General features: G+C 54.4%; 5 protein-coding genes and 1 non-coding gene across 10 annotated transcripts; 4 read left to right on the top strand and 2 right to left on the bottom strand.

Moving 5' to 3' along the window:
- Positions 1–388: 388 nt before the first annotated feature.
- Positions 389–34959, top strand: DGCR8 (DGCR8 microprocessor complex subunit). Of its 2 annotated transcripts, none has more exons than XM_075534237.1 (14): positions 389–547; positions 5682–6689; positions 7219–7378; positions 10220–10362; positions 10526–10814; positions 12822–13019; positions 13213–13314; positions 13961–14059; positions 15732–15814; positions 30299–30399; positions 30663–30769; positions 31282–31409; positions 32880–32993; positions 33863–34959. In XM_075534237.1, exons 2-14 carry the CDS (start codon positions 5970–5972, stop codon positions 33944–33946), a joined length of 2328 nt encoding a protein of 775 aa, XP_075390352.1. In that variant the 5' UTR covers positions 389–547; positions 5682–5969; the 3' UTR covers positions 33947–34959. The 2 variants fall into 2 exon arrangements, with proteins under 2 accessions (XP_075390352.1, XP_075390351.1); XM_075534236.1 differs by having other exon boundaries at positions 7207–7378.
- Positions 34960–35089: 130 nt separating this feature from the next.
- TRMT2A (tRNA methyltransferase 2A) lies at positions 35090–39091 on the bottom strand. 2 transcript variants are annotated; one of them, XM_075534239.1, is made up of 12 exons: positions 38815–39091; positions 38110–38654; positions 37895–38003; positions 37505–37686; positions 37249–37363; positions 37032–37144; positions 36844–36955; positions 36052–36174; positions 35887–35962; positions 35693–35809; positions 35520–35616; positions 35090–35431 (listed from the first exon to the last, which is right to left on the bottom strand). In XM_075534239.1, the coding sequence occupies exons 1-12, from the start codon at positions 38839–38841 to the stop codon at positions 35218–35220; spliced, it is 1830 nt and encodes a 609-aa protein (XP_075390354.1). In that variant the 5' UTR covers positions 38842–39091; the 3' UTR covers positions 35090–35217. The 2 variants fall into 2 exon arrangements, with proteins under 2 accessions (XP_075390354.1, XP_075390353.1); XM_075534238.1 differs by having other exon boundaries at positions 37029–37144; positions 38815–39089.
- Positions 39092–39327: 236 nt separating this feature from the next.
- RANBP1 (RAN binding protein 1) lies at positions 39328–46795 on the top strand. Of its 2 annotated transcripts, none has more exons than XM_075534241.1 (6): positions 39328–39495; positions 42081–42214; positions 43920–44077; positions 44794–44922; positions 45722–45787; positions 46371–46795. In XM_075534241.1, the coding sequence occupies exons 1-6, from the start codon at positions 39481–39483 to the stop codon at positions 46505–46507; spliced, it is 639 nt and encodes a 212-aa protein (XP_075390356.1). In that variant the 5' UTR covers positions 39328–39480; the 3' UTR covers positions 46508–46795. The 2 variants fall into 2 exon arrangements, with proteins under 2 accessions (XP_075390356.1, XP_075390355.1); XM_075534240.1 differs by having other exon boundaries at positions 46368–46795.
- LOC142430133 (small nucleolar RNA SNORA77) lies at positions 45821–45947 on the top strand. Its single transcript, XR_012780601.1, has one exon. It is a non-coding gene; the product is annotated as a small nucleolar RNA SNORA77 (small nucleolar RNA).
- A 2102-nt stretch (positions 46796–48897) lies between the features above and the next one.
- ZDHHC8 (zDHHC palmitoyltransferase 8) lies at positions 48898–62849 on the top strand. 2 transcript variants are annotated; one of them, XM_075533905.1, is made up of 11 exons: positions 48898–49137; positions 55244–55365; positions 55456–55613; positions 55731–55903; positions 56068–56170; positions 56473–56564; positions 56670–56811; positions 57097–57217; positions 57312–57421; positions 58463–59463; positions 61892–62849. In XM_075533905.1, exons 1-11 carry the CDS (start codon positions 49034–49036, stop codon positions 62121–62123), a joined length of 2358 nt encoding a protein of 785 aa, XP_075390020.1. In that variant the 5' UTR covers positions 48898–49033; the 3' UTR covers positions 62124–62849. The 2 variants fall into 2 exon arrangements, with proteins under 2 accessions (XP_075390020.1, XP_075390021.1); XM_075533906.1 differs by lacking the exon at positions 61892–62849 and adding an exon at positions 60235–61704 and having other exon boundaries at positions 48902–49137.
- A 540-nt stretch (positions 62850–63389) lies between these two features.
- On the bottom strand, positions 63390–65658 carry CCDC188 (coiled-coil domain containing 188). Its single transcript, XM_075533419.1, has 9 exons — positions 65416–65658; positions 65152–65265; positions 64865–64972; positions 64676–64783; positions 64518–64574; positions 64379–64438; positions 64214–64278; positions 63656–63736; positions 63390–63576 (listed from the first exon to the last, which is right to left on the bottom strand). Exons 1-9 carry the CDS (start codon positions 65656–65658, stop codon positions 63390–63392), a joined length of 1023 nt encoding a protein of 340 aa, XP_075389534.1.
- Between the last annotated feature and the right edge of the window lie 56238 nt (positions 65659–121896).

Here is a 121896-nt window from a genome sequence, read left to right as displayed (position 1 = left end):
ATTTTTTAATGATTATGCTTAACAAATCCCTGCTGTCTAGCGCCTAAGTGTGAGCAAGCTCGGGACAGCTCCCGCGCTTCATGGTACACTGTACCCTTTGCGCTCCCCATTCCCGGAGTTCCATGCGCTCCCCGCGCACTCCAGCTTCCCAGCGTTCCTGGCGGCCACCGCCCTCCTCCCGTCGGGCCCCATCCCACCCCCACCCCCGTCGGCGACCGTTAGCGCAGCCGCAGCCCTAGGGCCTGGTCCCGCCCATGCAGCCGTGCGATTGGCTGGTGTGCCGAGGCTGCGCCCGCTCCGCATCGTCGATTGGTGGAGTCTGAAGCCCGCTCCGCAACTTCTCCAATGTGGGGCCATGGCGTGTCGGGATTGGCTGCGCGCTGGGAAGGCCCGCCCTCCGCTCTCCCGGCGCGGCAGCAGACGGTGTCCGTCGACCGGAGAAAGAGTGTCGGAAAGGCACCTCCTCGCTGGTGGAGGCGGCAGCGTCCGTGCTCTGAGGGTCTCCCTGTTGCTGAGGGCGGGCTCCGGCAGGCCGAACGCGCCTGAGGTAGGTGCGGGGCGCGAAGGGCGCCCCGCGGGCCGGGCGGGCGGACGCCGCGGCCTTCCCGAGGCGCGCCCTTTTTCCATGGTGGGCGCTTGCCGCCCTGCGGGACGGGACGGGACGGGACGAGACAGGACGGGGTGGGGCGCAAGTCGGACGAGCGACGCGGAGTCCCGGCCTTTGCCAGGCAACATGGCGGCCAAGGCGCTGGGCGGGGAGTCGGGGGCCGAGCCTCGCGGGCCCTGCTTCCCGGGCGGGAAAGTAGCCTTGGCCACGCCTGAGGCTCGAGGCCGTTTGGGACAGCCGAGAAACCCCTCCCTAAGTCCATTGTACCCCCTGGATGCTCCCCTGAATGCTATCGACTTGGCATGTAGATTACCGGGGTGGACAGTTGGCTTGGTGGGAAAATCTTGCCCAAACCTTGGGAGGTGGCCACCTGTTGAGAGTGACGCTCAGGATCCGGGTGGCCTCTGCGGGCCCCACCCGCCTGGCCAACTGCATGCCTGCATGTTCCTTAGTACCCCACCGCACCCCACCTCATGCCCCGGGCAGGTTGACCGAGGGCCGTGGACCTTCCTTCCCTGGCCACCGATCCTGCTGGGCGTCTGGGCTGGGAGACCCAGTGGAGGATGACAAGGATCAATGAGGTCATGCTGCCAGGGTGGGCTGGAGGCTGCAGCAGGAGAGGCTGACCACATGCAGCCAGCCAGCCACAGCCGGGATCTGCCAGCCCGGCACAAGGATTCTGAGAAAGGCTGAGCCATTTGGTCTCAACTTGGGTCTCGGGTCCAGTGGGCTTGCTGCCCATTCACAGCCCTTTGGCCAGGCCAGGTGAGGCTTGCATCGTGTTCAATAAGTTGAAGCAGCCGAGAGGCTGAAGAGTGGGAAAGCCAACGTTTGGCTCTCTATTCAGGCCAGGCCCATGTCCTCGGGTCGTTAAGAGCCCTCCTTATAACTTATTGTACCTACTCAGCTGTTTTTATTGGTAACTTCCCTGTACTGTGGACCCCCCTATCTAGCTGGGTGGGAATTCCAGCTGCCTCTTTCACAGTTCCACGTGTTTGTGGCCCATTCAAACTCCAAACCCACTGACTGCCATTTAGCCTATTTTGACTTTAAGGGACCCTGTGGGTCAGACTAGATCTGCCCCCACGGGGTTTTCCAAAGCTTCCCATCTTTACTGAAACAGATGGTCTCGATTTGTCTCTTCTGTGGAGGGGCAGGTGGGTTTGAACTGATAACCTTTCCAGGAGCAGCATCGCCCTCAATCTGCCACCAGGCTTCCTTTGATGTCTCTTAAAACCGAGGGTCAGCTTTTGCTCTTGCTCTCCTTCCCACCTCAGGTTCGCGGTGACCCGTTCCTTGGCTTTCAGAGGTTGTGAGGCCACCCTGCCCACCCTTTCTGAAGTCACAGACCCCCGTTTTCTTCTCACTTTGTTTTTCTTGGACACTTCAGCATGTGACAGTCTGAGTGGCTTTTTTGAAAGTAACATCTTAGTGTATTTTCGTGTAGGTTTACACAACAGTTCTATGTCTTCTTCACCGGTGTCTGCAAAGATTGTTCAGGGATGCTGGTTTCGTCTGTCACAGTGCAGGGACTGTTTTCATTCCTTCCAGCTGCTGGTTCCCATTTTCTTCTTTGGGCTCCCATGCCCACCTTCCTCTAAAATCTCAGATGGGGTGGGGTGTGGGGTGTGTGTGTTACTTTGTTATGTGGTTCTCATCTTCCTCTTAGTTGTCCCCCAGCTTCTGTTCTTTCTACATTCTCATCTCTCAAGCTACATTTATTGTGGCTCTGATTAGAATGATTGGTACGAAGAGCTGGGCACCATCTAGTTCTTCCAGTCTCAGGGTAGATGCGGCTGTAGTTCAAGTAGACTATTCTGTGGACTAGTTTCTTTTGAGTGTATGGTTTTCTCTTGCTACAGATGAAGAGACCAATAGTTGGGTCTATGGGTGGCTGCTCACAAGCTTTTAAGACCCCAGCCTCTACTCACCAATTGACTGAATGGCCCATGAAATTTAGTCCTAATCTTTCAAACCCAGACACGCAGTCCTGTACAGTGTTCAGGTGTGTCTGAGAAGTAGCTGTGACTGGGTCTCTGTGTGCTCTACTTACCCAGGAATGGTTGTGCACAGACACAGATTGCATACACGTGTGTAACATTCACATACCTAGACACATTATGAGATACCCACTCACACATACATATTTTGCTGGTGATTGTATTTTCTTTCAAAATCTCAAAATTTGCAGAAAAATTCATAAAATATCCCCAGTAAAACGAGTGAGTGAAGAGTGGCAAGGCTGTACCCCATCACAGGTGGGAAACTCACAAGACCTGGAAAAACAGGTCCCTCCTCCCCTATTCCTGTTCTCAGAGGTTTCCCTGACTGTGCTGTAGCAACTCCCCACAAGGCCCTTTTTCCTTATGGTACTTCAGCGACATCACTGTTGCACTTGGTACCCTCCCTGTGAGAACCTTCCCCATTGTCAGTGTCTACTAGTTAGTGAAGCACACTCCTTCTCCCGGTGTATTTAGTTACCTGTTGGTGTCATTTCATGAAAGTGAGAGCACATGACGGTACTTGGAATGTGTGGGAGTGGGTGTATAGCCCACGGTATACTTAGCCATTCATGTGTTGATGGGCACTTAGGTTGTATCCATCTTTTGACCACTGAGGGGTGCTTTGGTGAGCTGAGGTGTGATGAGGATGTGCTCGCCTGCTTGTGCCATTTCTGTGAGGTCCCTCGGGTGCACACTTAGGATTGGAATCATGCTTCTCTTCATTGTTCATTTCTCCCACTCAAACCGAGCTTGGTGAGGGTGGGGACTTTGTGACTTCAACACCTAGAATAGTGTGTGCCACATGGCAAGGCCTGCAAGATCCATTAGTTGAATTGACTGAGCCAAAGAAAAAGGCAAGAATTTGTCCAAGGGGATTCTGCTACCAGACTTTGAACCTGCCCCCTCTGGCTGGGTGGCTTTGCCCTGCCCCACCCTGAGGGAGACTGCCTCCACTCATAGTCATTCACTTCTAGCTACCTTGGTCCCAGGCTTCTCCTTCTTTTACCACCGTTTGTCTCCAGTTCTGCCACTTAATTGAATCTTCTCCTTGGTTGCTTTCTCTGTTCTCGCAGTCCTGGCTTACGGATGGGTCCCCTCCCTCGCTGTCTGCAAACCTGCCAGCTGTGGAGCCCTCTGAGGAGCCCTTGGCCTTGTGTTCTGTAACACTGGGCATGCTGACCACTCATTCTCCCTGGAAATGCTCTTGTTGCCAGGATACCAGCCTTGCTCCACTTCCCTTCCCTGCGCCTGCTTAACTCCAACCTTGTAAGCACCTACTGCAGCCCAGGACTGAGGTGTCCTTGATTTTAAGGTTCATCCTTGATGTACAAGCTTGGGCGGTGGGTAGGGAGGATGCATTAAAAAGGTAACCTTACAAACCAAGCGTCACTGCCATCAAATGCATTCCGACTCAGCAGCCCTAGAGGACAGCAGAACTGTCCCAGAGGGTTTGCCAGTCTGTCCGTCTTTATAGAAGCAGATCGCTTCCTGTTTCATCTGCTGAATGACTGGGGGCTTCGAACACCTTCATGGCTGAATCACCAGGTCCTCCCTTTGGGTGGGTACTGAACTAAATTCAGGTCATATTTAGGAATTTGAAAACATTCTAGCATCAAGGAAATTGGAGTGGCACTTTGTTGTGCTTGCAACTGTGTCCAGCAGGTGGGAGAGACTGGCCCATGTTAGTGCCTTTCTTAGTAGAAATTCGTTGAAGGTTTGTTTTTATGTCAGGATCTCTTTAGACTGTGCTGTAGTCCTCCCTGTAAGCTTCTGAAGCCTGTCTCATCCGTTCTGTTTATTCCCAGAGGGGAGTGTGCCTGTGGGTTCATCTTCCCTCAACCCTGAGTTTCCTTTGGGGTTTCTGGCTGCCCAGCTTTGACCTATCTTCTTAGCCTGTGACATCTTTTCCTGTGCTACCCTATGGCGCCGCTTCCTAGGGTTTGTCTTCAACTCTCTCCTTGGTCTGTGTTCCCCCCTTTCTGGGTGGCGGCCTCCCTCCTAGGATCTTGGTGACCACCCCCCTGGCTGACATTCTGGGGACACACCTGTGGTGCTGTGGTCTTAGCCCCAGGTGGACAGGCCTGGCTGAGGGGTAGGGGTGCGGGGTGGCTGTCTGCTATCGCTGTTTCACCTTGTTGTTGGAACTTCTATGTCTAGCCAGGAAGACACATCCTTCCAAGGCCATATTCTCTTCTCTCCTCTCCCCCAGCTGCCATTGGTCAGCAAGTATGCTCAGTTCTGTATTATCACCACTTTTGGACTTTCTCTTCTCTAGTCTCTTGCTTGGGCCTCTCTGGAGGATTGTGCCCTATCCACCCACCCTCTCTCTTCAACAAGGACTTCATTGTGGCTCAGGAATTGATTCCCCATTAGTGGCCCCTCGTTGCCCCAGGATGGAGCCAGGCTCCAGGTGATGCCCAGGATGCTCTCTGCCTCTGCTCTAGTTGCCTCCCTTGACTTTGCCCACAAACCTCCACCCTCTTCCTAGCAACCAAACTGTGTCATCACCTTTGGTAACCTCAGCATCCTGCATCTGTCCCTCATCCATGGGCCACCTGGTGGGCCTAGGAGAGCCTGGGGTCCCATTGGGAGCAGAGCACCTGGCAGCATCTCTTAGGCCTCTAGTGCCACAGAGCTGAGCCTGGGGGTACCACGCTTGCCCTCTGGTTGGGCCAGCCTTAGCAGGTGAGTGGATTGCTGTTGCTCGATGGTCCAAGGGAAACCATGTACTTTGTGTGTGCCCTGGAAAGGGCAGCCTTACATAAGTGTACTTAACTGGTGACCAGAGGCCGGGGAGTGCTGGAGTGAGGTGTAGTACAATTGTTACAATTCTGTTTGTTATAAAATTATAGTGTGTGTGCTCCCAAAGGATGGGTCTAAAGGATAGTGCTGTGTTTAGCTTAAAACTTTAGTGATGAGAAGTAGTAAAGGATAGTTACCTGGTTTGATTCTTCAAAGACTCTCTCAAGCTGCATTCTTTTAAGGCATCGGTTTATAGCACCTGACTGACTGCTAGACAGGGGGGGCTAGCTTCTGTCATTTTGTGACCATGTTTTTGAATTTCTTTGCAGGGGGAAGAAGACAGGCGCCACTTTGGCATGAAGAGACAGACTCACGTAGTCGCCAGTCATTTAAGCTGAGTGCATTGTGATTTCCAATAATTGAGGCAGTGGTTCTAAAAGCTGTCTACATTAATGAAAAGAGCAATGTGGCCAGCTTGACTAAGCCGCCAGCGTGTGCAGCGCGGGCAGGACGGCCGGCACCCGGGTCTCGGCGGACTTGTGCATGTTAGCCAGCTGGTAGCTTTATGTAAGGGTTCCTACAACTCTGGTTTTCACAGTAGCCTTACTGCATTTAACATGGAGACATGTGAGAGTCCCTCTCCTGTCCCGTGTGAGGCTGCAGGAGAAGCAATGATGGAGAGCCGAGTGTGCCCTTTCCCAGCGCTGCCCCGTGAACAGTCTCCACCACCTCCCCTGCAAACGTCCAGTGATGCAGAGGTAATGGACGTTGGCTCTGGTGGTGATGGGCAGGCCGAACCCCCTGCTGAGGATCCCTTCAACTTCTACGGAGCATCTCTTCTCTCCAAAGGAGCCTTCTCTAAGGGCCGCCTGCTCATAGACCCGAACTGTAGTGACCACAGCCCGCGCACTGCCCGGCATGCACCCGCGGTCCGGAAGTTCTCCCCTGACCTTAAGTTGCTTAAGGATGTAAAGATTAGCGTGAGCTTTACCGAGAGCTGCAGGAGTAAGGACAGGAAGGTGCTGTACACAGGAGCGGAGCGTGGCCTGCGGGCTGATAGCACCTTGCTCCTTAGCCCTGTTGGTGGAGACATGCATGCTTGTCCCTTTGGCAGGAGTGTTGGTAACGGGGTAGGTCTAGGGGGGGAGAGCGCTGAGCAGAAGGATGAGGAGAATGAGCTGGATCAGGAAAAGAGAGTGGAGTATGCAGTGCTCGATGAGTTAGAAGATTTTACTGACAATTTGGAGCTAGATGAAGAAGGCACAGGCGGGTTCACGGCTAAAGCAATCGTTCAGAGAGACAGAGTGGACGAAGAGGCCTTGAATTTCTCCTACGAGGTATGTGGTGATGCACTCTCAAGGGCTTTTGGCACATGCGGACACGCACGCGCACACGCACACGCACACAAAGGTGTTTGGGAGGTGTGGCATCTGTCAAAAGCTGGTGGTACAGAAAACAAACACACAAATTCCCAAAGGTCTGAGGTGGGCTAACACTAGGGTGGGTGAGGAAGGTTCAAGGAGCCCAGGTCTGAAACAGGGATCTGGAGCCCTGGGACTACTAAAGCTGGCTTTGGACCACCCTTCCCAAACCTAGGCTGGAAGTTGCGGAGAACTGCAGGATGGGGGCTGTGGCTCGGGGTGGGTGTGGTGGCTCTAGCTGGTGGTTTTATTCTGTTTGCCTTTCAGATGCTTGTGTGTCATAAAGGCACACCCAGGTGTGTGCACCCCCTTTGAAGGCACCCCCCCACCATTCTGGGACCAGCCTCAGTAACACTGCCAGCCTTTCTTGTGGCACAGGAAGTCCTGCCTCCACCCTGGAAGTCATGGCCCTGGGGTCATGGTGTCTTAACAGCTTGTTTTGCAGGATGATTTTGACAATGACGTGGACGCCCTGCTGGAAGAGGGCCTGAGTGCACCCAAAAAGAGGCGCCTGGAGGACAAATATGGAGGGGACAGTGACCATCCATCCGATGGTGAGACCAGTGTGCAGCCAATGATGACCAAGATAAAAACTGTGCTCAAAAGTAAGTCAGCAAAAAAAAAAAAAAAGTAAGTCAGCTGCCAGGAAGCAGCATCCTTGGAGCCACTGATGTTCCACTGGTGTCTTTTTGAGCCTTGGGCCAGGCAGTACGAGGTTGAGGGCAGCAGAGACTCCTGATGAAAGGGCAAGGGACAGGACCCCAGGAAGCCCTAAGACACCTAGCGTGCCAGTTAGACACCACAGGGTGAGTGGCAATTTGACAGGTGGGGGCAAGCTTCTAAGGGTCCCTGGGTTGGTGCACTGGTGCTGAGCCCAGGGAAAGGGAAAAGGGACAAGAGGGTCTGGAGACAGAGGACAGAGGCCTGGGTCCGTGGTGGTGGCAGGATCTGCAGGTCCTGCTCAGACCTTGGGATGTATTCCGAGTGTGGGGAGCATTCACTCTTGTTGCTGTGTACCAATAAGTCCCATGGAAGTCATCCAAGGCCATTGTGTGCATGGGTGCAGGTCTGCTCTCGGGTGGTCAGTGTGGTTAGCTTGCCTTCTGATGGGCAGCTGAGGACTTAGCCACTGTACCACCGGGGCATTTTTGAGAAACCACTAGAAGCAGGCTTGGAAATGGTCACTCTTGTGTCCGGACTTGTGGAAGGCACTGGGCCCTCCTGCAGGAGTGCTCATGTTCAGAGAAGATACAGAGGAGGGGGCTGCGATCAGTTTGGGTTTGGAGACAGCCGTGAGTGAAATTGGGAGGTACATAGGGTTATTTCAGTTGTGGTCTTATGTTAGTGTTCCCCAAAGTGAGCAATACCATGCCCTGGTGGCAAGGGTGCTGAAGCAATCCAGGGGACCTGCAAGACATACACCGATACTTTCTCCTGGATTATAGGCTATACTGGGAGCTCAGGTGAGGTGCTTAATACTTTTTTTTTTTTTTTTAAACGGGGCAGTAGACCAAATGAGTTTAGGAACCTTTGGGGAAGAATTGAGGTGCTGCCACATTGTGGTGGAGAGTGGGGCCAAAGAGAGCCACAGGTGGGACCCTGGACTGTGGCTGATGAGGCAGGAGGTAGGAAGGGTACTGGGTGAGGCCCTAACTTGCTGAGTGGAAGTGTCAGTAATTCAGGTGGCAAGCATTTCTGTCCTTGGCAGCTGCTGTGTTAGCAGGGCTGTGCTGGGCTTGGCCTCTGGAGGGGGCTTAGGAAGGGGATGCATCATAGTGACAGTGATCTCTTGTGGTGGCTGATTGTCCCAGCATGTCCCCAGCAGCCTTTCTGGCCCCCTGGAGCTCCTCTTCTTGGGCTCCACCTAGGAGTGGGCTTTCCTCTGGGACCTCTTTCTGGCAGACACTAGGCAGATGCCCAGGCTCCTCACACTTCTTGACTGCTCCTTTCTGAACACATGAGAAGCCTGATGGGAAGCTGTGCTCCTGTTTGGTGTTGGCACTCAGGGCGCATTTGTTCCTCTTGAGTTTAGCGATTGCCGAGGCAGTGTGCTATCTTGGCCCAAATCCAAAGGAAGAGAGTGGGTCTGCAGTTTGGGCTCTAGGAGGCTGGCGGTGATGGTCTGGCTCCGCTGCTTTGCTCAGAATGCTTGTGTGCAGGGCTGGCCAGGCCAGTGACCAGGCCCACTGAGTGGAGATGACTGGGAGGTCCTAGTACTTTATGTGGGTCACTGACACTTTTTAGGGGATGTATCATTTTTAGATTTTATTTCCTTTTTACCTTTTGTTTCTACATTGGGAATTTGCTCCCAATACCTGGAAGAAAATCCGGGTTTCGTTCAAAAAATGGTGCTACTCCCAGCAGCCAGGTCTGATGGGGTGTCATGCAACTAAGACATCGTTCTGTGACTTGTTTGTGAAAGCCGGAATCCGCCAAAGAAACAAGCACACAGGCGGTGGAGGAGTGGCTGAAAACCCAACTTCCATGTTTATTAGTTGAAGCAAAATGTTCTGATTGGGAATTGGGTGGAGGTTATTCAACAATTCAGATGCATTTGTGTCACGCCGCTCAGGGCCCCCCTGAGAGCTGACATCCCTCATCCCACTTCTTCCTGTGTCCCGTGTCCGTTACTCTTCTTCCACTCACCCTTTTCAAATGTGTCCCGGGGCTAATGCTCCCCTTTGGATTTCCCAAGGCTGATGATTCAAAGGTGTGTGCCCCTCAGTGTAATTGTTCATCTTCTAGACCTTTGCTGCTGTTTGGGTGAAAATCGAGCAGGGGAGTGAACTCATTTCCAGACCTGAAGGGTAGCTAAGGCCGCTAGTCTCAGGTCTTCTACCATTTCTCATCTGACCAGGAAGTCTGGCATTTTGGTTTTGGATTTTATTCCATATTCTTTTCCCACTTTATCCAAGACCTTCTAATGAAGAGTTCCTAATTGGAAGCAGTGTTTGTGTGCCACAAAGTCTTAGGCTCCACTCTGCTCACAGCTTGTCCAGTGGGTTCAATGGTTGATGGATGGGTGAACTGTCTGTGAAGGAAGTGTGATTGCTTTTAGGTGAGGCTGACAGTTCTTGCCCACGGTGCTAGTTAGGGAGCGAAGGCCACAGCGAGCTTTCAGGTGCGGAGTCAGCAAATCTGTCCTCAGCTCCTGTCATGTACACTGGTCTGGGCAGTGGATGCAGAGCAGGGGCCCTGCAGAGGGGTGCACGGTCATAAAATTTAGGCCTTGTGAGGGGGCAGACAAAGCCCAGTGAGGGGTGGGATAGGCTCAACCTTGGGGCTGTGTGGTGTGGGTGGCCAGTATTCTCCCACTTTGGAGGGTTTTTACAGGCCTCAGTTGTGTTTTCTGATTTTATTTGTTATGTATCGTCTTTTGTAAGCCATCTTGTGTCTGAAGAAAATGCTTTGGAAGTTCTTTAAAGATGTTCTTCTCTTCTGTAAAGGTCGTGGCCGCCCCCCTACAGAGCCATTGCCTGACGGGTGGATCATGACATTCCATAACTCCGGAGTCCCCGTATACCTGCACAGAGAGTCTCGGGTGGTCACCTGGTCCAGGCCATACTTCTTGGGAACGGGAAGCATACGGGTAGGGAAAGCTGCAGTCATGAATTGAATTCTGTCTGTCCTCCAGTGGGAGCATGCCTGCCTGCTTGGGCCTTGTGGTTGTCAGCAGAAAGAGAGAGATGTGAAAGGCAGTGAGTGAACAGTAACTTGTCCCAGTAACCTCCGAGTGCTCTCCCTGTCCTCAGAAACACGACCCTCCTCTGAGCAGCATTCCCTGTCTGCATTACAAGAAGATGAAGGACAACGAGGAGCGGGAGCAAAGCAGTGACCTCAACCCCAGTGGGAGTGTGGAGGTGTTGCCTGTCAAGCCCCTGAACCGCATGGCAGAGCTGGAGTTCCCTCTGGAGGAGCTCGACACGCTGGCCACTGACTGCGGGCCCCTGGACGAGAAGGACCCAATGGGGGCCGAAGCTGCCCCTGGGGCCCTGGGGCAAGTGAAAGCCAAAGTTGAGGTGTGCAAAGACGAATCCGTTGGTAAGTTCCAGGGTGAGATGCCTGCTGCCTCCCACATCTTTGAGTCGTCTCTTTTTTGGTGGACTGTGGCACTCGCGTGTGCAGAGCAGGCCTCTCCTGTCCTTCCATGCAGGGTTGTGACCCGCTGTTGCTCACGGGGTGTTTCTCATTCGACTCTGTGTTGTGCGATCTGCCATTTCAAGTTTCAGTTCTCCCTTCAGGGCTCTCAAGCCTTGGAGCTCACCTGCTATCTCACTGTCAGAGATGGCCACCTGCTTCCAGATTTCTAATTTTTCTAATTTTTGCTAAGGATCCCCACTGGCTCCATGGTTGAAGTACTCAGCTGCTAATCAGCAGGTGAGGCAGTCTCCTATAAAGATAGCCTTGGACAGCCTACGGGGCGGCTCCCCTCTGTCCTCGAGGGTGGCTGGGAGACGCCGCCACGGCAATGAGGTTTTCATTTGGTGTGTGTTGCAGCCGGCTCCACTTAGAACTGTTATTGTATGGGGCAACTTCGTCTTCCGTATCTTGGAGGGCTTTACATATACAAGCCCTTCTCTGAGTGTCCCACAACCTGTTTCCTTATAAGTGGCTTCATCCATTTCTGGATTCGTCAAGAGTCGGGCCTGCTGGGACTGACCCCAGTGCGTAGGAACTCCAGTCCCTGAGAACTAACTGTGGCCCCCAGAAAGCACTTCACCCCACCCTCCCAGAAGGCCCCCCTCATCCGACAGGGCGGGGGTGGGGGCACGCGAAAGGCAGCCCAGGCACCTAAGAGCTTTCCTTTTCATTAATAGTGTGTTTTTGTTTTTAAGTCCATGTTGTGTACTCATAAAATAGCTGACAACTCTGTATTCTTGTTGGTTGTCATTTTTTCCCATCCCTCTTCTGGATCTTTTAAAGTTGTGAGTTGAGTGATGGTTTTCAAAAGAAATTGGATTTTCATGCACATTGTGCTTTGTGAGCTTCGTCACTATTTGCACAGCATAGCAGCACGTCCACCCTGTGTTTTTGTTTCCAGTGCTCCTTTCCCCTCCCTACCTGCCTTTTGAGCTCTCTTTCGGGGCAAATGCTGCCTTTTTGCTCTTGAATGCTTGGCTAGTCTAAGGAATGTTGTGTACCCCTTGGTGTTACCATTTCTTCACCTATCTATCGACCTATCTGTTGTTTGATTGAAAGTTATGTTGCCCAAAGACCCCAGTCTTGGGAGCTCTGTGTGCTCCTTTTACTTTAAGAAACCTCTGCCCTTTCTTCAGCCCCTGGTCTTTCTAGGTGTGCTTTTGTGTGTACAGGAACACCTAGTTCTGTTTGATCTGTGCTAAGTGGCTGCAATGGATGGGTTTGTTCTGTAGCTTTAAAATGGAAAACACAGCAAAAAGTAGCTCTAAGTATGTCTCAGACTCGATGTCACTGTTTCATTGACCACCTCCAGTGTGATCCACTGCTTATTGGACTGGGGCTAAGCCGGGAACAGGAGGAAAGTGCAAGCCTGGGAAGGTGGGTAGTGGTACAGCATGGGAAATGGGTCCCTGACCAGCCTCAGTGAACAGAGCTACCATGAGAAGGAGCCCCAGGGGCTTGTGGGCAGAGAGGTCCAGTGGTGGTGGCTACCATGTGCAGATATGACCAGGGCAGTTGAAGAGGAGAGCACAGGGTGATCTGCGATTTGTTGGGCCAGCAGTGGGGTGTGCCTACTGACACTAGGCTGGCCATGAGCACAACTGTATCAGCCGCCAGGGCAGGGAGACAGACATTGAAGGCTGACTGGGCGATTTTTGTTTTCATTGCCTTTGTCCCCCAGCCAACTAAAAGATAGCTGGAAAATGTGACTTTTCAGGGACATGTCAGCTTTACTTGATGTGGCCAATGAGAGGAGTACTTTTTCCATTTCCCACTCACTGGGAAAGTGGTTGTCCTGAGGCTGGCTCACCACTGCTTGGTTGGCAGCACTCTTGTCAGCTGACTAGATCCAGGTGGCCCCTTACCCCCAGGAGATCAGTCAGGTGCTCACTGGTAAATCCTGGACAGGTCTTGAGGAGTTTCGGGACTACCTGGAGAAGCGCTTTGACTTTGAGCAAGTTACTGTGAAAAAGTTCAAGACGTGGGCCGAGCGGCGGCAGTTCAACCGAGAAATGAAGCGAAAGCAAGCCGAGTCTGAGAGGCCCATCTTGCCAGCCAACCAGAAGCTCATCACTTTATCTGTACAAGATGCTCCCACCAAGAAAGGTGAGTCGTGACTGGAGTCTCCCCCTGAGGATGCTGGCAAGAGTATCTTCTGAGTGACAAACATGGGATTCCAAGCTTGTGTTTAGCCCGTGAATGCAGACTCGGCAACACTGGTTGTGACTGGCCTCTCATTCAGTGACTGGGGGGCGTGGGTGCTGCCAGGCCATTACCCAGCCATTGCTTCTTGTCTCAGAGTTCGTCATTAACCCCAATGGGAAGTCCGAGGTCTGCATCCTGCACGAGTACATGCAGCGTGTCCTCAAGGTCCGGCCCGTGTACAATTTTTTCGAATGTGGTAAGTGGTCACTTTGTCCCCTGCTCGTCCCCTTTGTGACCTCTTGGCTGGGTTGTGGGTCCTGCTGGAATGGGATTGGGTTGTCAAGGGAGTGCAGGGTGCGGTGGGCTCCTTGCTTCAGCAATGTGTGTCCTCATGGTGTCTGACACAGTGCCCCTTCCCCACTCTTCCTCTGTCCCTGCTTCGGTCACTGTGGGCTCAGAACATGCTGTGTTGACTTCCCTGCTCTGCTGGTTCCCTCAACTCATGTCCCAGGTGGATGGAGCATCTCAGCTCATACCACCTTCGTGAGAACCAGAGAGAGGCCCTCTGGGCCTTTGTTCTTTGCTTCACTATGTCCTATGCATACTAGTCCCAGCTGCCCTGTTGATCCTACCTGTCTGCCAAAGACTGGTCCTTACCTGTCGTGACCCAGCTTCTTCCTTCTCGTGCCATTTCCTGAGACAGTCCTGGCCCTGCCCTCTGCCCTGCCTCCACATCTCTGTGACTCACACCTTAGGACCAACAGTTGCAGCAGCAGACCCCTGCTTTTCAGTGTGTCTGATGGTGTGTCATGTGTGTATGTGTGTGGGAGGGAGGGGCACAGCATACATGCCCTCAATGTCTTTACCAAGTGTGTTTTAAAAACAATCATTTTAATTTTAAGAGAACCCAAGTGAGCCTTTTGGTGCCTCGGTGACCATTGATGGGGTGACTTATGGATCTGGAACTGCAAGCAGCAAAAAACTCGCAAAGAACAAAGCTGGTAATGTGTTTGTCGGGTGCTGCATGGCCACCGTGCCGCCTGTGGTCCTGGAGGGCTGGCTGCAGCGGCAGCAGTGAGAGGAGGGCGTGTGCTGTCCTTTTCACTTGGGTCGTCATCGAGCTTGTTGTTTTTCTTTTCATTCATGCTTATTGGAAGGGACTCCTAGAAGCATTGGGAAGTAAGCATGAAGCCCCCTTCTCTGCTGCCAGGCAGCTGCTCTTATCCCAGGCACACCTGTGTGTAGTTGTGCTCCGAGCCAGTGGGGCTGCGCTGGGCACACGTCCTAGAGAAGATTGGTTTCTAAACCAAGGAAAATCAGGGTTTGCTGCAAAGTGAAAAGCTGTGGATTGTGGTGTGAAGAATGCTTAGTTTCAATCCAAACTGATAATGACCACTCGCTGAACATAGTATATCATCCTCGGTAGAGCTCATTTACTACTTAAGACTCATTACTCCTGATGGTGTGTTTTCTCTTTCCTTCTCTGCCCAACACTAACCATTTTCCCTGACATCAGGCTTGTGGTGTGGACCACATTGCAGGCTGGGAGGGGGCGGGGGCGTGCACCACTAAGCCATTGAACAGGCAGCAGGACACCCCTTCTTGAGGTCACTTGCCTGATCATGTCGTCTTCCAAAATAGTTCTCCCGCTGCACTCCGCATGGAGTTGGTCCATTTTATTGGTGTCTTACTAGGTCTTGGGGGTCCATGAAAGTTGGGATCAGAGTGCTCCTGGGGGTTGCTTTCCTTTTGTGAGCATGAGATGAGGGTTGTCTGTACCCTCTCTGTACAGAGTTTCCTAGGCTGGCTCCTGCAATGAGTCCAGGAAAACCTGCTGCCTCCTTATACTCTGCCTCAGCTCAGCACACTGCCACTATTAAGAGTATAAAGGCTTGTGGGGCTTGACGTGGGTGGGTGGAGATGTTCTCTGGGCATTGCTGCGGCAGTGTGACCCCTGCAGTCACCTTCTTTTCTCACATGCTGGACTTTCTCTACCCCACCCCTACCCCCTTGCCCTGAGTTGTCCCTTCAACCCTGACTCAGCTGTTCCCTAAACATCTTTGCTCAGGTGACTTGCTGGCACCTAAAAGTACAGATCACACTGAGCTGTCATGTCAGCCTCCTCATTCTTCACACCACCTCCCTTCACTCAGTGTCCTGTTCCTCCATACTGTGGGCATAGCACCCCCCCCCCCCCAGATGTGGTCAGTTCTCTGTGACCACTGCCACCACTTCCCTGGTTTTTAGCACCTGGAGTGAGCTCCCTTTAAGGGTTGCTGCTGATCTGGGTCCTGCTGAGCTATTTTCTTGCACACCACCAAATGCTTCCTCTAACCCCCGGTCAGTCACACATTCCTGTACACATGCTCCACATGGTGATCAGGCTGCCAACACTTGCCCAGTTCCCCCTTCCTTGGGCCTTTTTCTCCTGTTGTCTCTATTTTTTGAACTCTAGAGCATGGTATTGTGTAAAGGACTTTATCTCCACTCTGAGCCATGGTGACCCTGTGCATCCCTCTCCCCACTCCCCGATGAGAACAGCCCCTGGGTCCTGCACAGTAGCCAGTACACAGCTCATGGAGACCTGGTGGGGCGTCTAGCCTTTCTTCCCCTGCAAGCTCTGGGAAGGTGGTTGCATCTAACCTCTTACCCTCGGGGTGTTTCTTTTTGTAGCTCGAGCTACACTGGAAATCCTCATCCCTGACTTTGTTAAGCAGACTTCCGAGGAGAAGCCCAAAGACAGCGAAGAACTTGAGGTGAGTCCTGGCCTTGTTCCACCCATTGCTGTCTCTGGCACTGCCTGGGGCTTCCAGGTCCTGTTATGAAGGATTTAATCATTCCAGCATCCAGGCAGATCTGTTCTTTTCATATTTCACAAAAGAACGTGCTCATCTTGGTGCAAGTGGGTCAAAAATTTTATTTTGGTTGGAGGCTTTTGCCTTAGTGTATTAGGAAGTCCATCAATGTTCCCTTTTCAGTAGATGGTTCCATGGTGGGAATGCATCTTTGAGGTTGAGAGTCCAGAAAATGTGGATAGTTCTTTATTTTAAAACCCATATTTGGTGTAAGTCTCACCAATGATAATTTGTAGCAAGGACTTCTCAAAACTCAGCTGGGTGCATCCTCTTGTGAATGTGTTGTCGAAGTGAACACGGGATCAATTCTTTGGTATGACACTTAGGTCGAGGTGTCATTTGTATGCCAGATATTTTAATTAGGATTGTTGTTAAAAAACAACACAAATTAGGTGGCTAATGAAAGTGACATTTATTGTCTCACGGTCCAAAATTAGAGTATTGGCCATATTGATTCCGTCAGAGGGCTCTGAGACAAGGATTTGTCCCATGCCCCTCTCTTTGCTTATGTTGGATCTTACACATTCATTGAGTGGGGCTGTTGATCGCCTCAACCTCCGCTTGCTTCTTCACATGGCTGTTTCCCTCTCTGTTTGTCTTTGACCTAAAGACACCACACCACTCAGAACTGTCACTCTATTCCTAATTTGCTCGAGAGATTTTATCAGAAATGGTTGTTAGGTTATTTTTTAAGATACCCTGCATCTATTGAAATAACCTTATTGCGATTTTTGTCCTTGATTTTTATGAATATGGTGTATTACAGTGGTTTTATTTTCTTGATGGATTAGCTGTCTTGTCACTACAAAATATTTGTCTTTGTTTCTAGTAACAATTATTGTCTTGGTCATTTTTGTCTAATACTGGTATAGTTATTTCCACCTTTGGTTTACTGCTTGCATGATACCTCTTTAATCCATTCTTTCTTTTAACCTTCCTATATTTCTTTCTTTCTTCATATGTTTTGTTCAACCATTCTGTCAACCTCTGGCTTTTTGAGCATTGGATCAGTTTATCTTTAATTTAGTTAGTAGTATTAAGAAGTAGAATTTATATACCATATACTCGAGTATAAGCTGACCCGAATATCAGCCCCGCGGGGGACCTAATTTTACCACAAAAAATGCATTCGAAAATGTGCTGAAAACTAGGCGTATACACAAGTATGTACAGTATGTCCTTTTACACGGATTTCTTTTTTCCTCACTTCTTCCATTTGTGTTACATATTTTCCTATTCTACCATTTTAATTTCCATATTTCTTTTACTTTATGTTTAAAGTTTTTTGTTTTTTTTTAAGTGGTAGCTGAGGACATCGCATGAGGGAGGTGTGCGTGGGCACACCATCTGACCTCTGGCTTCAGTAGGGAGGAGAAGCCATCTCCACACACCAGCCCAGGGCTGATTGCCACAAGGCAGCGGTCAGGTGTGCCTCCACTCCCTCATCTTCCTTTTATCCTATTCTGACAACCAACAGGTTCCGGTTTGATAGTGTGTTGCAGCGGCGCACAGAACTCACAATTATTTTATTTAAGATTTTGGGAGTTTGTTAGGGACGGTAGCAGGCTATCACAAATCAGGATCAGACCTTTTGCCCCCTGTAGCATGTTTTCTCAGCCAGCAGCCATATTTTTCCGAGCCTTAGCCTCTTGTCCTTGAGTTTTCCTGGCCTCTGCGTGATTCATGGGCCAGGAAGCCTGCTACTTTGTCTCAAGGGCTTCATGCTGCTGCTCTCCTCTGCCTCACTGGTGTCTTACTGCTGCTTCTCTGCTTTGTTACATGATCTCCGTGCTGTTGCCTCTACCACTTGAGACAGGAATCTTGTACGTGCTCCACAGGTGGCTCTTCTCTAGATGGTTTCAGCTTTGAGATGCTCTTAAACCCAAAGAAATGGCAAAACTGATCAGTCCCTTGTATTCCTGGTCCACACAAAGTTTGCAGGATCTCACGCAGTCATCTGGTGAGAGTTACAAAGGCATGGCTAGAGAAGCCATATTTAAGCCATTTAACTTCACCACACTTGCCTTCAGGAATTCCCATTCCCATTCAAACTTCAAACATTCCTACTCTGGTGCAGTTTAATTCTAAATTAATCCCCCCGCCCCACCTTGACTGCTGCATCCAGTAAGCATTGATTGTAGATCCCAGAAAGATGAAATCCTTGTAAACTTCAAGTGTTTTTCTTTTTAATCATTTTATTGGGTGCTCTTATAGCTTTTATACCATCAATTGTGTCAAGCCCACGACAGCTTCAATCTTTTCTCCATTTATCGTGATCTTGTCTATTGGTCAAATTAAGGGGATTTTTGTTTTCTTTTTATTACATTGCAGTCCTTGGTTTTCATCAGTAAATGTTTCAAGTGTAGTCATTTTCAGCAACAACGTTGTTAATAAGCTTTCCTCTAATCCTGATGCCTCATTCTTCATTAGTCCGCTACTCTAATTATTTGCTAAGTGTACATATTGACTCTGTCTTGAATTTCTGGCAGCTCCCTATAGATGTACTGCTGCCAGTGTTGAATGATCTTCAGGAAGATTTAACTTACATATGATAGTATGATACTTTTTGATACTTTCCATGTTCCACATTGGGTCGCTTTCTGTAGAGTAGGTATAAATATGGAACTCTTCTAGTCAGCTGGCCAGGTAGCCACCTCCAATATATATGTATTTTGGTATAGGTGAATTAAGTGCTTCCAGGCCTTCATCAGCTTGTAAACTACGTGAATTCATACTCCGTCAGTTTCTGTGGCCGTCTTTTTGGCGAATGCCTTTGTTTAGTGCAGCACGCGTTTCTCCTTCAGCGCTGTTCTCCATTATGTGCTGTCTCTTGACATTATTGAATGTCGACCCGTCCTTTTTGGGGTAGTGACTATATTCCCCTCATCTTCTGATGTGGATGTTTCCTGAATCATTTAATATTTTGCTATAGACTCGGTTTTGTAACTTGAGGCTTGAATATTTTCTTCAGTTTAACGTATGCTGAGTGTATACACATCACTTATAATTGTCTAGCTTAGGTAGGTCTTTATTACGCATTTCATTATGATTAATTATACAGTAAGTCCATGCGTATAGTTGCTGTCCATATTGCTGCGAAACATATTTGGGATGAAGAAATGTTGGTGTTAAAAAATTTTGTCGTGTGATCTCCAGCTTTGTTTCTATCGCCAAGGCCTTATTTTCTAATTACTGATTTCCTCACCCCCCCCAACTTTTCCATTGAATTCATGAAAAATGTAATGAATCTTGAGTATATATTTGAACAGCTTCACACAGAAGAAGTTAGTAGATTTCTACAATTTTCATTGCCACTAGCTTTCGTGGCTGGTACAATCTTGGAGGAAATAGCACAAAGTTAGGGTAGTGAGGAAAGTAACATATTATATGGTATATGATAGAGAAAAGAGAGGTGAGAAACGTCATCAAAATCTGGCTAAGTCTGAAGAGCAGTATAAAATTAACGGTTTATATGAAAAATTGTTGATGGTTCAATTCTTTTCTTTTTTTTAACAATTAGCAAAGTTTTTATTTGCTAATTTTTTGTATTTAAGGTGTTCTTCAATAACATCCTTGGCTTGAGATTCTTTGCCATGGTCCTTAACAACCACACAACTGCAACCAACCACTTTCCGGGTTTTCCTTCTCTGTCAGTTTTGCAGAGGTCTGCCCACTCTCCTAGTTTCTTGTTGTCATCCACCTTAATGAGGTCGAGGTGGTGCTCAGCACACAGGGCCTCCACTAATTGGACATATATAGGCCCATCACAGTTGGATGCAAGAACGCAAAGAAGAGCTTGGCGATTGTCTAAGGCTTTGGCAGCTTCGCGGACTCCACGTGCTAGGCCATCGTGGACGAGGGCGCTCTTCAGCACCTCTTGCAAAGCAGTGTGAAAGTCCATGCGCCTTCAGCAGCAGTGCCTTCCTCCCCCATGGCGGTGGTTACAGGGGGTGGGACCGAATCTTGAACACACGGGAGCCTCCGCCTCCGCACAGCTCTGTGGGGACAGGGAAAGAGCACTGGTTTAACTCTTTCAGTAACTCAGAATTCACTGCCTTCTGTTGATTCTGACCATAGTGATGATGTAGACAGTGTAGGACTGGCTCTGTGGCTTTCTGAGACTCACTCTTTATAGGAGTTGAAAGTCTCATCTTCCTCCAGCTACCAAGTTAACTTCAATGTTGTTGTTAGGTACTGTCAAGTTGGTTCTGATTTACAGTACAACAGAATGAAACCCTGCCTTGATTTTGCGCCATCCTTACAATGGTTTGAGCCTAGTGTTGCAGCCACTGTGTCAGACCATCTCGACAAACGTCTTCCTTTCTTTGCCCTTCACTTTACCTCGCTTAATGTCCTCCTCCAGGAACTGGTCTATCCCGATAGCATGTCCACGTCCTTTGCTTCCAAGGAGCATTTGGCTGTATTTCTTTTAAGACACATTTGTTCCAACAGTCCATGGTACGTATGTTCAGTATTCTTCTCCAGCATCATAATTCAAATGCACTGATTCTGCAGTCTGTGTTCACGGCCCAACTTCCACATTCATTTGAGGCAGTTGAAAATACCATGGCTTGGGTCAGGTGCATCTATCTTCTGAAAGTATATCCTTGCCCCTTCCCCACCCCCCCACTACCATGATCCAAATTCTACCTTGCAAGTCTGGATAGAGCAGAGGTTGTACACTGATGCAGATAGGAGCTGGAGGCACAGGGAATCCAGAACCAGGGGTGTGAGGGGTGATACTGGGAGGGTAGAGAGAGAGTGGGTTGGAAAGAGGGAACAGATTACAAGGATCCACATGTGACCTCCTCCCTGGGGGACGGACAACAGAAAAGAGGGTGAAGGGAGATGCCGGATAGGGCAAGACATGACAAAATAATAATTTATAAATTATCAAGGGCTCATGAGGGAGGAGGGAGAAGGGAGGGAGGAGAAAAAAGAGGACCTGATGCAAAGGGCTTAAGTGGAGAGCAAATGCTTTGAAAATGATTAGGGCAAAGAATGTACAGACGTGCTTTATACAATTGATGTATGTGTATGTATGGACTGTGATAAGAGTTGTATGAGCCCCTAATAAAAAAACAACCAAAGTATATCCTTGCTCTTCAACACTTTAAAGACAGAGGTCTTTTGCATGAGCTATCCCAACACAATATGTAATTTGATTTCTTGACTGCTGCTTCTATGCAGAATGAACTCTTGACAACTGCAGTCTTTTTTAGTATCCTTTTATTTCAACCTGAAACATTCTCTTCAGTATTTTTTTTTTAATACTTTTATTGGGAGCTCTTGTCTCACAACCCATACATTCCTCCAGTGTGTCCACCACATTTGCACATATGCTGCCATTATCATTTTCAAAGCATTCTCTTCCTGCTTGAGCCCCTGATAGCAGCTCCCCGTTTCTTCCCCTGCCTTCCCTCATGAACCCTTGATAAATTACAGATTATTTTTTCTATATCTTAGGTCGTACTCCATCACCCCTCACTCACTTTTCCGCTATTCATCCCCCTGGGAGGGGGTTCTAGATTGATCTCTAATCGATTCTCCCTTTCTCCCCCACCCTGCTCTAGTCCTTCTGATGTCTCTGCTCTCCCTGTTGGCCCGGAGGGGTTAATCTGTCCTGGATTCCCTGTGTTAGGGCCTCTTACTGTAGCACTGTGAATGCTCTAGTTTAATCCGATTTGTAAAGTAGAATTGTAGTCATAATAGTGGGGGGAAGGAAGCACCAAAGAGCTAGAGGAAAGTTGTGTTTCGTCAGTATTATACTACACCCTGACTGGCTCATCTCTTCCTTATGACCCCTCTATGAGGGGATGTCCAATTGTGTACAGATGGGCATTGGGTCTCTACTCCATGCACCCCGTCCCCATTCACCTTGGGTGTGGTTTGATTCTGGGTCTTAGATGCCTGATTCCTGAGCCCATCGACACTGTGTTTACACAGGCTGGTGTGCTTCTTCCATTTGGGCTTTGTTGCTTCTGAACTAGGTGGCCACTTGTTTACCTTCAAGCCTTTAAGACCCCAGATTCTATATCTTTTGATAGCCAGGCACTATCAGCTTTCTTCACCACATTTGATTATGCACCCATTTTGTCTTCAGTGACTGTGTTTGGAAGGTGAACATCACAGAATGCCGGCTTGTTAGAACAAAGTGTTCTTGTGTTAAAGGAGTACTTGAGTTGAGGTCCAATGTCCATCTGGAACCTTAATACTTAACATACAGAAATGAGAACATAGTTCTGTTCCCCTCTCCTTACATATGTGTGTGTGTATTTACGCATGTACATGCCTGTATTTAGGCCACTCTAAATGTTCTTTACCCCCTGGTTCTTTCCTGTTGTTTTTTTACTGTCCTCTTGTCCCACCATCATGTTCGACCTTCATTCTGGTTTAGTAATTCCTCGCTGCTACATTGCCCTTGATTGAGCCCCACTAAGCATCCCACGACTTTGCTTCCATTGATTTTTGTTCACTTGTTCCCTTGTCCCTGGGTTGGTTTCCCCCCCCCCCTTCCTTTCTTCCACGTCTCCTTCTCCCATAGCCCCCTGGAACCATTGGTCCGTTCTTTTCATCTCCGAATTGTTTTTCCAGCCTATCTTATCTAGATAGACATGCAGATACATTAATAAGTGCAAAAACTAGGCAAAGCCAAATAAAACAACAAAAGAAGTCAAACCAACAAAGCAATAACAGCAGCAGAAAGCAAGAACAAAATAACTAACAGAGAAAGCCACTGACAAAAATGGAAAGACCTATAAAATAGTTCAAGGTCTGTTTGGCCTTTATGAGTTTTCCAGTGGAGTCTGATGGGGTGCCACAGTTTCTCTCCCAAGTCTATTTTTGGTATTCCCCTGGGGGGTTCATGACTCTGCTCTCCCTGCTGCTCTGCTGTATGCCCTCAGTGCCTGGCCCCAGTGTGATGAGGCCCGACCGTGCACCATTCCCACGCTGTCTCCAGCGCTGTCCCCCTCCCCCCCGCAGCGTCATTGTCAGTGGAGGGATCTTTAGTATTTCTTCAAAAGGCAGATCTTTTAGCAATGAAGTCAGCCTTTGTTTCTCTGGGTATGTCTCTAATTTCTTTATTTAAAGAAGAATAGTGTGCTGGATATAAAATTCTAGATCGGCAGCCCTTTTTTTGGATATTGGACCTATGAGGGCAAGTCAAAAGATATTGCTACACAATCATAGAAAGCCTTATTTAATAAAAATAGCAAATCATAAAGCTGCTGTTTATTAATCCCCCTTCTAGGTTTAAAGACACTCCCTGAAGGCAGTGTTTTCATCTCTTAAGTATTCCCTGAAGAATTCTGTATGCTTTTGATTTATAAACCCCCAAAATGGCAGTATACCTTTAGTTGTTGACATATTGGCTATGTGTGACCCTCTTGAGTTTATTCTATTTGGAGTTTATTGAGTTTGGGTTTTTGTTTGTTTAATGATAGGTGGTGTCGGTCTGGGTACTTTAGAGAAACAAATAATAGAAACTCATGTATAAGAGAGAGTTTTATATAAAGGTTAAGTACACATCAAGAAAACATCCCAACCCAGTGCTGCCCAAGCCCTCAAGTCCAACATTAACCCATATGTTCGACACCAATCTACAAAGCCCTCCTCCATCTCACAAAACACACACACACTGATACCGACCGCAGGAGGAAATCCGAGTCAGTGAACGTGTAAGCATCTCAGCGCTGGCAGGGGTCTCCACATGGCTGCTCCAGCACCCAGGGCTGCATTGGGTAGGTCCTCGGGGATGTCTTTCAGGAAGTGAGCCTTGCCAGCTGAAGCAGGGAACTGGCTAAGGCAGCTGTACCCTGGTCCGACCACCACAAAGCAAGAGACCCGAGAACTCGAAAGGCGAGGCTCACTGAGCCATTTATCCCTCTGCCTTTCAATTAAACCCACGTGTTTATCAGCCAGGTTGGCACAATAAACTATATCATAGATCAACAATTTTAATAAAATTTGGCAAATTCTTTTATTTTTATTCAGATACTCTTTACATTCTATCTTTTCTGCACTCCTGTTTTTTTGTAAGTTGGTCATGTAATGGTGTCCCCAAGCCCTCTGCCATGCTCGTCCTTTTTCATTCTCTTTCTATGACTAAATCATCTCAGTCAGCCGAGCTCAGGTTCACCTACTCTTCTGCTTGTTTGATTCAACTGTTGATCCTTTCTAGTGAGTGTTTCATTTCACTTACTGCACTTGCTATTCCAGAATCTATCTCTTTCAGTTTTTAAAATATTCTTCTTGAGATTCTCTATTTGATTAGACAGTATTCTCTTACTTTGTTTTAATTTTTCAGATAATAGTTTCTTTGAATTCTCTGGCTGTATTTATGATAGTAAACATACCGTTTTCATCTCCCTAAGTCTAGCTTCCTCAGAGACAGTGTTTATTGTCTTAACTCTTGAAAGCTGCATGTTTTTAATATACTGTGTCAACTCTGGAAATCCAGAAGAGGAACCCATCCTCCCAGGTTCTTCATTTGTATTCTTGTTGCTGAGAAAATACACAGCAGAGCAAATTCCAATGGGACTGTCTTCCCTGTAGAACTCAGCAGTGTTGATGCACCCTTCAATATCTACAGCTATTCTCAGCCTCTTTTTCTGATTGCCAGTTTGCGCCCACGCAGTTCTGAAAAGAGCACAATGTTAGGATCGTCCTTTCACATCCGTCAGACCAAACTAGGTTGAGCTTTAAGACGTCTCCGCAGGGCATTTGTGGCCCGAGGGCCACGGAGTATTCCAGGCCAGTAATTTCAGCTCTCTGGCTCCAGAAAATTATGGAGGCCATAAGAATCTGAAGCTGGCTTTTTTGCATTTTGGGTATAATATTTTGACTGGTTATTTTGGTTTGATTGCTGTTCATCCAGTGACTTTCCTGAACTAATTATTTAAAATCTCTATCCTTTGTTTCCTATAGCACCTGAAGTCACTGTTCTATTAGCATAGTGATCAGCTAAATGCATGGAGGGGGTCAGTAAGTCTCCTACTCTTTGCTCAGGAGGTATGAGTGTGATCATTGTTCTGTAACAGTTCACAGCTCCACCCTAGCCATCACTTCCTGCTTGTATAGAGCCTCAGAACAGCTAGTGAGTCAGGGCCTTCTCAAGACTGTGCTGGCTAGCTTGGTCCCCAGGACCAGGCAGAAGTTCTGCAGAGCTCCCTGTGGACAGCTCATCCCCTAGCTTTTCCTTTTAAGAAGTCTTTGGTGCAGCCTCTGGTTTCTCCACTTGAGTCTTATCCTCAGGAGACTGCAGTGTGAAATTTTTTTTTTTGACAAACCCCCTGAGTGTGGAGTTGTTTACACTGAACAAGATCCTGAGTCAGGGTCAGTAGAAACAGGTCCCAAAAATGGGGGTCTTTTAGGGAGTCTCTGACAGGCCAAGCAGTTGACAATTTTCAGGGAATGTGACTTCTCTAGACCCTCAGGGGATGGGGAGCTATAAACTCAATTCTGCCTTCCATTGCTGTCCAGTTGCTTTTGCCTCGCAGAGAACCGTCTACTGTTCCCTGAAGTTTCCATCTGCTCTCAGCCTTCCTGATGCCGCCACCCTTTCATACCGTTCCTCAAGTTGTGGTGACCCCAACTATAACATTATTTTCGTTGCTACTTCATAACTGTAAGTTTGCTACTGATAGGAGGAATCAGGATTGCGACCCACAGGTTGAGAACCGCTGCTTTACAAGAACATACAGCCTCAGTTGTCTTCTGAGGAGCGATTGGTGGATTGGAAATACTGACATTTGGTTAGCAGCCCAATGCTTACTTAGCACACTGTACTACTAAATTTGTAGCCGTTGGCTGGCTGGTTCTCATGGCCTCTATGGCTATCACAGTACTAGAGGGAGGGGTATAGGGCTAGGCTGGGGAAATTACCCACAAAATTTGTGCTTTTTTCCATTTATTTGGTATAAATGGTCTTTGGATTGTTGGAAGCCTTCATTTATTGCTAAAAATTTTGAAAAAGGTAGATTTTTGACAGTTTTCGCTGGCATTTTTTTACAGAGTTGATTTTACGAGATTCTTAAGTCTTCTGTTCTGGAAGTGCTTTGGGATGCATTTAAAAAATGTTTTTGATTCTTTGTGGACTTACCCCTTCTTTATAGTGACATGTCCACTGCAATGTTAGATGTACAAGTCTGTAAATGTTTTCTGTACTTTATGAACAGGTCACACAGATTAATTGCAGGTCCTACTCAGCATAATCTCCCAAGAATCAGCCCCTTCAGTAAAACTCACACTGCCTTCTTTTTTTCCTGAGTGACCCAGATTATGGGCAAGATAACTTGGTGAGGCTTTCAAATACCTAGGCCCCCCCCCCCTCCCCCGGCCCTCACTGACCCTTGGAGTAGCTGGTTGCAGATGCTGGTAGTGTCCGCTGAGTGGGTTGTGCTCGTCTTTAATGACTGTGGGCTCTGATGCTGAGAGAGGACCTAGCCCAAGCAAATGGAGGACTTTGTGACCCAAGCAGGCCATTCTGGGGGAGGTGGCTTTGCTCTGACACAGAGTAGTTATCTATCTCAGCAGGTTCTGCTGCTTACTCCTAGTAGGTGGTCTCATCTGTCTGAGGTCCCCTCCTGCTTGTCTGTACCTATGAATATTACTGAGGTCAGGTTTACGGGAATTAAGGTTGATTTTTGGTGTGTTGAATCATTGTTGGAATCATTGGTAATTCCCTTGGGCAGTTGGAGTTGCATTTGGGAATCTCTGGCTTCCAGGTAACACTGAAACAGCAGCCTCAGAGACCACTGTACCCACACATTCACTTAGCCGCTGAGGGAACAAGCAGCTAGTCCCATTACTTAATCCATTCCAAAGGCTCTCTGTCTGCATTTGTCATTTTTTTGGTGTTGCCGGAGTTCTCCAAGCAGGGGCTGGACTGTCCCTCACCATTGGTAACCCCTCCAGCCTCTACAGGATGGTGTGTATGTCTGCACAGATGTTCTGGGCCAAGAGGCTCTTTGTCTAGCTCCAGTTCCCTGGTCTGTCCTGCTTCAGAGTACAGCTTCCTGCTTGGTCCCTCTGTCACGGGGACATGCCTCCAATACACCTCTACCTGACCCAGGAGACAGCCAGGTAGAGTCTAGCTTCCCTGTTCAGTACTGCAACCCCCTCCTGCAACCTCAGACTTGATGGCTCACCATTTGTGGAAACTGCTTCTTAGCTCCAGGTGCAGGGCTCTAAGGAGGCCCAGCTGGCTGGCTGTCAACTGTCCTTCATGACCTCAGCCTTGTCACTGGATCCTCATTGTGTCAGGAAGGCCTGTCTTGTCATGGTAGAAAATGGATCTCCAGCAGTGTCAGGGGGGTCACGGTGATGTTGCTGGCTGGGACAGGGCGGGCCCACAGGCTTTGGGGCTCTTTGGGAAAGCAGAGGGTCTTTCTAGAAACCACAGGAGAAAATAGTCTAAGAAAGTGCAAGGCTTCTGCTGGGGAGGGCAGGTGGAATGCATGCCAAGTGGGCCGCTTGCAGCCAGACTTGGAAACCCTGTTGGAAACGTTCCTTGAAGACGGCGATTTTCCTTTGATGCTTGAGAGCTTAGGGGAAATGGTTTTGCTAATTTAAAATGACAGATGTGCACGTGCATTCGATGCTTTCTCCCTGGTTTCCAAGTTCTTCAGGAGAACATAGCTTTGCCTTTGGTGGGGAATGTATAGTTAATGGACAGGAACTGGCAGACTTTTAACTCTGAAATGCTGGTTTAGTGGGCTGTTTCTGAGCTTGTGGAGGTTCTAGGATTTGAGCAGCCTTTTGGTGGCAGGCTCAGCTGTATGGTGGCTCCTTGTAGTGCCAGTGAAGAGCTGAGAGCCAATCGTTTACAGGTTGCCGGGGGTGGGGCTTGCATGTGGAAGGGGAGCAGCCTGTTGAGCCATCTGGAGAGGATACAGGAGTGGGTGGTGCTGTTTCTGAAGGGTGGTGGCCACCTGCTCTATGGAGAGGCTGGCCTGTCAGGAGAGCATGCCCCACGGGGCCAGTGTGTCAGTGCCTGCAATGTGCCCCGGCCTTGCTTTCCTAGGCACCATGGAGAGCCTCGGAAGAAAGCCTGTATGTGGTTAGATGATTTGTAGAAAAAGGCGATCAAAAGACCCTCTCATTTTCTTTAAGTTACTTAAGAGTTCATGGGCTCTATTTGATGTAGGGTTTCATGGGCTTGGACAATGAGAGTCATTGAGTCACCATCCCAAGCAAGGTGCAGAGCAAGTCCCGGCAGCCCCCTTGGAAATCCCTCGTACTGCCATCCTTTGAGAGGCAGGGAGCTGCCACTTCCGTGACGATGCCATTTCTAACCTGTTGGCTCAACAGTCATCACAGCCTTATCTCTGACTTAGGGTAGTTATGTCCCTGGCATCCACCCATGCGGGTGTATCTGTACCCTCTGCTGTCACGTCACTTCCACCCAAAGTCATCCTCTAGCACCCTGAGCAGAACTGCACCAGAGTCTTCTGAGGCTGTGGAGGGGCTGATGGGCTTGAACCACTGGCCTTGCGATTAGCAGCCCAATGCTTAACAATTGCACGTCTCAGGCTCCTTCATAGATGAGTAGGTCATCTTTACTGCTGAGTCAGCACAGCACGCCCTGTGATTGTACCAGTATTTTCACTTGAGTAATAGACACGACTCATTTCCAGTTTTGAGCATTTAAGACCAGATTGTGATAAGGCTGTTTCTTTGTTGCTTGAATTGCCTTTGTTCTCCAACCACCACGCCCCCTTAAAAATACACGGGTTTCCATTTGGACCCTGTTCTCTTCCATTAATCTTTTTTAAAAATCATTTTATTGGGGTTCCCACAACTCTTGTCACAGAACATAAACACATCCACTGTGTCAAGCACATTTGTACATTTGTTGCCATCATCATTCTCAAAACATTTTCTTCCTACTTGAGCCCTTGGTATCAGCTCCTCATTTTCCCCCTCCCTCTCCCACGAACCCTTGATAATTTATAAGTTGTTACTAATTTTTCATGTCTTACACTGACCGATGTCTCCCATCACCCACCTTTCTGTTGTCCGACCCCCAGAGAAGGGGTTATACGTAGATCATTGTGATAGGTTCCCCCATTATCCCCCCCACCTTCCCCTTCCCCTCCTGGCTATTGTCTGTTTCTTCACCTGTATATGTCACATGGCCTTGAAATTTTTCAGTCTGCATGGACCAACTTTGTTCCTTTAAAATACATGTACGTGCACACATTTGTAGTTACTGTATCTCCCTTGCCTTGCCATAAGATACCTTTTTTTTAATTAAAAAAAGTTTATTGAAGAAACAAAAGAACCTTGTAAAGATTTTCACTGAGCAAAAGGAAGTTTTCACAGAGCGTAAATACAGAAGATCCAGGAACTTTATAAGAAAATTCCGGTTAACATTTGCAACATTATGCTTTTAGGACACAGGAGATGGTGTCAAGACCCCTTTGTGCATTTTGTTGCTAATTGCACAGTTTGAGTCATGTAGCAGCTTGTCCTGTGGATATTTTGAGGGCCACCCAGGGTGAGTCCTCTTCCTGGGTGCTGGGAGAGAGGGAGCAAGCTGTGAAAGGGGCACCTGCTGCTTTTTGCCTGTGGGCTGGCCAGCTGGATTTTGAAATTCAACTCAGAATGAGCAGTATAAGTTTGTGTGTAATGGGGTCGGGGGCTGGGGATATGTATTCTGGCCCTCATCTTGGGCTGAAGCCCACAAATCACTTTTGGAATCAGTATATTATTTTATACAGCCCATTCTGTTGGGCTTTTGGTTTTAATGGTGTTTTGAAGAGTTGAATTTGCGGGAGAATCAATATCCTAGCAATATTGAGTCATCTTAGTTCATGAACATGGGTAGCTTCTCCTTAACCTTCCTGTTCTTCTGTCAGATGGGTTAGGTTTCAGAGCCAGCCTGAAGCCTGGTCAGGCCTGTCCTCCCCACCTTGTGCCTGGACAGACTGGTCTCTGCTGACGGTGACTCGGCTTTCTGAGTAGCACATGTTTTATAGCCAACTTCTGTGTTTTACAATCTGACAGTGTTTTCCTCTGAAGGTTACAGGCGGCATCCTGTTGATCAGAATTTGGTTCAGCAAAGACCCCTGCTGCCCAGTACCAGCTAGTGGCCCAAGTGCAGCCCTGCACCCTATGATTCTCCCTCTGGCACATTCAGCTTTGGCTGTCCATGTCCACATCACAGGGGAGCAGGGTCTGGCGGGATAGACAGATGGACAGTAAGCCCGACAGTGAGGGGTAGAGTATGTTCTTGCCAGCTGTCATCTGTCTACAAGTGGCAGTGGAACAGTGAGTGGAGCTGAGAGCTTACGAGGGCAAAGCGCCAGCAGCATGGGAACCCAGACCCAGAGGCCAGTATGTGGGCTCCAGCACTCAGGAGCATCTGGCTTTGTTTTGTAGTATTTTAACCACATCAGTATTGAGGACTCTCGGGTCTATGAGCTGACCAGCAAGGCCGGGCTGTTGTCTCCGTATCAGATCCTCCACGAGTGCCTTAAGAGGTGAGTCAGCAGGGGACCTTGCATCTGAGGTGAGGGAGCTTCTTTGGATGCTGGGTGTCTGCTTTGCTGTGTGTTTGGGCTCACCGTGGCTGGCTGGCTGGCTGGCTGGCTGTCGCTCTGCGTGTCTGGAAGGCCTACAAAGTAGGCACATTTCCCAAAAGTCACTTCATGGGCCTTTCCCAGAGCAGCCCTCCCCAGGAAGGCCATTTTTGTTCTCAGCCACCACACAGGTCACATGTTATTGTCTTTGTGCTTCCTTAAAGAAACCATGGAATGGGTGACACGTCCATCAAGTTTGAAGTGGTGCCTGGCAAAAACCAGAAGAGTGAATACGTCATGGCCTGTGGCAAGCACACCGTGCGCGGGTGGTGTAAGGATGCCCCTCTCCCTCCCCTGGACCCCAGGCAGAGTGTGGCCGGTGTGAACTGGGGATGACAGCAAGCTGGCCGTCACATACGGAGCCACGGGCTCTCCTTGCCGCCATCGGGCTGCTTTAGAAATTTCTTGGCCCTTGGACTCAGCGCCCGAGTCGTCCACATTGTCTGCCTCCCAGCAGCTAGGGGCTGAGTGGGGAGGCCTTATTTGGACTTGTGCTCGTTTGACATCACTGCAGCTTGTCTGTGTCTCAAATTGGGGGGGAGGTAGGGTGGGGTTTTTTCCTGCTTTGTGACCTGCAATTCTCCAGACCTCGTGCAGCTGCTAACTACCTGTTCCACACAACGGGGGAAGGGGCGGGGGGTGGGGTTGGAGCTGCATTCAATTATGGGGACCTAGATGCCCAACGCAGAATAGCATTCTACCTCCCCAACTGTACAATGGGGCAGCACCCCTGTCTGGGCTGGTGGGTGTTTGAGGCTGCCCCACTCTGCCTTCTCTTCATAGGTAAGAATAAGAGAGTCGGCAAGCAGTTGGCTTCCCAGAAGATCCTGCAGCTGCTGCACCCCCATGTCAAGAACTGGGGGTCCTTGTTGCGCATGTACGGCCGTGAGAGCAGCAAGATGGTCAAACAGGTAATGGGCAGCTGGCTGCTCTCTGCAGCTCACTGATTGCTTCCTGCTGTGGTGCCCAGGCCCAGAAGCAGAGGGACCAAGTGGGAACTCTGGCTGTGCGTACCTCAGCTTCTGGCCTAGTTTCCTTTCTGTGTGGTACATATGTATGTGCTGTGTTTATTGTGTATGGTATGTATGTGGTGTGTGTGTGTTTTGTGGTTGGCACTACTCAGAAGCTTGTGTTAATTTTTTAACTGAAGACCACAGGTAGATCTTGCCTCAGTTGCCATTTCTGCTGGTGGTGTGGGTTATGTGTTGGACTGCTAACCGATAGGCTAGTGCTTTAAACCCAACAGCCACTCCACAGAAAAAGATGGCTCTCTACTCCTGTGAGAACTGTTCTTTCTCCTATAAGAAGTTATAGCCTTCAACCTGCAGGAGTCTTTTTCCTCAGTTCATAGGGTTGCTGAGTCAGAAGTGATGTCCTGGCAGTGAGTGAGTTAACTGTCAAAATCTGATTTCCACCAGTATCATTGTGTTAGGTCTGTGTTTTTGTGATGGAGTGGGAAGTATTTAGGGTACTGGGAGGCTGCTTAAGCCATCAGGGTTACTGTACCCCAGGATAGTAGAGGCTAGGTCTGAGGACCAGGTATGTCAGGATTGTGTCTGTCCTGCTGCCCTGGGCCTCACTCAGGCAGTGGAGCTGGCACCCAGGAGAGGAGTATTGAACGTGACTGCTGCCTTTCACCCACTTTGGGTGAAGGGCACACACCTATTGTGGCCCCAGTAGGCTTCCAGCTACTACAAGATATGCCAGGGATTCAAAAGCTGGCAGAAAAAAGTTCCACCTTTCAATTTGTTTTCCACGCTTTCTGAAGTCCCCTTGTTAAGGAAACTCAATTTAAATTTAAATCCAGCCTGGCTTTCTTGGAATCTCAGCTTCTGAGGGGAAAACCAGAACGTACTTGGTTCTGCCTGGGTGGGAACTGGTCTGTAAAGAGGCTGTGAGCTGACCCCGAGCCCTGATGCCCTGCACAGTCAGTGTCCTCCACCCCACCCCCACTCCTTCCTCCTGTTTCCTTTGGTTGAGGAAGTATTGCTCTCTTGGCTTCATACAGTCAATTATTCCGATCAAGATGGTTTAAGACCAAAGGGCAGAGGACAACTGGTTCTTGGCCTGCACATTATAGCGGGTACCAAGTACTCAGCTCCTGGGTTGTGGGGTGGCTGGCTCCTTGAGGCCCCTGCGCTGGGGCATTCATCCCTAGACAGTATGGCTAGCTCCAGGTCTTCTAGCTGAGGGTTGTGGGGGCAGTGACCACTGACCTCCCCATCCCATGACCACCTGGGGTGACTATTGGAGACTAAGGATCCGGTTCCCTGCTCTGCTCTGAGTGGGGGGTCAGGATATTAGCAGCAGCACCTGGGGACAGGCCAGCAGACAGCGCAGAGGGCCTTCCAGAATGAGGCAGGCCTCTGTGCACTTGGCAGGAGACCTCAGACAAGAGCGTGATCGAGCTCCAGCAGTACGCCAAGAAGAATAAGCCTAATCTCCACATCCTGAACAAGCTGCAGGAGGAAATGAAGAAGCTGGCAGAGGAGAGGGTGAGTGTCTGGAGCCTGAGGTTTGAGACCCACAGCAGCCTCCTGTCAGTGCCAAGGACTTCACCTCTCTCTTCCCCTTTTTCCTTCTGACAGCAGCAGGTTTCCCCGTCTCTGGCATTTGGGAGGGAAATTCCACTCCTATGTTGGTCTGTCACTGATTCCTTGTATCCTTAAAGACTTCTCCCTCTGGTCATTCAGATGAGATCGGCTTTTCCTTGATCCTTTCCTACAGCTTGTGTAGACTCAAAGTGCTTTGTTTTCAGGGAGCTGGCGGCTGTGCCTTCTCTGCAGATTCAGGGTAAACATTGTAGTGTGAGGGTACCACACCTGCCCGGGTCCATGTCCTGTAAACTCGCTAGCCTGCTCTACACAGCTGTGCTGGACCATTTTCTTCCTCAGGCCCTCGGCAGTTCTTGAGAGATCGTGCCAGACTGTGGTTCAGGGAGCCCGTGGCCAAGAAGGTTCTTTAAGCCACCTCTGGTTCACCACCCCAAGAGGAACACTAGGAACAGAGGCCAGGGGTGGCTTGTTAGGGCAGTGGTGGTGTCCCCGATGTATAGGCACTGACTGCTCATGATCCTGGAGGCAGTGGGGTGGTGGTGTGCCTGTCTTGGGTTAGGAAAAGGCTGTGGGGCTCAGAGGGCTCTAGGCCTTGGACTGGGGGCAGGCCTGGGGCTCCAGATCCTGGCTGTGGCAAGGAGAGGTGGTGGATGGGAACAGACACACATGGGGTGGACTCAGTGTACCCCTACTTTGGCACTATGGGACAGTGATGCCCCTTGGGCTCAGAAGTACCTCCTAGCCCTGCTTTGCTGGGGTCTCCCTCCAATACATCCTCTTCCACACTCTTCATCTCCTTGTTCTTCCAGGAGGAGACCCGGAAGAAGCCTAAGATGACCATTGTGGCATCCGCTCAGCCTGGTAGCGAGCCCCTGTGCACCGTGGATGTGTGAGGGGCACTGGGCTGAGGCATGGGGGCCACCACTGCAGTCATACACCCCTCAGTGCAGTGGCAGTCTCCAGCCTCAGCTCCCCACACAGCTGGTGTCCAGAAGGGCAGTGGCTCTGGCGCAAGGACAGCTGTAGGCACAAGATGGGCATGCGCCTTCTCCTTGAAGGTTGCAGCATCACTGAGCAGATGGAGGGACTCTCACCCCAATTGTGCCATGGTGGGCAATGACAGATGCTGAGAAAGTAACACGCACAGCGAGCCTGGCCACTCTTGTCCCCATCTCTCTGAAACCATCATGCTACCACATCATTGAGGAGCCGAGCACAGGCTTTACATCAGAAGGGTTCTGAGACTCCTGGACCAGTGGGGGCACCCTCAGCTCTGTAGCCCCTAGGCCAGTGTGTCCTTTACCTCCACTGCCTCGGGGGATTTTTTACAAATGTTTCTTGCACACTTGGCTTCATCTGTCCATTTTTAAAACATTTCTGATATTTTACCATTTGGAGAGAGATGTTGGTACGTGTGGGAGAATGTAACAACTATAAACAGAATTGAGGCATTTTAGCACATGGATTCCAGATGTTGAAGAAAGTGGTAACATAGACCTTCAGGGCAACCCATTTGTGCACTGCACACCAGGCTCCCAGGTGCCTGTCTGTAGGGGTGCCAAGTGCACCTTTGGTGGGTGCTGCAGCAGAAGCCCAGGGCCACCCCCACAGGTGCTGCTGGTGGTGCTCATAGTCTGCACCAGGTGGACTAGGGCACCCACAGTGAAGCCCTCCTTTTGGCTCATGGGTCGGACATGGGCTTCTCCATTGACCTGTAAGCTCTATGCTTGCTTCTGACTAGCTGTGAACAGTCCTGGTGAACCAAAGCTTCTAGCAGTTTCCTGTAAGGCCAGCCTCTTGGAGGGGGGTTCTGTGCAGCATAGCCTGTGGTGATCTGGATGGCTCCTGCCCTGCCTGTGAGGGAAGCCTGTGGGGTTGACCCCATAAATCAAGACTGTCCCAAGAACACTGCCTGCTGTCTCTTTCCTCAAACCACTTCGGGGCGGGCCAGGACAGCTGCCATGTATATCACTTAAGGACCAGGAGTTGGGCAGGCTCCCCCTGTGCCAGTCTTAGGTCCACCACAGATGACGCACTGCCTGGTTCAACTTTTTATTACAGCCCTGTGGGATCCTGCTAGACAAAGCAGGCGTGGGTGGGGGAGCTGGGGCATCTAGCTCTCCCACTCCCAGAATGTTGGGTGGGCCTGGCTCCTACAGTGGGTTTAAGAAGCTTCCTGGGATGTGCCATCTGTGGGGGAGGAGGCTGGTGGGAGTACTGGGGGAGGGTCTAGGGGTCCTGCGCCGTTTGAAGGCTCCACCCTCTCAAACAGGATGAGCATCTCACAATGTGGGGTTTGTGGGAACAAGTCCACTGCCACAGCCTTGACTGGCCGGAAAGGAGATCCCCTCACCCGGTTAGAAGGGGCACGGCAGAGGCTGGAATGGAAGGGATGTGGATTAGAATCACGGGGCTGATCCAGAGGCCCCTGGGGAAGACCCTGCTCACCCACATGCTGGTACTCACTCCACAAAATTGCCCATGGCCGCACGGGGGTTGCAGGAGACATACAGGAGCCGCTTCAGGTTGGCTGCTCTGCGCATGGCCAGGATCACCTTGGAATCTGAGTGAGGGAGGTGGGGCTGGGTTACCTCAAGGTTTGGACCCTACACCCCACTAAAATGGAGGTGGTTACTCACGTAGCCCAGCACGAGGGGGATCCAGGATAGCCACAATCTGCTGGGGGCCCAGCCGGCTGACCAGGTTGGGCACCAGGTCTTCTGCCCTCCCACAGTGGAACTCCACATTGCTGAGCTCTGCAGGATGGTAGGGTGGCACTAAGCCCCAGAGACCAAGCCTCCAGGCCTACCTCATGTCTGGTAGCTCTGCTCACCGTTCATGTGGGCGTTGACTCTTGCGTCCTGCACAGCTTCCTGGCAGAGCTCAATCCCAATGACCCTCTTCACCCTCTGAAACATGATAGGGCAGGGGTTCCCATCCAATAGGCTCCCCCCAGGTGGGTGGGCAACAATGGAGCTTGGGTGGGGCAGGAGCTCACCTGGGCCAGGGCCAGGCCAATGGTGCCAGTGCCGCAGCACACGTCCAGCACTGTGCTCTCTGCGTCCAGCATAGCCCAGTCCTGGATGACCGTGTAGAGCACCTCAGCAGCTGGGGTATTGACCTGCAGGAGCCACAGCACCCAGATGTCAGAGCAGCCCTGGGGCCCGAGTTCTCAGTATCCCATGCCCCCCTGCCTTGGTATATCTCAGCCCATAGGTCCCACCCTACTAGCCACTGGACACCAGGCAATTGGCTTCAGACCCCACCCCCGATTCCTAAAAAGTGTCAGCGCCAACAGGTCTGCCTCATCCCCTCAGTGTCACAAAAGAGCCACCACCTGCCCTGTCCCCTATTCTGGCAGCAGTGGCTACCTACAAGGGCATCATCAAGTACAAGGCTACCTGGGCATCCCCTGGTCAGGAGTGGGCTGAGTACATGAGGGGCCGGTCTTTACCATCCCCTTGAAAATACATCTATGTGGACAGCTGGCCACATAAGGGCTTCAAAACCTGGTTGCCATGAAGCTGATGCCAACTTGCAGTGACTTGTGTTAGAAGTGAGCTGGGCTCCCTGGGGCTTTTAAGGGCTAGTTTTAAAGAAGTAGATTGCCCGGCCTTTTGCACAATCTCAAGACATGGGCCTTCAAGAGACTTTACCATCTTGTAGTCCTTACCTAGCAGCTCCCTTGTTTGAATGTTCTTTGTAAGCTTTCTATAAGGGGGACTCCCCCTGGTTAGCTTCACCCACCCAAAACTGCCCCTCACCCCCCCCCCCAGGAAGATGGAGCAACCTGGAAGAATGCGTAGGGGGAGATTTGGAAGGTCAGGCCCAGCAGGTCCTCATGGATGTACCGGTCCCCAGCCACATGTTCCAATGGTACCCCCTCCTGGCTGGGGTTCTTTCTGTGGGTGGGGGTAGACAGGTCAGGGTCAGCAGCCTTGGAAGGACCCACCCTGCCCACTGCGGACTCCTCACCGCTGTCCCTCCTCCACGAAGTACAGGCAGGTCACACCACTGGCCTTGCCTGGCCCTTCCATGAAATGTTGTGCAAGGGAGGCCTTTAGTTCCGCCAGTTCCTCTTGGCTTAGTTTCTGGAGTGGGTGGCAGAAAAAACCTGGTTAGAAAGGCTCGGATCACTCTTGGGATGTCTGGGCCCAGGGTGCCCTGTCCCTTGCAGGGCCACTCCACCTGGTACCTGGGGGTGGAAGTGAGCAATGGCCATGGCCTGGCCTCGGCGGCTGGTCCGCACAGTGAGCTGCTTCCAGTGCCCTGCGTATGTCTCCGGGTTGTATGCAGAGTATGGGGTGGACCTGTAAAGTGGAGAGCAGCCCTGAGCGCGAGTGGAGCCCCCGGTTTCTGCTGGCTAAGGATGGGAATGCTGCCCACCCTGCTTGTCTCCCAGCCCCCCACCAGGGCAGGACCCTTTCCTCCCAGCCCAGTCGAGTCCTCACCGGATAAACTCCTGGAAAGTTCTCACCACCTGTTTAGTGGCCTCTGGGATGTGCACGGTGTCATACGGTGCTGTCACAGCACATGTCCCACCCTTGTACCTGCCCAGCCGGCAGCCAACAGTATTGTCCTCTCCGTCGACCCCTACGCCGACCAGAAACTCACATTTGTTCCGATACTCGGTCTGCACGGTGAGAGGGGCAGAGAGTGAGCCATGCCTGACCTCACCCTGACTGGTCATGAATGGGACCGGGGCCTCCCATAGGACTGGCTGTCAACCAGCCCTCAACCTCAACAGTGATGAGTTTGGGGAGGATACATGAAGCAGAGGAAAGGGACGCAGGGACCAGACAAACGGAGCTTTGGAAAGCATACGGGATGGGCTGTCTGACCTGCAGGGGTGACGGCTGGACCCCCTCCAGTGGACAGCAGGCCTTGTTGTGCTTGTGCCTCTGTGCGAACAGCCAGGGCAAAAGTGCCCGGTTGGTGCTTGCAATTTCCCTAAGGGAGGAGATTGGACCACCGTTAAGCACCCTTTGCCCAGAATCCTGAAGGGAACACCCACATTCATCTGCACAGCGCAGGCCCCAGCTCCTGGTCTACTCACTTGGCCAACCTTTGCAGCACCTGCTCACACTCTAGCCGCTTCTGCTCTAGCTGTTCGGCGTAGGGCACCGTCCAGAGCGGGGTTACCACGTCCGCCACGTGTGGGACCGGAGCTGCTTGTGACTCCCCCTCCCCTTCCAGCCGCCGCTTCTTGGCCATGGGGTCTGCTTTGGGCCGGGCCAGGCGCACGCTCAGCGGGCGGCCTTTCCACAGGGCACCATGCAGCACACGCAGGGCCTTGTCACGTTCTGCCGCGCTACGAAAGGTCACAAAAGCGCATGGTGGCTGACCGAAGAGTTTTGTCTTGTGCGGCTGCAGGCCGAATCGGCCCAGGAAGCGGCGGACGTCGCTGAAGCTAGCGTGGCGCGGCACGTTCTGTAGCTCCAGCTTGAAGATCTCCGAGGTGAACAGGTCGTCCCTGATGTAGCCGTAGAGGCCCGGGACCGGCTCCGCTGCCGCGCCTGCCTCCTCCCGGGAGCTTGAAGCTGCGGGGCTGCCCAGGGCACTGCCGCCGTGCTGGCCGTCGCCCTCCATGGGCTCCGGGTCCTATGCGGAGGTTAGCAGGGGCTACTAGTTCCCGCGTTGCGCGTTGCGCTCAGCAACTCACCTCCACTTGATCCGGCCCCCAGCCTCGCATGCAGCCATCCCCTTCGCTCCCCCAACCCCAAGTCACCCGTTTTCCCGCCCCGATCTTCCTTCGTTTTACCTGGTGCTCGAGCGTGTCACTCATCATCCGATGGCCGCTTTGCTGCCACGTCCTCAGACCTGGCTTACGGGAGACACTCGGTGAGCGCGAGCCACAGCGCGGGCGGGCAAGGGGACTCGAAGCCTCACGGCCCAGGCTTGGGTCTCCGGCGTGGGTCTGCACCCACTATCCGCCTGGGGCTCGCGCCGACCCATCTGGAGCGTAGTCAGCTATCCCGTGAGCCAGCGCGAGCCACCGCGGCCCGCTTATTGTGCAGGCTTCCGTTAATGTCATCACGTCTGGGCGGCGCCGATCCCCCGCCCCCGGAGCGCTACGCGCGTGCGGAGAGGACGCACCTCAGGGCGGAAGTGGACGCAGGGGCCGCCGGGAGTGCGCGCTCCCGGAGCGAGCATGCGCTGCGCGCGTTTTGGCGGGAAGCGCGGGGCGGGCCGGACAATAAGTGTCCTCAGCAGGAGTCAATAAAGCTGCGCAGGTTTTGAATCGCGTCGCGTTTCCCGCCGCCGGGGTCAGGGGTCAGGGTTCGGGTCGTGGGGCGGAGTGAAAAGCAGGCGGGCGGGAGGCGCCGGCGCCAGACGCGGAGGGAAGGAGCGACGGCCAGCTGCTGAGAGGCCACGGAGCCAGCGACGACCGCACCAGTCGAGCCCACGTCGCCGCCGCCGCATCCCCATGGCGGCCACCAAGGTGGGGCCGGACACGGGCGGGGTCGGGGCGGAGGGGACCGAGGGGCCAGGGCCGCGATCGGCGGCCACGTGGGCGGTCCCGCGCCGTTGCTGCCAACCCCCGCCTGCCTGTGGCCGCGGGGCCTACGGGGCGCGGGCCTCAGGGGCGCAGCCTCAGGGCTGCGGGGTGCGCGGCCTGGAGGCCCGTAGTGCACGGGGCCTAGGGGCTTTGGGGGCCCCCGAGTGACCTTGGGGCTGCTGGAAGAATCACAGGCAGGGCGGGAGGGCTCCCTTCTCCCGCGGAGCGCGGAGCAGCCCCCCATGGCTGGCGCTGGGCTCCCAGTGTACTCTGGCGCGGCCCACTTGCGGAATTTCTTGGGATCGCGCACCCCCGTGTCCTGTGCCGCCCACGCAGCCCTTCATTCATTCTGTCCTGCGGCGATCTGCCCGAAGTAGGCCTCTGCGAGCGGAAGCTCGGCCCGGGGCGGCCGCGGCTTTGTTGGCCGTCTAAGCCTGCACGGCTGCGGAACCGCAGTGTGCTGTTGAACAAACCGGAGAAAAGGGCTTTTACTTTTTCCCCCAGCTTGTGCCTGCGTGCATCTTAGCACTTTTTGCCTTGCCAAGTCACGTGTTCCCCAAATCCCGACCCTTTGTATTTTAAATTCCTGTAAGTTGTACTTGGTACAATTTGTTATTTGTGCAACCTCTTTTTTTTCTTCCTTTCTTAAACATCATCAGGAAGGTTTTTTTTTTATTGTGAAAAGGAGTCTAGGTTTCAAATTTGAGAACCACTCGGAATAAAAAATAAAAAGTTGACATGGAGTCGATTCTGAGTCATGGCGACTTCATCTGGTTGTGTCAGTGCAAGTGTGCTTCACGAGGCTTTTAAATGCTCTGGGGAAGCAGCCTTTGCCTCCGTGCTCTTATGGGTGGGCTTGTGCTTAGGGCTCCCGTTCATACATGCTTGGGTTTATCCCAAACAAAGCATAATTAAGTAGGATTGATCAAGTTCTCAGTAATGCACTTCATTACTCTCCTTTAGAGTACTTTCCAAAAACGAAAAAGGGCTTCAAAACTGGCTTCAGAGAGCTCCTGGGCCATTTAAATTCAAGGCGGAGAGGTTGGCTCAGAAGGTTTTATGGTAACTGGTTTGGGGGATCCCAAAGGGATCCTCTTAAGGATTTTCTAAAAGAATGTAGGATGATCATGGGCATATTGGAAAGTAGTTCTAAGAAAATAAACTGTTAGTGAGGAAAAGGCAATGTATCTGCTTGTTCTTAAAGGGTAGCAAGGACTTTCCTGCAAGAGTTTCATTTGAAAACCTGACCTCACCTACCCACAGCCCTGTGCTTGCCTCTTTAGACATCCTTTTGCTTCCCAAACGCAAAGAACCTTGAAAGGGGGGCGTGATTGAGTCCCTCAAGGGTCCTCAACTGTCTGCTTTTGGAGGGGAAGCGTTTACCTTTTAGACACAAATAAGCTGACGTGGAGAACAGCTTGAGGAGCAATAGCGCTGAGTCCTTTTTGGTTTGTTTGTATTACTTGTGACTTTTGTAGCAATACTTAGTTCTTTACTCTCGTGTATTCTAACTGAGCGTGATTGTGTCTTCAGTGCCTACAACACACCACCAAGGGGGGCCAGTCCCCAGAGAAGGATGTTCTGCTTGGTAAATAGAGTGGCAGCAGAAAGAGGCACGTCCTTGGGAAAGGTAGATGGACGGTGTGGCTGCAGTAGCAGTGGACTCCAGCGCAGCAGCACTTGGGGGACGGCGCAGGTCCAGGGAGTGTTGCATTCTGTTGCACGTGGGTCGCTGGGACAGCGCGATCACCTTGGTGTGGTTTTTCACCAGTTACAGAATCGCCTCAGCAGGTGGTAGACCGGCCTCTTGGCATTTTTGACTAGCGCAGCTCTTGGTTGCTTTAGCTGCACTGGTGTGACTAAACGTCCGGCTGCTTTGGTGGTGCGTTCCTATTTCCACACACGCATGCACGAGATCTTTTCTTCTTTTGAGATTGGTCACCTTCACTTTCCAAGGCAAGGTAAAATTGCTGGCAATTGTGAATTCCGTTTGAGTAACGCCTCGTTTTGCTTTGCTTTGTTTTTACCTTTTAGAGGAAAGAGACCAGCATTCATGGCACATTCTGGGTTCTGTTTTTTCTCATAAACAAGAGTGAATATGTCCAACCGGAGCGAAGCCCAGGGGTTACTTTGCTCTCCTAAGAGTGACGTGCTCCTCAAGGTCCTCCATGGTTCTGACCTAGTCTGCATTGTGCAGATAGGAAACAGGTTCAGCGACTTGAGTGGGTTGCGCCCTGGCCATTCAGTTCATGGGAGGCTGAGTCTCAGGCACCCCCGTCTGTTGGCCTGCCTTGGGTACCCAAAAAAGGGACTGCAATCCAGCACACCCCTCTTGGCAAGGGGGCTTCAAGACAACTTGGAATTGTATTTCCCACCACCCTTTTGAAGGGCCGGCCGTCCCGTGGGGTGACTCTGGAGCTCAGCTTTTAGTGCACACGTCTGGGTGTCAACAGCTCAGGGTTGGCAGGGTGAGGCCCACACTCAGTCTGGAGCCGGGGGTCCGTGGGGGCACCTTGTTCTCTCTGCAGGATTTGCACGAGGATCGGGACACCACCGAAAATATAGATGAGTCTAACCACGACCCCCAGTTCGAGCCAATTGTTTCCCTACCCGAACAAGAAATTAAGACGCTGGAGGAAGATGAAGAAGAGCTTTTTAAAATGTGAGTCAGCGCCCAAGACCCTTCTAGTGGAACCTGAGGTGTTTGAAAGCACGCCAGAGTGCAGGGATGAGGCACAGAGCAACAGATGAAGCCTTCCGCTCCCTCTAAAGGCGGACAGTCTCAGAAACCCTAGGGAGCGCTTCTCCATCCTGCAGGCTCGCTGTGAGTCACCGTTGACTCTGGTGGCAGGTTTGAGGTGTTTGAGTAGAGGGTCTGGGATTTTACCAGGGGTCCCAGATAGAAATTCACCATTGCCATTACCAAGCCTGCCTGCATTTGAGCCATGTTTACCGGGACCTGGGCTCCCAGCTCCCTTCCTGGACTGAGCAGGGCATCTTTTTGGACCCTTTGGGCAGCTTGACTCAGAGGAAGTGTTCCCGCCTGCTGTCAGACCAGGGCTGAGGGTGGAGCAAAGGGATGGGTGGGTAGCCATCCTGGTGGCTTTCCCAGAAGCCTACAGCAGGTGTGGTTTTAAAGAAAGGCCAGTGAGCCTGACCTCGTGTTGTGATGTCTACAGTAGCCCACCCAACAAAGTCTCAGCACCGCCACTTGGGCCAATTGTGACTGACGCATGTTCCAGAATCACCAGAGCTCACGGGCAGGGAGGCAAGGGAAGAAGGGGGTGTGTGGGTTTTTCCTTTCCACCTTAGTGGAGCCTCCGAGCCCCCAAATCCTTCCCAAGATGCAGTCACATCCCTATCCCTATCAAGCACCCCTGATTGCTTTGGAGTGCAGGGGGGGAAGCAGAGACCAGTCACTACCCCAGGACCCCGCCTATTCAAGGGTGGGAGCTGGGAGAACCCACCTCCAGACTGCGGAAGGAGAGCACTCATGCTCCTTGGGTCTCCCTCGGGGAACGGTGTATGTCCTGAAGACTGGCTTGCTGGAGCGCTATCTTGCCAGAAATGAGGCTACAGCTCTTGCCTTGTGGGGGGTGGATGGTGTGCCTTCTGCGGGAAGTGGAGACCAACCTGCACGTTGGTCCTCACTCAGGTACAGCCCCAGGGGCTGCCTTGTCTTGTTCAGGAACTTCGTGAGGACACCAAAACCCAAACCTGTTGCTGTCCAATGGGTCCCCACTCAGCAGCCCTATTCCTGGAGCTGGCGGTCTCACCTTTTTCCAGAGCAGCTAGTTGGCTTGAACCACAAGCCTTGTGGTTAGCAGCCCAGTGCTTAACCCACTGCACTTCATACTCTTGGTAGAGTTGATGTTATGCACGCACTCTGTCCAAAACCCCCCTGGAAGGAACAGTAGGGTGGGGGTGGGGTGGAGTTATTGGGAGTAACCCTGAGATGAAGGCTCCTGGCAGGATCTCTAGGGGACCAGGGTGTATATTGTTAAGAAGGCTGCTTGGCAGTGGACGGACAGGTGGTGGTATGCCTGGGCAGGAAATTGGGGTACCGGGCCAGAGTGAGGGTGGTGGGTGCCCTAGCAGAGGCCTGTGTATGGTATCCAGAAAGAGGCACCCTCTTCTGGTCTGGCCTGGTCTAGCTCACTGGCCCGCCTGTGCTGCTCGTGACCACTGGGGAGTGTTGCCGCTGTGATTGTTTCTTTGAAACTCTTAGCAAATGGAAGGTTGATACAAAGTGATAAGGGTTTGGAAACACTGCTAAAGCTAACTTCTGCTGCCCGGTGGGGGTTGAAAAGGGAGGTTTGTGACAACGTGAAGTGAGTCTTATGCTGTGTGCTCTGTTTCTCACTCAGGCGAGCAAAGCTGTACCGTTTCGCCTCGGAGAACGACCTCCCAGAGTGGAAGGAGCGGGGAACGGGCGACGTGAAGCTCCTGAAGCACAAGGAGAAGGGGAGCATCCGCTTGCTCATGCGCAGGGACAAGACCCTGAAGATATGTGCCAACCACTACAGTAGGTGCCAGCGCTGCTGGGCTGAGGGGGCGCCCCGCAGGGGGTCTGTGTGTTGAGTGCCCTGGCCCAGGTGTCCAATGTGAGGCTGACCTTGGAGACCTAGCTGGTGGTGGAGACCTCTGCCTTGGCATTGCAGACTGTGAATCTCAGAAGTGACTGGCGACTTCAGGGCTCTTTCCTTGGTTTCATGCAGTCAGCACCTGCTTTTACTGGACATATTTATGCGCAGGAGGTCCTGGTGGGCAGTTTCCCCAAAGCCTGGGCCAGAGGCAGGTAGTTTTTTGGGTGAGAGTCACAGTTGTCCCTTGGGCACATAAGGCCGGGCAGGATGGGGTGTGTTCAGAGGAAGGGAAGTGGGAGCTGGGGCGCGGGCACCAGTGTGGGCAGAGAGACCTAATGGCTGCCAGCCCCAGGTGCCGCTCCAGGGATGGTGTCCTGTGCAGAGATCTGGGGTGGGTGTGGCCAGGGCTCAGCATTCTGAGACCCAGGCCTCTCGTGAGGGGTCTCTGGTCCACTGTAGTCTCTGGAGAGTGGCGGGCTGGGAGCGTCTGAAGGCTTCTGGCTCTCCTTCCTCCTGAGTTCACCTCCCATGGCCACACTTCCACCCCAGGCTACTGTGGGGCAGCCAGTCAGATGAGGGCCTGCCGTGCCCAGTGGAGGGAACACCTCGGGCGGTCTCCACAGGACTCACGGTTCTTGCCTCTCTCCTCGCCCAGTCACACCGCTGATGGAGCTGAAGCCGAATGCAGGCAGTGACCGAGCCTGGGTCTGGAACACCCATGCCGACTTTGCCGATGAGTGCCCCAAGCCAGAGCTGCTCGCCATCCGGTTTCTCAATGCTGAAAGTACGCTTGGTGGCTGGTGGAAGGTGGGGAGGGGCTTGCTGGGGAGCCAGAAAGTTCGTGGAACAGTGGAATTAGTTGCTGGAGTTTCCCCCACCAACTTTTAAAACCTTGGAAATGTGGTTGTTTCGCGGAAAGTGGGGTTCAGAATTAGCAGGAAGTGACATGGCATGAGAGCAGGTCTAAGTCATGGAGTGTCCTCTAAGCACCAGAGACATTTTGACAATCTTGCCAGGACAAGGAAACTAGGCACATTAGCCTCCTAGTTAACCTAACATTTCTTCAGTTCTAGAACTGGAGCCCAGCCTGCGGGACGGACCCCACCCCCTGCCCATGACCATGGCCATGGCCAGCTGCACGTCTTGTGCATACTCATCTGATGTTCAGGGCTTGGGCCGAGCTCTCCCCAATTAGGGGTCTTTTCAGAGTTCCTATCCTGGTTTCTTAAATGCTGTGCCCAGTGGCTCTGGAGGGACCAGGTGGGATAGGCGTGTGGCCTGGTGCAGCAACCCAGAAGAGGGCCCTCCTATGGAAAGATGCCCACCTGGTGGCCCAAGATAGCCCGTTTTTATCTGCTGTCCAGAGTTGTCCCGGAATCTCATGAAGGGAGAGAGTTGCCCAGTCTTGGGTGAGTCGGGAGGCAGGAGGCAGACAGTCCCTGGGCGGTCAAGGTGGGGAAGCCCAAGTCACAATCAGGTAGTCCAGCTTGTCCTTAAGGCCCTGAGTGTGAGCCGCACTTCGCCGGGTCAGAATGCACCACCTTCGCCGGGACTGAAGCCCGATGTCTCTCTTCTCTCGTCAGATGCACAGAAATTCAAAACAAAGTTTGAAGAGTGCAGGAAAGAGATTGAAGAGAGAGAAAAGAAAGGTGACTCGCTGCTGGGGGTGGCGGGGGCTCCCTGCAGACACACTCTGCACCCGGCTGCCAACCTCAGCCAGGTGCTTTTTCTGTCTGCCAGAGAAACCTCCCGGCTGGCTGTGAGTGTCTTGGCCTATCTGAGGCGCTACAGCTCCCCGGGGACATGTGTGCGTCCAGCGGGCACCTGCTGGGTCTGGGGCGGGGAGTTGGTGTGGGGAGTTGAGGCTGGAATCCCAGCCTGCGTGCAGTGTTTGCTTGGGCCAGGTAGTGGCCGCAAAAAGCGAAAGACTCCTGGCCCTGGGGTGGGGCTGGGGTTTCAGCCAGTTGTGGCGGACGAAGACAGGCTTGTCCTAGAGATAACCTGTCACAATCATGGTAGACAAAAGACTTACGGGGCGTTTGTCCCTAGCTGTTTCTGACACCCTCAGCCTGTGCCACCTATGGCCGGCAGCTCACCAGATGAGGAAGGCACCGTAGTGACCACATCCTTTCTGTGGCTGGAACCGGTGCGGGGAGCCAGACGGGATGGTGACACTGGCACCTCGTAGCAGTGCCATGCGTCCAGCCTGTTGCTCACAGTGTCTTTCAGCAGGGGCCGCGAAGACGGACACAGAGAAGGTGGCTGAGAAGCTCGAAGCTCTCTCCGTGCAGGTGGACAGTGAAGAGGCTTCTGGGACCAAGGCGCCTGAAGGCGAGCCGGCCAAGGAGAAGGTGGAAGAGAAGCAATAAATGGGCTTATATTATCCCTTCTCCCTTTCTTTTCCTTATTTTTTTATCCCACCTCCTTTTGAATCTATTTTTTATTCTGTTTTGTTTACAAGGAACTTTATATGAAGCAGTTTGAACTCCCAACATCCAGACTTTTTTTGTTTTGTTTTTCTTCGTCCTCTCGAAGACGATTTCAGAAAATCCATTCCCCAGTCATGAAAATGTACTGTGCTCACTTTTTTTTTCCATAGTGGAAACACTTATTTATAGTCATCAACAATAGAGAATAAAAATGGCATTTGATAACTGCACCGGAGGGGTGGCCTGTGTATGCATGCTGCCTGGCTCAGGTGCCCAAGTGTTGCCTGGCGGGGCTATAGGCCTGAGTCGTGTTTTCCTGGCAGCAAAGGTGGCGGCTTGCAGCTGGTTCCACTGCCCTCATCAGCTGAGGGGCTGGCTTGGGGTGGGGAAGCTAGGGCACTCCTGGTTATTGGGGCTGGGGTGTGTCAAAAGTCCCACGCCAGTGGGGCGCCTGGAGTCCAGTGGCTGCAAGGGACCCTTGGGGAACCCAGGTGAACAAGGCAGAACCCGTCTGTGCTCTGGAGCCAGGGCCAACTGGGACTTCAGGCTGCTAAGGAATGGGAAGTTTTCCTGCAGGCGAGACCACCATCCAGTTGATTCCAACTCCTCGTGGTCCTGGAGAACTACTACTTAGGTCTCTGAGGCTGTCAGTCCATACAGGAGCAGACGAACTTGTCTTTCTCCAGAGGAGCAACTGATGCTGCAACCTTTGCACCACTAAACTAAAGGAAAAAAACCAAACAACTGCCCCATCAAGTCGATTTGAACTCAAGGAGTCTAGGACAGGGTTTCTGAGATGGACAGTAGAAAACCTCGTCTACTGACCTTAAGTTTAGCAGCCACATAACCCACTAACACCACCAGGGCTCCTTAACTCCAAAATCAAACTCACTGACCTTGGTGGGCATAGTGGATTGTGTGTGGGCCTGCTGCCTTGAGGTTAGGTGTCCGAAATCATCTCCCTGGGAGAAAGATGCGGTTTTTCACTTCTATAGGGAATTAGCGTCAGAAACCCACAGAGGCATTTCTCCGCTGTCCTGAATGGTGGGTTCTATAGTCTTCCTCAAAACCCATCCCACTGCTGCTGAATCTACTTTGGGTAGTGACCTTACAGATGAGAGGTGGGGCTCCCAAATTCTCAGAACGGCCAAAGGGTTCAAACTGCTGTCTTGGCAGTTAACAGCCCAACAGCCCCCCTACAACACCCAAGTAGTTTGTTATGGGGCTTGTGGAAAGGTGCCTGGGGACTTGAAACTGGTGTGTGCCAGGCCAGAGTGGAGAGGACAGAACTGACCACCATAGGTTGCAGTTTCCTGTCAGCCTCGCGAGCCTGGAGAACATCTGAGTGGTCCTTGCTCACCCCCGTGGTCGGCCCAGCCTCTACCGCAAACATTTTTTATAAGTGCTGGGCTGAGGTCTGGTTCTTTGAGGGCCTGCCTTTACAAAGCCTCAGTAAGACATGGAGGGATGCCTGGCATGCATGAGTCAGGAGTGGACACGAACTACATGGTCTGGTGGCTGAGGGGCAAATGGCCAGGGGTCCAGAAGGGCCAGAGGCCTGTGGGTCTTCAGAAGATTTGGTGGGGTTGGACAGGTGTACGAACCTGAGGTGACCTTTAGGCTGTGGAGGAGGCAGATTTTGCCCAGGTCTGGTTTAAAACCAGTGCAAAGGTCCCTCTCCTGGCAGAAGGGGCTGGCTGGAGTCCAGCAGGCCTGCTGTAGGTGTCCCCATCACCCCTGTCCGCTCGCACCCCTGTGGGTCCCCACTGCTTCAAGACTGCTAGTCCACCTTAAGCAGGGTGATGGAAGGTGGGATTTCCTGTCCTGGGAGGCGGGTGTGCCCTCTGCTGCCCTAGGAGAGTGGACCTGCACCTGCCCAGGATATGAAGGGACGAGTACTTGGGGAGGCTGGGGTTCCCAAGCACCATCAGTGTAGGCTGGATGTGGCTTCTAGCTGCTCTCGCTGGTCCATCGCAGCTGGGCCACGAATGTTCCGTGAGTGGTTAGCCCCGGGGACGTGAAGCCTTCAGGGGCCCTACAGTCAGTGTCTGCCTATGGCCGTCCTACCAGTGGACTTCAGCCCAGAGAGGCCTCCCCTGCCCAGGAAGGACCCCGGGACACTGGCCAAGCCCGGGAGCAGGGATAACTAAGAGGTGGAGGGATCCACCCTGCGCCCCATAGCGGAGGAAGCCGCTCCAGGCTTTCAGTGGGCGCTGCAGAGCCTGTGCGCGTGCGCGGGGTTGGGGGCGCGGAGGGCACAAGGCGGGGCTTCGTGGGGTGGGGCGGGGCAGGGGCGGTTGTCTTCACGCGGGTCCGCTGTCGCGCCACCTTAAGGGGCGCGCTGACATCAGCGCGGCGCCGTCGCCGCCGCCCGTGGGGTGGGATTTCCTCCGTTGCCGCCGCGGGTCCTGCGCCGCGTCCAGGCCGCCCGGCCCTGGGGAGGGATGCGGCGGCGCGGTGCCCAGGATGCCCCGAAGCCCCGGGACGCGCCTCAAACCCGCCAAGTACATCCCGGTGGCCACAGCCGCCGCGCTGCTGGTGGGCTCCAGCACCCTGTTCTTCGTGTTCACGTGAGTCCACGCCGGGCCCGGCTGGGCACATCCGGGTCGCCGGCAAGGGACAGGGATGGGGGCCACCAGGAGTCCCCGCCGTGGGCACTGAAGCTGGGCTGTGACTGCACCCCTCTTAGCGCATCAGAGGCAGCTCCCGAGGGTGCCAGGCAGGCCCTGGGTGTGGGGCACGGCCAGATGGGGCAGGGTGTACAGTGCTGCCCAGGGTGTGGCTCTCGAGCCCTCTGAACCCTGAGAGGTCTCAGAGGGACGTGGGCGCCCAAGCCACAAACCCTCCCTGCAAGGAGCCTTGGGGTCAGTGCCCAGTTCCACGTAGGTGTGGCCTGGCCCCACCGCCACGTGCCTGTCTCCAGCCGTGGCCTGGGCCCTCTGCTTTCTCTTGGCCTCACTGGAGGGCCCAGGCCAGGCCACATCCAGGGCCAGAGATTTGCACAGCCTTGCCCCTGGCCACAGGTACCCAGGGTGCAGTGCGTTAGGCAATGTGCAGCCCGAGGCAGCCTCGGAGGTGGAATGTAGCAGTCGCTGTGGACGAGAGGTGAGGCATGATCTCTGCAAAGGTGGCTGCCCTTGGGAGCCCTAAGGGCCCGTGCATTTCCCATGCAGTCACTAGCAATAGGGATTGACTCAGGGCAGTGGGTTGCGTTTGAGTTTTGGGTCCCAGGCCAGACACTGGGCCACCTTGCAGTCGGACCATGAATGGGCAACAGAGGACAGGTCACCCAGGACCCCCCTTCCACACTTGCACTACGGATGGCAGTGGACTGGCTCACAGTCTAGAGAGCTACGGGGCTGGCCAGGATCCAGCTCCATGGTTGTGGGGTTGCCCTGCCCTAGGCTCCCACACGCACGAGGAATGGGAGTGGGCTGCAGGCCTACCCTTTCACTTAGCTGAGGCCGCGCGCAGGGCATGGACCAATCACCAAGGCCACAAGAGGCTTTGGGGTATGGGGTCTCCAGGGGTGGCCCTGAGTGGGAAGTCAGCTTGGAGCAAGGCGCCCAGGGCCCTGCTCATTTTCACAAGAGCGAGTCTGAACTGGGCGTGTGTGGAGGCGGAGAGCCCCTGCCCGCCTGGGTGGGAGTCAAAAGCCTGTGAGAATGTGTTTAAAAAAGGCCTGTGTGGATGGGCTTATTTTTGGCTTGGGCAAGCAGGCATTTTCTTGTCACACAGATGCTGGGGAAGGAGACGGACAGTGGGTGGGTGGCCCTGGGGAGACTGCTCTGGGGGTTTGGAGGCAAGGAGGTTCCACATAGTTCAGGTCCTTCCCAGGAGACAGGGTAGGGGGTGTGGGAGTCCTGAAGGTGGGTCCCTTGGTGGTATTCCCCAGGGGCCTAGTTGAGGGAAAAGATGAGGCTGTCTGGTCCTGCAAATGTCCTCAGTCTCAGAAACTGAGGGGTCGCTCTAAAGTGGGTTCCTCATTGTCGCGTTGCTAACCACGAGGTCAGCGGTTCGAATCCACCTGCTACTCCTTGGGAGAAAGGTCAGGCTGCTTGCGCCCATAAAGACTGACGGCCTCCAAACCCTAGTCTGTAGTTCTAGTCTGTCTTGGAGGGTCGTTAGAAGTGGGAATCAACCCACGGAGGTGGGGTTTTGGAGTTTGAGATGGTAAGATGCTAAAGTAGGTGTTTTGTTTTGTTCTGAGACGCGTGCTGACTGCATTTCAGATGGGCATCCTGGCCTGGACCCCCCTCCTCCTGAACTCACCTTGGCCCCTCTTGGTGCTGTGCTAGGTGTAGCTCTTCCCATGATTCCAGTGTTTGAAACACAGCACGGTAGTGACAGAGGGCCTCCATGTAGCTGCCCTCCCTGAACATTAGCTGCTCCACATGGTGGCTGTGGTGGTTGCTCACGTTGGCAGGTGCCCATCCTGCCCTTGCTTTGTTCCTAGAAGCTGGAGTGTGGGTTTGAGGGCACAGTGGAGGTTTCATCTGGTACAGAGACCAGTCTTGCTCCCCACCCCTGGCCCCGCATGCGCCAGATTTGACTTTGACTCACTCATGCCTCAGGGAAGGGGCCCTACCCCAAGGAGGGAGGGTGGGGCCAGGGGTACAGCAGCTGGCTAGAAAAGCCTCAGGACCTCACATACCCCTTAGTCCAGTGCTCCCCTGAACCCAGACCCCAGCCAGGCCTGCTTCCTAGGCCGCACAGTTCTGGTCTTGGAGTTGTTCGGGATCCTAACTCACCTCTAACCCTGACCTTGCTGAGTCCCCGGAGGCAGCTTGGTTCGCAGGAGATGGGCGCTGTTTGAGGCAGCAGCCAGGCAGATTCAGCAGAGGGCTCATTTCATGGGCCAGGTCTCTATCATTCCAAGAAAGGTGTTCTCTCCTGTGTCACTCCCTGCTCCTCGGCCTGGGCTGCTCCTGTCTCCACCCCTTCAGCCCTCAGGGCTCCTACCTGCCTCGTCTTCTCTCTGTGCTGTAACAGACATAAGGTGACCCCTGGGGGCAGATTCCTCATGTCCAGGCAAGTAACAGTCCCAGATCACAAGAGACAGGGTTCATCTCTCTGAGGGTGGGACCAGTAAGGCCTGCAGAGGCTGGGCTACCAGATGACTGCCCAGAGTCTCCTCCCCACCCTCCTGCTCACCCTCATCCTGGGTGCTGAGGGGGGTTTGCATACTCCCAGGCAGGTTTTCAGAAACCTTTCTGAGGTCCTGGAGGTTTGTGTCATCCTAGACCCCAGCTGTCCTGTGCACTGTGACACACCACCAAGCCAGCCGAATGCCCTGCCCGCTCACTCACCCCACCAAGTCCTCAGCAAAATGAGGTGCAAACATCTGGGGCCAGGCTGTCTACTGGGATTGTGTGGCTGGTCCCTCCACCCCGTCCCACACTCAGGGACCCCAACAGGCTGCAGGCTGCAGCGAGCCACGTGCTGGGGAGAGGCAGGTGTTGTGGGTGGGGAAGTGGGACTTGTGTTTTGAAACCAATAAGAGCCCCCCCTGCAGGATGCATTATGCTCTGGCCCCTTCTAAGTCTCTGTCTCTCCCTTTTTCCCAGGCCCCGGAAGGGGTCTAATGGGTTGGGTTGAGCACTGATCCACTGGCCATGGGCAGCCCCCCGAAGCAAGTGTTGCTCTTGAACATAAGTGCTGATGAAAAGCTATTTCTGTGAAAATGTCTGATTTGGAAACTTTAGCTGGGATGCACAGGCCACTTCTACCTCAGTTGGAGGTATCCCCCTGGCAGGGCCAGGGTGGAGGGCCTTGACCTCGGTGGGCCACATGCCTGTGGCACGTGTCCTGGCCTGTGGCTCAGAGCCTGTGAGCTGGGACAGGTGTGAACCTGCCTATGCCCTGCAGCCTGGCTTGTTGGGAAATGGGTGGTGGAAGCCTGCCCCTGCCAGGAGGACTACAAGAAGCCCAGGGACTTGTCTCTCTGACCATGTGGCTTTGACAAACTCGAGCACAAGGGAGCTATGGGGATGGGACACTCAGAGGCCAGCCCAGGATGCGACAGCCTGCCCCAGAGCAAATGCTGATGCAGTGCCCCCTGGCTGCTGTGTGTGCAGAGGGAGCCCAGAGAGGCGGAGGGCTGGACCCAGACTGGGAGCGGCAGAGGGAGGAGGCTGACCTGCGTGTGCATGTGTGATCACATGCACAATGCCTGTGCCCTGTGCCTGCAGCAGCGTGTCCACACACATGCATGTTTTTATGTGTTCAAGTGTGCTTGACTGTAGACACACAGTACATACTGTGCCTTGTCTATGGATGTCTTAGCATATATGTCTGCATGTGCATATGTGTACACGTGTGGGTCTGTACACCTGGGTCCCTGGGTGTCTGTGTGCATGTGGCTTAGTGTACTTGCATGTTCGTGTGTGGGCCCGTGCCATCAGATGCCTGCAGGTATTTGCATATATGTGTCTGGTCCCCTTGTGTACACACATGCTTGTGTGCACATCCCTCTGTGTGTTCCCGAAAGCATGTGTGTGTGTCTATGTGTCTTTGCCCAAGCCTGTCCTGAGGTTGCTGAATCCAGGGCCCTGGTGATGCTATGACCCAGTTCCTATTATGGGGGTCCCAGGCTTGAAAGCCCTACTATGATACCCCTAGAAAAAGGAGCAGCCTCTGGAGAGGGCAGGGCCATGAGAAAGCCTGATCCTGGGCCAGGAGGAACTGGTGATGGTAGGTGACAGGGGATGGGGTCAGTGGCTCAGGTTCCAGGTGGAGAGCCTGCAGGTCCCTCCCCGAAGCTTCTCCACCCTTGCCTAGCGTGAGGCATCCAGGGTGCACAGGGGCCACCCAGTGCTCCAGAGCAGGCATTACCCGGTCACGGTCACAGTTCAGGCGTCCACGTTTTGGTATGGCTGCTGCCCCCACCCCCAGAGGCCATGTCCTCACTGGGGCCCTGCTCAAGCAGGACCCCCAAATTCAGGCTGCCTAGGCCAGTGAGGGGTCAGATCAATGTGTGTGTGTGTATAGGGGTGGTGGTGGTGCAGATTTATACTTGAGGCTCAGGCCCACCTGCCTGGTGGGCAAGTACGCCCAGAGTTCTCAGCAACCCACCTGAGGTCAGGCCCAGGAGGCAGCAGGTGCAGGTTTGAATCCCAGCCCAGGGCTTCTTGGAACCTCTGTTTCTTGATCGCAAAACCGGGCAAAGACAGCAGCAGGTGAGATGTGCTGAGCAGGCTGACGGGCAGCCTTGTTCTATGTCAGTGGCAGATGCTTTGTCCCCCAGCTGCCTGCCTGTCCGTCATCCTGTTGCCCAGGGCCTTGAATCTTTAGGGGCCACCCCCTGCTGCCACCATCTTGAAAGGCCTGACCAGCCAGTGCCTCCCAGAGGAACCCACCCAGACCACTTGTTCTGACCACCTCTCCCAGAGGGCTCACAGGCCTGCTTTGGGGGCATCAGCTCCCCCACTAAGCCAGTGGCCAGGGTCTGGCCATGCATATCCTGCTGTGGGGTTCTGACATCTTGCTGCCTGGCATAAGGCCAGGCCCCTAACTGTGCAGTGTTGGTACCCCAGGGCTCAGCCCACGGACCCCAGAGTATGGGAAGACACCTGTTGGTGAGCACTCCGGGAGGCCACGGCAGGCAACAGAGGCAGGTGCTCTGGGTGGAGGCCTGTGTCCTCGCGTGTGTGCTGACCTCCCGGGCTGGGCCCTGGAGAGAGGAAGGCTGGCTCCCGCCCCGCTGGGTGTGCTGCCGTGGGAAGCGGCTGCTTTAAATAGCCTCTTGCTTCCCACTAAAAATAGCGTGTTCTCCTGGAGCCGGGTTGCTCAGACGCAGGGCTGGCTACTGGCCCATGTAGGCATGGGTGCCTTTGTGGACGGCCTGTGCAGGGTCTGTCCCCATGGCTGCGGCTGCAGTGAGGATCCGAGCAGGGGACAGGTCCCAAGAACCTCCCCCCCCCCAGTTGCACAGAGGAGCAGACCTGTTTTGATTCACAGATAGGCCCCAGCTAGGGGCTCAGAGCCTGGGATAAGCCAGCTAGGTAGACTGGGCGACCTACTGTGCAGCCAGGCGCTCTCCCCCAGGGAACTGTGACAGAGCAGCCTAGGGGAACCCAGGCAGGCTCCCGGAAGAGGGCATGCTTTGGAGTCGGGCAGTAAGTGGATAGGAGTGGGGCCATTGCTTCTGAAAGTCAGGATGCTGCCTGGAACATGAAGGTAACACACCCTGTCGGGGAGACTGGGGTGGTGCCCCCATTCACTTACCAAAGGAGAGGGTGGCAGGGCTCTCGGGGCCCTGCAGGCCCCAGGACCTCCCTGGTGAGGGGCCCTCGCTGAACTGAGGGCAGGTCAGCTTGCCCGAGGGGTCACTGACCTAGCCCAGTCGGACCATAGCTCTTGGGGTGGGGGGGCAGGAGGGGCCCTTCCTGGGGTCCATCCCGGGGCCTCCACCTCCAGTGATGGGGGAGGGCGTGGGCTATGAGGCCCATCCTGGATGAGGTGACATGCAGACCAAGTAGCCTTTCTCTAACTGCCACCTCGTAGAGTAACTGTCAGGGTCAGCTAGACCACGGGGGCCTCTGGACAGCCACGTGGAGCTGATGATGGCCTGGCAGGCCCAGCTGGAGGTCATGCGGTCACCCCAAACCCTTCCCAGCCACATACACAAGCACAGCGTCTTCTGCCACCCTCAGCCAGGCTCTCTGTCCACTGCAGGTGCCCGTGGCTGACACGCGCCGTGTCCCCGGCGGTCCCTGTCTACAATGGCGTCATCTTCCTCTTCGTCCTGGCCAACTTCAGCATGGCCACCTTCATGGACCCCGGCGTCTTCCCCCGAGGTAGGGCTCGGCTCGAGGAGAGACCCTGGGGGGAGGGAAGCCCCCCTCCCCAGGAAATGACCTGCTACCCTCTCTGCCCCCCCCACCAAGCGGACGAGGACGAGGACAAGGAAGATGACTTCCGGGCCCCGCTCTACAAGAACGTGGATGTGCGGGGCATCCAGGTCCGCATGAAATGGTGCGCCACTTGCCACTTCTACCGCCCGCCCCGCTGCTCCCACTGCAGCGTCTGCGACAACTGCGTTGAGGTGACCGTCTGCCTAGCTGCCCCCGGGCCCACGTCTCCCACCTGCTGTCCGTGCCACCGCCACACCCCGCCATCCCCCCTCCGTTCCCCGCCCCTCTGACACACTGCTCCCGGCCAGGACTTCGACCACCACTGCCCTTGGGTCAACAACTGCATCGGACGCCGCAACTACCGCTACTTCTTCCTGTTCCTGCTCTCGCTCAGCGTGCACATGGTGGGCGTGGTGGCCTTCGGCCTGGTCTACGTGCTGAACCACGCCGAGGGGCTGGGGGCCGCCCACACCACCATCACGTATCCTCTGCTCCAGTGGGCTCGGAGGGGCTGGATCATCTGTCCCCGGGGGCCCGAGGTGGGCGGGCTGGCAGGGGCCTGGGTTGGTCTGTAGGCAGCGGCACTGCCCCAACCTCAAGGGGACCTGCCACACCCTCCCAAAGCGGCTGGCCTTAACAGGCCAGAATGGCGGTCATGTGCGTGGCGGGCCTCTTCTTCATCCCGGTCATCGGTCTCACCGGCTTCCACGTGGTGCTGGTCACTCGGGGGCGCACCACCAACGAGCAGGTGTAGTCCCCAGGCGAGGCTGGGATGGGATGGGTGGGGAGAGGCCCCAGGGACTGCCCGCCTTGTACAGCTGCGATGGGGGTGTCTTTTGCCCTGGGGACCCTCGAGTGCAAGCCTGGCCAGTGCCTGGTGCCACACTGTCTCTGGATGCTGTGGCCACAGCCATTTCAGTCTGCAGATGCTGCAGCTAGCTGGGGTACCCTTGCCTAACCCTACCCACCCGCCCACCCCCTGCCTTCTCCTCTTCGCCCTGACCTTGGCCTTGGGTAGCCAGGTCAGCTGAGGCGACCCTGTGTCTGCAGGTGACGGGGAAATTCCGAGGGGGTGTGAACCCCTTCACCCGTGGCTGTTTCGGGAATGTGGAGCATGTGCTATGCAGCCCTCTGGCGCCCCGGTGAGACCCCCGGCGAGCAGGGTGGCTGCGGGTGGCCGGGCTGGCCCCGTCCTTCATCCCTCCGGTGTGTGCACAGGCTACTGAGCCCTGGCCTGGCTCTTGCAGCTACGTGGTGGAGCCGCCCCGAGCACCACTCTCTGTGATCCTGAAGCCGCCCTTCCTGAAGCCAGAGCTACTGGAGCGAGGCACCACACTCAAGGTCAAGCTGAGTGACAACGGGCTAAAGGCCAGCCTGGGCCGCAGCAAGGTGGGGGCCTGGGCAACAGCTAACCTGAAGACTGGCTCTGGAGCCCACCCAGAGGCACCCCAGAGGCAAATGGGCCTGACCCCTGCTCCCCCAAGGTCACAGCCTGCAACCCCAGAGAGGCACTTTTACTCTGTACACAAGGGAGGCCATGAACCTGAATTGGTCTGATGGCAGCAAACACTGGGAGGCAGGGTGAGGGTGGGGGACTGGGTGGATTCTGGGAAGGAGACCCTAGTTAAACCGTACTCTGCATTCACACCATGCTCATCTCTGCCCCTCCCCTAGTCCAAGGGCAACCTGGACCAACTGGATGAGAAGCCAATGGGCCTGGGGCCGCCACTGCCCCCAAAGGTGGAGGCAGCTTCCTTCAGCAGCGATCTGCAGACCACCCGCCGGGGCAGTGCTGGTAACGTGGGGCGGCCCGATGGGCATGGTGTGTGTGTGTGTGTGTGTGTGTGTGACCAGTACAGCTCCAGTCTGACCACTGCCCATCTGCGCAGAGAGCACCTTGTCTGCACAGGGAGCCAGCCCCCCGACACCTGCTATGTACAAGTTCCGACCTGCCTTCTCCACGGCTCCTACGGCGCCTTTTTGTGGCCAGGGCGAGCAGGTGAGGAGGTGCCTTCCCTTATAGGGAGCATGCTTTGGGGCACCAGCTGGGCTGGGCGCAGTGGGGAGTGCAACCCTGGTGCTCCTGGACCCCTCCCCCATCAGGGAGCATGCCTTGGGCACCTGCTGGTCCCTGCCCAGGGCGAGCAGGCTAGAGCTGGCCTGGCCCTCCAAGAACACTGACTACTGGCCCGTAGGCTACCACCCACTTGCCCCGGAGCTGAACCAGATGCCAGGAATTCCATGCTCAACCACTCTGTAAGGCCCACGGGAGACTCCAAAAGAATTTGGAGTTTGTTTGGGAAAGAGCATCTCTTTATCCTGAGCCCTGCACCCCGCGGGTGTGATACAGTGATCAGCCCCTGGGGACCCTGAGGAACCCCCAGCTCTGCATGCCCCCTCCTTTCAGGGCTACTGGCCAGCCCTACTCCTGGGAATCACTTTCCTGTCACCTCCTTTCTAGGGTTTTTCCTGGAGCCTATGGAGGATGGCCAAGTGCGCTGAGGCCATGCTGGTCCGCTCCCCACCATGCCCCTCCTGTCTTCACTCACCCCCAGCCACAGAAAGTCAAGGGTCTAGGACTCTCATCAGCACCAGAATAGAACTGGGGAACCAGGGTGTCCTGGTCCTGTTAGCCCCGCCCCCACGCCCCACACTCTGGCCTGAGGGATGGCTACAGGCCTGGGCCTCAGTCTTTGCAGGGCTTCTGGCCAGCAGATGTCAGGTGTGGTAAGGGTGAGCCTGGCTCCTCAAAGCCCATCCTGAGCGCATGACCAGGGTGCCACTCGGTGCCTCCACAGCCGTGACAGCCTGTCTTGTGCCCTCTGCCATCTCCTAGCTGCCTTGGGCCCAGAGAGGCAGCCCTGGACAGTTTAGAGTGTTTCTGGAGGAGGAGGAGCCAAGTGGGGTCTTGCCACCACAGTTGATGTGGCCAGGGCCACAGCCACCACATGGTCAAAGGGAATGGGGCTTCCCTGTTGTCCACGGCTCAAGCAGTGGCAGGTGGGCAGTGGGTAGATGTGTGTCCCCTTCTCCCTTGCAGGTCCCAGGGCCGGACTCCTTGACACTGGGGGATGACAGCATCCACAGCGTGGACTTTGCGTCTGAGCCGAGCCTGGACCTCCCCGACTACACACCTGGTGGGCTGCATGTTGCCTACCCGCCGTCCCCGCCGCTCAGTGCAGCCAGTGCCTTCCAGGGCGCCTTGCGCACTCTGAGCCTCAAGGCCGTGGGACGGCGGGGTGGGGACCACGTGGCCCTGCAGCCCCTGCGCTCTGAGGGTGGGCCCCCCACCCCCCACCGTGGCCTCTTTGCCCCCCACGCGCTGCCCAGTCGCAATGGCAGCCTGTCCTATGACAGCCTGCTCAACCCCGGCTCGCCCGGAGGCCAACCGTGCCCAGCCCATCCCTCTGCCAGTGTGACTAGCTACCGGTCACCCTACCTGTACCCAGGGGCTGCTGGTGAGCCACCTCGACCCCCAGCCCGCAGCTTCAGCCCCGTGCTGGGCCCAAGGCCCCGGGAACCTTCACCCGTCCGCTACGACAACCTCTCCAGGGCCATCATGGCCTCCATCCAGGAGCGCAAGGACAGGGAGGAGCGAGAGAGGCTACTGCGCTCCCAGGCCGACTCACTCTTTGGGGACTCAGGCGTCTATGAGGCACCCAGCGCCTACAGCCTGCAGCAGGCCAGTGCACTGGCTGAGGGTTCCCGGGGTGCCCCGAGGCACTACAGCTCCAGGGATGACCTGGTGTCGGGGCCTGGCTTCGGGGGAGCACGCAACCCCGCTCTGCAGACCTCAATGTCCTCGCTGTCCAGCACAATGAGCCGGGCGCCCCGGACCTCGTCGTCGTCCTTGCAGGCAGAGCTGGCCAATAGCCACGTCCCAGGGCCCCGGCCGGGCAGCGGTCCCCACAGGTCACCCGCACGCCACGGACCGCCGTCCCCACCCAGTACCCCACGCTCACCCTCCTACATGGGCCCCAAAGCTGTTTCTTTCATCCACACGGATCTGCCGGAGACGCCAGCCTCGCTGGCCATGCAGAGGTGGGTATGTGGGGGGGCCTGCTATGGTTCTGGGCACAGGGGTGGGGCTGGGCCCCTGTGGCTCTCTGACTCAGCCCTTGGGGGTGGACTGAGGAGGCCCACTGCTGCCTCTGGGAATGGTATGGGGGCAAGGGCAGCCCGCGTTATGCTCAGGAGGCAGCCCTGCTTCGGGAGCTGGCCTGTGGAGGTGGGACTGTGGGCCAGCCCCTCTGGACAACCGCCGCTCCTCCCCCCCTCCCCCCATGTAGCATGTCCCCACACACATCTAGCAGCCAAGTGGGAGACTGGACTGTTGCTGGAGCCTGCAGGCCCCGCTCACAGATGAGGAAACTGAGGCAGGGAGAGGCCTCCCCCTGAGGGGATGCCGGCTTGTCCACCTGCAGTGTCAGGACTGCCTGGTGGTTCCCCCAGCTCGCTGGCCTGGTGTCCTGAAGGCAGGCAGAGGAAGACTGGCTAGGCAGCCGCAGGGTTCTCGGGGGGTGGGGGGGGTGTTCCTGGGGTTGGAGATAGTTGGGCAGCACTGAACAGGCTGGAGGACACACTCCCTACTTCCCAAGCGGGGTCCCAGTGACCATTCTGCTTCTGTCAGGTCTGGTCTCTGTAGACTCTGGCCTGACCACACTCCCAGGACTGCAGCCCAGGGCAGGGAATGGCCAGGGCACGAGCCTGTGGTTCACATCTGCATCCGTTTGGCGTCCTGTGACCTCCTGTCCACCTGTCCCTGCTGTGTCCTCACTGTATGCTCGTGTATGTATGCTTGTTTTGATGCAGGGACCACCCTCAGCTGAAGACCCCCCCAAGTAAGCTTAACGGGCAGTCCCCAGGCCTGGCTCGCCTGGGGCCTACTGCTGGCTCTCCAGGGCCCTCCACCAGCCCTGCCCGACACACGCTCGTTAAGAAGGTGTCTGGCGTAGGGGGGACCACGTATGAGATCTCCGTGTGAGGACTGCCTGCCACCAGCCCGCGGGGCCCCACCCTCAACTTCTCTGCCCTCTCCTGGTGTGGACACGTCAAGGAGGCTCCCCACCCCCACCCTGCCCACCCTGCCTGTCTGTCTGTCTAACTGCTCATCAGGGAAGGCCAGACAGGCTCGGCTGGCCCTGGGGCTGCCACCTGGTCCGTCCGCAGGCCCTTCCCTGGGCCTGTAGCCCCTCCATTCTCCAGGCTCAGCTCTGATGCTGTCAGGTGTCCCCCGAGACCATCACCAGGCCACTTCCCAAGAGTCTCTCAGTCCGGCCCACTCCCCTCACAAATGGCTCAGAGAGGGACGGCGGAGAGCTGGGGCTACACCACCACCCCGTGGCCCCCACATGCCTGGGCTGCCCCAACATGTTGCCTTTTTTGGAACCGGCCAGAGATGTGGAGCCTGGCCGGCTGTTGCCCTGCAGGCAGCCCAGCCCCAGTCCTCAGCCAGCCGGCATGGCACTGGGTTCTGTGGGTGGGCAGACGGACAGACAGAGAGACAGCCAGCTTTGGCGGGGGTCCCCGCTCTGTGTGTCCCTGTGTCTGTGTTGAGCTGCTGCGCTGCCCCCACCTGCTGCTGGGAAACGCATCCGTTTAAGCCTTAACCTCTCCCTGTGTGCTTGTGGGAGGTGGTGGGGGTAGGGGGGGGCAGGTGGGCAAAGGCTCAGGGGGCTGACATAGTCCCCAGGCCCCCAAGACCAGGAATCCCACCCTACCCCTCCTGCCCTCCCTGCCAAACTGGACAATTCCCACCCCACGGCATGCCAAGTCCCTGGGCCCTGGCCCCCTCAGAGCCGTGGGCACCCGCTGTGGGAAGCACGTGGGGGTGCAGAACTGAGCGCTTCTTGGGCGCCAGGGCCCTAGAGTAAGCACACGACAGCGTCTGCTTGCCTTGTGTTTGTTTTATGTTTTTATATCTACATCTATACATCTATAATTTTATTAAAAAAAAGAAAAAGAGTCCTCTGGATGTTTTCGTCGGGCAAGGCCAGGTTGTGGCGCGACTCAGGGTCCCTAGTATGGAGGAACCCCCAAGAGGGGGCCAGCATGAGGGGCTTTCACCCCATCGCCCAGTTTGGTGTCATGCTTGATGTCTCAGGATGTTTGGAGAAGGGCTGGGTTGCGGCTTCTCTGAGGAGAGTGCTGTAGGCTGGGGGTGGGGTGGGAGCAGCTACCAGTTGGCTCAGGGCCCTGTGGAGGACCCTCCACACCCTGCAGCCACTCTATGCTGGGGATGGTTCCTAAGCTGCCCTTCTGCCTGGTAATCTTCATGGGGAGGGTATGGGGCAGCAGGAAGTCACTATTTCTGTGCTGGGGGGGGCGTGGTTTGCACCCAATACTCCTCAGGTCCTGCTGGCATGTGGGGGGAAGGTTGGGAAAGATTTTCCTGGGGTCTTTGGCACCCTTGGCTCCACACTGACCTTCATCTTTCTACTTCTCTCTCATGGGACTTCATGGCCCACAGGGGGAGGATCGGCGCCTGCAGCCGTGGATGGGGGTGGCGAGGCCAGCCCAGGGGGCCCCCTGGCTTGCACCTGTGCCACCTGGGCCACCACGAGGACCGAGCCCCACTCCGGGCCCCCTGGAGCTCAGCTGCTGCGGGGGCACCCCTCCCACGCGGGGCCTCCTGCCTCCTCCACTCTGCCGCCTCCAGCCTGTTCCCCAGCCTCTCATGGCCCGAGCGGGACGCCAAGTAGGCAGCCCTGGGACCAGGGGCAACTCCAGCCGGCACCCAGGATGCCATGCTGCACAGACCTTAGGGCAGGGCTGGGTGTGGCCTGGGGGCTCCCTTCTCCCACCAGCTGCACCATAACCCACTTCCAGCCCAGCAGGGCCCATGACCTCAGGAAGTTCCTGCCTGCTGCCAGGGCCCAACACCCCATGTGCCCCCCTCTCCCCATCCCCGGCAACAGCCTGACTCAGCAGGCCATGCCAGAGTGTCTAGTCCACCACCCAGGTCCTCTGCCCTTCGGAGTCTGCTCCTCACCCATTCACCCCCAGCCCTCGGTGAGGTGGGCCGGGTGGGGTGGAGGGCGTCTCAGGTGTCCCTGGCCCCAGCACATGAACAGATGCCTTAACCTCCTGGAGCTACCAGCCTGGGAGAAGACTCACTCCCACACAGCTCCTCGCCTGGCCACCTGCACCCCTCGATGCCCGGCTGGCTTGTCCTCTGAACATGAGCAGTCTGAGGGGCTCTTCGGGTCCACAGCCCTGCAGGTTCCCCCCACCCCTCACCCAGGGCCAACAGGCAAGGCAGGGCCTGGGGTCAGTTTGCCTACACAGGGTCCCAGGCTGGATCTGCCAAGGGGCAATACCTGGGGGCAATAAGTTCTATTTATCCCATTTTGGGATAAAGCTATTCTATAATGTTCTAAAACATAATCATCCCCTACCCCCACTTTAACTCTCCAAATAAAAATTTTGGTGTTTACTTGCATGGCTATGGCATCACCATGGTCCCCCATCCTCGAGCCTTTGGGTAGTGCCTGGGTTAGGGGAAGGGGCAGAAGCCTGGGAGAAGCCAGTGTCAGAAGGGCAGGGAGTGGTTACCTGAGGGGTGTGAAGTCAGTGGGTCAGTGGAATGGGGTGCTGAGGCCTGCCCCTCAGGTCACGTGGCCCAAGGTGCACAGGGGTGTCATCCCCACCTGCCCTCTGGATGGGGCAGAGTGGACAGATGAGACCTGGTGAGCAGCTCCCTGCTGATGGAGCCGATGAGATGTCTTGAGTCCCCCACCCCCACATCTACGGACATGTACTCACACACACAGCCTGGGTGTCATGATTCTATGTCCGGCCCCAGGCCCAGCCCTCGGGACAGACCCAGCCTCCATCCTCCTGCAAGTCTTGCGGCGGGGATGCGCTGCTGCCCTGGACAGGGGCTGGGGAGGTAGCTGGGCAGCTCCAGTCATGCCGCCTGCCACAGGCCTCCTCCTTGCTGGGGCCGCCAGCCTCTGTCCTCTGTCCTAGAAGGGCAGGAAGTCATCCACCTCGAGGTGCAGGAAGGGGCCCAGGAGGCCCCGGAGCTTCCAGACGGCGGCTCGGCTCAGCAAGGGTGGCACCAGCCCTTCGAAGGGCACGGGGTCCACCACGTACACGTAGGCGGTGATGCAGGCCAGCAGGGCACCCAGCAGCAGTCTCAGGGCCAGCAGCCTGTGGGCAGCAGTGGTCAGGGGAGGGAGCACCCCCCCAGGTGGGTGGGGGGACAGGCTCTGCCCTCCAGGTGACCTACCAGAGCTGGCCTTTGAAGCCCTCCAAACAGCCCACCTGTGGCTTCGCCTTCTGCTGGGGAGGGGGCTGGATCAGAGACTGCCTGGGGGTGGGGGGGCGATGCTGAGAGGGACGGGGACTCTAGCGCTGGCCATAGTGGGGAGGCCTGCCTAGCTCCATCACCTGTGTAATAATATCCCACACGTGCCCTCTGCCATGAGGAAGAGCTCCCTCCACTCAGATCCAGGGACAGCCCCACAGTGCCTCGGGTGGAGGAGTGGTGGGGGGGGAAGGGGGGCGAGGGGGTAGGTGTCCAGGTTGGAAGAGGGCCGGGGGTGGGGGTAGGCTTACCGGTATACAAGTCAACTGCTCTTCCTTTTTGACCTGGGGGTGGCCCTGGGTCTGGTTCCTGTTGAGGAACTCCGCAGTCAGCGCCGCCAGCCCGCTCCCACCCCAGCCCCAGTCTGGCCCCGCCCTTGCTTGGTGGCACAGAATTGGGCCAGGCCTGGTGGGCGGTCCACCCCACCCTGACAGGCTCCTGCCAGGTCCTGGCTCGGACCGAGCCCTGCACAGTATTCACCCCAGAATCTCCAGTTGGATGTCCTCCATCTGCTCCAGTACGCCCCGGATGTCCTTCTTGAGGTTCTGGGGGGTGGAATCGGGTCCTCCACGTCCGTCAGTCCGTCCGCCCGCGGCCCGCCCCCTGCCCGCTCAGCCTCAGGCCACGCCCCTCAGGGGGACGTACCAGCAGCCCGGTGGCCTGGTTGCTCAGTGCCAGGTGCACCTCTGCCACGCCGTCCCACACCTGGTGGGGAGAGGCAGGGTCTCACTCTGGGGAGCCGGGCCCAGGGATGTCCCCAAGCCCTGCAGGGTCCAAGGGGCACCTCAGTGATGGCCATCTTCTTCCTCTCGAAGCACAGCCGGATCTGCTGCAGCTCGTGCTGGGGGCGGAGCGTGGAGAGGGCGGGGTCAGGGCGGGTGGCCTTGTTCCTTGCGGGGGACTGGGGGGAGAGTGGGGTCGTTCCCAGGGGTCCGCGTTAACCTGGGACTGCTGCATAAACGCCTTCTCTCCCTGGCAGACCTCCTGCCGCAGCACCTGTAGGGGCCCCCTGGCCGGCTCGGAGGGCTGGGGCCTGGCCAGCTCGGGAGGCTGCGGAGGAGCCCAGCGTCAGCCCCGGGAGGGGGTCGGGGAGTGGGGGCTGGCTGACCATCCCCGCCGCCGCCGGCTTACCCAGGCCAGGGCCGAGCAGTCGGAGTGCTTGTGGCACAAGGGCAGGAACTGGTACCTCGGCCCCATGAGCACCCCCAGCTGTTGTTGCAGGTCCTGGTTCTGTTTTCTCTGGGCGGTGGGGATAGACGGATGGACGGGGCAGACGGAGTCCTGTTCCCGCTGGCCCCCAAAGACTGGGGTCTGGGGCTTTGAGTAGGGCCTGGGAAGCAGCGCCTGAGACCAGCTCGGCAGCCTGGGGGGTGGGGGTGGGAGGTGGGGGGTGGGGGCGGGGGACGTGTTGTGCTCACCAAACACCGGTTCTCCTGCTCCAGCTGGACAGGGGAGAGCTCTGTAGGCATCAGCAGCGGCCTCTGGGGCTGGGGAGGCTCTGCCCTGGACGAGGCTGGGGTCCCTCCCACTGGCTGCAGGGGTGGGCAGGATCTGGCCCCTGAGCTTGGGGGTCCCTCCCCTGCCCTCCCCTTGCGTGTGGGGGCCAGCCCCAAGCCACCCCTGCTGCCACCTCTTCTTGGCTCACCCATGACTGACTGCAGCCACCTCTGTGGCTGTCTCACCTTCTGCACCAAAGGGGTGCCCCCACATGCCTTGCCCCCTACCTGGGCCCCCACCCTCAGATCTGGGACTGGGAAGGGCCTCACAGACCCCACTGGGTGCATGGAGAACAGCGGGGCCAGGCAGGGCCCCCTTACAAATCCTAGGCAGGGCTGCTCCAGGCATCGTCCGTGGCACAGTGCTGGGGTCTGGGGGCACTGGGGGTGGTGGTAGGCACAGGGGCCCAGGGTTTTCGGCCCCTCCATACCTCCCTGTGACCCCTTCTTGACCCAGGTCCAGGTTATGGACTGGGCCCAACCTGCACTCTCTTACTGAGAGCACTTGGGTGTCATAGCTCAGGTCTCTCCTGGGGTGACTGTCACAAAGGCCTGGGAGCAGCCAGAAAGGTCACAATGGGTCTGGGTCCCCCAGCACACCTCAGCCCACTGTCCCCTGGGCAGGCACTATTCCCAAGAAGTCCTCATTCGGTTAGCTCTCTCTGTATCTCCTGACCCAACCACAGTCGCTACTTATTTGAAACAGAACTAAGATAATTCAGTCTCTTGGTTTAAAAAAAATCAACCATGAAAAGTGTACCATTGCAAGCCCCCTCCCCCACTCAGTCCCCTGTCCCCAGCCTGAGCTCCATGTTTCAGAAACTTCAGCGATGGGACCTGAAGTACACGCTTGCTCTCTCAACAAAGAGGAGCTCAACCTACTGTCAGAGTTTTTAAGCATTAAAAAAAAAAATGTTTTTTTAGCTTAGTGTGCTCCAGAGGACTTTTAATGATTACAAAGCAGCTAGTGAATGTTGAAGCCAGTGTCAAGTGTTTGGTTTATTTTTTCCCTCTTTCCAATAGTCCTCCAGGCTGTCTGTTCAACGTTCTTGGATTCCTTGTGGACACATCTCTGTCTACATATCTTCCTTGCTCTGTGGAAGTGCATCCTCAAGTAGCATTCTCAAAAATGTTCTACAGTTTTGTTACATTTGTATCTTTTATCAAATGGAGTTTGCTTTCCTGTTCTTTTGTGGGACTCCCGTTAATCAGATGTTGGGCCTTTTTCATTAATCTTATTTCCTTTTCATCTTTAGGGAGGTTTTCTTGGTGTGTGTTTATTTTTACATGCCTCTGAGTCAGCTCAGACACTTATTGGCCCCATGTGGAACAGCACAGCACTGCCTGGCGGCCCCAGCCATCCTTACCATTGCTGCTAGGTCGGAGCCCATTGTTGCAGGCACTGGATCAATCCATCTCTTTGAGAGCCTTCCTCTTTGTCTCTGATGCACTACTTATGAAGTATGATGTCCCTCTCTAGAGACTGGTCCCTCCTGATGACATGTCCGAAGTGTGTGAGCTGAAGTCTTGCTGTTCTTGATTCTAAGGAGCATTCTGGCTGTAGACTTCCTCCAACACAGCTTTGCTCATTTTTCTTGCAGTCCGGGGCATGTCTGATATTCTTGTTCCATTGGATATGTGTTTTTTCATTTCAGGAGAAAGACTGGGCCTTCTACTCCCGTAACCAGTGACGGTCTTAAGAACCTGCAGGGGGTTGGTATGCATCAGCATTGACTCAGTGGCAGTCGTTTTTTTCGGTCATCATGTTCTAATGGAAGAGATGTAAAAAACAGGCTTTTTGCAAGATGGGGAATCTTCTTTTGCCTTCTTCATTTCTTCTCTTCCTCTTTCTTCTTACCCTGGGCTTCCTCCTAACGCTTGCCTCCAATGTCGGGACCCTGCTTTTTCTATCCCCATTTGCAAGGGAGGCATGACAAGGCCACCTGGCCCTTTTCTCTCTCAATTAGTGCTAGGCAAGAGGGGCGGTCAGGGCCCCCTGCAGAGAAAGCATCTCATCTCAGGACAGGGATCACCTGCTAGGGTTCTGATGTGAGGCACAGATTTGGGGGTTTCCTGGACAGCTCCCCACTTCACACCTACTCTCTTCATATCACAGAGTGCTGTTGCCCTCAAAAAAGTGTGGTTTGGTCACTCCAGCCCATCCCCTATGCCCGATTTCTTGTCCTTGCTCCATTCCACCCCCAGGTTTCTCTACTACGTCAGCTCCCCTTCCCAAATGAACAAGTTTGGAATCTCTTGTCTACCAGTGGTCACACTCCCATTTTTCTTTGCCATGGTGGGAGTGGGATGGGGCAGACACAGGGTTGCCAGGACAACCTCATCAACAGAGGGGGTGGTGCGGCTAGCTCCACACCCTCCTCTTAAAGGCCCTTTCTGGCTGGACATTTATATGACTCAGGCTCAGAAGGCTGTGCTTCTAGGAAGGTGGGTGGGGGCAGCCTCTGTGCAGCCCTGTACAACAGCGGCTTCCGGGTGGGGGCAGGAGTGGGGCTGTATGAGAAAGGACCTGGAGCCCAGCGCTGACATTAGCAAGAGCTGCTATGGAGGGGTACTGGTGAGGTCCACCAAGGGGGGGAGGAAGGAGAGTCCAGGGTCTTTTTCTGCACTATCAGGTGCCTCAGGAGGCACTCAGCTCAGAGAGTTCCATGAAATGACCTCTTAAGGACAACCGAGGTAAGGTGGCCATGTAGGGGTGGGGTGGGGTGGGAGAAAGCACCATCCCCTCAAAGAGCCCCCGTGGGCTGAGGGGGGCTGCTCTCCAGCTCGGTGCCTAGTCAGGTGGGGCTGCCACATGAAGAGAGAGTCCTTCGTGGAGACTGGTGACTCCTGTAACGACAACTGCCCCATCCCCGAGCCCAGGCCGGTACACCAACAGGAACCCCAAAGGGCTGGAACCCATAATGGCATCGGCTCCAGGGACACGTGGAGGGAAAGGAAGGGGGCGGGAGAGGCCAGTCTGTGACTGTAGGTGAAGGTGAGCCCATGCAGAAAGCCGGAGGGAACAGGCCCCTCTCCTGGGGTAGTAGGGGTGCACCGTGGGGATGCATGGGAGGGAGTTGCCTGGGTCTGGTGGATCTCACAGCGTAGCGCCGCGCGCGCCCCAAAGGCAGCGGTTCTCATTTTGGCCGCGAAGCGGCGCGGCGGCCGTTCCACATGTTGGGCTGCGTCACCCACCGTCTGCCACCGGGTGCCCCTCTCTGCACGGGACAGCCCAAGGTAGCTGCCATCGCGCCTCGGGGGACCACCCAGAGTTTGTGGCTAGCTCCGAACTCTCATCACTCTATGGCCCTTGCCGTGTGGCCGGCGCCGCCGTAGGGATCTGGATACCCCGCGATCCGGAAAGGGCACAGATACGCTGATATGGACGAAGTGGTGTCCTGACTGCGAGCACAATGTGCGAAGGGGCCACGGGGTGCGCATGGGCGGAGTGTCCAAGGGGATCTGGCGCCAGGATGTCCCTGAGGAGGGGAGGGTGTTGGCTCAGGGTCCACGCTCCAGGCTGCAGCTACCCGCCATCACACGGACAGAAAGGGCTGCTGAAAGTGTCCAGTGGGGATGGGGGTGGGGTGGTTAAGCTGCGTTAAGGACCAAGTTGTTAGGCAGTGCACCTCTCAGGACACCAGTTGCCATGGAAACCGCATCCTGCTCGGTTGCCTTGACACCCACACGCGGCTTCTATGAGCGGGAGCCCTGGAATAGGGGCTGCCCCCGTTGCCCTGGCCCCTCCTCAGTTTGCTCTAGGAATGGGCCAAGAGAGGGGGGCAGGGCAGGCGGCTGATGGACTAGCTAGCTCTCTCTGAGATTTCTGAGCTGGGCTGGGGGTCGTGTGGGGGTGACCGATTGGGGCATACTGCCCAGTGGCCAGGGCCTCCTGGCCCAATGTCACATCCACCCCTTCACTTCCCCCCATATCACAAACAGGAAAACAGGCCTCCAGAAGTCCCTGAGCATGGGCCAACCATGCTTTCCCGGGCAGATGGACCCAACCTGGCCCCCTGCTCTGGTGCTTTTTCCAGGATGAAGCCCCCTGCCCTCCTCCGCAGCCCCTCATAACTTGGTGCTAACTGACCTCGGAGCCAGGAATTCTGAACCAGACCGAGCAGGACACCAGCCAGACCGCTCCCCCACAACCTCTGAGCCATCCTGCAGGGCCTCGTCAGGGAAGAGTCCCGGCCCAGTCAATCCAGAGCAATGCCCTTCAGGTCTATGGGCTGCTCCCGGGACCTGGAGCTGCCGGGCCCCCATGACCCTCTGAGGGTCTGGGAGTTCACCTGGTTTACCTACTTGGGGTGCTCAGAGGTGCCCCATGCCTCCAGGAAGGGGACAGGCTCAGGGGCTGTGGTGATGCAGGGGCTTGGGGTGGATCTTCGTTCACTCGCTGACCTCTGGGGAGCTGGGGAACAGCGGTTCTCCTAGGGTGTGATGGCCGTGGTAGGATGGAAGCTGGAGCAGGGAGACTGAACAGGCCAGTTCAGGTGTGGCAGGCCACTTGTCCCCCCTGCCCCCCCCCCCCGGTCACTCGTGGCACCAGAGGCTCACAGTTGTTAGTTAAGGATCTGAGGGCGCACAGTTCTGCAGAGGACTTGGAGCAGCCTCAGCATTAAATGACTCTCAGCTGGTGTGGAGGGTGCTAGGCCCAGGGGGCTGGAAGCCTGGGAGTACCCAGGGTTCTGATCCTGGCCCTGGCTGCGGTGGTCCCTGCAATCTAGAGTCATTAGCCCCTGGGAGTGGGTATAGTTGCCCCTTTTCCCAGAATCCTCCCTCCACCTCCCCCCACCCCCAAGCTAGACTCATTCTCCCTTTCTCCAGCCTTTCCAGTTGGATAGAGGTACCCAGGCAGCTGTGTGGTTGGAGGCTTGATAGCCACCAGTCCCAGGCTCCTAACCAGGCAACCAGAGTTCAGGGTTCATCTGCCCTTGTACCCCAGTCATATGCCCGTGGAAGGCTGAGTGATAAGGGTGTGGAGTGGATGAAAGTCAGAGAATCCCAGGGGCCCACAGGGTCTGGCTTCCGTGTTCATCCCAGGAAGGAGTGGGTCTGCAGTGCCCAGATTCTACCACACGATGACACCACCATTCTGCTAGCAGAGCACAAGGTTCTCAGGGGTGGGTCAGGGCGGGGGGCAGTTCGAAGGCCAGGCAGCGCAGTTTCTGGGAATGGGGAACCAGGGACATGCCCTGCCAAATTTACTGGAAAGGCAGGGCCCGTGCAGGGGTGGACGTCCCTCTGCTTCGGATGGGAGACCTAGGCCAATTGCGGTGTGAGAGGTCTTCTGGTCCCTTGCAGGCTCCCCGCCCCCACCCCCCCACCCCCGTCCCCCTATTCACACTAAGGCAGAAACGCCCCTCAACTAGAGCCTGATCCTCCCAAGGTAAGCGGCTCCTGCCTGTGGGCTGACCTCAGAGCAGGCGTGCTGTGTGATTGGCTCTTGCCAGGCCCTGGCAGGCAAGTGGTTCATCTGGCGAGTGGTCAGAGGCCTGAGGGAATGGTGAGGCTCGGTGTGGGGTTGGGATGGCCATCTGCAGAGTCTCCAAGAAGCAGGAAGCATGGAAGAGCCACTGAGGCAGAGGACATGCTGCCACAGTGCCCTCCTCTGCCCAGCTGCCCAGGATGAGCCAGCGACTGTGCTTGGACCTTCTTGGCTCAGTGTGCAGCCCCCAGCACTGAGCCCACCATGATCTTTTCCTGACCTGCATTTGGACTTCCATGGCTTCTGCTTCCGGTCTGTGCCTTTCTGGAGCCCTGGCCTGGCAGTCCCCTGCTTCTCCGAGCTGGGCTGAGAGGCTGTGCTGTGCTGGTGGGTGGGAGCCTGGGGCTGCTGTCTGCCTGTTAGGCTCTGCGAGGGATGGGTCTTGGCATGACAGCAGCAGGGTGGGGGAAAGGCTGGGCTTGAGACCCCTTGGGTAGTAAATGGGCAGGGCTCCTGGGTTGGGCAATAGGACTGCAACAAGCAGAAGTGGGTGGGGTGCACAGACTCTCCCACACCTAGCTGTTAGAGGACTTCCCTTTGGGGTAGAGGTGGCCTGGTGGCATGGCGGTTGCAAGTTGGACTGCTGGCCATGTGCTTAGTTCCAACTGTCAGCCAGTCCATGAGAGAAGGATGGAGCTTTCTATTCCCATGGAGAGTCACAGTCTCGGAAGCTCACAGGGTCAGTTCTACTTTGTTCTGTAGGGTTGCTATGAGTCAGTATTGACTTAAGGGCAGTGGTGTGTGTGTGTGTGTGTGTTTTAAATCCTTTGGGTTGGCCCAGCAATCCCCACATGAGCCCTGCCCATCTTCTCATCTGGGGGGGCTGAATTGCTGAAGGGACAGGGCCCCATCAAGCCTTGTTAGGGGCTCACGCTGAATATTGGGAGCTCAGGGCCCTGCCTTACACAGAAGACTGGGCCCTTTGATCCTGAGGCTGTGGCCCAAGGCAGCATATACACCAGTCTTGGAGGACAGGACCTCATGTGGAATGTTGTCTGCCACACCATGCTGCCGATTGTTGGCCGGCGTGGACAGTCCTGCCCTTCCCTGAGAGGACACCCCTGGGTGTGGCTTCCTGTGGGTCCTTGGTGGGAACTAGGGCCGCTGCACACAGCCTGCCTGGGAGCCAACTCGGTCCTCACTCACAGACAGCTCCAGCCAGTCAGCAAGAGGCACGTGAACTAACCAACTTGCGAACTGGAAGCCACTAAATCTACCATGTAACTAGTTGATGGATGTACTGACCGTCGAAAATCAGCCCTCTTCCCTGGCTAACGGGTCAGCTACCCACGGTACCTCACGCCCTCACCTTGCCTAATGCCATCACGCCTCATGACCCTGCTCAACCACTGTCTGCTTCACAGAGCAGCCCAGCTGCCTGGCCCCTCTTAGTGCCAGCCTGGTCAGTGGGCATTCGGTTCCCCTAAAGATGGGTGGAGGTGGGGTGGGGGTAACCAGCTGCCCCAGCTGCTCTCCTTCCTGCCTGTCTCCAAGCCTTGGCCTCAGGCCTGGTGAGCTAAGATGACCTATGACCCATGTACCAACCACTCAAACCACCAGCTAATCTGGGCTAGCTAGGCATGAGCTAAACCAAATAGCCAACCAGCCACCTCCCCTTCTAACAGGTGGCCGTCCATTTTTCTGGGGTGGCTGCCCACTGGGGCCTGCGGGTGCGCTCTCCACCCCTCCTTGATCTGCCAGGAGCACACTCATTTATCTTAGGAGCGCGGCGCAACTTATAAAAATGGTAATTTCTTGGAAATTCAATTATGCGTCTTCAACGTTACGCTCACTAATCAAGGAAATGATTTTTAAAGAAAGGCCAGAGGATGATACAAATCTGGGGGTGGAGGGTGCGGGGGAAGGATTGGGGCTGGCCGAGGTCGCTCAGAGGGCAACCAGAAGGACAGTGTCCGCTGGCGCCCTGCTTCTCTGTAGGCCGTGACTTCTGCTCTGGTCTCATCAGAGAATGAGAGAGGGAGCACATTTTTTTTTCAGGCACTAGAGATGAACGAGGGAGCCCTCATGGTGTGTGGTCATGCATTGGGCTGTCATCAGTTCGAAACCATCAGCCACTCCTTGGGAGGAAACTTGGCTTTTTACTCCTGTAAAGGGTTACAGAAACCCAAAGGGGCCGTGCTACCCTATCCTATAAGGTCGCCATGAATCAGAATCAACTTGAGGGCAGTGAGGTTATTTTTTTTTTAAGAAGCGAAAGACCTGGTGGAACTGTTAGGTAAACACTGTTGGGCTGCTCACCACAAGGTTGATGGTTCAAACCCACCAGCCTCTCCAAGGGAGAAAGTTGAGGCTATCTGCTACAAGAGAGTGACAGTTTCAGAAACCCACAGAGGCAGTGCTACTGTGTCGCTAAGTGGTCAGTTTGGTTTGAGTTTAGAAGATGAAAGGGTGGGGGCAGTTGGTGGCTGCAAGGATGAGTGTACCTCCTTATTTGGAGGTACACTCTGTGGGGTCCAGACAAGACGCTCCCCTTTGTGCTATTGGGGATTCTGTGGGGCCTGCTGGAGGGGCGCTGGGTGACGGGAAAAGTGCTTATGGCCCCAGGGTGAGATGGAACTGGCATTGGCGGTGTGTTTCGAAATGAGATGTTCTTCCCTGTGAATGCAGCACGGTCCACACTAATTATAATGACAGCTCCTCCCACTGCCCCCCTCATGGAAGCCCATGAGCCTGGGGCTCCGGGAGGGGGCGTCCTTGCCAATCAGGGGCCCGACAGGGGGAGACGCTGTCAGAGAGAAGGCAGGGGCCTGCTGAGCCTGGCCCAGGGAGGGCAGGGGTCTGTTGCCCGGGCTGTGGTCAGGGACAGGAGGGCTGAATTGGGGCAAGTCATTTACCCAGAGCCAAGCTGCAGCCCCTGGCCGGGGTTGGGAGAGGTGTGGGTCCTGGCTCCAAAGGGCCTGGGTGGTGCCTCTATTTGAGGAAGGGGTCTCAGGCCTCAGGTGTGTCATGGAGAGGTGCCCTTGGAGAACCCCTTATTCACTCTCTTCTGGGCTGAGTGGGGGTCTGGGAGCACAAACAAGACCACATCCTCCAGCTGCGTCTCGGTCATGGTCCAGTGATAGCCCACCCCCACCCCAGCCTCGGTGCTAGACAGCCATCGTCTTTCATGTCATCGCCTGATTTGCAGGTGAGGACCCGGGGCCAGAGATGAGGGGCTAGTTTGGACTCACACAGCAAGCAAGCCACAGAGAGAGGGGGCAGAGCCAAGGGCTGCGGGCCCCTCTGATCAAAGGTCTAGAGTGTGGCCAGAGGAGGGGTCCAGGAAGCATGGGGCCAGGGCAGGGGGCTACTGCCCACCCCACAGCCATGGTCCAGGAGAGAGGCAGGGCCAGACTGATCTTGCCCCAGCCCTCCCAGCAGTCTCTTTCACTATGGCCCTTGGCCACTGAGCCAGTGAACCTGGGCCTGGGGAGGCAGGGGGGACTTGGCAGACATCGGCCAAGGGGACTTTCCCCAGAGTAATTACCTTCAATTCACTTGCAGTAAATACTAGCCTGTTTTTTTCCCTTTCCAATAATTGAACTTATTTATTTTTAACTAAGATTAAATGTCCTCTGTGAGCTCAAGATATACTGACTGCCCTGTCAGGCTCAGTCAAGCCCTCTTTTTGCCTCTCAGGGACAACCCACCGGCCAGGATGGAGCCCGGTGACTCTTGGGAGCATAGAAGTTGCTTGTCTAGGACACTCTGAGTCCTCCGTAACCAATTTTCACCATCACTATTGTGTTAATCTGGGTTCTTTAAAGAAACAAATCCACAGAAACATGTATGAGAAAGTTTTATATAAAGGTTAAGTGCGCATCAAGAAAACATCCCAACCCAGTGCTGCCCAAGCCCACAAGTCCAACATTAACCCATATGTCCGACACCAATCCACAAAGTCCTCCTCCATCTCACAGAACACACGCAATGATGCCGACTGCAGGAGGAAAGCCGAGTCAGTGAATGTGTAAGCATCTCAGCGCTGGCAGGGGTCTCCACACGGGTGGTCTAGCACCCAGGGCTGCATCGGGGTAGGTCCATGTGGCTTCACTTCAGGGATGTCTTTCAGGAAGTGAGCCTTGCCAGCTGAAGCAGGGAACTGGCTAAGGCAGCTGCACCATGGTCCGACCATCAGAAAGCAAGGGACCCGAGAACTAGAACCATTTATCCCTCTGCCCTTCAATTAACCCCACCTGTGTTTATCGGCCAGGTTGGCACAATCAACTACCTACCTCAACTCCCATCACCATGACCTTTATTACTGCCACCACCATCACAACTTCCATCATGCCATCCTCACCACCACCACTGTGAGCACTTCCATCACCATGAGCATGCCCACTATCACACTCATTATTACCACCACCACCACCTCTACCATCTCCACCGCCATCGCGAGCACCACATGCCATGCCCTTGGGAGCCCACTGGCTGTTCAGAAATGTGGGACCTCACATGGGCCTTCCTGTGAGCTTAAGAGATGGTGTGACCCTGTCTGCTGTTGTGGGTGATCTATCTACCTTGTTCACCCTTGTGCCAGCTCTCTGCTGGGCTCAGAGCACCCCATTATCTGAGTCTCAATTGGGCACAATTAACTGAAGCGAGACAGCTTAGGGGGAGTGTCGTAACAGCTGTGGGGGATGGAAATGGCCAGGCTGTGGGCCAGGCTGTGTGTGGGTTTGGGTGTGCATTTGGGGGCAGGTCCTGTGCAGTCCTTGGGGCCCCCTATACTCTAGACACCACCCTGAGAGGGCAGGAGAGGGATGAGGGCCACCGTCCCCAGCATGAGCACCGTGCTCCCAGAGACTAGGGGCACACTTACATGGACCTGGCAAATGCAGGGAGAGCCTGTCCCCGAGCCTCAGTTTGTCCATCTGCGAGATGGGATGAAGCGAGGGAAGCCCTGACGGTATACCTCTGTGTCAGTTCCCTGTCTGTGAGACCCCCCCAGGGTAGGAGGCGGGGCAGATGATGTGCTGAGAATTACAATGGGACTGGGGAGGGTGGTACAGTCCTGTTGCCTGCAGCTGGGGGCTGATTAGGGATCACAAGACGAGTACCTCTTATGTGACAAAGAGCCCTGGTGGCACAGTCAGTTAACTCGATGGACTGCTAACTGCAAGGCCAGCAGTTCAAACCCACCAGCCACTCTGGAGGAGAAAGATGGGGTTCTCAGCTCCCATAAAGAATAACGAACAGCCTTGGAAACCCACAGCCACAGTTCGACTGGGTCTTACAGGGTCACCACGAGTCAGAATCGACTCTAGGCAGTGGGATTTTGGGGGGGAGAGTTGGGGGATTGGTTTTCCTTATGTGACAAGCTCCTCAATGCCATCTCCCAATAAACCTTGGCACCGGGCTGTGGCCCACCCCCTGGGGATGAGGAAGAGACAGAAGCTCAGGATCAGTACCTGCTGGCTGGAGGGCACACTGTTAGACATTCGGGGATCCCAAGATGGGTGGGGGCAGGGAGGAACCCAGCCTGGAGTGCAGATTGATGGGGAAGAGCTGTCCCCACAGAGAAGACCAAGAGGCACCTTAGAGCAACCTTGCTATTTGGGAAATAGTATCGAAGAAGCTTAAATCTAGGTGATGAATGCAGGAATGCTCTCGATGACCAGATAATTAATATACAATAGCAGCTAATAATTACTTAATGATTAATAACCGTACTTAGCGTCCCCAGCATAATTGCCATTATGAGCACGTTAATGAAAGCCCATCAGCGTGGTTGATGCCCTGGGCAGGATGGCACCTTGGTGCGATGCACCCTCCCCCCAGGTGCACGGGTGCACTCTCTGTGAGAATGGGGGTCCCACCTTGTCACTGTGTCCAGGGGTGGTAGCCGGCTCCCTCCTAGTGAGCAATGTTCATGGTGGCAGTAAGCTTGACTCAAGGGCCTAGGGCTCTGTCCCCCGACTTGAAGTCATCAGCTTGGTCCAGTTCCTGTTCTTTCCATTGTCCCCACCTGCCTGGCCAAGCATCTGGCCCAGGCTGCTCCACCCACCAATGCTTCACTCTTACTCAAGTGTGAGGGGCTGCCAAGACATGGTGTGGCTCATTGCAGGGTGTGAAGCCAGTGCGTTTCCGATCCAGGGAGGAAGAGGGCGCTCCAGGCAAAGGCTCAGGGCATGCTGGGAGCCTGGCTGGGGCAGGACGCAGGGCCACAGCACAGCCTCCCAGCAGGGCTACTTCCTCTGGCCATGCTTCTCCCCATGGCCAGAAACTGCCATCACCATGTCCCCACCCCCATCACCCTTCCTGCCATCTGTGTGAACTGGCCCTGGGGTGGAGAGCTGGGCTGGGGGCTGGACCTGAATGGCAAGGCCAAGGTTATCTGGATTGCCCGCCTACCTCAGAGTTAGCTTTACAGCTTGTCTGTCACAATGGGCAGGGGTGGGCACAGTGATGTGTCATGGGGGCTCACTGGTGAGGCAGGGCGGGCAGGGCGTTCCCAGCTGCCCTCATAGCTAGTGGGATTGCCTTCACATCTTCCCCCTCCGGGTACCCGCTCTCCCGCCCAGGGCTCCTGGGCCTCTGGCCCCAGCTTCCTGGGTCTGCGGTGCCCCCCTGCACCATCTTCCTGTGGGCCGGGAGCTACGAGCCATGAGGGAGGCTAGCGGATCTGCCTGGTTGCTCACAAAGGCTCCTCTGGCGGGGCCTGTGCATGGGACCCAAGCCGCCTCTGACTGCCAAAGCAGGCCTGCCTCTGACCTCACCTGTCCCCTTGCACGAAGTCTTCCCTGATGTCCACTTGTGCACCCTCCACCCCCACCCCACCCCCAGCCTAGGCTGGCCTGCCACCTTGCTGACCAATCTCTGACACACCCCAGCCCTAGGAGGACAGTGAAGGACCTTCTTGCCTGCCCACAGGTGAATAGGCAAGATTCTGGGAGTGGGGCTCCAATCACTCTGGGGGGGGGGGGCAGGGTCCCAGTCCTGGCCTGTCATGGGTGTCAGGGACTGTCATGGACTGCCTCGTGGTCACCAGGCTGGCCCAGGACTCTGTTCCATCTCCCTGGGGAGAAAGCTGATCCCCGTTTGGGGCCATCTTGAGTCACAAGGATGTTTGTGCCCAGTGGTGGAGTGGGTAGCTCAGGACAACTGAGGGCAGAGGGTAGGCATTCTTCCCTGGAGTTCATGTGCCCCTCTTCTAGTGGGGTCTGTCCAGGATTACCCACTGGGTGGCCAAGTTAATCAAATTGGGGTGGGAGGGCTCTTGGGGAATCAGGGACAGCTTGAAACTTGGGGGCAGAGGTGGAGCTCAGAGCCCCCACAGCCAGAGCCCCTATCCTTGGTCTTCTCGGTGTGCCATCTCACCTTCAGGGCGACCTCCCTGCTCTTCAGGGATGTGAGGGCCGTGGCTCAGAGCACTGCCTAGTTACACCCCAACATCCACAAGAAACGGCGCCACCATGTCAGCGTTGACCCATAGCAATCCTGTATCAGGTTCCTGAGACTGTCGATCTGGTTGGGAGCAAAACTCACCTCACTGCCACCAAATGGACTCCGACTCATCTCGAGCCTACGGGACAGGCGGGAACTGCCCCCTGGGGTTTCTGAGAGAAGGCGAGAATGTCTCACCTATCTCCCACAGAGCAGTTGATGGTGTCGAACTGCTGAGCGTGGAGGTAGCAGCTCACCTTGCAACTACTATTGCACCCGAGCTCCTTGTTATGGGAGCAGACAGCTTCATCTTTCTCCCAAGGAACAACTGGTGGGTTTGAACCACTGACCTTGTGGTCGGCCACTCCACCTGTAACTCACGGCACCACCACGGCTGGTTAAGAGCCAGGGCTGGGGGCCTGGGGGCTTGTGTGTATGCTCTCCAGCTCCAGGCAGCATCTTGAGACACTCTAGGGGGTGGCGCCTGGCCTAGGAAGCAGTGGATTGGGGCTCCCATTGCGGCCTGTGGTTAGCAGGCAGGCTGTGTGAATGAGGATGCAGTCAGGGCCCGCAGGTAGGAAGTCTAGCTAGGATGAGGCAAGTGCGGCAGATCTGGGTGACAGAACACAAGTGATGCATGTGACGGTGTCCCAGACGCTGCGTATGGGTCTGGAATACTGAGGGCCATGTGCCCACTGCCGTGGAGGGGATGCGGACTCCCGATGACCCCATGGGTAGGGCAGCGGGACTCCACGGGGCTTCCAGAGGAGATCGGAGAAGAACTGATGCGTCTGAATTATAGCGCTGGCAACGAATATTGAATCTATCAGAGAATGAACAAATCTATCTTGGAAGAGGTATGGCCAGGACGAGGCCTCGACGTGAGGATGATGAGACTTCTTCTCAAGTACTTTGGACAAGTTCTCAGGAGGAACTGGTCCCTGGGAAGGGCCATCATGCTTGGGAAAGCAGAGGGGCAGTGGAAAAGTGGAGGTCCACAGTGAGGTGGGCTGACATGGCGGCCGTGGCAGTGGGCTCCCGTATCGCAATCGGGAGGGTGGTGCAGAACCAGGCAGTGCTTTATTCTGCTGTACAGGTGGCTGTGGGTGGGAACGGACTCTCACATCTAACAGCAATGGGAGAAAGATGGGGCCGTCTATTCCCATGAAGGGGTGCAGCCTGGGGAACCACAGGGGCACCCCTGCCCTATCTTATAGGGTCGCTAGGCATTGGAATCCACTTGATGGCAGTGAGGTGTTTGGGTTTGTTCGTTTTTTGTACAGAAGCCAACAACTTCATTTTTTGCCTACAGAGCTGCTGGCGGGTTCGAACCAATGGCTTCTAGGTTAGCAGCTAATGCTTAACCCCCAGCACCACAGGCTCATTTGGGGGGTCTTATGACCCCTTTTGCAGATGAGGGGAGAGACCCAGCACCATCCATGGTCTGGTTGAAGAAGCAGAGCCTGGGGTGGGGATGGGGGTGGGGTAGGCCTGCCCCACCACACCCACCCTGCTCACACCTGACTGGGTCTTCCTGCCCTGTGGACGAAAGTCAGACAGTGCCCCGAGTAGAGGATTTTGGTCCACTCTGGGAGATGGGGGACCTAAGAGTGGGTCTCACACCAGGACTCCAGGGCTCCCCCAGGCTGGTGGCCAGCCTTTCCAGCCCTTGCTGATCCTGTGGGCATGCCCCCAGGTTCCATCAGCCCCCCTTCAGCTCTCAAGAGTGCTCCATTGGGCTCAGTCACAAAACTTCTAAGACTTAATTAAAATCAATCTCCAAATTACTCAAATGCCATTGATTCAGGTCTCGACTGATGGAGAAAATATCATCATCATTATGGGAACCGTCAATATTAGATAGAGCATGGAACATTGCCTTGGCACTGGAAAGCCCTGCCCTGGATGTGCTGCTCCGCCTCCGAGCACTGCCTCACAAGCCTTTTCCAGACCCTTCCAGGAAGGGGTCTCTGGGGCAGGGCCAGCTCAGCCTCTCACTGACCAGTGGTTGTCGGGTGCCCTCCAGTCAGTTCCGCCTTGCCCTTCTTCACTGCCATCAAGTCGGTTCCACCTCACAGTGACCCTATAGGACAGGCTAGAACTGCCCCATGAGTTCCTGAGACTGCAACTCTTTATGGGAGTAGAAAGCCTCATCTTTCTTCTGCAGAGCGGCTGGTGCTTTCGAACTGCTGACCTTGCGGTTAGCAGCATGACAAGTACCCCACTGCTCTCTCTGGGCTCCTTCTGACTTGTAACTGCCCTGCATTCAGCAGAATGAAACATTGCCCTATGCCAGTCTCCCAATTACTATGTGCAGCCTCTGTGTCAATTCATCTTAGAGAGATCTGCCTCTGGCTGAGCCCTGGTGGCATAGTCTTTGTGTGTGGGGCTAGTAGCCACAGGGTTAGTTCAAAACTACCAGCAGCTCCTCGGGAGAAAGAAAAGGCTGTGTCCTTCCATAAAGAGTCACAGTTTGGGAAACCCATGGGGGCAGTTCTACTCTGTCCTGTGGGGTCGCTATGACTCAGAATTAACTTGATGTCAGTTGCACACTTTACCTAGTTTAAAGAATCAACAAACCCAAACACCACCAAACCTAGTGCCAGAGCCCCGGTGGCAGAGTGGTTTTGTGTTGAGCTGCTAACCATGGGCCAACAGTGCTCTGAGGGAGAGAAGAAAACTCTACTCCCGGAAAGAGTTAAAAGCTGGGAAACTCCCAGGGGCAGTTCTTCTTGGTCCCGTAGACTTGCTGGGAGTCATCAGCTGGGCTGCCGCAGAGAGATTCGCCCACTGCGATGCCCTCCCTCTCCAGGGACTGGTCCCTCCTGATAAGGTGCCCAAAGTGCGCGAGGCCAGCATTGCCACTCTGGCTTTCTGATGTGGGTGAGGCGCTTGGTTGAGGTGGTCCACAGCAAGCACTCTGAGACCACCTGCCCTCCTTGCTGCCCTTGAGGGCATCCTGATGAGAAGCCCGGGAGGGTAGATGAGAGCCTCACCCTGGCCTGTGCCCTCTCCTGGGTGACCTTGCGCCAGTGGAAAGGGATTGCCACACACGACTCTGAGGGCTGGCTCTCAAGGTGTTGGGGTTCAGCCCGAGACCTTCAGGTAGCAGGGGTCAAGGACCGGGTACCTGCTCCCGATGCAGACCCCTCAGCATCAAGCCTCAGCAGAAGAGTGGGGAGACAGAAGAGGCCACAGCAACAGAGGTAGAACATCAGGGAAAGGAGGTGACATGGTCTGGGCGTGAGGAGCAGAGGAGGGTGGGCCCAGGGTGAGGGGGGTCATCGGGAACACATTGCAGACCACCTCATCTAGTTCTCGTTTTCCTCAGAGAGAGAAATAGATAACCCAGCACATAAAAAAGGGCTCCCACAAACACAGCAAGTCACGGCAACTGAGGTCAGCTGGCTCCTGGTTACGGAGGGGGAGGGCCAGCAGAGGGGGCGGGGCTGGGAGGCTGGGGGGTGCTTGGGAGATGCAGAGAGGAGGGACTGACCTTTGGTGCCTCCATGTGGCTACAGCCTCTTGGTCCTGCGTCTTGTGACCACTGGTAATGTTCCAAGCTGGCCCTGAGTTCTGAGCCCTTTGTGGCCATCTCCTGAAAGAGGCAGGATCCTCAGGCAACCCACCAGGTCAGAGTTCTCCAGGGTGGGAGGCGGGGAAGAAATAATGCAGGGGAAGGGGCTATGACAGGCCAGGGGCCTGGAGACCCTCCCTCTTTCCCTCCCTCCCAGACACCACCTCAGCAAGGGTCATAGTGTTCCTGGGAGGGCAGCGGTGGCCTCCCGAGTGGGCCCACGGGGATCTGTGGGGGTAGTGAGGCAGAGACAGGCACCCAGGACCCCGACCCTGGTCAGGCTGCCAGGGTCTTCTGTGCTGGAAGCCAGCATCTGCCTATCGCTGTACTGAGTCGTCGTCTCTGTAATTAATGCCCAGCTTCCCAAGGCCTAATTAAGCTGGAATGGCTCCACAGCCGAGCGTCCCATTAGATGCAAGTTAATGTCACTCTCGAAGTGGAATCGGGATGAGGCTGGGGCGGTCCCTGGGGAGGGCCCATAGAAGAGCACAGCTGGAGTCTGTGCCGTGGTAGCGTGGGGATGAGGGGTCTTTCTGGTAACCACCCAGAGGGTGGTGTCTTTGACCTTGATCCCATAGCCCAGGAGACAAGTTTTACTCTGATGGCCCCAATTGTCTAGGCAGCCCTGGGGCGTGGTCTCTGTCGTGGCCAAGGCGGTGGTGCCTGGACAAGCTGTCACCTGAAGTGAGTGTCCTGGTTTGATTCTCCGGAGGCCTGGGCTGTGCTCCCTCTAGGAGTGGACGGCAAGGAACGGCCACTAGGCGGCACTCCATGGAGGTCACCTCCCCCTGAGCTCAGATCCACCCCCCCCCATCTGAGCCAGCATCCAGTGAGAAGTGGGGTGAGCCTGTCTACACTGGCCCCCAACTCCAGAGTGCTAGCTCCCTTTAGCGTGGACTCCCTGCTGGCTCAGGGTGAGGCATGTACCCAGGGCCCAGGTGTCTCAAGCACAGCCTCCCTCCCTCCTGTCTGTCTTTGGCAAATGGGAGCAGGTCCCTGTGTGTCCTTTCCTTGTGGCCACTTAGTGTCCCGGTCCCACCTTGAGTCTCTCCGTGTCCACCTGTCCCTATAAACCTCAGTGCCCATGATGGGTTGTCTCAGATGGCAGGGCTCCGAGACCTCCCAGGGCGACAAGGACCACCTTCCGGGCTCCTGTGCCCTGCTCCCGTCATGTCTGAGTGATGCTCTCTGAGTCCCAGAGGTGTTTGCGCGCAGGTCATGAGAGCTGTTTGCTCCGTGTGCTTGCTGCGCTACGGCGTCCTTCGCAGCTGGGCCACCTTGGAGGTGGGGGCAGCACAGGCTTTTGGAGAGGGGTAGACCTGGAGGAGGAGCAGGAGGGCCACCCACCACAGTGGACGGGGCTCCACATTGTACAATAACCACTACCACCCTGCACTCACACCTTGCCTCCTTGCTTTCCATTCGACCTCCTGTGTCTCAGAACAGCCCATGGGGCCCTGCCTCATGGGAAGAACTCCTTCCTCTAGGGGAGGGGCCCCCAGAACAGCCCGCCTTGGCAGGGGCTTATCTCATTAGGGGTCTGTGGGATCAGAGAAGAATTGAGGAAGGCAAGTCTGGGGATCTGACTTGGGGGAAGGGGGAGGTCACTGAGGGCGGGGCTAGCCATAGGGGAGAGCCGCTTAGAATCTGTCCACCAGCATCACTGGTGTGTACGGCGTGCGCGCAGGGGTGTGCGGCCCCTACGTGATCAGAGGGAGTGACAGACACTACAATGACTATACAAATTTTCAGCAGAAATTTATGATTAAAAAAATCAAAGTATCCCTGCAGTGAGTCATAACAACACGCGTGCTTTTAGGAACCCTACTTTGCAAGCACTGATGTACCGAGGCGGCTAACACGCCATGCCAATTTACCTTCTGAACCTTCTGATGCGCTAGGTCCGAGCTGGCATTCTTACTCAATGACCGTGTGGGTCACGGGGGTGGGGGTGGTGGTGGCTCTGAGTCACGGGGCTTTGATGGCCTGCTTCAAGCACGCACTGCAGTTTTCATCTCTACCTGTTTGCATCATTACAAACTTCGTCTATTTGTCCTAGTGTTTTAGCTCCAGTAGCATGGGGTTTGATATTTGTGAACCTATAGCGATAACTGAGAGAAAGATGGGGCTTTCTACTGCCATAAAGAGCGACAGTCTCTGAAACCCACAGGGGCAGTTCTGCCCTGGCCTCTAGAGTCCCTGCGTCGCCACTGACCGATAATCGTGAGTGAGATAGTACGAACTTGACTGAGAATGAAGTCGTAACGAAAGGAAAATGAAGGAAATCAAGAAGGACTTCTGCTGTCACTAATAATGTTGTAATTCAACACGGAAAGATATCTTCCCAAGCAATTCTGTTGTTAGTATTCATGTAATCTAAGAAATGTTACATTTATGCAATTTGCAATTATTTGTTTCTATGAGCTGAGTAATCGTTATTCTGATTAAAATTGATAATAAACATTACTAAGGATTCTGTATGGTCTGGTATGAGAGAGGGTGTGTGTGTGTGTGTGTGTGTGTCCATGAGTTACTGACTGACACCAAGCCTAGAGATGCCACTCTGTCCTGGCTCTCATGTTTAAGAGTTGAGTGACGACAGGCAGGTGAGCTGCCCTTTCTGAGCTGTGAGGATGGAGACACATAATCACCACCCAAACCAAGCTCCCTGCCATCGAGTGGATTCTGACTCATAGTGACCCTACGGGACCATAGAATTGTCCCTGTACATTTCTGAGGCTGTCACTCTTCATGGGAGCAGAAAGCCTCCCCTTTCTGTGTCAGAGCGGCTGGTGATTTTGGACTGCTGGCCTTGCAGTTAACAGCCTAACTTGTAACCACTGGGGATCTGGGGAATTGGTCAGAGATGTGTGTCTGGGGGTGTGGCACACAGTGGGACAGAAATGGGAAAAGAAGGCAATACACAGCCAGTATACCTGCCAAGCCCAAGTCTTTCTTCCGCAGGCAGCCTTCACCTTGGCCGGGGCCCTAGGGCTGGTGCTAGACTGCCCCCCCCCCCACTGGAGGCGCCTTGGAGCCCGTGATGCTCTTATTCAGGTGGAGCATTGCTGTTGAATCCAGACTGGTCTCGACCCTGTAAGGCATAAACCCACTGCCCCACAGGGCTTCTGAGCTGCTATCTCGTGGAAGCCACACCTTTCTTCTGCGGACTGGTTGGTGGGTTCAAAATTATTATCTTCTGGTCAGCAACTAATCCCTTAACCAAGGTGCCAGTAGGCCTCCTTTCAGAGTCCATACCCCCCAAAAAACAAAACAAAACAACCCCCACACCACCACTGAATTGATTTCGACCTTATAGGACAGAATAGAATGGCCATTGTGGGTTTTCGAGACTGTAACTCTTTACAGGAGGGGAAAGCCTCATCTTTCTCCCTTGGGCTGACTGGTGGATTCAAGCTAATGATCTTGCAGTTAGTTAGAAGCCCGATGTGTAACCCATTATGCCACCAGAGCTCCTCTTTCAGATAGAGTAGACCCCAATAAGATCTTAGGGCCACTCTGCTGTCTGTTTTTCTTGAACAGATGCCTATCAAGAGCTCCTCCCCACGCTTCCATACCTGCAGCTTGTCCTAGTCTTCAGGTGTGATCGTTAGGTTTATTGGGCCAACTAGGTTGCTGTAGGACCATGTGGATGGAGTTTAATCGGGTCGCAGCTTGATTGGAGGGCAACCGAGATCAATGGCTCTCCAAGGCTGGCTTCTTCCTCTCTTTCTCCCTGGTATTTGGACCAGCACGGCTGCTGCCTTTGCCTCCACCTTGTGCTGTGCTACCCGTGGGCCCAGCCAATCTGTGGATGCTGTCACTTGGCTGTGCATCGCCAAGCTCCCTCACACTGGCCTCTGCTGCACTTCGACTTCTTGTCCTCCTGCTGCTGCCGCCGCTCGCCCTGCCGTGGCTGCTGCCCGAGGGCCAATTCCTCTGTCTGCTTCTTTGACCTTGGACCAGCAGCCCCAGTAGCCCGAATGTTCACTGTTTCGCAAAAGTGAGTTGAACTGAGCCCACTGTACTGCTGTGTGGACTGGATGCACTTCAGTTCCGTATCTCCCCTAGTGCTTTGTACTGAGCCTTCCCTGCAAGGACTCAAACACAGGTATCTACACCTTTCTTAACCTTGGTGGGAATTGGCCTATATCCCTGCCCCAGCTCTGGGTAGTGGGATGAGTGTGCTTCTACCCTGGGCCTTGAGCTGACATTTGGAAATCAAGCAACCTCAGTCCCTCTGAGTGCCACTGAGAGACTTCGGTGGACCTCACATGCAGCAGAAGAATCACCCTGCTGAGCCCTGCCCAGAATTCCACCCAGAGATGTACCAAAACCACAGTGAATGGAGGGGGTGTCTAGAGAGGTGGTGTCAAACTCTGACTCAGAGATCCCTTGTGAACTAGAGTCTGAATTCCTCCATAGATGAGTGAGTCTGACCCTCACCAACAAGCTCCTACTTAGGCCTCGAAGCCCAACTCCACAAACCACACTCCCAGTCCCTACTGGAATATGACAACATATGTGCCTTTTCCAACAAATGGGTTTTGTGTGTGTAAGAAAAATGCCCAGCAGTTTTACTGGTCTCGTCTGCCTGTCCTGGTGAGGCCACTCAAGCATATGGGTGTCTGGCCCAACCCAGAACCTGTGTCTTTCTCTGGCCAGGCATAACTCAGGAACACAGACAAGGGTGCTGAGCCAAGTGGGAAGGTCCTGGTTGGTGGGGAGTGGTGATGAAATGGATCAGCTGGGAGGCTCAGGGGACAAGGGGTGACCTGGAACAGGCCTGGCATCCACCCTCTGCCTCCCATTGTTTTAACAGCAACCAAGGTGAAAACAAGGGCTTTACGCCTGTCAGAAATATTTCATCCTGTGCGTTTTACAGTCTGCGACCGCTGTGAACACTGGCCTCCTGTAGGAGCTGGAAGATTCATAAAATGCATGTGCATTTTTATGTTCAATTATTTCAGAGTCCCTGCTTGGGCCTAGAGCCGTCCTCCTTCCATCTCAGTCTCAGCCCCCTCCCTCCCTCTCCAGCGCAGACTCCCCACCCCTACTCCAGTTGCTGCTGAATCCTTAAGCTACAACTCTGCTCACCTGCCTCTAGCTCTGCTCTCACCTAGGAGACACTCAGGCTTCCTGGGGGGCTAGGACCTGTCCAGCCCCAGGCGCTCCACAAGGGTGGGATACGTGGGGTAAGTGGGGAAGTGGGGAAGGAGCTTCCACAGGGCCTGCTGTCCCTCCGGTCTTGATTTCCTACACCTTGGTGGTTTCTTCTGGAAAATGGACTGTGGCGGCCCTGCCACCTGGGGCCGCTGAGACAACCGCAGGAAGCGTTTGACAGGGGGCCCTGGAGTTCAGGGACTGTTGAGGGGGTGGGTCTGCTGCCCAGGGTCTGCTGGAGTTGGGGAGCCATGGCCGGTGAGGCTGGTTGCTGTGACGAGCGGCTCATCAGTTGCGGCCTCACGTTCCTTCATTACGGCACCCGCAGAAGATGTTCTCTGATTAGTCTGCTGAATTATGAATTAGGTTCCGGGTCCCTGTGCAGCTGTTCCCGGCTTGTCATTCCCACCGCTTTATTTCCCCATCTGCTTATAAAACCAGGAGCGCCATCCTGCAATAAACACTTCAAACGCTTTTTTTAGGGGCTAATTAATTGTGTTGCATTTCTCTGACACAGCATGTAGGCCAGACCTGCCCCGAATTCCCAATGCAGGGTGCAGCCCTGCTCCCCTCTCCAGGCCTGAGTCGCTGGGGAGAGGGCGCAGAGCTGGGGGCTCCTGGGGGCCTCCCCACTTCACCATCTCAAGGTCAGCCTCCAATCTGCAAGCAGACATGGGGTCAGGGAGGGAGCTTGGCAGGTGGCAGGATTTTCAATGGGGTTCTCCTCAAGTCTCTGTCTGGGGGCTGCAGTTCCCTCTGCCAAGACACCTGGACATCATCCCTCCCACCATGGCTTGGACACATCCAAGGTCAAATGCCCCCACCCCCCTACCCTCTGGCAGTGCTCTCTAAGGCCCTTTGAGCCGCCTCAACCTCGTCCTCCCAGCCTTTTCCCAGCTTCCACTCTGGCCTCATGCTTTGGCCCAAGATGTTGCCTGCCCACCACCTGAGTGCCCAGCGCCCCTGAGGAGTGGTACTTTTCATAAAGTCAGTCCCTAACATCTCCCTACTTTCCAGAGGAAGGCCTGGGGGGGGGGGGCTGACTCTGCTCTGCACCCTGAGGCCTGGCTCTGTCTGGTAGCATTTTGGAGGAGACTTAAAACAATGATCCTAAGAAGCAAACAAAACCATAACCCTTGGTTCCTAAAGAGAGCCGAAAGGCCGTGAAGTGATGGCAGCCACTGTCCTGTTCTCAAGGCGAGAAAGTGGTGTGTGTTGGAGTGGATGATTCACACAGCACTATGTCCACCCAGGAAGGGTTTCTTTTTGTTTTTGGTATTGAACCTGTGGGGCAGCATTGGGGTCATGTGCTGGCAGAGGTGAGCCCTCCTGGCACAAACCTCTTAGCCCGGGCTGCCCCAGGAGGGTTGTCCCCTTGCTCACCATGACCCCTATATCGACCCAGAAAGGCTGAGGGAGTAACTCAACCCAAGGGCAAGTTCTGGTGCTTTGGGGGCAGCTGGGGTGGGGGGGGAGGTTCCCTGACCCCTGTGCCTTCCTGCCGTACTCTGACACTTGGCTGCTGTGCAGAAATGTGGAATGGGACTTTTCTCAGTCTGCCCCACGGCAGAGCGCTCCTGCATCCAGGGTGACATGCGGAGGCCAGAGAGGCTGAGAGGCGTGTTGCCTCTTTGAGCCGTGGATACCTTGGAGCCCACACTGTCCCATCAGACACAGAGCTGCCACCCATGCAGCCTAGTCTGGCTGGAATGTGGGTCCCTCCTAGAACCTAGAGCCTCCTCTCAACCAGTGAGGGGTGGGGGGTGGCTGGGACATGGGGCACATGGGGGTTGTACGAACTCCCGAGTGGACCTAGAGACAGGAATGGGAGGCGGGGGGGGGGTGTCATGGACTGAATCGTGTCAACTTTGCTGGGCCATGATTCTCAGTGGTTTGACAGGCAACTTGACAGCTATGTAACGATGTAATTTGGCAGGTATGTAATGAGCCAATCAGTTCCAAGGGAGTTAGCATGGGATATAAGACCTTTATTCAGGGCTCAGATTGGAGTCAATATCAGGGCAGTTTCCCTGCAGGCAGGGCTGTCCTGAATCACCTCTGAACCTCCCATGAGATAAAAGGAGAGAGAAGAGTATGCAGAGAAGGGCTTGGACTCACCAAGAAAGAAGAGTGGAGAACGGAGTGCATCCTTTGAATCCAGTGTCCCTGTGCTGGGGACCTCCTCGACCCAGAGTAAGATTGATGCCAAGGCACATGGAGATCTCCAAGGGCTTCCAGGCCCACAGATGTTGAGAGGAGACAAAGCGCACACAGAGAAAGCCTTCCCTTGGATCTGACACTCTGAATTCAGACTTTCAGCTTTTTAAAGGATACATTTGTCAAAAACATCTATTTCTGATCTTTCTGTTATTGCAGCACTGGATAAATAAGACAGACGGAAGGATTTATGTCAAGGTTGGGCAGCAGGGACCTGCCCCTTGGGGAGCCTGAGGACCCTTGAGGACCCCAGCCTTGGGCGGCTCCAGCCTAGGACTACCTGTGTGGGGGTGCTAAGAGGCAAGGAGGAATAGGCAGAACTTTGGCATAGCTGACCTTGGGCTCTGAGAGTATCGATCACCTGTAGGATCAGAGACAAAGAGAGAGAGATGAGGAGACTGGCTCCTCATGGACTTGGGTGGTGGCCTCCTGCTGTGTCTCTGATGGCCAGCTGGCCAGAGAAATTAGATACATTTCTCCCTGGTTAGCGGGACCCTGTCTCAGACTGCAGTTTTTGTATTTTGGGGGGGGGGGAGTTGTTAATTGTTATACTTCCATTTAATTCTGGGTGTCATCTCATGTCAACCAAGCCCAACAAGCTGGGATTTATGCCTCAAAATTATGGGGCTCAGGCTGTTCAGAGGTAAAACAATAACCCATCAATCAGCCACCAACCAGCTTGTGCTCAGCGATGGCAGTCCTGTTAGCGATGTGGGCAGCCACAAGCCTCAGTGGGACCGTGATGAGGACAGAGGTGCCTTTGAAGGTCGTGGAAGGTGGGAGGTCTGTCCCTGCTGATGGGTTGGGATTGCGAGGGGGCAGACCCCACAGGAGGGTCTCATCTCAGCATCTCATGTGCCTGGTGGGACAGGGTGGGTGGAGCGCTGCCCGCGTGTAGAGGATTTTGTAGAAAATTGAGGCTGTGGGGACCCTGACTTGGCCATGCACTTGACAGGAAGGTCAGGGGGTTGCTGCTTATGGGCATCTCAAAGAGAAAGGGTGCTTCGGGGTGGAGTGGGCATCACCTGAAGAAGCTGCTGGAAGCCAGAGTGCGGTGGGTGGGAAGGTGGAGGTTGGGCGCTCTGTCTTGGAGGGCTCTCCTGGGGGGTGGCTGGGCCGAGCAGTGGCCTGAGGGTAGGTGGTAGAACAGACATGCCCATGGCAGGCCTGGGTGGGCCGGAGGAACCTGGGCTGAGTGTGGGCTTTGACTGTGGGGAGGAGAGCGCTCAGTCGTTTCCTCTTGTGTGGGCGGAAGAAATACCCTGCACATACTGTCTGTCTTCTGAGGAGTGGCTGGTGATTTTGAACAGCTGATCTTATAGTTAGCAGTCCAACATCTAACCCACGGGGTCCCTGGAGTTCCCTCGGTACTGAATAGGGCTCTTGCTGAAGTCTCTTTCTGATGTCCTGATGACTACCTGTGGGGAGGGGGCCTGGATGGTCTCGCCCTCGATGCTCTCTCCTCAGCCTCCCTGTGATGTCCACGCCAGCTCCCGCCCAATGTGCTCAGAAGGTAAGATGCCCAGTAAGTGCCTTCACCCAACATGTAGGGGTCCTGGACATCCAGCCTTTGTTAGATTAGCATGGGTGGGTCCTCCCGATTTGCCTCTCCTCAGGGCAGTCTGCTGCGTACCCAGAGACACCTACCTCCCTGTTCCCACCCCATGGCCCTCGGGACTTCCTACCAGTTGGCTCAGCCTCACATCTAGACCCACCGCGTTCCTCTTACATGGCAAGCTATCCCTGTTCACGCACCATTTCCTGTCCCCAGGGTCTTCCAGCAGGAAGCTTAAGGTTGGGGCTCATGGCGCTCCAGGGCAGCCTCGGGGCCAGGTAGACCCCCTGTCTCTGGGCTATGTCCTCTTGCTGTGCCAGCAGTGAGCGGATGCTTGAGGGGCTGGACGCTCAGTGACTTAGCATCCTGTCCCCCCCTCAGTCTCCCCCCCCCTCCCCCGGGCTCCTTGCTTGCAGCCATTATGCCTATGTTTCCTCTCACGGCTCTGCCAGCGCTCTGAGACCGAGCTCCAGAGAGACCCTGGTCCCACTCTTAACTTCCAGGGCAGTTGCTGCAACTAGTTCCACTTTCAGTCCCTTCTGGCTCTTGGCGCAGGGGGGTGGGGGGTGGGGTTGACGGTCTAGCCACATCTGGGATCAATTAGACAGAACATCCATTTGAATGAGCCGCTGTCTCCAGCTGTCTTGCAGCAAAAGGGTGACCAGGGCTGAGTCCTGGAAGGCTGCCTGGCTGACGCTGCTGGGTGAACGATCCTTGGGTGGGATCGTGTCCTGACCCTCACCAACCTTCGAGCTCACCTGGCCTAGAGCAGCATCGGATTTGTGCTTCGGAGTTAGACCTGGGGCCTGGCTCCTTCCGGGAGCGTAGTTCCAGAGTTTTTCTAAACGGCCCTTCCCGTCTGGTTTGTCTTAAAGGTGCTCCTATCTCTGCCCCCAGGAGCCCTGGGAGTGTAGTGGTTAGACGTTGGACTATGAGCTGCATGGTCGGCAGTTTGGAACCAGCTGTAGCTCAGAGGGAGAGAGACTGGGCTTTCCACTCCTGTAACAGTGACAGTCTTGGTTGGTTTGGTCTCTTGGTAAAGAGGGCACAGTTGGCCCGTGGCATGCTACCTGTGCCTTGGAGAAGTGGTTTGTGACCGTAGACCAGTAGTTTGTGAGGAAGAGGCTCTGGGTGACAGCATGGGATGCTATTTTACAACGTGGCCACATGGAGAGGTCAGCTGGTTGGGTGGCCCCACTTTCTCTAGAAGGGGCTGCGACCCCCAGCTTCAGTGCTGCACAGAAGATGCGAGAATTGCCCTGGTACCCTGAAAGAAAACCATAGGTCTTGTAGTAACAGAGCCCAGAGTGAGAGTGGAATCCAGAGTTTTATCATAAGAGTAGCTGAATTACAAACGAATGAATCCCCAAACTCAAAAGGTGTCTGAAGTTAGCCACGGGCAGTGATTGAGAAGCGGATCCTGAAACTTGGGAAGGGGACATATGGACGGAAAGCAGAAAGCTGGGCATCAAGAGCCCCCCGCATCCCACGCTTCAATCCTGTTGACAGCACCGGCTTTCCCACCTTCATGAAAGGATCTTCCCTGGGCAAACGCTCCCATGTGATGCGGTGCATCCAGCTGTCGTTATGGGGTCTTTCACTGAGCTGTCACCGGGGCATGGCCTTGACCCACCCCTGTCACCTCGTTTTGCTTCTAGAGGTTTATACTGAAGTCCCAGGGAGCCTCCAAAAGTGAAAGACAAAATGTGACCCAGGAGGAGATCCACTGCATTCCAAAAGAACTGCTTTCTCTCTCTACTCTATACGGACAGAAACGTGGAGACGGTGTGAGGGAATGGCTAGAATGGTGTGGGACATGGTTCAAGGAACGTAATGCTGGAGCCGTCTGGGACTATTGGTAGGGACCCACTAGGCACAGATTCTTCATGTATGGTCTCAGCCAGAGAGGCTGGGGAAGGATCAAGTGGTTGACTTGGCTGGTGGGCCGAAGCATGGGTTAAGTGGTAGCCTACACTACATCAGGGGGCAGTGCTCAGCCTGCCTTAGTGTCCTGCCGAAAGTCTCCAAGGTTGCATGCTAGTGTGGATTTCTCAGCTTGGACCCCCAGACCCACCCATGGAGTGCCCAGAGGATACATCTTGTATCACAAAGGTGGGGAGCAGATTTGTGCAGGGAGCCCCAGAACCCCCGAAGGCTGCTGTGATTGCTATTTTATGTAAGTCCGATCTGACAGTGGGTACTGCCCTAACGTCATTAGGACACCTAACTACAATGGTATTGATTGAACACCGTGGTGGTCGGGGTAAGTGGTGGAAGGTAATCGACAAAGACGAGGTAGGTGTGACAGCAGAGACAAAGTAGCAATCAGAATAGTCTGCCTCCAAGGGCCTTAGGGTGCTGGCCACTTAGGCATGGTGTCCCTAAGGGTGAACTAGAGGGGAAATACAGTAAATATTTACTTAATCTGTGCAGGCAGGAGGAATCCAGGGCTAGTGAGCCGCAGTCTAGCTTGAGTCACTAGAAGAGAAGGTCATGGAGCCCTCAATTAATTTCCAGACAAGTCAGTTTATAGACTCAAAACTTCTTGAATGGAGCCTGAGTCCCTTTGAGGACCGACAATAACACACTGCCCATCATTTCTACAGCAAAGATTTCTCTCAGCCTTCCCCAAATGGATCTTCAACCTTCTGAAAGAATGGTGAAAGGGCAAATCAGATTTGGGGGATTGTGGCAGTCCCATGATCTACTGTCAACTCGAGGGGAGGGGTGGAGTCTTGCCAGTGAGGCCTCTGTGTGGGCATGGCCTTTTCCTGAGGATTCTGGGAACTCCTGTTTTCCTCCCTGGAGGCAGGGCACACATTCTCCCTGGGAGACATTCCTGTTGACAAGCCAGCTGCAGATACTCTGATGAAGCCAGAGCCCTGGAGCTGGAGGAGCCGTGTGGAGATCCCCGCCAGCACTGAGATGCTTCCGCCGCCACTGGATCCACAAGACTTCCTGTCCACTGGCCTGTGATCTTCCTACATTCGGCATCATTGCATGCGTTGCATGAGTCGGAAGAGGAATTTATAGACTGGTATCAGACATATGGGCTAATATCGGACTTAAGGACTTGATCTGGACTGGGATGGGATGTTTGAATATACAATCACTCTGATATAAAGCTCTTTCTTTAAAAAATATGCTCTTTCTTACACACACATGAGTGTTTATGAATTTGTCTCTCTAGTGAACCAACACTGGGGTTATCGAACATTTGCTCTGATTGCAGGGGACCCAAAACATCACTGAGACCCACCAACCAGTGGGGTGGGGGTGGGAGTTAGGTTATTAATGAGGTCTGAGCCCAGGTCTGTCTCACAGTGAACCAGTTGTTCCCCCAAACCCATCCTGTAGTGACTTTCCCAGTTCCAGGACGGCACACGTAGCAATTGGCAGAACCCCACGCTGGGCCCCTGGCATGGGGAGCAGACTTTTATGGTAGGAAAAGCCACGAGGAAGCCATTAGAACAGTTTATACCTAGGAAAACAGTAACACAAAAGCAAGAGTACGTTTCCGGTGCGATTGCAGAGGCTACTGGCACCATCAGAGACGCAGAGGCTGCCAGGGGTGGTGGTTCCCACACACCCCTTCGCGCCTCCTATTCGCCTGTGCAAAAAGTAGGTGAATCTTGGCGAATGACAGTGGGTTATTATGACTTCACCGGGTGGTGACTTCAAGTGCAGCTCTTGTTCCAGATAGGGGTTCATTGCTTGAGTAAATCATGTATCTTCTGGCTAATGCCTTTTTTTTCTCCATATCTATTTTTAAAGACCTCCAAAGGCAGTTTGCTTGCATCTGTCAAAGCCAGCAATTCATTTACACTGTCCTACCTTAGAATCTGTCCGTGATCTAGTCTGCTGCCATGATTCAGTCCATAGAGACCTTGATTGCCTTTCCCTTCCACACCAAGTACTGTTGTGTGGCACTAATACTAATTTCACCTAGAAAGGAAAAGGTATTAATGATTCTAGAATCATCATCATCGACCTCTGGTCCTTGGGACTTGAGCTAGCAGCCTGTCACCTGACCTGCCAAATCTGGGGTACACCTGCTTCCACAGCACTGTGAACCAGCATCCGGTCATCTGATCTGCTGATGGTGCATTAGAAGACTCTGCTGTGTGAGTTAGAAGACTCTAACTTGATGCCTGACCCGCTGATTTGGGACTTGCTAGATTCTTGACTGTGTGAATCATCTCTTTGAGAAAAATCTATCTATCTTGTGATGCTACTGGGTTAAGTAAGGGACTCTTAACTGGGCTGGTGGTTCAAACTTACCAGTCACTCTGCAAGAGAAAGATCTGCTTCCATAAAGATGTACATACAGTCTTGGAGACCTTTAGGGTCGCTTTGAGTTGATGGTAGTGGGTCTCTCTCTACCTACCACATTTTCATTTTGACCGGCTCTATTGACCTACTGTGGCATGGCTGTAAGTCTGTCCGAATTCCTTGAAAAATGAATGAGTGAAGGGTGCCTGCCAGGCTCCCGTGACCACCCATTGGCCTTCCCTGGGCCACACACATAGGACCCCTGTGCTGGCTCCGGTGCTCCAGCATCATTCTTTGACACAAGCCTTTAGTTTCTGAGGCACCATTTCAGTTCACACCTGTGTCCCCTAGTCATTGCTAAGGGCTTTCTCAGACTGCCTGCCCACACTGAGGAGGAGATCTCTCCAGGATGTGTTGGCCAGGAAGCTGGGCATTGCCCTCACCTGCACGCCTTCCCACTAACAGACAGCAGCGGTGGTGGTGTGTGTGTGTGTGTGCAGTGTGCCTGGTGTCTGGCTGGGCAGCACTTGCTGGGACCTGAGGCTGGACCTTCTGGAAAGAGTAGGTTTTGATTTTTTGGCCACGTGGCCCCCAGAGGGACGGTGTTTGGTCCGTACCGAGTGGGAGGCAGGCAGGGTGTACACAAAGGGTGGGGGCACCTATGTTATCTGCCCTCCCTGTTCACAGGATTTCCAGGGCTCCCCAAGTCTCCCTGCAGGACTCGGAGCTGGAGGTGCAGAGAGCCCCTGCTTGCCGTGAAAGAGGAGGGGGAGTGTTGGGGGACCCACGTGGAGCTCTCAGCCAGCACTCTGAGGAGCCCGCTCTCCCTCTCTGGGGCTGCTGCCAGTTGGCCAGGGCTGCGGGCTTCTCCCAGCCACGCTTGGGTGGCATTGCTGGCATTTCGACCAGCCGGGAGCTGCTGACAGCAAGTTCACCTGCTGGAGCCACAGCTCCCAGGCCTGTTTGGAAATGCCAGACTGGCTGGGGCAGTAGGGCCTGCCCAGCACCCTGCTGCTGCTGCTGGACATGAGCTGCAGCTGCCACGATGAAGCTGGGCCAAGAGCCAGGGGTCTCTGGACAGTGGAGAGTGGTCTCTCGCTGGGAGGCAGCCCCAGGAGGCTACCCAGTAGTCAGGCTGGTGTGAAGGCTCAGATCGCTGGCTGGTGAGACACCCCCCCCCACACCCCCTCCCAAATTGTGACCTGGTCGATACAGAAGAGTGATGGTACACTCCGGAGTGTGGGGGTGTCTGCGGGAGATTTATTGGTGTCTGCTGATTTCCCAGGGGGCTTCCTGCTGGCAACAGCCACCATGCTGCCTGTGAATTAGCTCTGTCAGCGGAAGGGCTGGCTGGGCAATGACAGGCCCTCTGGACCTGTGCCTGCTGACACTGATGTTGGCATGAGGGACCCAGGTGAAAGGACCAGTCACGCTTGGCCTCCCGGGCTCAGGACTTGATCTGTTCTCTCGCTGTCGGGCAAAAGCCACCTCTCATAGCCCAGCTCTGTGGGCTCTGGGACCCTGCCCTGCTGTTCCTGCTGCTCGGTGGTCTGGTCCCTGGTGGGGAAAGCTCGTCTCTCGCCTGCAGCCCTGGAGGAACGGCCATGGTGTCTGTCCAGTGTCAAGGAGCCAGCACCTAATCTAACTATCGTGATTACACGGTCCGTTCCTGCGAGTGCCTTCTCTGGCCACGGGGAGCAGGCAGCGTGGCTGCTGGGAGTGGGGTGGGGGGGGGTGAGGAGGAGTCCCATGGGTGGGCCAGGCAGTCCCCAGCCTATAACCTCAGTCTCCTTGCTATGTGACGGGAGTGTTGACCCCACTAACCAGAGTGGAAGGGCTGTGGGGCTCCATCGATGGCGAGGTTGGTGGGAGTCCTGGGGCCAGTGTAGGTCCTGAGATAGCATAGGTTCTCTGGGCCCCAGCGTGGTACGGACCCTCTGGAAGGTGACCTGACTCGCTCTTATCTCAGTGCTGTGCTCCATCCCCCCACTAGCCTTCTCCCTGCTCCCCTCTGGGTCTCGCCTCCCTCCCCCAGAGCAGTTAGAAGTTCTCATTGCATTTTAAAGAATGGTTTATTGACAATTGGGTGAAGATCATCCGATTTCCATTCAACAATTTAGATGCAGACAAAATCCTCTCATTGATCGCAACCCCCTCAATGGAACATCCCTCATCCCATTTCTTCCCTGCGTGTCCTGTTTGCATCCCTGCCTTGTTCCTAACCCTCTGGACTCCGTCCTTGGGTCAATGCTGCCGTTATGATTTCCATTGGCTGAAGATTCTAAGGGGGACCGACCTCCCAGGTGTCAGCTTACCCTTGTCAACTAAAACCCCGCAAACTCCTTGCCAGGGGGTCCATTACCACTCACAGCGACCCTGCAGGACGGAGCGGAACTGCTCCTGTGGGCTTCTGAGACCTTTACATCTCGGCGGGAGCAGACGGCCTCAGCTTTCTCTCACAGAACTGCCAGTGGGGTTGAACTGTTGACCTTGCCTTCTATTCCACCAGGATTCCTTCGTTCCCGTTAGAGATCTGCCTATTGGTTGGCTGGAAAGCGAAGCCTGGGTTGGGGGCTGGCGTGGGGAGATGGGCAGGAGCTCAGCTCGAAACGCTCTTGGTCTTTCTCTCCTCCTTGTCACTCTCTGCCCGTCCTCTGAGCGTGCCTTCTTATGCTCCCCAGCCAGAGCCCTCACGGCCATCGAGGCCGTCTGACCCATGGCAACCCTGTAGGACTGAGGAGAGCTGGCCTTTTGGGTTTCCAAGGCTGTAAAGCTATAGAAGCAGACAGCCTCATCTTTCTCTTGTGGAGCTGCTGGCGGCCTTGAACGGCTGACCTTGCAGTTAGCAGCCGAATGCATAGCAGTGTCCCCTTTTCTCTGGCCTTGTGCCTGCCTCCTAGCGTTGGGCAGACCCTTTCCTGGCCCATGGACCACCTGAGATCGGCCCAGCATGTGATGCAGCAACCTTGCTGGCCTGGCCCCAGCCTCTGCTTACATGTGCTCTGGCCTCTTATAGGGTCCTGGGTCTCTGGCTGCCCATCTGCCACCTGGGGCTCTGGGCACCTGTGGAGTGAGATGGCTGCAATTGGGGCACTCCTTGATGTGCCAAGTCTGTGCCTACATGGCCCTGCAGGGCTGGATCCCTCTAGGCCCAGGCTGCAAAGAGGTACCTCTACTCCCTTGCAAGAGCCCCTGCTTGGGTCTAGCACTTTCCTGGTGCTATTCTCACTTGATCTGAGGACCTACAGAGGTGGGGACAAGTTCTTGGCTGACCAGAGCCCATCATACCTCATCTCCTGAGATGGTCCATATCCTCCCAAATTCAGACTCCAGTGGGCCTTGGGGCGGGCAGAGTCCACGCAGCCAAGAAGAGTTCAGGTGCTGGGGGCCACAGGGGGCAGCCTCTGAACTCAGAACCTGGCTCTAGTCCATGTGCAGACAGCCCCCCAGGTCCTCAGAGGGCTCGGCACTGATGAGGCAGGAACAGGAGCTGGCCAAGGGTGCCTGCTGCTCAGTGGGAACAGATGGTCTTGGCGGGACTGCTGCCCCCAGCTGGGCATGGAGCAAACGCAGAGGGCACCAGGGCTGATAGGTGGGGCTAGAGCCCTGTGGTTGAGGTTGGAGGCCCACAAAGGTACTGTGGCTTCCTCTGTCTCAGGTCCTTCCCCTCCCCCCACCCACAGGAGCCCAGGGGCCAAGGACCTCCATGCAGCCCCCCATCCCACCCCACCAACCTATCTGGCCTTAATTTCCCACTGATTTCCCAGGGACAGTCTGAAGATCACGGATCTGAAAAGGATGCCAAGAAGGTGTGTGCCCTCAGGATGGAGGTCTGTCTGGCACCTCCGGGCTGCCCTCGGGCCGCAAGTTGGATGCAAGTCTGGGGCTGGGTATTCTGTGGTCATGACTATGGGGGTCCCCTCACCATCCAGGGACGTGGCTTGCGTGGCTGTCCAATAAATACACCTATGCCAGCATGTGGGACTTTGTCCCTGCCTGGCTGGCTCTGCAGTTGATGCAGTCTCCCTATCACAACTGGGGCTCCATCTCCATCACAAGCAGGTCTGGTGGCAGTTCTGGGAGGTGGCCTTCAAGTTTCTTCTCAGGAGATATTCTGGGAGTGGGCTTTTGGCCTGGCAGCCTGGACCACGAGTTTTCTCAGCAAGGGGACTGGCGAGGACTAGTTTGAAGGCTTAGTAAACTGCTCTAGGATGTACCAAAAGAGCCTTGGGGTGGGTTTGGGGCACAGGTGTTACCCCCAGAAAAAGCAACACAGAAACTACCATCATCGCATACTCCCTCCGTATCCCCGCCACATGCATTTAGCTGGCCCTCCCTCCCACAATCCCTGACACTACCACATTCCCCAAGCCCCTCGCAGTGACTCACAATTCCTACGGACCCTCACAGACAACACAACCCCTGCTGGCCCCCTTGGGCACCATGGTCCTCCATGGCTCCTCAGCTCCTGTGCCTCCCTCCCCCCCTCAGACTCTCCTGGTCTCCATGGTCCTGACAAGCCTGGTGGCTCCTCTGCACTCCAGGTGACCTCTCTGAACTTGAGCCGAAGGCTCAGCAGAAGGCATTGAAGGCTGTCACTGTGGGATGGAGTGGGCACCAGGGTGCCTTTTGGGGTGAGGATTCTGGAGGGAGATCAGTGGCAGGTCAATTCATAACTGTTACAGATGTGACTGCAGAGGTGGGAGAGGGCGTCGGATTGGGATATGTACCTATTACCAGTTAGACAAGGAGCCCTGCTGGTGTAGTGGTTCTGCCTTGAGCTGCAAGCCCCAGAGTCAGCAGTTTGAAACCACCACCCGCTCTGCTGGAAGAAGATGAGGCTCTCTCTCTGCTCCTGTGCATCAGGAAGTCACTCTGAGGACTAAGGTGTGCCGGACTCCAGCTATGGTATTTCCAATCGCCTCGTATGTATGTAAAAGTTGGGCATTGAATAAGGAAGACCAAAGAAGAATCGATATGTTTCGATTATGGTGCTGGTGAAAAATATTGAAAGAACCATGAACTGTCAAAAGAACAAATGGATCTGTTTGGGAAGAGGTACAACCGGAGTGCTCCTTAGAGGCCAGAATGGCAAGACTTCACCTCCCGTACTTTGGCCATGTCAGGAGAGACCAGTCCGTGGAGAAGACCATCGTGCATGGTAAAGTGGAGGGGCAGCAGAAGAGAGGAAGGCCTGAGGCAAATGGCCGCACAGGGACGACTGTGAGTATGGCACAGGACTGGGCAGTGTTCAGTTCCGCTGTGCACACGGTTGCCGAGTCAGAGCCAAATGGACAGCACCTACGACTCCAGAAAAGAGTTACAGTCTTGGGAACCCACAGGGACAGTTCTAGTCGCTCCCATGCTTGCCTGCGAGGCAGAATCGACTCGATGACAGTGAGTGACAAGGTGCCTCTCACCACCTTGGATGGGGTTTGTCTCAGGACCATGGGACCCCAGGTTCCATCCAGGCAGGCCAAGCAAGTCCCTGAGAGCAAGACTAAACACAGTAGGCTTTTGCAAGCCCAGCTTACATGGATCAAGATACCTACAAGGCTAAAACTCTAAACCAGAGGTTCTTAACCCGTGGGTCGCGACCCCTTTGGGGGCCAAACGACCCTTTCACAGGGGTCGCCTGCTTTATGACAGTAGCAAAATCACAGTGATGAAGTAGCAATGCAAATAATTTTATGGTTGGGGGGTCACCACAACATGAGGAACTGGATTAAAGGGTCGTGGCATGAGGAAGGTTGAGAACCGCTGCTAAACGGGTTGAATTTTCCCACCCTTCTAATGCACTCAGGCCAGATCCATCATGGGACATGGGCAAAGGGAAGCTGGCGGAAAGGAAGAGGGTCTCCACCAACCCAGGGACAAGGGAATAACAAGTGATCTGAAATTGATGGTGAGGAGGCCCTAGGTGTCTGATGGGACTTGATCAAGGACAATGTATTTGAGAGGAATTACTGAAACCTGAATGAAGACTGAACATGATAGTAGGACAAGAGGAAAGTAAAAGGAATTAGAGGAAGGAACTAGGAGGCAAAGGACATTTATAGAGGTCGAAATACAGGCATATACATATGTAAATATATTTTTATATAACAATAGGGAAATGTATCTATGTACATATACTTTTATGTTAAGTATTAAGGCAGCAGGCAGACAGTGGGCCTCTCCTCAAGTACTTCCTCAACACAAGAGCACTTTGTTCTAATAACCCTGCATTCTGTGATGCTCACCTTCCATGATATGATTACTGAAGACAAAATGGGTGCATAAGCAAACGTGGTGAAGAAAGCTGATGGTGCCTGGCTATCAAAAGATATAGTGTCTGGAGCCTTAAAGGTTTGAAGGTAAACAAGCGGCCATCTAGTTCAGAAGCACCAAAGCCCCCATGGAGGAAGCACACCAGCCTATGTGATCATGAGGTGTCAATGGGATCAGGTATCAGGCATCTAAGACCCAGAACAAAATATCATATTAATGTGAATGATGGGGAGGGAGACCCAAAGCCCATCTGTAGACAAGTGGACATCCCCTTACACAAGGGTCACAAGGAAAAGATGAACCAGTCAGAGTGCAGTATAGCACCAATGAAACATACACCTTTCCTCTAGTTCTTCAATGCTTCCTCCTCACAACCCCCCACTATCGTGACCCCAGTTCTACCTTACAAATCTGGCTAGACCAGAGCATATACATTGGTACAGATAAGAGCTGGAAACACACGGAATCCAGGACAGATAACCCCCTCAGGACCAACAATGAGAGTAGCAATACCAGGAAGGGAAGGAGAAGGTGGGGGGAGAAACAGGGAACTGAGCACAATGATCTACAGATGGAAACAGAAAAACGGGTGAAGGGAGACATGAAAAAAATTATAAATTATCAAGGGTTCATGGGGGAGCGGGGAGGGAAGGGAAGGGAAAAATGAGGAGCTGATACCAAGGGCTCAAGCAGAAAGCAAATATTTTGAGAATGATGCTGGCAACAAATGTACAAATGTGCTTGATACAGTGGATGGATGTGGATTGTGATAAGTGGTCTATGAGCCCCCAATAAAATAATTAAAAAATTATCACAAGACCAAATACAGGGATATACATGGTAGACAACTAAAAAGGAGGTGGGGAAAGGAAAAAAATAATTAAAAACAAATGGGTAGCGGGGCACAGGACACTAACCCACCCAAGGGGGTGGTATTGTTTATATCTCCACAGGGAAAGAGGGACCAGACTTCAACCCAGTGCTCCAAGATAAAAGAGCTGGGAGGCAAAGGTCTAGATAAAGGCATGTACATATGCAAATATATGGGGATGGGGAAATAGATCTATGTAATATAATTATAGGTTTAGTATTAAAGTAGCAGAAGGACATTGGACCTCCCACTCAAGTACTCCCTCAATGCAAGAACACTCTGTTCTATTAAATTGGCATTCCATGATGCTCACCTTCCCGACATAATCGCTGAAGACAAAACGAGTGAATAAGCAAATGTGGTGAAGAAAGTTGATGGAGCCCGGCTATCAAAAGATGTAGTGTCTGGGGTCTTAAAGGCTTGAAGGTAAACAAGCGGCCATCTAGCTCAGAAGCAACAAAGCCCACATGGAAGAAGTACACCAGCCTGTGCGATCACGAGGTGCCGAAGGGATGAGTTATCAGGCAACAAAGAACAAAAAATCATATTGTGTGCTCACTTCCATGATATAATCGTTGAAGACAAGTGGGTGCATAAGTAAGGTGACCAGATGTCCCGCTTTTGAACAATTTTTCCCGCATCCTGCGGCGTTTTAAAAAAGTCCCGATTTTTGGAAAGAATGCATGACAAGCTAGGGTATACAGTTTTCGGCTGCCATGTGGCTATTTTGCCAGGATATGAGTTTTATCATTGGTGTCCCGCTGGTGTCCCGCTTTACCAGTGTTGAAATCTGGTCACCTTATGCATAAGCAAATGTGGCAAAGAAAACTGATGGTGCCCTGCTATCAAAAGATGTAGCGTCTGTGTGATCACGAGCCGCCGAAGGGATCAGGTATCAGGCATTATCAGAACAAAAAATCTTATTGTACCTTATCAAAAAATCTTATTATATCAAAGTGAATGAGGGAGGGAGTGCGGAGTGGAGATCCAAAGTCCATTTGTAGGCCACTGGACATCCCCTTACAGAAGGGTCTCAGGGAGGAGATGAGCCAGTCAGGGTGTGATGTAGCAATGATGAAACATACAACTTTCCTCTAGTTCCTAAATGCTTCCTCCCCCCCCCCCCCCGCCCCCCATCATGATCCCAATTCTATCTTGCACGTCTGGCTAGACCAGATAGGAACCGGAAACACAGGGAATCCAGGGTGGATGATCCCTTCGGGACCAGTGGTGTGAGTGGCGATACTAGGAGGGTAGAGGGAGGGTGGGTTGGAAAGGGGGAACCGATTACAAGGATCTACATGTGACCTCCTCCCTGGGGAACGGACAACAGAAAAGTGGGTGAAGGGAGATGTCGGACAGGGCAAGATATGAAAAAATAAATAATTTATAAATTATCAAGCGTTCATGAGGGAGGGGAAAAATGAGGAGCTGATGCCAGGGGCTTAAGTGGAGAGCAAATGTTTTGAGAATTATGAGGGCAATGAATGTACAGATGTGCTTTACACAGTTGATGTATGTATGGATTGTGATAAGAGTTGTATGAGCCCCTAATAAAACGATTTAAAAAATTAAGGGTTCATGAGGGAGGATAAAGGGGGAAATGAGCTGATACCAAGGGCACATATAGAAAGAAAATGTTTTGAAAATGATGATGGCAACATATGTACAAATGTGCTTGACACAATTGTGATAAGAGTTGTATGAGCCCCCAATAAAATTATTTTAAAAAACAACCAAAACTCTACAGCCATGTGGTTTCTTCTGCTCACATTGCTTGTACACACTGCTGTCTGCGTTACCAGCAGGGCTGTTATCCTTGCTGATTTTTGTCAAATTTTCTGGAGGTTTAGCTACAAAATCATGGTAATTAGTATTTGTGAACTGATACCAAATAACCCTTTTTTTGGAGAATGAAGCCATAATGAAAGGGAAAGGAGAAAAAAACATGTTTTAAAAAGGATTCTTCTCAGTGACTAATAGTGTGGTAATTCAATGTAGAAAGATTTCCCCAAACAACTTTGCTGTTTGTAGTCACGTAATCTTAGAAATGTTGCATTTAAGCAGTTTTCAAGGATACTCACCACATTGCGGGGTAGACTCGATGACAGTGGAGTTAAAAAATTTTTAATACTGCAATTACATTTTATAAAACACAATACTAAGGATTCTGAATGGCCCGGTACAGGAGGGGTCTGTGGGAGATGAGTGTGTGAGTGAGTGTGAGTGTGATATGTGTGTGGTGTGTGTGGTATGGTGTGTTTGTGTGTGTGTGTGGTGTGTGTGGTCTATGTGGTGGGTGTGTGTGGTGTGTGGTGTGTGTGTGTGGTGTGTGTGGTGTGTGTGTGTGGTGTGTGTGGTGTATGTGTGGTGTGTGTGTGGTGTGTGTGTGTGGTGTGGTGTGTGTGTGTGTGGTGTGGTGTGTGTGTGGTGTGGTGTGTGTGTGGTGTGTGTGGTGTGTGTGTGTGGTGTGGTGTGTGTGTGGTGTGGTGTGTGTGGTGTGGTGTGTGTGGTGTGTGTGTGGTGTGTGTGTGGTGTGTGTGTGTGGTGTGGTGTGGTGTGTGTGTGTGGTGTGTGGTGTGTTTGTGTGTGTGTGGTGTGGTGTGTGTGGTGTGTGTGGTGTGTGTGGTGTGTGGTGTGTGTGTGTGGTGTGTTTGTGTGGTGTGTGGTGTGTGTGTGGTGTGTGTGGTGTGTGTGTGGTGTGTTTGTGTGGTGTGTGGTGTGTGTGTGTGGTGTGTGTGTGGTGTGTGTGGTGTTTGTGTGGTGTGGTGTGTGTGGTGTGGTGTGTGTGTGGTGTGTGGTGTGTGTGTGTGGTGTGTGTGTGGTGTGGTGTGTGTGGTGTGGTGTGTGTGTGGTGTGTGGTGTGTTTGTGTGGTGTGTGTGATGTGTGGTGTGTGTGTGGTGTGTGTGTGGTGTGTGGTGTGTGTGGTGTGTTTGTGTGGTGTGTGGTGTGTGTGTGGTGTGTGTGTGGTGTGTGTGTGTGGTGTGTTTGTGTGGTGTGTGTGATGTGTAGTGTGTGTGTGTCTGTCTGTCTGTCTGACCACAGGAGCTGGAGTCGTAGTCGGCAGCTCCATCAGCTGAGAGATGTGTCTGCTGTGTCGTGTGTGTTGCTGACTTGGGTGTTCGCTTAGGGAGAGATTATAGTTCTAGCAGGCGTTGGACCTGCAGTTTTTCCTCTTCTGGTTAGTGTTCCAGTTCACCCCCATTTAAAAATTTGGGTCAGTTCCGGTGCCGCTTTGTCTGACAAGAATGAGCTGCATGACAGAAATGGGCAGAAGCCGCTCAGAGTCCTCTTTTCCAGGGGTTTAGCTAAAGCCAAGAATGGAGCAAACGGGGACTCCCGATAGGAGTCTCTCCCGAGGCCCACGGACTCAGGTCCGTGCCCTGCCCCTGCACCCCACAGCTGAGCCTTCCTGGGGTTCAGAGCAGGTGGCCCTCGGCGTGGTGGGGCTCTTGTAAGGCCTGCGCTCCCTGTGCCAACACCTCAGCCTGGCAGCTCCCGTGAACTTTGGGTCCAACTGGTTGCGCTGCCAAGCCCTGGGAAGTGACGAGTGACAAGTGGAGTGACAAGGTGACAAATGGGCGGCAGGAGGTGATGCTGGCATGTTTTGAGGCAGCAGGAGAATTAGTAAAGATCCTCAGGCCGGCAGGACCCCCACAAGCTGGCCCCCACAGGGCTCAGGCTGAGGGCAGGGGGGCTCATCCTACTTTACCGTGCCACCGAACAGCAACACCGTTTGCCAGGCATGGGTAGCCAGCCCACCTGACCCTCCCACGAGTCTCGGAGAATGGTGCGCTCTCCCCGTGTCCAGCACCACACACCCACAGGTCCAAAGTGGAAGAGCGAGAGCCCATTCTATCCAAGATCCCTTCTCGGAGTCCCTGCCCTGTGCGAGAGAGCTTTCCAGGCTGTGAAGGGCTGGGCTGGGCTGGGCTGGGCTCCACCGTGACCTGTGACCTTGTTCAATGGAGTCACAGGTCCATCATGGGCAGTGCGTCCTCTGGTTTGGCTAAACCGAATGGAGAACGGACAGATATCCAACTGGGGGTGAGTGACTTAGCAAGCATGGCCAGGTAGGGCTGCCTTCCCGGGGTGTGTGAGAGGTCCCGCCAGACCCAGGGCCGAGCCCATCCAACAGGCGTCAGTGGGGAGAAGGGGTGGGTCTGGGGGAGCAGTGAGTGAGTGCGTCCACCTTGCAGGGCTGTTTAGCATCTCTGTGCCTGACCTCGCTGCAAGGCCTGGTAGGGGCTGGGGCTGGGGCTGGGCTGACGCTGGGGGAGGATGGCAGACCTAAAGGAACCCGGGGAAACCTCGGCTTCCGAGTCTCTGCCCCTGCCCTGCTAGATCAATCACTGGGCTGTTCCCCCCCGCAGGTCAGCAGTTCAAACCTGTCAGCCACTTCTCAGGAGAACAGCGAGGTGGTCTGCTCGCTCCAGTAAAGACGGACAGCCTCAGAATCCCCTGGGAGCGGCCCTACTCCATCCCACAGGGCTGCTGGGAGTCGGAACCGACTTGCGGGCTCAAAACCTCACTGCTGTGGAGAGTGGATGGCCACTCCTAGCGACCCTGTAGGACAGGGTAGGCCTGCCCCTATGTGTTTCCGAGACTAGACTGTTTCCGGGAGGACAAAACCCGTCCTCCTCCGCGGAGCACCTGGTAGTTTCGAACTGTGCATCTTGCTGGTCACAACCCAATGCGTATCCACCATGCTCTGGTGGCGACTCGGGTTAAGCATCCGGCTCCTCACTGCCAGCCTCAGACACAGCTCTACTCCATCCTCCAGGGTGGCATGGGTCAGAATCCTCGCGCGGGCACTGGGGTAGGAGGACAGTAACGGCTGCCTGGAACACAGAAAGGAGTTTCTAATGGGGGGCTGGAGTGGTCCCCTGGTGCCCAGGCCTCCAGCCACATCCTCTGAGGTGGGACCATGCAGCGCAGTCTCAGGAAGGGCAAGGCACTCCCCGGGCCCTTGGGGCCTCCCAGGTGAGGTTTCACAGCCTGCTGCTGCACTGTTTGTGAGATTCTTCTGAGCTGCTGCCACCTGCCAGGCTTGCTTTCCATTTCCAGAGGCGCTGTAAGTTTGCCTTTCAAAATATAATCACTTAAGTGAAAAAGAGTCTCTTTGAAGAAAAACCTCAAGTAAACAGCATCAGGCGGTGGGTGGAGGCTGGGGGAGGCTTGCTGGAGTGGAGGGGGGCTGCGAGAGTAGGGTTGGGGCTGGAGAGGGAGCCAGGAGGGTCCCTGGCACTCTTGTTGCCCCCCACCCCCGCCTGATCTCTGCAGCTGCTGCTCGCTCTGGTTGGACACAGTACCCACTGTGCTGGGTAATCAGGCTGCCCTGTGGCCCTTTGAGAACCGCACCCCCATCCCGCCTTTGTGTCTGGTTGCAGCCTCTGACCTGCATCGAGTCATGCTCTTTGGACCCTTTGTTCAGCTCCCAGTGTGTGTACTGGTTAGCTTGGTCTGCCTGGCTTGTCCACAGCCCTGGTAGTGTAGAAAGTCATGTGTTGGACTGCTTGCTAACCATCAGGTCAGCAGTTTGAGCTCATCAGCTGTAGTGGGAGAACGATGAAGCTTTCTACTCCTGTAAAGAGTTACAGACCCCAAAACCCGCAGGGGCAGCTCTACCATGTCCGATCGGTCACGCTGAGCCTCGATGGACTCAATGGCAGTGAATTGGATCTGGAACGCCTTATCTCCTATAGAAAGGTAGCAAGCCCTGGGACTTTTAGGGGGGGAAGCTAGAGGTAGTTCGTGGGTGGCCATAGCCTGGGAACCCCACTCCTGGGCGTGGTGTTCACTGTCGCCAAGTCCACCACGGTTGGGCCCTTCGACTCACAGTCCCACACAGGCAATAGGCAAAGGCTACTCATAATTGGTTCATCTCCCCACAACCCACTCTTTGCAGAGGTAAACTGAGACGCAGGTGGGTCTCTTCTTGCAGGAAACCTGGCTGGGGAGGTCTTGGAGCCAACAGCCGTGGGACCCAGTGCCTCACTAGATTCTTACTTAGACTCAGAGCAGCCTGGCTGCATCCACAGGGCAGAGGAGTAAACTGAGGCAGGTTTGCATCTCCTGGCCTGGATTTCTTGGAGCTGGATGCTGCTGCATTCTTCCTTCAGCCCTGTGTGCAAAGGGGCGCCTCCCACTGCTGACTTGGGGGGATAAGGTGGGGCTCCCTCTTTCCTGCTCCAGCGCACCTGCTCACGGCCTAACCTGGCAGAGGGAACCGTCACAATGCAAGCATGTATTTGCAGCATCCCAGGGGCAGGGTGGCCCATGCCTTATGGCTACAGTGTGGGCTAGAAAGCAGAAGGCTCTGGGGCCCAGCCCACAGGCCACTCCTTCTCCAGCCTTTTCTTCAGTGGAGTCTCTCTTGGCGGCTCTTCAGGAGTCCAGGGTCCATTCTGGCTGGACAAGGCCCTGGGCCGGACTCTTGGGCCTGGGCAGGTGGTTCCCTTGGGACGACTCCTTCCACTTGGAGCTCAAGCAGGGGATGTTGGCTGGTTTAGGGTGATTCTGGCAGTCGAATCAACCACCAGGTCCCCAGGCCTGCCCACTCCAGGCAGACAGTGACCTTTCCCGAAGGTCAAAGATACAGCTGGAGGAATCTCCTCCAGTCAGGAACTGGAATTCTTGAGTCTGCGCAGGAAGCCCTGGGAGATGTTGCTGGCAGGTGGTGTGGATACAGGGTCATAGGGTAGGCTGGCTGCTGGTGATGGGGACATTGGTGTCCTGCCAACCAGCCGAGGAGGGTGATGGTTAGCATCTTCCTTCCCACCACCTCCATCTCCTGTCCCAAGAGAGCCATTGGCTGGGTCCACAGTGCCCCTCTCCCCACCTGACCCAAATGGGAGGGACCTCACCTCTCCCAGTACTCTGCCCAAACTCTATGGGGCAGGGGAGGGGGCGGGTCTCATGGAACTGAGCTCCCGAAGACTCCTTCCCCATTTGGGGCCAGGACGTGGGCCAGTCTCAGCTGGAGCAAACACCTTGGGGGACACATGGAGGCTTGTGGCTGCTGCCCAGTTCTGGAGCATCAGGTTCATGTTTCAGGAAGGCCACCTCTCTGCCCCACATGGTCCCCTCTGTGGTGGCACCTGCTGTCCCACGATGCTCTGCTGTTCTGACCAACAAGAGGCCTGGCTGGGTGCTGACTCACGCCCTCCTTCTGAGAGGTGGAAGCCACCGCCCAGGCTCACCGGAGGGTGAAGGAAGGCCATGCCTGCAGGGGACAGGGCTCAGTGTCCAGTTCCAACCACACCTGTCCCCCACCCTCTTCTGTCACCCTCCCTGGTTCATTCTTCCTCCTGGAAGGCCTGGGGCCTTCTCACCTCCCCATGGCCCTCATCGTGTCCATCAACCCCACCCAGACCCATGTCACCTCCTTCATGCTGGCCTTCAGCTGAGCTGGGGCTTGGAACGAAGCAAGAAGAAAACCCAGCACAAGCCCTTCTCGGGCCTAGGGTTCAGGAGGCTAGCTGAGGCCGCTGCCAATGGCTAGGGGGCCTGGACTGTCCAGGGGATCTCCTAGCACTTGGCTTCCTGCCTGCAAGGGGGTGCTGAGGATCATCTCGGTGTTCGAGGTCAAGAGAAACTGAGATGCATACAGTGCTCAGAGGAACAAGCTCATACCCGCCAGGTGCTTCCCCAACTCCAGCTGCAGACCGCTCTGATGAGCTTCCCATGGGGATTTAGAACCAAGTGGCTCTCTCTGATTGAGCAGCAGCAGTGAGGGCTGTTTCGGGGTGCCACTCCCAGGCCAGCAGGTTAGAAAGAGAAAAAGAGGCAGCCCCTCAAGGAGATGGATTGACACAGTGGCTGCAGCCATGCGTGCAAAGAACAACGGAGCGAATGGCCCAGGCCTGACCGGGCAGTGTTTCCTTCCATTGTGCTTAGGGTCGATAGGCGCTGGAACTGACTTGCCGGCCAAACAACAACAACAACAACAACAACAACAACACACTACTGAACCATTGAGTGAGCTGCCAGTGGAACCAGCAGCCAAAAGCGCGGCGGGGACCTTTGGGGCTCAAGCAGCTGCCTCTTCTTGGATCTCTTCCTGCAGACTGCGCGCTTCCCACCAGTGTCTGTCTCACCCGTGGCAGTCCGCGAAGTGCCATCCGTCAGGAGAGCACACGGCGTGGGGCAGCTTGACAGGGAAGGCCCCTGGGCCACTGGGGTGTGGTAGACTGTCTGGGCTTGCAGGCTGCTTCTGCCCGAACCACCTCCTGCTGCGTCTTCCTTCCAGTCGCAGGGAACACTCAGAGATGGATGCCTTCGGAGGAGACGTCCTGGTTGGAAGTGCAAGACTCCTGGTGATTACAGAAGAGGGGGGAGGGGACAAGCTTCTGACACATCATGCAGGGCTGTCACCAAGGGTCAGGAAGTAGGCACCAGGGTGAGGCAGCTGGGGCTGCCCCAGGGCATATCCCCCTGTTATTTTATCAGTGCCTCCCCTGACAAAACCCAAACCAAACCAAACTCCCTGCCGTTGAGTCTGTTCTGACTCTAGTGACCCGAGAGGACAGGGCAGAACTGCCCCGGTGGGTTTCTGAGATGGTGACGCTTTACGGGAGCGGACAACCTCATCTTTCCCGGAGCTGCTAGCGGGTTTGAACCGACTGTTGTCGTTATCAGCCCAACTCATACCCCAGAACACCATCGAGGCTCCGGGGACCACAAAGCATGGTTGAGTTGTGATGCTCCTCAATTTTCAGCCACACCAAGAGCCAGGTCAGAGAATCACCCACCTTGTGAGTTCAAACAGGCAGCTTGGGCCCAAGGACAGAGTTGGAAGGGGAAGGAGGGAAGAGGGACGGGGCCAGGATACACAGGGAGGAAGTGGGATGAAGGATGTTACATTGTGGGGGTGAGAATCAATGAGCCGGAAGGAAACGTGTCTGAAGTGTTGAATGGAAAACAGAACCTCTCTTCTTTGTCAGCCTCCACCCCATTCACAAGACAATATTGAAGAAGGAAAAGGAAGCGGTCGACCTGCCCTGGAAGTCGAAACTTTCAACGAAGGAAGCGGCAGGCGAAGCCTGGGACAGATTGCTCAGTCCTCGGTACTCAGCCAAGGGGACCTGGGGAGGGCCTCACGAGCGCGAACTCTCTGCCATCGAGTCAGTGCTGACTCACAGAGAAGACCTGCCCTGTGGGTTTAACACCCCATCTTTCTCCCGAGGAGCAGCTGACAGTTTCAAAGTGCAGCCCTTCCATCAGGATTGCCGCCCAGGAGGGACCACCAGCAACCACCCCGCTCCCGATTCTGAACTAGACTGTCTAACAGAGGCCTGCTGCGTGCGCGCGTGCGTGCGCACCGGCCCATTTATCTTCTGTCTTGGGTGCCCAGCTTTGAGAAAGCGACTGAGAAAGTGGTTGAGGGGCTGAGTGAGCTAGGGATGAGCGAATGACTGCGCCCAACCATCTTGCAGTCAGGGCTGGCCATCGAGGGAGGGTGGGACCTCCCACAGAGTGTCATCCTCCAAGGGCGGGCCTGCTCCAGTCCCTCCTTTTTCGGGATGGCTCTGGGCCCCAGTTTCATCATGCTACGTCCTGCCAACTCTCCACATGCTTCCATCACAGGCCCCAAGGCTCAGAGGAGGGCCTGCCTTCCCGACACGGGACTGTGACTTGATGCTTGTTGGTGACAGTATGCCCTTTCCCTCAGGACTTCCCGGTCACCTTGCTGCACCCCTGCCTTGGGGCTGCACCCTCCTACCAGGCTCCAGACTGCTTGGAACCTGCCCACAAGCTGCCAAAGCACATGTCCTGTTCGTGAGCCCATGTCCCCTGTAGGTTGCATGGTCTCTGGAATCTCTTTTGCCCCAGACTATGGGGCTGGTCAATCCTAGGTGACCATGGGTTGGCACCTAGCCCAGGACCCAGGAAGTAGCAGAAGCTTAATTCCTGTCTCCCCAATCCAAAGCGTTAGCTGTAGGCTATTCCCTTGTGGGTGGGCCTTGGGACCTGGGTGTGTATACCCTCGGGCTTCTCCGAGACTCAGTTTCCTCACCTGTAAAATGGGTTGAGGATTATCTTCCTGAGGACCAACCATGGTGGCCCGGGTTCTGTCCCAAGGGCCCCAGGTTCCTCTTCAACAACACAAAACCTCACCACTGCCATTGAATTGACTGCGGTTCATAGTGACCCCATAGGACCCAGGGTAGAACTGCCCTGTGCATTCCCTGACTGTGACCCTTCATGGGAGCACTAAGCCCCAGCGCTCTCCCACGGAGCCACTGGTGGGTTTGAACTGCAGTGAGCAGCCTAACACCTGACCCACTGCGGCACCAGGGCTCCTCGGTCTGGTTAGATGGCTCTCGAAGTGCTCACCTCCTGCTCGAGCCTCTCCATTTCCCCACGGTCCCAGGCCCTGGAGGCGGACTCTGGATCATTCTATGGGCTCAGCTATGACAGTCTGGGCAGGTATGGGAGGTGGAGCCTTGATATCTAGCACTGCCCTCTTCGGGGGGGGGTGTCACTCTCTCTCCCTGGGGGCAGGTGACATATTCTGTTTCATTATAAACTGACACATACTCATTGAAGACACCATGACACATCTGGGAAACCCCAACGTGGAGATAAAGCCCATGGTCAAGTCTGCAGAAGGGCCCAAATACCAGGAGAGAGGCCCCCACCTGGTGGCTTCCCAGGTGCAGGACTGGGGTGGAGGCAGATCGGCCAGATAGGTGTCTACTGAGTGCCGTCTGCCAGTCTGCAAAGTAAGGGCCTACCCTGACCCTGGACCCCAGCACGTGTCCCCCTGTCAAGCATGTTAAGACCCCTGCCTTTCTCCCGCTTCCAGCAGGCTCCCCAGGGGTTCTCAGTGGCCACGGCAGACCCTCGGTCCCTAGCACACCCTGGTCTATATGCCACGCTTCAGTTCATTCGGGACTACTTGTCCCCCAGGATTCTGCCTTGAGCCCTTTCCCACCCACCTGTGCCCTCACGGTCTAGCTTCGTAGTGTGGCCTCTCTGAACACTCATATTTAACCTAGAAAGCCGAGATGCTCTGGGGTTTCAACAACAGTGTGTTAATAATGGGGGACAGCAGGCTGTGGTGTCACCACTCTGCCCGCCTGGAGGACAAGGACAAAGGAGAGATCTGAGGTAGGCGTCGGGCTGGTGGTGGGGAGGGGAGGCATGGCCTCCGGTCGATTTAGATATAACCCAGTTATAGAGCGGCCAGACCCCGGCTTCCTATTGAGTTCATATTATTAGAGACTGATTTAATCTCCAAGTCTCTCCAGTGCTGTTGCTGTTATTGGGGGCCGTCACGTCGGTTCGGACGCACTGTGACGCCGCGTACAGCAGAAGGAACAGGCCCGGTCCTGCGCGCCCTCCCCATCAGTGATGGGTTTGAGCCCTCTGCTGCAGCCACTGTACCCACCTTCTTGGTGAGGGTCTTTCTGGTTGGTTGGTTGGTTTTGCAGACCCCGTACTTTACCAAGCACGATGTCGGTGTCCTTCTCTAGGGACTGGCTGGCCCCTCTTTGTAATAAGCGGAAGCCTTGTCTTCTGGCCTCTAAGGAGCGTCCTGACCGTACTTCTTCCAAGACAGATGTGTTGATCCTGACAGCCCGTGATGTATTCCATTTTCTTTGCCGTAATCCAGAGGCACCCATTCTTCTCCGGTCTAGCGAATTAATTGTCCAGCTTCTGCATGCATAGGAGACGACTGGAAAGATCTTGCCTAGATACAGGCACCCCTTAGTCCCCAACATGACATCTTGGCTTTGTATTGCTTGACGGAGGTCTTTTGTCCAATGCATTCCACCATTTGAGTTGCTGACTGCTGCTTCCATGGGCATGGATTGTGGAGCCAACTAAAACGAAGTCCTTAACAACGTCCGTCTTTTCTCCACTTAGGATGATGCTGCCTAGTGGTTAGCTGTGAGGAGTGTTCTCTGTGCGGACGTGCAATCCATGCTGAAGGCTGCAGTCTTGGAGCTTCCACCGCGAAGTGCGTCCTCTTCCCTTTCCACAAGGGAGGTTGTGTGAGTCATCTGCATGTCACAGGTTGTTCATGAGTCTTCCTCCAATCCTCGTGCTGCGGTCCTCTCTGTATCCGGCAGCTTCTCAGATAATTTGTTCAGCATAAAGGTTGCAGAAGAATGGTGAAAGGATGCGCCAGCCTCCCCGGTAGGCTGTTTTCCTATCAGTGGCCGCATTGTGCATCAGGCTGGATCTTCGACTGTTCTTTTTGAAGATGAGTAAGATGCCATCCCTCTTCGCTGTGTTGTTCACGGCATGGTAGACCATACGCGTGCATGATTCAAAACAACCAGTATCAGTTCATTTCAGCTCGCTCAAGCCTAGGATCGAGATCTTTAGGCCTTCCATTTCATTTTTGGTGACTTATCATTTTCCCAGATTCACCCTTCTTGCATTCCATGATCGAATCACTCGTGGGGGTGTGTCAGTCTCTTCTCAAAGTGGACTCACGCCCCATCAGCGACTGAAGGTCCTGAAAGCCTTTGCTCCACCCCCTCCGCTAAGGTTGAGTCTACTTGGAGGAGGCAGCTCTTCTCCAGTGGTATTCTGAAGGCCTTCCAACTCCAGGGGCTCCCCTGTGGGCACTGTATCAGACGGTGCCCAGCTGCTCGTCACAAGGCTGTCTGGTCAGAGCAGATTGTCAAGCCTGTCTTTGGAGATGTCTCTGGGCAAGGGGAGGGGGATTTGAACCACCAACCTTTCTGTAAGCAGCTAATCGATGAACCATTATACCACCCAGGGACTCTCGTCGACCTAGTTCTCCTTAAGGAGGTGAACCCGCTGAGAGCCTGAGCTGTGGGAACCCCAGAGACTGAGGAGGCACAGCCTTCCTCGCCCAGCAGTCTCTTTCTTGAGTGCTTCCTCAGTTCTGGCCTCCATTCCTATCGACCGCCCACTGTCTCAGACATGGGACTAGCCAGGACCTCTGAGTCCCCACCTGGGCCTAGGCTTTTTTTTTTTTTAAATTTGTAATAGCCCCTGCCCCTGCCTACAAAGTCCATTTCTGCATCCCTGCCTTTCCTCGGGCATTTCCCATCCAACCTTACCCACTGGCCCCACGTAGGTGGGGCAGGAAAGAGTTCCTCTGAGCACCCAGGCACTTGGTCACCTCCGCCGTTGTCCCTGGGAGGCTGGACGTGGCAGAGTACAGAGGCTCGAAGGAAAAGAGTGCTCTATGCATGGTGGGGTGTCAAGTGTCTAGCTAGGACTCTCTTGTACATGGAGAGCAGGCCAGAGTAGGCAGGGATGGAGACCCTACCCAGGGCCGGCCCCTCTGCCACAGCTGGGCATCTCTCTGAGGACCTTGCTCATGCGCAAGTCCTGGGTCCTGGGTTCGGCTCACTCACCACTGTCTGGGTTTGGGCCTGGGTCTTCTCCAGCCCACAGGATCAGGGGCAAGCAGGCGCCTCCTTGTTCGATGGCTTGCTGCCACCTCCACCCGGTTCCTCACCACCTGCTGCCTCCACGTTGGGCCTTGATCATCTCTGCCAGCACCTGTGCTGAGCTGTCTTGACCTTGCTTAGCGCTCCTTCAAGCACAGCTCTGTCTGATTCGGGCACATTCCCAGTTTTTTGGTCCACAGCTCACGGGTTTGGGGAACGCGGGTCTGGGCTCCTCTGCCTCCCCAGTGTCCCATCTCCTGTCCTCTTGGCCTACTTGTTAGGCCATCTGCAACTGGGGCACTCTCGATAGCCTCCCTGCATTTGAAAGCAGAACAACACATGCAGAAGACCAAAGGGGATTTGATGCCACTCAACGAGGCTGCGGGCCAGGAATATTAAACACGTGACGCACAGCCAGAAAAATGAACAAGTCTATCTTGGAAGAAGGACAGCCAGAAGGCTCCTTAGAAACTTCCATCTCATCTGATACAGGTTGCGCATGCTGTCAGTAGATTAGTCCCTCATGCTTGGTAACATGAAAAACAGAAAGACCCTCACTAGATGGATTGACCCAGTGACGGGAATGATTTCACAGATGGTGCTGGGACCAGGCACCATTTTATCCTGTTTCGCAGAAGGTTGTGATGTGTCGGAGCTCAGTGGCTGGCACCTACTGATACCACCAACTCCTGAGGGATCCTGGGGCCATGTTGCTCTTTGGGGAGCAGGGGCCCCACTGCAGTCAGGGCCTTGGTGAGATGCTCTCCCTCTTCCCAACTCTGCTTGCAGCTGACTCCAGGAAGGTAACTTGAAACAGAGCTTCATCACTGTGCAAATTGGCCTCCAGAGCAGGGGTCCCTGTCCCTCACAGAAGCCACCCTTCCTGTCAGCCCACCAGTTGCAACCTCAGAGCTCACCATGTACCAAGGTCACCCTTGAAGGGTGACATCATGGGTGGACACTCCTATCCTTGCCTACTGCCCCCATTCCTGTCCCTGGGTGCTGCCCAGTGCTCAGAGGGGGCACCTGCCAGACTGAACGAGACACCAGGGTGTCCAGATGGGAGCATGACCGCAGGTAGGGTCTCCTTAAGGAGGGGGCTTGTAGGTGGAGCCCCGCTGGGTCAGCTGGGGCTGGAGAGCTGCTTCTGCAGGCAGAGCCCGGGCGCTTGCACCCGCACCTCCATTCATCAGTCCAAGGCCTCCCTTCCGCCGCCTTTGAAGCCGCAATAAATATTGATCCAGGTGAGTGGATATGTTTCCCAAGGACCCCGATCAATAACAAAGTTACAAGGATCAGGGCAAAGTCATTGTGTGACCAGCTTCAGCCTCCAGAAGAGCTTGCCAGGGACTGAAAATGTGCTGGGCACACAGCAGGGGCCACCCGAGGGTCACAAGGGAGAGGAGGGGCAAGAGGTGCTAGCTGGTGATCCATAGCTGCTCGCTTTCTCTGCTGTCCCTGCCCTGCCCTGGCATCGCGTGTGGGTGTTTATCTTGCTCCTATTGTGTGCCAGAGGGCAAACCGGGGCAGTGGCATCTGGCGTGGTCCTTCTCCCTCTGCTTCAGCCCTCCACATGGCCTCTGCCCTCTGACCATCTCTCCAAGTCTCCCTGCCTCTCTGTCTCTCTGGAACCTCGAGGCCTGTTGTGGTCCTGGTGGGGCTGCCTTATGTATGAGGATTTGGAAATGCAGATGTTCCCAACTAATAGACCCAAATCGCTCGCACCACCCCATTGGCGGGGAAACAGGTACATGCTCATTACCACCGTCTAAGTGGGAGCCAAGGCAGCGGGTTTATGACCCCATAAAACTTTGAAAATGTATTGCTATTGAACAAACATGGAGTCCAACGTGTTCCTTTCAATATCAGCAGCCTGTGGCCTCCAGAGCAGGCTGTGCTGGTGGTCCTCATGGCTGGGCCAGGCAGCGGGGTGGGTTGTGTGGCTGACAAATCGAGGACTTTGGAGCCAATTGGTCATGGATCAGCTGGAGGACAAGTGGAGGATTGATGGTGGTCCGGCAGGGCTGGACCGCTGGCATGTTGAGCAGCCCAGAGGGCAGGCAGAAGGAGGGAGCTGCTGCTGGCTCTGGAGACCTGGGCAGTGCTTGCGTGCAGAGAGCTGGGGCTGGATGCAGCCCAGGATGTGTGTGCGACCTGAGACCAGGTGGGGCCAACCAAGGTCCTTTAGGAGGGGTGAAGGACAGACTAGGGGAGGTGTCACTGGCTAAACATTATCCACGAGATGCTCCCAATGGTCCCTCTGTCCAACCACCTGTCCTCTGATCTCTAAAACCAATTCCTATCCACCCATCTATCCATTCAACCAAACTCCATCCAAAAACTTGTCTTTCCATCTATCCATTCAACCACTCTCCATCCAAATACCTGTCTTCCCATTCAACCACCTCTCCATCCATTCCTCCATCCAAACACCTATCTTCCCATTCAATCACATGTCCACTTCTTCAACCCTCCAACCACCTGACCTATACCTTCATCCAACCACCTGCCTTCCTACCCCTCCATCCAATCGTCTGTCCATCCACCATCCCACATACCTACATTTACCAATTCATTGATTTACCCACCCACCTGTCCCGCCATCGGTCCACCCACCTATCTACTTGCCTGTGTGTTCCCCTCATTCATTCACACTGAATCTACCTGCTGGGATAGCCATCCAAATGTTCCTCATCCTGGGCCATCACTGTCCTCTGGTCTCCCAGTTCCTTTGAGGTCAGGATGATGTGCAGTCCGGGGAAGCCCCTGTGATTGACAAGTCACCATGCAGATGCTGCTGATGTTACCACTTTGCCTCGTGCACTGGGCTTCCTTCCCTGTGGAAGAAAGAATTCTCTTCTTATGACTATCTTTCATATATTTGTTTTAAATCCCAGTCTTGTTCTATGCACACATATCCCTCCACCCCCCCGCCCCAGGTCCATAGGTGCCTTAGTTGTCGAGTGCTGCTATAACAGAAATGCCCCAAGCGAATGGGTTTTAAACACAGAAATTTATTTTCTCACAATTTAACTCACTGCCCTCAAGTTGATTTCAACTCATAGCAACCCTATAGAACAGAGCAGAACTTCCTCTGGGGGTTCTGAGACAAGTTAGGAGGCTAGAAAGCAGCGTTCACAGCACTGGGTCTCTCTCTCTGTTTGTGGAAGGCCTTCTCTCTGTGCAGTCTGGAGAAAGGTCCTTGTCCCCTTTCAACATCTGGGTGACCTCTTTGTGATCTCCACCTGTCCTGGCATCTTCTCTTGGGTCTAGGAGGTTCTCAGTACAGAGACCCCAGGTTCAAAGGGCAAGTTCTGCTCCCAGCTCTTCTTTGTTGGAGGAAGCTCCTTCGTGGCTCTGTTCTCTCTCCTTTTATCTCTTGTGCGATAGAAGGTGACACAGGCCACTTCCTCCCTTCGGGACCTCTCCTCACATGGGCTCAGCGCTGTGACCTCTCTAATCCCCTTCCAACGGATGGACTGTTCACATGAGGTCACATCAAGGGGGAAGGTGACATCGCTACAAAACGAACAAATTGCATCATTGCATAATCGCCAAACCACTGAGATGCGTGAGCTAGCCCAAGTGGCGCGTGTTTCGGGGACACGATTCCATCCATGGCAGTGGGTCACTCTGGGCTTGGCACGAATCCTTGTTATTCATTATCACTGTCTACCCCCGGCGGCCCATGGTGTGGTCTCCCAGGCCTGCTGTCAAGGGCGCCCTGTGGGTGGATATCGTTGCTATTGTGGCTGTGCCCACCTTCTTGCAGTGAGACACAGAAGGGGCCTGGGTCGCCCACGATCCGACATTGGGCTGCTTCCGTAAAGGTTTACAGCCCCAGAAGCCACACAGAGCAGTTCAACTAGGCCCTACAGGTGGTGTGAGCTGGCATGGCCTCCATGGCTGTGCGTAGTAATAGCAGCAGCAGGAGGACAATTGACTTCAGAGCTGAGAGCGCTACGCCTCCTGCGTCCTTCTTCGGGGTAGGCGGCAAGGAAGGTGCTCCTGGGATAAGCAAGACTTGTCTTGTCCTGTGACCTCCGAAAACGGGGGCGGGGCTGTTCTCAATAGGGATCACTTGTGGCCACCATATGTCTTTCTTCTTTTTCAATTAAAAGGCAATTTTAACGGGGCTCTTACAGCCCTGAGAGCAATCCACACATCAATTGTATCGAGTATATTTGTACCTAGGCTGCCATCATCATTTTCTAAACATTCACTTTTTATTTGAGCTCTTGATATCAGCTCCTCTTTTTTTCCCTCCCTCCCCACTCCCACCCTCATGACCCCTGATAAATTATTATCTTCATGTCATACACCCACCACTGTCTCCCTTCACCCATGGTTCTGTTTGTTCATCCCCCTGGGGCTGGTGGTGGTGGTGTGTCAATTGAATGTGATCAGTTCCCTCTTCTTCCCCTCCTCTCCTCACCTTCCTGGTATCACTACTCCCATTCCTGTTCATGGATTCTGTGTGTTGGGAGCTCTTCTTTCTTATCTGTGCCTGTGTACATGTTCTTGTCTAGGCCACAGTGAAAGGCAGGACTGGGGTCATGATAGTGGAGGGTAAGAAAGCCTCAAAGAGCCCGAGTTACCCTCTGAGCTGTCTACTGCATTTCATTCGTGCCATATGTCATTCTTAAAAAAAATCACTTTATTGGGGGCTCATACAGCTCTTATCACAATCCATCCATCCATCCATCCATCCATCCATCCATCCATCCATGGTGTCAAGCACTTTTGTACATACATTGCCATCATCATTTTCAAAACATTTTCTTTTTACTTGAGCCTTTGGTATCAGCTCATTTTTCCTTCTCCCTACCTTCCTTCACCCATGAACCCTTGATAATTTATTTATTTTTCCTGTTTTACACCAACCACCGTCTCCCTTCACCCATTTTCCTGTTGTCCATTCCCCTGGGAGGGGGTTATATGTAGATCATTGTGATCAGTTCCTCCTTTCTCCCCTCATCTTCCCCTACCCTCCTGGTATCACTACTCTCATCATTGGTCCTGAAGCTTTATCTGTCCTGGATTTCCTGTGTTGCAAACTCTTATCTGTACGGGTGTACATGCTCTGGTCTAGCGGGATTTGTAAGGTAGAACTGGGGTCATGATAATTGGGGGGGAGCATTAAAGTACTAGAGGAAAATTGTATGTTTCGTTGGTGCTATACTGCACCCTGACTGGTTCCTCTCTTCCTTGTGACCCTTCTATTAAGGGGATGTCCAATTGTCCAACAGATGGGCTTTGGGTCTCCACTCTGCACTCCCCCTCATTCACACTGAGAGGATTTTTTGATGCCTGATACCTGATCCCATGGACACCTCATGATCACAAGGCTGGTGTGCTTCTTCCATGTGGGCTTTGTTGCTTCTCAGGTAGATGGCTGCTTGTTTATCTTCAAGCCTTTAAGGCCCCAGATGCTATATCTTATGATAGCCAGGCACCATCAGCTTTCTTCACATCTGCTTATGCATGCATTTTTGTCTTCAGCAATCCTATCAGGAAGGTGAGCATCACCGAATGCTTGGTTATTAGAGCAAAGTGTTCTTGAGTTGAGGGAGTACTTGAGTAGAGAGGCCCAATGTCTGTCTGCTACCTTAATGTTTAACATATATTAAATAGATGCACATAGATCTATTTGCCATATGTCTTTCTTGGTTGGAATTTGCTTGAATCCTATTGGCAACTGTAGGCCTTGTTGTTAGGTGCCAACCTTTTGCACAACAAACTGAACTGCACCGTCCTCACAGTGGTTCCTGTGCCTGAACCCGTTGGTGCAGCCACTGTCAGTCCATCTCATGGAGGCCCTTCCTCTCTTTCGCTGTCCCTCTACTTTACCAAGCCTGATGTTCTTCTACAGGGACTGGTCTCTACTGACAACATGTCCAAAGTACGTAAGACGAAGTCTTGCCATCCTTGCCTCTAGGGGGCATTCTGGACATACTTCTTCCAGAACAGATTGGTTTGTCCTTTTAGCAATCCATGTACTTTCAATATTCTTTGCCAGCACCACAATTCCAATGTAATGATTCCTATCTGGTCTTCTTTAGTCAACGTCCAGCTTTCACAAGCATAGGAGACAATTGAAGCAATCATGGCTTGGGCCAGGTGCATCTTTGTCCTCAAAGTAACATACTGGAAGTATTGGTGCTAGATTAATGGCTGTAATTTTGGGTTGTTTGTATCAAACAATACCTGATTCACGTTTACCTTTGGATTACTTCTCTTTCTTTCTCTTGCCCCTCGCTCCCCCTCCCCCTCTTCCTCCTCTTCTTCTTCACCACCACCACCAAGAACTTAGCATGTACACAGCCTCATGGCCTCGCCTTTGCCTTTCCCACTGGGGACCTACCTCTGTTTACTTCCGGCACCTCACAAGGGTTTCCATCCTTCACGGTCAGCATCACTTGCTTCCCTACCCTCATCTGCAGCCCCAGGACACTGCTGCTCACCTGTTCACGTGCCTT

This window comes from Tenrec ecaudatus, chromosome 16 (genome assembly GCF_050624435.1).
Source record: "Tenrec ecaudatus isolate mTenEca1 chromosome 16, mTenEca1.hap1, whole genome shotgun sequence".
NCBI classification, from domain to species: domain Eukaryota; kingdom Metazoa; phylum Chordata; class Mammalia; order Afrosoricida; family Tenrecidae; genus Tenrec; species Tenrec ecaudatus.
This window is presented reverse-complemented; position numbering and strand designations above follow the sequence as displayed.

Excerpts from the sequence above, each read along its gene's own strand:
- DGCR8 (XM_075534236.1), top strand. The coding sequence starts at position 5,970 with ATGGAGACATGTGAGAGTCCCTCTCCTGTCCCGTGTGAGGCTGCAGGA. Across the intron at positions 10,363-10,525 it reads TGGGAACGGGAAGCATACGG|AAACACGACCCTCCTCTGAG; the intron begins GTAGGGAAAGCT and ends CCCTGTCCTCAG. Across the intron at positions 32,994-33,862 it reads AGAAGCTGGCAGAGGAGAGG|GAGGAGACCCGGAAGAAGCC; the intron begins GTGAGTGTCTGG and ends TTGTTCTTCCAG.
- TRMT2A (XM_075534238.1), bottom strand. The coding sequence starts at position 38,841 with ATGATGAGTGACACGCTCGAGCACCAG. Across the intron at positions 37,687-37,894 it reads TCCAGCCGTCACCCCTGCAG|ACCGAGTATCGGAACAAATG; the intron begins GTCAGACAGCCC and ends CTCACCGTGCAG. Across the intron at positions 36,956-37,028 it reads TTCGTGGAGGAGGGACAGCG|AAAGAACCCCAGCCAGGAGG; the intron begins GTGAGGAGTCCG and ends CCCCACCCACAG.
- RANBP1 (XM_075534240.1), top strand. Across the intron at positions 42,215-43,919 it reads GAAGAAGAGCTTTTTAAAAT|GCGAGCAAAGCTGTACCGTT; the intron begins GTGAGTCAGCGC and ends TTTCTCACTCAG. Across the intron at positions 45,788-46,367 it reads TGAAGAGAGAGAAAAGAAAG|CAGGGGCCGCGAAGACGGAC; the intron begins GTGACTCGCTGC and ends AGTGTCTTTCAG.
- ZDHHC8 (XM_075533905.1), top strand. The coding sequence starts at position 49,034 with ATGCCCCGAAGCCCCGGGACGCGCCTCAAACCCGCCAAGTACATCCCG. Across the intron at positions 49,138-55,243 it reads ACCCTGTTCTTCGTGTTCAC|GTGCCCGTGGCTGACACGCG; the intron begins GTGAGTCCACGC and ends TGTCCACTGCAG. Across the intron at positions 59,464-61,891 it reads GCCTCGCTGGCCATGCAGAG|GGGGAGGATCGGCGCCTGCA; the intron begins GTGGGTATGTGG and ends CATGGCCCACAG.
- CCDC188 (XM_075533419.1), bottom strand. The coding sequence starts at position 65,658 with ATGGAGGGGCCGAAAACCCTGGGCCCCTGTGCCTACCACCACCCCCAG. Across the intron at positions 65,266-65,415 it reads GCACCCCTTTGGTGCAGAAG|CCAGTGGGAGGGACCCCAGC; the intron begins GTGAGACAGCCA and ends CCACCCCTGCAG. Across the intron at positions 63,577-63,655 it reads GGCTTCAAAGGCCAGCTCTG|GCTGCTGGCCCTGAGACTGC; the intron begins GTAGGTCACCTG and ends TGCTGCCCACAG.